Below are 144,179 nucleotides of genomic sequence, written 5' to 3'. Positions count from 1 at the left end.
ATAGGGGATTGAAATATCATTGGACAGTGTAGGATGAGCAGGAGAGTATGGGGGATAGAAGGAGGGGAGAGTATTTTGGGGATCTACAGGGATGAGGGCTGGAGTTCGAGTGGCACTAGGCTGAGTAACCTGTGGAATGAAAGAAGTATTAGCATTTATTGGTGGATTCATGCCACCCTCAGGAATAAACGGAAAACCAAAATTTTGTGACAGTGTATGCTGGTCAGGCGCTGAATTATCATTAGGTACTTGTGGGCCATCAGGCATGAAACGAACAATACTTCCTCTCTTTTCTGTAGTGGGTTGTTGGCGTCCGAGAATCATACTGCCACCAGTAGACAGAGGAAGATGGGGAAGACTTGGATCAAAGACATTACTGTGTCTTTGGTTTCCAGAGCGATTCCTTTCAGGCTGACGAATTTTGGAACCGCTGCCGTCTTGCAAGGGATGCCTTGATCGCTGGGGAACTGAAGAACTAGTTTGACGTACAGGAGGCCCTTGGTCAGCATTTCCGTGAGACACAGACGGATGCGGCAAACCTGGCCTTGCAACCCCATGCATGTTGGTTGTGACTGGAGGGTTCATGTGGCCCTTGGTCCCGTGACTGTCAGTAATCCTCATGGGATTGGACTTCTGTACAGAAACGTTGGGACTTGTGTTTCGACCTTGAATATCTCCTGAGGAAGAAGAACTCGAAAATGGAATATTCAAAGTGCTGTTCCTGGTGTTAATTGCACCCAGGGACATGTCACAACTCTCCCTATTCTGACCCTCACTCTCTCTTCTAATATGGACACTTTCATGAGTTGGGGGACAATTATATTCGATTGCAGAGGAGGGACCACACTGTGTATTCCTCTGATGCTCTGGGAGTGATCTCTGGCTCCCAATGACCTGATCACCCAGGTGAGGGGCAAGTAAACTCTGCATGAAACTTTGGTGACATGTATTTTCACCGTCCCTTGGTGGGACAGCATTTCCTGTTGGGATGGTCTGAACTGGTGGGTAAGGTAATCTCTTTTGGCGGTCAATTGGTGGTGGACCAGGGTTTTGACTAATTCGAAAAGCCTGGGACTGCATACTCCTCAAGGATGACACGGGGTTACCTATTTCATTATTTCTTGAAGACTGTACTTCAAAATTACTCTGGGGCTGCTGACTGGCTCCGCTTGGCTTAAATGTCTGACAGTCAGAAAGGCGGATATCTGAGGTAACAGTATGGTCCACACGACCCTGCATATTATGAATGGCCAAACTCTTATTTCTGGGAACATCAAGGTAGCTTCTCATTTCAAGCTGATCTGAAATTCTGGAACCCTGAATCGATATACCCATTCTCTGCTCTGAATTAGAAGATGTCTTTCCAATGAGTGCCTCCGCAGAGTAACTTGAAACTCTATTTCTCTCTGGCCTGTGTGGAGTACAAGTCATGTCTGAAGGTCTCGTCACGATACTCGGTTGGGACACCATTTGCTGCTCTATGCCTCTTGATGTCAAAAGCCTCTGCATTGGATTATGCCCAGATACGTGTTCAGAAGAAACCCCCGCACCTTGCTGCCGGCTTCCCACCTCCTGCTGGTGCATGATGTCTTGACTGAGATGGTTCTGCGGATGGTTATGGTGACTCCGGCTTGTGGAAGGGTTTTCACGACTCTTCTCTGGCTGGGAGCTTCCAAAGTGTTGCTGCATCTGTTGCTGCATCTGCTGATGGTGGGGGTGTGGCTGACCGCTCTTGGGTCGGGATTGGTCAGTTCCATGGTGCTTGGGTTGTAAAGAAAGCTGAGAGGCCTGAGTGCCCTGAACAAGAGTCCTCTTTTTCTGCATCTGAACTTCCTGTTGCAGGGTTCTCTGTTGGTGGACGTGGGGCTGAGAGTGGACAGAGCTCTCCGCGTGAGGTACGTGATGCTGCAGTTGATATAAGTGATGCCTCTCTCTTAACTGCCCTGCTTGCTGCTGCTGCTGCTGCTTTAAGTAGAGATGGTTACTATGCAGGTGAGGCACCCCTTGAGCCGGAACATGCTGCTGCAGGGCCTGCAGATGTTGGCTGGCCTGCGTTTGCTGCTGCTCAGCCACGGAAGGCTGCGAATTGCACTGAACCTCAGTTTGCCTCAACGCAGGGGCCACAAAGTTGTTACCAGGTGGAAATAATCGCGTAAGGCCGTCTCCATGTGCTGGGTTGCTAATAGGCACAACTGAGTTTGAAGAGTTGGGAGGGATCTGACTAACCATCATTTGAGTTTGATCGGAAATGCTGTCCGGAGTTCGGCTCATCAGGGATAGACCTTCAAGCCGGAGGGGAGCCGGCTGACAGTGCTTTTGACGTTTAGCTGAAGACAGTAAGAGGTCATCTTGGACAGCACGCTTAGCAGAGTTTTTACGGCTTTCATGACTTGGCTTCAAGAGTGGCTCTTGAATCTGTGGATTTGGTATGGTACCAGCCATAGTATTTAGCTGTTCTTGGGAGTATTCGGTCATCAGAGATGGTCCAGGAGGCTGACTGCCATAGGAGCTAGATGAAACCGTCAGATTAACTGTTGCAGGAACAGCTGTTTGCTCTGAAGTTTGGGATAAACCAGCGCAGCTGACCAGAGGATGGCTGATGCTGCTCTGATGGATAAGATTATTCACACTTAAACTGGTGATGCTTGGTGGCTGAGAAGTCGAAACCTGCAAAGAGGCATTTGATGTTTTCATTCCTATAGAACAACTTGGCTTTTCAAGGGGCCGACCCACAGTTGCTTCAATTGAATCCTGAGAATTAAATTCATTTGGTGTTGCTTCTGCCTGTCCTGGGCCGTTCTCTTTAGATATCTGTGTTTTGAAAGGCTGGTCTCCCTCTAAAGAGGATGCTTCAGAAGGCTTTGAAGGAACTTCCCTTATATCAGCCTGGGTGCCAGCTCTTCCCTTCTCAAGGTTCTCCTGGTCAAAAATAGCTCTTGCTGCAAGAGCAACTATATCAGTTTGCTCTACAAAGGTACAGCTGTCACACGTATTGGTCGTTGCATTGCTGGTGACATCCTCTCTAGTTGTTTCAGGAAGCATGGATGCAACTGAGAAACTACGACTACTGCCAGAGCTCGTTGACATGGGAGAGTCAGCCTGCCTACTGGTGAGCAAAGAACCGCTAATAACCTCCTGATCAGGGATGCAGGAATGATGCTGTCCTGGATCTCTATCGTCACTGCTCATCAGTAATAGCTCCTGTTTGGGATGTAAATCAACACTTGAATGGACTATTTTAGAATTTTCTGAAGAAAAGTCAGGATGGTCCACCTGGACTGAAAGAGATGATTTCTGAGGGTCTTTTCCTTTAGCAAGACCAGATAGCAATGCAGTTAAACCCTGCCCCTTTAAGAGACCTGTGGTTTGCACTGTAGCTGATGAATCTTGCTCAGCCCTGCAAGGTTCAGCAATGACTTCTACCTCAGAAACACAGTCAGTACTTGCAGTGCTCGTGGCAGATGACAAATCGGAAACCTGAGAAGCCAAAATGTGGGGATCATTCTCAGACGAAATCAACACTTTGGCTGAAGTGCAGGATTTGGCGGCATCTGGCAATGCCAAACTAGTTGGTGGCTTATCCTGAGATGTCTCTCGCTGGAAAACGGGGAGAGAATCTTTGGATTTTGCTGGGGCCATTGTAAAATGTTCACTTGTTACAGATTCTTGGGAGGATGAGCTAGACTCTTCTGCTGACTTAGATTTGGGTATAGACTCAGGTATCACTGATTCAGAATTCAGAACATCCAAAGAATGTGAGCCAGAAACACTTACACTATTTGCCTGGGACATAGTGACAGATGGTAACACACCAGGGAGTCTGTCCAGAAGTCCATCATTACACGATGGCTCTGTGGAGCCTTCGGAGCTGGGGCAGTCTAACTTACCCACATCTCTGGCTGGATTCAGGGTGCAGGCTGACTTAGTGGCTAAGTGTTTCTTGACGCTCGGCTTCTTATTCAGCCTTTTGGACTTCATGTTAGGCAAACAAGCTACAGTGTTCATTGAGGGAGTAGTCACTAGATTATACGTACTGGGTAGTGTGGCTGAATTCTCCGTTGTCATGGGAGATGCTACAGCTGTTGTTAATGAAACACAGTTAGCTGGGGTGGTTTGACTATTTGCAGCGGTTTGAGGATTGGCAGGCTGGCTAACAGACAGTTGTACACAGCTCTGCCCAGCCATCTGCGATATGCTTTGATTGAGGCTGGCCAAAGCGCCGAATGTATTCAGGGCAACATTGGTATTTGGATCTTCGCTGGTGGTGGGTTGAATAATTTGCATAGGGGTTTGACTTGTAGTTCCTGATGAAGACATCACGGGCTGCAAAGCAAAGAGCTGTCCATTTAAAGAAATGGTTTGAGGCTGCTGTTGGTTTGACATGGTTACAGAAAAAGTTTGTGTTGAATTAGATGCTGATAAAGATGAAGGTCTTGGTAATATGTGGACAAGGTGCTTTCCTCCAAAACTCTGTGGGGTCGAAACATTTTGCACTGAATTGTTAGACCCTATGACAGCACTGGCTCCATTGACAGGGAGTCGAACAGAGCCAGGAGGTGGAGCGGAGAGGAGTGGCAAAGGGTTCTGATTAGCTGCCTGTATGATTACTATCTGTTGGCCTACTGTTTGGTTGGGAACCTCTGCCCTCATCATTGTTGGGCACGGGGTCGTGCTGGGTGGCTGAAGAATGATAACGTTTTGATTAGCAGGAGCTGTGTTAACAGCCGACCCAACTGGCTGAGCCATCTGAATCACTTGCATTGCTGAATTCAGTGGAAGGATACTTTTTGGAGGCTGAGATTTAACTTGTGGCTGGGCAATCAGTGACTGCATAGGTAAAGATGGACAAGAAGGCAAGGTTACAACTACTTGCTCAACTGGCTGCCCAGCTGCTGGAGAGGAATTATTCAAGTTGACGCCTGTAGCCACACATCTACTGTGGTTGGTCGTGGTGGGGTTAGTACCACACTCATTTAATACCGGAGTCACAGCAGAAGATGGTGTCTGGCTTAAGGGCTGAATAGTGTTCCCCGCCAGTTGCAAAGTAGTCCACGTCGTCTGCGTGTTTCCAGCTGAGGAAATTCGGGTAAGGCTATTAATGTTTTTCAAATCCGAACCACTAACAGCTGAAGAAGGCAAAGAACAAGAAAGAGTCCAACCACTGTCCACAGGGTTTGCAGGAAGGGTGCTCACAGGGGTGGCGGTCTCCCCTCCTCCAGGGGCAGATGGGGCCCCCACCGCAGTAACACTTGTCAAGTCTGCGCCCTTGCTAATGCTCGCTGGACAAGAATCACCTGCAGATCTTGGAGGCTGGGAGCAGACCGTCGTGGTAACGGAAACAACCAAGGTGGTTTGAAAATCACTTCTGCACTCCTGTACGCTCAGGCAGGACTTGCTTCCTTGGTGTCCTTTAGTGGCAGTTGCTGAGCAGCTGGAGGAGACGCTTGTGGCACAAGGGACTGTTTTCTTCAATAATTTGGGGCTCTCTTGCCCATTCTTATTTTCAGAAGAACTTTGATCCTTTAGACATGTGTGCAGGGAATGATGCTGGGGTGGTTCAGGCCCGACAGGGACACTGACCAGTGAGCCACTGCTGGCACCAAGCACACTCGACTCGCTTTCGGAGGTGGAAACCTCAAGAAGATTTTGAGCAGAAATGGTAGCAGGAAGACAAAGAGGAACAGGCTGGTTGGCAGCCAACGCAGAAACCGTGGTCTGATGCCATGGCTTGTTTTCAGAAGGGTAAACTCCAGAAATAGACACAGGAGTCACAAGATTGCACGTCCTCTGTACTGGCACCACATTGGCAGTTTGCTTTTGTAAATTATGACCAACGTTAAAGGTTATCCCCTGAACAGCTGTTCCCTGGCTATTTCCACCAGGCTGACTCCCGTTGGAATAAACAATGATATTCTTTTGAACCTGGTCACTGGGAATAACAACAGAGACCTTTGAGTTTTTAAGATTTCCTTTCCAGTGGATTGTGGGGTCGTCGTATAAACATATGTCATTTGCTTTTAGTAATTCAATATATCGGCCATTTTCTTTTTGAATTTCTTCCAGTTGTTTACGTAGCTTTTTAATTTCTTCAGCTACAATATCAAAAGCAAAAATGAAAAAATTACCCCTAAGTGTCAATATTTATAATAATTTAAGAAACAGCTGTATACTAAACTACTGAATTCTAATTTTAGTATTCTAAATACCTCAATTGAGAATCTTCAGCTCTTTTCTAATATAAGTTCTTTCTTCTTTTTAGAATGGTATCTCAAATCTCTATCCTAATCCTTTGAAAAGTATGTATCTTTAAAGGTCAACAACTCAAAGGTCAAAAATTACTCATAATGTAGAAATCTCAAAATTGCAAAATTCAAGATAGGGCAGCAAGGAAAGACACACTGATATCATGGTAACACGCTAGGAAAATAACACTGAATATTAATATAATAGCATTTAAATGTTGCAATAACTAACATTACTTTATGGTGGTAACAGACAGTCTTTTTTTTTTTTTTTTTTTTGGCCCCTCTGCACGACTTTCAGGATCTCAGTTCCCCAACCAGGGACTTAACCTGGGACCACGGCAGTGAAAGCCCAGAATACTAACCACTAGGCCACCAGGGAACTCCCAACAGTCTTTTTTATAAATGGCTTTAAACTGGTTTCTATTTTACCCTTGGAAACAATAGAGACCAAGCAGAATGTGTAAGAAGTAAGATGGGAGAGTGCTGAAGAAAGCACCAACAGTGAAACTTGCTTTTTCCTTGGTAGGGCCAATGTGTGTATGCTAGTGAGTAATGAAGACGTCCGTGATGCCCTACACTGTTTTAAAGGAGACAGCCTCAACCATGGATACTAAGGGTCAGCCTTGGCTGTTGGTATGTATGCTCTGGGACCCTATACATCCCCACCTGCCTTGCCACAGTAGGTGTTCTCCCCCATTCCCTCCACCAAAGGCAGCCGATCCTCAAGGCCAATACCTTATAAGGTAGCCTGAAGTAACAAGTTCTGTTCCAACACGGAGGAGCTGAGACTATCAGATTGTTTTTCTCAGCTATTTAAAGAAAGAGCCACAGAAGAAAGATGCCAATGTGCTGTGGACATTAGAAATTAAAGGACAATTATCATGGACCAAATAATAAAGAAGATTGTTCTCACTTATTGTGCACTTACTATATGCCTGGCACTTTTCATTCCCTGTCTCATTTACTGGTAATAACAATAATAACAACAACAACAACAGATAACATTTATCAAGCATTTACTCTTGTGCTGCGCTTTACTCTAAGTGCTTTACCTGTGTTATCTCTTTTAATCCTCATAACAACCACGAGATGGGACAACCACCTTTGTCATCATCACTTTTAGCTGTAAGAAACAGGTTCAGAGTAGCTATATAATTTGCCTAAAGTCGACTAGATGGATGCTATGATCATCCTCATTTTAAGACAGGGAAACTGACACTTGGAGAGGTTAAGTAACTGGCCAAAGGTACTGAGTGAGCAAAGGAAGCCGAGACTCAAACCCAGGTGGGCCTGACTCCCAAGGCCACTGCTGTGGCCACTGTGCAAGACTGTCATGTGGGCAGTGAGTATGTGGAGGAAGCTGCTGGGAAGAGAAGCGAGAGCAGATACAAAAAAGAACCAAAGAAAGCATCATGACCGCGATGACAACACGGTCGGACTTAAGGGGCCTCGGGTGCTGCCCCAACCCCTGGCCTGGCTGTTCAGCGCCTCCTGAACCGCCTGCAACTTGTATTTCTTCAAGTTTCCCTTTTCCCTAGGGTAACTCGATTGCCTCAGATGCTGGGCTGTGAAACCAGAGGAGCCCTCATTAGAAAAGTCTATCCATCACTCTACTATCCCTTTTGTGGGTGCCTCAAAATGCTTACCAAATATTGATTATGTATCTAATTGCCTGACAGCACCATAAAACAGGACCTGGACCATAAAAGACAGCTGACTGAGGGGAGGGGTAAGTTGTCAGCTAACTGAAAGTAAACAAGAATTCAGAATGCCCACCTTCTGGATGTGCTTTCCAGCATCCTTCTCACTTCTTACAATAAACACAGCCCAGCATTGCTCCCACATCAGCAAATTCTGAGGTTTGTCTCCTTTTAAGGTGACCTACTGAGTTGTCACAGGAGATTCTCTCTGCTCTTGTCAGAGACATAAATAAAAGACAGTTCAAACTGGCCTACGACTCGGAGCTTTCTACTTGCCTGGGGTATTTTTCTTTTTAGCTGTTACAAGGAAACCTTCTCTCCAATGCAAATGGGAAAAGAGAACTCATCTGATAGCATAAAAAAGTCACCTCTAAAGATCAAATGTCATTAAATGACCAGGCAGTCTCATGCACACATTACATGCAGTATAAACAATTATGAACTGAATGTTTTGGCCTTCTGAGTTAACTCCTAGTTAAGTCCTGGCACAGGCATATCTTTATCTGTTTTAAGTTACACTGAGCAGGACTCCCGCTGCATCCTCTTATGGGATTCCCCTAGCTGGAAGATCCACCTGGAAGGAAGGAGATCCAGTATTATCTGCATCATGAGTTTAGCAAACGTGAAGTACAAGAAGAGTAAAAAATTGTGTAACCTCTAACAAGGTTAGAGTTGCTCAAAGAAGGGGGAAAAAGAGGTCAACTAGGTTGAATTTATTTGCAACACTATTCTCACAGGCCCACCCAATGCATGATCTTAATGTGTTGGGGCAAAAAAGCCTTCTGTATCCTAATATAAGTTGCACTGTGACACAAAGGCCTGAACATTGAAAAAACAACAGAAAGTGAGAATCTTAAAATCTTTACCTTGTTCATTGTTTCCTCCGTTAAGCAGGAGTTCATCGTTTTGCCTTTTCAATTCTGTTATATACTTAAAGGCTTGGTCCAGGATCATATTCTTGCTCTGCCAAAGAAAATCAACCATTTAAAAGTTTCACTGAAGGGTAAGAATTTGCCAGAAGAAAGTTAAAGCTTTGGTTTTATCACATATATGTGATACGTACCTTTTCAAAATTTAAAACTGCCACCATATTCAAAACTTCTACTGTTCCTCTTTCATTTAGTAAGTATTTATTGAGGCTCTGTTCTAGGCACTGGGGATGTAATAAACAAAAGGGACAAAGTTCCTGACCTTGAGGAATATTATTTATTTATGAGGAACTATTATATATTAATATCTATTTATATTTAGAAATAAAATCAGGTGGTGATAAATATTATGAAGAAAAATCAAGTAGGGTACTTCACTCTCTGTTAATCTAGTCACCTCCCTTGCCCGGTCCAGGTTTGAGTTTAGATGCATCTTTATCTAGGCACTCTTCCCTGGGCCTCTCTGTTCTGGCACTCTATATTTCCTTGGCTAGACGGTAGGTATTATTCCCCTCTTACTATGATATTTACTGTGTGCTTTATTATTCCAGATCACAGAAGGGCATAATGGATGGGAGCACAGATTCCCCCACTTAGCATTTCTATAACTTGGGAAAGTTAGTCTTTCTAAACCTCAGTTTTTCATTTGTAAAATGGGGATAATAAAAGTACGTACCTTGAAGGATGTGATAAGGATTAAAGTCTTTAATATAGAGAGAGCATATAACACTCTGAGAACACAGTTAGTGGGGTATGGAAAGTGCTTAATAATTGTTAGCTTCTTGTAGCTACTGTGTGTCAGGTCCTATGTTAAGTACTTCAAATGCATTATTTCTTGGACTCTTTAGAAGAACTATATTGTTATTCCTTATTTGTTCAGCTTTATTGAGGTATAATTGACAAATAAAATTGTAAGATATTAAAAAAATAATAGTAAAGTAGGGTAAGGAGGGGGCCAGAGAGATGGCAGAGGTTACTCTGTGCTGTGGACTGAATGTGTGTGTCCCCCCTACAATTCATGTTAAAGCCCTAATCCCTGATGTGATGGTATTTGAAGGTGGGGCCTTTGGGAGGTAATTAGGTCATGAGGGTAGATCCCTCATGGATGAGATCACTGCCCTTAGAAGAAAAGACAGGAGAGAGGTGATCATTCTCTCTGTCATGTGAGGACACAACCATGAAGAAAGCCCACATCAGGAACCGAACCTGCTGACACCTTGATCTTGGACTTCCAGCCTCCAGAACTGTGAGAAATACATTTCTGTTATTTAAGCTGCCCAGTCTATGGTAATTTTCTTATAGCAACCCAAACTGACCAAGACATTCTGCTACAATCTATTTCATATAGGGAGGTTGGGGAAGGCCTCTCTGTAAGGTGATATTTAAGCAAAAATCTGAAGGGAGTACAAGAAATCATGCCCTGTGGATATGTGGAGGAAGAAGGCTCAGGTATCAGGATCAGCAAGGACAAAGGTCCTCAGGCGGGGCTGAGTTTGGCATGTTGGAGGAATAGTAAGGAAGTGAGTGAGACTAGAGTCAAGTATATTGGGAACAGTGGGAGGAGAGAGGCCAGAGAGAGCCTTCAAGACCATGGAAAGATTTTAGATTTTAATGTTATTCTTTACTCTGTCAACCACAACTACAAACTATTCTAAATAGTAGGTTGAGATAACAATGTCACTTGATTGAGTTTTGGTGTCATGCTCCCAATATATTCCATTCCTAAGCTTTCTCAAAAAGATCATATTTTATGTCAAAGTTCCTGTATTCTTTACTTAAATTTTTAAAATTGAAAATATAATATATGCATATGGCAAAAAAAATGTAAATAATATGAAAAGATATATAATGAAAAGTACATTCTTTTTGACTTTAGCCCTCCAAACCCCTTTCCGGAGTCAACAACTGTAAGTTACTTATGTATCTTTCCAGAAATATTCTATGCCAATACATATATACATATATATGTATATGTGTATATATATATATATATATATATATAAATCTTTTTTTAAAAACCCAGATAGAAGGATACTATAAACAGTATGTTACATGGATGCAACTAGAGATTATCATACTAATTGAAGTAAGTCAAAAAGAGAAAGACAAATACCATATGATATCACTTATATGTGGAATCTAAAATACAGCACAAATGAACCTATCCACAAAACAGAGACAGACTCACAGACATAGAGATCAGACTTGTGGTTGCCAAGGGGGAGGCGGGGAGGGAGAGGGATGGACTGGGAGTTTGGGGTTGGTAGATGCAAACTATTACATTTAGAATGGATAAACAATAAGGTCCTACTGTACAGCACAGGGAACTATATCCAATCTCCTGGGATAAAACATAATGGAAAAGAATATTAAAAAAAAAAAGAATGTATATATGTGTATAACTGAGTCACTTTGCTATACAGCAGAGACTGTCACAACATTTTAAGTCAACTGTACTTCAACAAAAAAAAATTTTAAGTATGTTACATTATTTTGTTTTAATTTTCAAAAATATATTTTGGGGACTTCCCTGGTGGTGCGTGGTTAAGAATCCGCCTGCCAACGCAGAGAAACGTGTTCGATCCCTGGTCGGGAAAGATCCTACGTGCCGTGGAGCAACTAAGCCCGTGCGCCACAACTACTGAGCCTGCGCTCTAGAGTCCACGTGCCACAACTACTGAAGCCCGCATGCCTAGAGCCCATGCTCCACAACAAGAGAAGCCACCGCAGTGAGAAGCCTGCGCACCACAACAAAGAGTAGCCCCCATTTGCCGCAACTAGAGAAAGCCCACGTGCAGCAACAAAGACCCAGTGCAGCCAAAATTAAAATTAATTAATTAATTTAAAAAATATATTTGTATATCTTGGATGGTATGGTCATTTTATGGATCTTCGAATCCTTGAGCATGGTATATCTTTCCATCTGTTTGTGTTGTCTTTAATTTCCTTCATCAGTGTCTTATAATTTTCCAAGTACAGGTCTTTTACCTCCTTAGTTAGATTTATTCCTAGGTATTTTATTCTTTTTGATATGACTGTAAATGGGATTGTTTTCTTAATTTCTTTTTCAGATAGTTTGCTGTTAGTGTATAGAAACGTAACAGCTTTCTGTATATTAATTTGTATCCTGCAACTTTACTAAGTTCATTAATGAGTTCTAGTAGTTTCCTGGTGGCATCATTAGGATTTTCTATGAAGAGTACCATGTCATCTGCAAACAGTGACAGTTTTACTTCTTCCTTTCCAATTTGGATTCTTTCTATTTGCTTTTCTTATCTGATTTCTGTGGCCAGCACTTCCAGTACTATGAAGAGTAAAAGTGGCAAGAGTGGACATTCTTGTCTTGTTAGAGGAAATACTTTCAGCTTCTTACCATTGAATACGATAGTAGCTGTGGGCTGTCATATATGGCTTTATTATGCTGAGGTATGTTTTCTCTAAACCCACTTTGTTGAGAGTTTTTATCTTAAGTGGATGTTGAATTTTGTCAAAAGCTTTTTCTGCATCTATTGAGATGATTATATGATTTTTATTCTTCAATTTGTTAATATGGTGTAACACACTGATTGCTCTGCAGATAGTGAACCATCCTTGCATCCCAGGGATAAATCCTTCTTGACCATTGTTTATGATCCTTTTAATGTACTATTGAATTCAACTTGCTAACATTTTGTTGAGGATTTTTGCATCTATGTTCATCAGTGATACTGGCCTGTAATTTTTGTGCTCATGGATTGGAAGGACTAATATTGTTAAAATGAGCATACTACCCAAGGCAATCTACAGATTCAATGCAATCCCTATCAAAATACCAATGGCTTTTTTCACAGAACTAGAACAAATAATTTCAATATTTGTATGGAAACACAAAAGACCCCAAATAACCAGAACAATCTTGAAAAAGAAGAGCAAAGCTGGAGGTATCATGAGTGATTTCAAATTATACTACAAAGCTACAGTAATCAAAACAGTATGGTACTGGGACTTTCCTGGTGGTCCAGTGGTTAAGACTCCGTGCTTCCAATGCAGGGGATGTGGGTTTGATCCCTGGTCAGGGAACTAAGATCCCACATGCTGTGCGGTGCAGCAAAAAAAAACAAATAAACAAACAGTATGGTACTGTCATAAAAACAGACACATAGAGCAATGAAATAGAATAGACAGCCCAGAAATAAACCTATGCACTTATGGCCAATTAATCTATGACAAAGGAGGCAAGGATACTTTGGGGGAAAAGACAATCTCTTCATTAGGTGGTGCTGGGAAAACTGGACAGCTACATGTAAGAGAATGAAATTAAAACATTTTCTCAGACCATATACAAAAATAAACGCAAAATGGATTAAAGACCTAAATGTAAGACTGAAAACCATAAAACTCCTAGAAGAAAATATAGGCAGAACACTCTGACATAAATCGTAGCAATATTTTTTTGGATCTGTCTCCTCAGGCAAGGGAAACAATAGCAAAAATAAACAAAAGGGGCTACATCTAACAAAAACTAAGACAGTGTCCTTTCATAAAGCAAAAGTTGAGACAAAGGCAGAACCTGATAATGCCCACCTACTGCACAGTGAATGAAACTATCAACAGAACAAAAAGGCTGCCTACTGAATGGGAGAAGATATTTGCAAATGATATATCCAATAAGGAGTTAATATCCAAATATACAAAGAACTCATACAACTAAATATCAAAAACCAAACAACCCAATTGAAAAATGGGCAGAGGATCTGAATAGGCATTTTTCCAAAGAGGAAATGCAGATGGCCAACAGGCACATGAAAAGATGCTCAACATCATTATCAGGAGGGAAATGCAAATCAAAACTACAATGAGATATCACCTCCCACCTTTCAGAATGTCTGTTATCAAAAAGACAACAGGGATTTCCCTGGTAGTCCAGTGGGTAAAACTCCATGCTCCCAATGCAGGGGCCTGGGTTTGATCCCTGGTTGGGGAACTAGATCCCGCATGCATGCCACAACGAAGATCCTGTGTGCCGCAACTAAGACCTGGAGCAACCAAATAAATAAATAAATAATTTTAAAAAACAGAAAAAAACAAACAAACAAAACCCAAAAACAACAAATAAGAAGTGTTTGCGAGGATGTGAAGAAAAGGGAACCTTCATGTCCTGTTGACGAAAATGTAAATTGGTGCAGTCACTATGGAAAACAGTATGGAGACTTCTCAAAAAATTAAACATAGAATGACCATACAATCAAGCGATTCCACTCCTGGATATTTATCCAAAGAAAACAAAAACACTAATTCCCAAAGATATATGCATCCCTATGTTCACTGCAGCATTATATACAATAGCCAAGATATGGAAACAACCTAAGTCCTCATCAATAGATGAATGGATAAATAAGATGTGATATGTGTGTGTATATATCTATATCTATGCTATACTTTCTAAAGGCTGTATTTATTTTGTTTACCAGTCTATTACTGATAAATACTTAAGCTATGAAAGAGGAATTTTGGCTTTTTTATTCTTCAGCTTTTAAAAATGTTACAGTGAATGTTTAAGTTCTACCCAGTATTTACACTATTAAATATCTCCAGTACTTTATCCGATAGCTCTCTTCATGTAGGAGTCGGTGATTTAGGGTTTTGGTTCAGCAAGTTACAATTTTGGGTCCCTTAGGCTGGGTCCCATCAGAAATCCAGTATAACCCAGGAAACACTGTACTTTAGAGAAAGAAACTAAGATAGTGTCCTTTCTTAAAGCAAATGTCGAGACAAAGGCAGAACCTGATAATGCCCACCTACTGCTTCTCTACTGCAGATGGGGGTGGGGACATGCGGCAATAGTTAAGAAAATCTAAATCTATTCAGCTTCTGGAGACCAAATACTGACTTCCATTGCACATTCTAGGACACCAAGAAAGAGAAATGATTATGGTTTCCTTTCAGAGAAACTTGTAGGAATAAAAGCCAAGGGGAGGAACATTTTATTGGGCAAACACCAGTGCTTAGTGAGCAGCTACTACACATTGATATGTGGAGAAAGAAAAACAATCAGAAGACATAGTACCTGCCCTTAAGTTTGCTTGTGTGTTAAGGAAACAGAAAGTACCTTTTTAAAAAGACTAAAAAACACATTTATGCAAGACTAGGTACCATCTTGTAGGGGAGAATGAAAAGAAACTGAATTGTAAGACCTTGCTGAGAGAGACAGTGTTGTGAAGTGAACACATTGATCTGGCCCTCCCCACCAAAAGCCTGGGATGGTTTGGGACTGGGAAGCTCCAGCTACCCCAGAAGGTGGGGTGAGGCATGGGTTAAAACTGAGGGGACTGATAGAAAGATTCTTCTTTTGCAGTAATAAGAACCACACACACACACACACACACACACACACACACACACACACACACACATCCTATGCAGCTGGATGACTTCCCCTCTTCCCCAACCACAGGAGACAAGTTTATTTTCTGTGAAATTTGAACCAGAAGATTTCAGCCTCAAGGATACTTACTTGGCACAGAAGTGGACAAGATGAGGCTCCTAAACGAAAACAGGGAGGTAAAGTAAAATCCTGCCTTCTAAAGCATGAGACTCTCCAGCACCCCTTCCCCATCCCAGCTCCCAGAAGAATGGCAATGAGCCTTATAGTCCTTTTCCCAGCATTCCCACTCCTAGGTAGGGTGCTGAAGGATCCTTCTCCGGAAAATAAAAATTACTAGCTAACCCCAAAAGAAGAAATCTACAAATACTGATATTGTTTAGTTCAGCAACAATAACAGCAACATCAGCTCACTTGCCAGTCACTAGACAGGACCACCAAACCACAACCCTGTTCCATCAGCTTTTTAATGCCTCGTTCTCAAACATGAAAAAAACAGCTAAGGAATGTCTCCAAAAAGAAAGACAAAACATCAAAACAGAGGAGGGAAAAAGGAAATCAGAAGAAACAAAGACAATATAGAAAACAGAAGAAACATTTAAAAAAACCAAAACCCTATATAATATTCTCAAAGCTGAGATGATATTATATCCATAAAAAAAAGTCATGTATGAAAAGGAACAAAGAGAATAAGAAAAAAAGACTTGGAAATTAAAAATATAAGAGCTGAAATTAAAAACAGAAGAGTTGGGCTTCCCTGGTGGCGCAGTGGTTGAGAATCTGCCTGCCAATGCAAGGGACACAGGTTCAAGCCCTGGTCTGGGAAGATCCCACATGCTGCGGAGCAACTGGGCCCGTGAGCCACAACTACTGAGCCTGCGCGTCTGGAGCCTGTGCTCCGCAACAAGAGAGGCCGCGACAGTGAGAGGCCCGCGCACCGCGATGAAGAGTGGCCCCCACTCACTGCAACTAGAGAAAGCCCTCGCACAGAAACAAAGACCCAACACAGCCAAAAAAATAATTAATTAATTAATTTAAAAAAAACAAAAAAAACAGAAGAGTTGAAAGAAACCAACTAATTGAGATTGAAAAGGAAGGGTAGAGGGTTCCAGAAGTAAAGGTTCAAAGGAAAAATAGGGAAAATGGAAATTATGTGGCAATTTGACCATATAGAAACTGTAGTAAGAGACTGTTGGAGGTGTGGAAAGAATTAAAGATAGGCAGGTATATAGAAAATTGAGCAAATGAAAAACAATGAGGCAATTATTAACTCTAAAAAACCATTAATGGCAGGGAACAAAAATAATCATTCTGAGCACAGAAACAACTTAGGGAATTATCTGATCACAAGCAATTGGTGAAAGTATGAGTGGATTTCTTACCTGTTTCAGCGCAGGGGAGCATGGGATCAGCTCTCCTATTCTGTTTATCCCAGCATTGATTTTCTTCTTTCTATGCCTCTCCACTAGATAGAGGAAAAATTCATTTATCACACCTTACAGTACTACTGCCAAAGTGTCTCATTCTCCCTGGGTAAAGAAATTTTAGGTAAAGAAATCCCTAAGAAAGTCTTATCAAATAGTATCTACTGAGTACAAATAACTACAATAAGATTTCTAAGAATGTCATATTCTAGGTCTAGTGTTATGGAAATCAATATAAGCCATACCATTTATTAGGATTTAAAATAATGGAATCTATAATAATTAAATTCAAATTATAAACACAAAGTGCTAATACTACATTACTCTTAGGCCATTATTATATTTCAAGTAATTATTAGAGAGTTTAACGATAACTAAATTACAAGAACCCACTAGCTATGTTACTAGAAAGCTGCTTCTTTATAGCAAATGGGCAAGTTAGACCTTTCTAGACAGATTAAAGAACTTTAACACACCTTTTAGGCTGACTAGAAGGCATTTTTGGAATAGAAACGGCTATTAGTTGTGACTTAAAATAGACAAGAAAAGGCACTGGTTTATTTTTTTCTATGGGGTCTGTGCTGTTCACTTTGGCCCATCTAAGAAGCTGAACAACTGACAACTTCTCAATTAACTGAGAAATGTTCCAGGCTTACGTGCTACAACTTTAAAAGTTGTATGAAAGGGGCAAGAAGATACAAGAGATGATCTAAACAGTTTTTCTATAAGACACTGTAAATAGAAAAATCAGTCTACTTTCTGTTAGTTTTCTAAAACCTTCCATTTAACAAAGGACTTCAGCGCTTCTAAGAGGATGATCTTTCAGATATAGCATAAGTAGGTCTTGTTTTTCAAAATATATACTTTTTGCTTCATAATCTAGCAGTAAGAACATCCTTTCAATGACATCCATTTACTCTCTCTTAATAAATTACCATCAGGACATATTTATGGTCCCATGTGACATTTGATTCCAATAAAAAGATTTAGTTCATATGGCCAAAAAAATTAGATTTATTGATGTGGCCAAAAAAAAAAAAACCCACAAAGCAATAAAGTATAGCTCACCTTTCTTCTGAATTCTCTAACAATAGTATTTGCTGTTATCTAAGAGCATATTTTTTAATGTGTGTAGATAAAACAACAAGAACAACAACATTAAGACTCTATCCACAGTGATAAAAGGGAATTCAAAGGTAGTAAACTCCCATTCTGAGGAACAGCAATGTCCTACCAGTGTTCAACACATCTTTCCATAGATAAAGTTTTCCCCAGGGTCCTTTCCTTAGGGAAGGGAAGAGATTATTTATAGAGTAATAGAAATTGAGTCTAAAATATATATTTTTAGATCTGACTGTAGTCCCTGATGGAAAATAAAATGATAAAAATGTACCAAATTGTCAACGTATGCACAATTACTTCTATAAATGTTTACCTGGCTGTGGCCTATAATTTTGATGTTTGAGATAAAAATCAAATATTTCTTTCTACGTTTCTTCTTATAATTGAGAACTCCACAGCTTAATTTAAGACCGTTCACATTTCAAGTACCTTTAAGATCTACAGCGTGCTCCCCATTTCTTCCCTACTCCTGTAGGCAGCTAGCCCACTCTAGAATTTCTGCAGAGGTACATACGCTTCACTCTTTTCAGGAAGAGTATTTCTGGAATTCCTCAGCGGGTGAAATCACTTAAAACACTAGCACCAGGGGTATATTAATCCTTAAATTATTTAATGGACTGTGAATCAGAAAATGATAAGCCATCTTCATGAGACTTAGGGAGTATTTTGTCAACTAAAAACAATATAGAACAAATTATTTTGTATAAAATAAATAAGATACAAGGGTATATTGTACAACACAGGGAATACAGTCAATATTTTATAATAACTATAAATGGAATATAACCTTTAAAAGTTTGAATCACCATGTCATACACCTGTAATTTATATAACATTGCACAACTATACTTCAATATAAAAAATGCAAAAAAAAAAAAATAACCCAAACAATAAAGGAACACTTTCCTAAAATGTAATAATGATTCTGTGCTTATAACATAAAACACAATCAACTGCAGTATAATTTCATTTTGAATGCAAAAAATGCTAACAAATAAAACTTAAATTGCTGTTTCTACCTGCATTGTGTGTCTCCCGATTTTTCTTTCTGAAACAAAAAGTACAGATAAAAGGAACATGAAAATAATAGGAAAACATTTTACTTTATATTTTGAGAGCCATAAAAATTAATTTTATGAATTTGTATTTGTTGTATCAATGAGAAGCCATTTGAAGGAAAATTTTCTTAATAATATATTATGGTATAAAAACCTAACTGCAGATACATCAATATAAACTTAGAATTCACAATTTCTCTAAGTAACTACAATTCTCCATTTTTCCATACCCAGAAGTCATTGGTTGGGAAGTAAGTCAATCATGGAAAATCTTACCTATTTGAAAAATGTACTTAAGGGGCTAGTCAGCTCTCTAAGTGATGTGCCAAGTACAGCTGCCCCTTGAACTACATGGGTTTGAACTACACGGATCCACTTATACTTGTATTTTCTTCAATTGTAAATACTACAGTACCACAGGATCCGCAGTTGGTTGAATCCATGGATATGGAACCGTGGATATGGAGAACTGTGAATAGGAGGTCTGGCTATACCCCTAACTACACGCTGTTCAAGGGTCAACTGTCGGTGATTTCTTTTTTTTTATAAATTTATTTTATTTTTATTTATTTATTTTTGTCTGCGTTGGGTCTTCATTGCTGCACGCAGGCTTTTTCTAGTTGCGGTGAGTGGGGGCTACTCTCTGTTGCAGTGTGTGGGCTTCTCATTGCAGTGGCTTCTCTTGTCGTGGAGCACGGGCTCTAGGTGCACGGGCTTCAGTAGTTGTGGCTCGTGGGCTCAGTAGTTGTGGCACACAGGCTTAGTTGCTCTGGGGCATGTGGGATCTTCCCAGACCAGGGCTTGAACCCATGTCCCCTGCATTGGCAGGTGGATTCTTAACCACTGCGCCACCAGGAAAGTCCCTGTAGGTGATTTCTGATGTTTGCTCTGGCACCTGGACAGGGGTAGGGATGAGTATGTACAGAAGACAAGCAATGGTACAGAAGAACCTTGTAATCCCCAGGGAGGGAAGTGTGGTAGTCACTAGCACTCATGCACTAACAACTGGCATCTGAGCCATCTTTTGCATTTATGTACCTTAGGTTATCCAAACTCTTACATTTTCTTAAAAGCTAATGTACTAAAAACACCAATTTTCCCTTTTATGTACAATTACTCAATACATAAGAATTCTCTAACAGCTATTTGGTAAGGAAAGAAAATAATGATTTTAATATTTAATAATGGAAGCATTGGCCATGCAATTCTAAGCAGAAACATCGCCCAAAATGCTAGAAATTTTGAAGGAGGTATTATACAAAGAACCAGAACTAATATTGTACTAATGTGCATATTGGCATTAATGGTTTGTAATGTCACAAAATGTCTATTCAAACTGACTGCAGCCTAAGTGAACTTAGTATCCACCACAAAGACTAATATTGAATGCAAGTAAAAATTTCAGGAGAAACTAAACATTTAGCATAGATTAGGTATTATACTATTTTAACTACTGATAGTCATTTTATTTCTTACACTGCTAGTAGAATTTAAAGGACAGGTACATTTTAATTATGTACCCCTTTCAGTAAATCTATTTATATTTATCCACACCTATTTTTGAAGAGTAATGGTTTTCTAGGCATCCAAATGAAAGTCCCCTAAAGGACTACCTATTTAGCAAAGTGGGGACTAATTCTGCCTCTTATCTGCCAAACTATATTATTTTTGGACTGTGTCTTCATACCTGTGCTGCTTTTTTGTAGGAGTCTCATTCTCTGTCATTTCTGGCATGGTTACAATGATAGGAACCTACAAGGCATGGAAAGACATGTCAGAAAGTCTAAAGGCATTCTAGTATCTTGGAGAAACTGATTAATAGCAATTTGGTTTGAATACCAAGATGCTAAGAAATAAAAGTGACATCATGAAAAAGCACTGGATTAGGAGTTGTAGATAAGTATAAGAAGATAGGACAAAAAATATTATAACCAGCAGGTAGAGAACATGGGGAATGTCAAATGTGAGGTATAGCCAGAAAGTGCTTGAGAAGATTGGAGGAGAGAAAGGTCATTATAGGTTTGGAAATCAAGAAAAGCCTAAAGGGGGTGTAGATTTGAGCAAGACCTAGAAAGACAGGTAAAACACACTAGAGTTGGGAGAGTATGTTCTTTGTTCATGATACAAAATTTAAAACAATGGTCCTCCTCTCTGAACGCAGAAAAAACGAAAGTGACAAGTACACAAATATATAATATTCCATACATGGAAGCAAGCATTCATTCATTTATTCATTCACTCATTTGCCAGGCTTCTTTCATTTCAAACTGCTAGAAGTCTTAAACATTACCACTTGAGAATCATTAAAATCTGAGTTTGAGTATGAAAATTCTATTTATATTTAAAATATCATGATACTAAAGAATACATGTACAATATGGAAATATACACCTATGCCAAAAAAGCCTGAAAGCAAATACATTAAAATATTAATCACATTTATATAAGGCCAGGAATATTATAGGTGACTTCTTTCTCTTTTCTGATTTTTAAGAATTTTGTAATGACAACCCTAATGCTTTTAAATCCCAGGGATTGACAACTTTTCAAAAGAGGTCTGTCAAGTTGGGATACCTGTTCTGATACACTGGAGGAGGTTGCAAGAGCAGTTTCCTATTTTCTCTTTGAGAGAGAAAGAAGGCAGCAAGTAAGGAACCGAAGCCAGCGTGAGTTTAAAATCTGGTTCTGCCATTTCCCAGCTGTGAGGTCCTGGGCAAGTTATGTAACGTCTTGGAACCTCAGATGCTTCATCTCGAAAGTGGATCATAATCACAGTATCTAGATTATTGGGCTGTTTCAAGAAAGGAATGATGAAATAATGCAGGGAGAGGACAACAGCATGGTGCCTAGCTGTAGTAAGAATTTAATCAACATTAGCCATGGATATTAATGAGGTATTTCAGGTTAAGGCTTTAGCTCTAGAAAGGAGGGAGAAGGGTCCTGGGAAAGAAGGAGAAGTAGATGCAGACAAGGTGCTGACAGAAAAGTACTAACTGAAGCAGCCTGAGGAGAAATGTGTGCTCTAGACCCATTTCCAGCAGCTTATTCCACCTTCTCCCTAACATTTATGAAGGTCCAGATCAGCCCAAAAAACAAGTTCACATTAGATAACCATAGAGTGACAATGTGGGACACGTGAGTAAATAAATCAATCCCTGTCACCTTTCTCACCCAAGGGCTTGCAGAATTTCTTCACTTTTGATTCCTGGCTTCCAACGCCTCCCGTTTCTGATCCAAATCTATCATCTTCTGCCAGAAGATGGTCTATAAGTTATGTTTTCTTCTTACTACACAAGAGAAAAATCAGTGAATGTTTATAGGTTTCCATTAGCAGCATGGAAAACAAGGACTAGCAACCTAGAGCAGGCAGGCAGATTTTCCGTGGCATACAGGATGATCCTGAATTCTCCCCACCTCTCAAATGTTAATGAACCTGGTTGCTTTCAAAAGTCACTTCCCCGTGGGTTGTGAGTGCTCCACCCTGCACAAAGATGGTAGCACAGCAGCCATTGGACAGTCTCCAGGAGGTGATTCTCCCCTTTCTCATGCACGCTCAGTTTTCCTTGCCCTCCGCTGTCCTCAATTCTAAAATGATCTTTCCTTCAATCTCCTACTTCCCCATTCTCTCTTGTGCAAATGACTGAAAACTTACTCAAGGACCTACCACTCAGGCACCAGGAAGATAGCCCTCAGATCTGCGCATTGTCTGTGCTCTTAAAAAAATGCAAATATGGTGGGGGGGGGGGGGAATTCCCTGGTGATCCAGTGGTTAGGACTCGGAGCTTTCACTGCCAGGGCCTGGGTTCAGTCCCTGGTTGGGGAACGAAGAGCCCACAAGCCTTGCAGCATGGCCAAAAAAAAAAAGCAGATATATGGGGGCTTCAACCCAGACAAATGAGAAGTGCTAGGTAGGGCCCAGGAATCTGTATTTTCAACAAGGTCTCTGGGTGATTTTTTTCTTTTTCTTTTCTTCTTCTTCTTCTTTTTTTTTTTTTTTTTTTTTGGACAAACTTAGCTCCTCTTTAGGGCAATATTTCCTAAACATTCCTGATAATCTGAAGGTACTAGTTTAAAAATACAGATTCTCAGCCCATCTCAGACCCACTGAATCAGTCTCTAAGGAAGGAATTCAAATCTCTAAGGGAGGGACCTGAAATTTAATGAGTGCCCCCAGGTGGTTCTTATCAGGACAATTTGAAAGCACAGGCAGATATCTTGGTGAAATTTCAGGGACCTGACCAATACTCTACTGTAGGAGAGATTGTTTGGGATGTGGTATGAGAGCTGACCAGATAATTTTACCTATAAACCAGTAAGGTCAGATTTGCCTCATACCCACATGAGTCAGCATTTGGTCATTAATATCACAGTTCCAGTTGTTCCCCTGTAGCCCTTTTGCAAGTTTGCAGATTCATGTTACAATTAAGATACATGAAGTAAAAGTTTTAATTTTTTTTAACAGCTAGAATCTTAAAGTAAATGACACTAGAGGCCTATCACATAAGTAAACACATTCAATAAACTTCACTGTGGTGAAAGCCAGTAGTTTACTGAAAGAGGAATATAACGGCAAATCAAAATCATCCAGTTTACCAAATGTCACTATAAATATCCATCTCAAAGCACATTTTAACCAATTCAATTAATCTAATTCAGTGCAAAATCATTTCCATGTCCATTACCTCCTGATATTAAAATTGCATTCCTGACACTGAAAAAAAACATTTACTGGAATGAAGAACTATATAATATTGTCATAAATCCTTGTCCACTTATTAATTAACCTACTAATAAGGAAATGGCACTTTTAATACAATATTTATGTAACTAAATACAAATATACCCTTTAAAATATTTAAAGTGCCATGAATTTTTGAAAATTGTCCAAACGTTACATTAGTAATCTATGGATTATTATTTTTCACGGTAAGAAAGAATTATTTCTGAAATTAGTCAAACCCAGTGGTTCTCAAAGTGTGGCCTTCAGATCACCTGCATCAAAATCACATCTTTTAAAACTTTTTTCCCCCTCAGGGTAAAGCTTACATATTAGCAAAATGCACAGATTTTAGTGTAACATTCAGAGAGTTCTGACAAATGCATACACCTGTGTGACACAACCCCTGGCAAGGTACGGAACATTATTATCATCAGAGAAAGTTCTCTCATGACCCTTCCTAATCAGTCCCTTCCCCCTACTCCCAGGGAGGTGACCAGCCTTCTCATTTTTTTCACCACAGAGCTTTATAATGTATTAACTGAGAATGCTACTGTTTCAAACTTTTACTCAACATGTTGTTAAAATTCATTTGTAGTTTGTTCCTCTTTACTCCTGAGTACGAATATATAATTGTGTGTGAATTTACAACCCAATTTGTTCATTCACTTTTCTGTTCACGGACACCTGGATTGCTTCCATGTTTTGGCTACTATGAATAAAGCTGCTACCCAAGAACACTGCTGTGTAAGTCTCTTTGTGGATACAGTCTTTCATTTCTCTTGGTAAATACCTACAAGTATAATTGTTTATCATGTCCCCTGAAGTTCCACTCCTAGGTATTTACCCAAGAGAAATGAAAGATTCTATCCACAAAAAGCCTAATACAAAGAACATCTGTCACACTTTCTCCAGAGTGGTAGTACCGTTTTGCACCGCCCACGATGTAGAATTGCTGGTTGCTCCACAGCCTCGCCAGTACTGGGTTTTGTCAGCCTGTTAATTTTAGCCATGCTGGTGAGTATATAGCAGTATCCCATTCTAGTTTAATTTGCCCTTCTTCATGACTAATGATATTGAATGCTTTTTTTTTTTTTTTTTGCTGCGTCATGCAGCTTGCGGGATCTTAGTTCCCCAACCAGGGATCCAGCCCATGCCCCCTGCAGTGGAAGCATAGAGTCCGAACCACTTGACCGCCACGGAATTCCCTTGAATGCTTTTTATGTGCCTATTAAGACCATTTGTAGATCTTCTTTTGTCTGTTCATATCTTTAACCAGTTTTTTAATTGGACTGTTCATCTTTTTATTATTGATTTATAGGAAGTCTTTATATATTCTGAGTTATTAACTGACATATCTTCTGGACACCTGTCCTTTGTCTGAAATACATTTTGCAAATACTTTCTCCTATTACGTGGCTTGCCTGTGCTTTTTCTGATTTTCTTTTTTTTCTCTCTTCAAGTTCATTGATTCTCTGATTTGATTTGACTTGATTGATTGATTTTTTGGCCCTACCTCAGGGCACGTGGGACCTTAGTTCCCCACCCAGGGATGGAACCCGCGCCCCCTGCAGAGGAAGCAAGGAGTCTTAACCACTGGACCACCAGGGAAGTCCCTGCCTATGCGTTTTCTTAACTGTGCCTTTTGGTGAGCAAAAGTTCTTGATGAAATATAACATCAATTTTTCTTATCAAATTTTTCTTTTATGATTATTTCTTTTTGTGTCCTGTCCAAAAAGCCTTTACCCATCCCAAAGATATTCTCCTATGGTTGCTTCTAGAAAGTTTATCATTAATTATAAATTAATTACTAATTAATTATAATATTTAGGTCAATGATCCATATTATTTATGGCATGAGGTAGGGGTCAAAGTTCTTTGTTTTTCATATGGATATTTAGTTGTTCCGACACCATTGCTTGAAAAGATTTCCTTTCTTCAATGGCACCTTTGTTAAAAGTCAAATATCTGTAACAGTGCAGTTCCGTTTCTAGGCTCTCTATTCTGTTGCTCTGTATTCTGATCTATCTTTATATTATTACCACACAGTCTTGATTAAGCTTATGTTTAAAATATAGATTCCTACACCCCACCCCAGACGTAATGTATCAGAATCTTGGGAGGGAGAGGTTCAGGAATATGCAGTTCTAACAAGCTTCCTAGCTGATTCTTATACACCCCGAAGTTAGAAAGTATTACATTACTTTAAAACCCCTTTCTCTAAAACTGATACAAATTGGTGAGCTTATAAATTAGGGTCCACTTGGAAAGACCAGTGAACCTGAGCTCTGTCTCAGATTTGCTACTCAATAGCTATATTCCATTTTATTTACCATAATCCAGGGCCTAAGTTTTTTCATGTGTAAAAGAAGAGGGTAGGTCTAGACTCAACTGTTCAAGTATGGATTGAGTACGTACACTGCCTAGCAATTGCAAGAAATAAAGATGAATACAGTCTAGATCAGGGCTTTCCAAAAAAGCTTTGTGCAGTGGAAAATCCACTTTCCGTATGGTCACCACTAGTCACACGTGGCTATTAAGTGCTTGAAATGGGGCGAGACCATGGAATTAAATTTTTCATTTTATATATTTTTAAGTAATTTAAATAGCTACTTGTGGCTAGTGGCTACTGTACTGGACAACACAGGGAATGTAAAAAATAAGTTAAAAGGTGAAAGATGAATTAAAAGATTGGTTAATGAATGTCAGCTTCCTGGTTTTGGTATTGTCCTACAGTTATAAAAGATGTCACCTTTGGGTGAAGCGGGGTGAAGAGCACATGGACTCTTTGTACTGTGTTTGTATCTTCCTTTGAGTCTATAAGTATTTTAAAAATAAGAAAGTTTTTAAAAGCAAATTTAGGGAATTCCCTGGTGGTCCAGTGGTTAGGACTCCACACATTCACTGCCGAGTGCCGGGGGTGTGGAGGGCAGAAAGAGAACCTGGACCAGACTGTAAAGTGATTTTCTATGCCTAGTGAATGTGTTCAGATTTTATCTTAAAATCAGTGGTTCTTGAATAGCAATCCAAGAAGCTAGCCTAGCACCACTGGCCTGAAGTAAAATGAAGTCCCCCGGTCTACAGTAAAATAGAAAAAAGGACAATGCAGTTAGGATATTTTTTCTTTTTTATTGGTAATATAACTTACATACAATAAGTCACTAACTTAAGTTCACTGCTCCATGCTTTTTTGCAGGCCACGGCAGCGAAAGCCCGTGATCCTAACCACTAGGCCACCAGGGAACTCCTCATGCATTTTTATACATGAATACAACCATGTAACCACCACTCTGATCAATATATAGAACATTACCAGCATCTCAAAAGGCTCTTTCAAGATCACTGCCACTTAATTCCCTGAAGTTTCTTTTAAAAATATATATTCAGGGATTTCCCTGGCAGTCTGGTGGTTAAGACTTCGCCTTCCAATGCAGGGGGTGCAGGCTCGATCCCTGGTCGGGGAGCTAAGATCCCACATGCCTTGTGGCCAGAAAACCAAAACATAAAACAGAAGCAATACTGTAACAAATTCAATAAAGACTTTAAAAATGGTCCATATCAAAAATTAAAAATTAAAAAAAATATATATATATATATATATTCAAAGAAGAATATATATTTCCAAAGAAGACATACAAATGACCAACAGGTATGTGAAAAGATGCTCAACATCATTAATCATCAGGTAAATGCAAATCAAAACCACAAAGAGCTCTCACTTCACACCTGTTAAAATGGCTATTATCAAAAAGTCAAAAGATAAGTGTTGGTGAGGGTGTGGAGAAAAGGGAACCCTCTTGCACTGTTGTTGGTGGGAACATAAACTGGTACAGCCATTATGGAAAACAGCATGGAGGTTCCTCAAAAAATTAAAAATAGAACTACCATATGTTCCAGCATCACACTTCTGGGTATATATCCAAAGGAAATAAATCACTATCTCAAAGAAATCTCTGTACTCTAGTCATTGCCGCATCATCCACAGTAGCCAAGATATGGAAACAACCTAAGTGTCCATTGACAGATGAATGGGTAAAGAAAATACTGTACTATATGAATGTATTATTTTGTATATTGTATGTGATATATATATATGTGTATGTATATATCATTTGGCCTTAAAAAAAGGGAAATCCTGACACTTGTAACAACATGGATCAGCCTGAAGGACATTATGCTAAATGAAATAAGCCAGACACAGACAAACAAACACTGTATGATCTCACTTACATGTGGAAACTAAAAAAGTCGAACTCATAGTAACAGAGGGTAAAATTGTTGTTACCAGGGGCCAGGGGGTGGAGGAAATGGTCAAAGTGTACAATCAGTTATACATTGAAAAAGTTCTGAAGACCTAATGTACAGCATGGTGACTATAGTTAATATAAGGTATTGTATATTTGAAATTTGCTGAGAGAAAATCTTAATTGTTCTCACCACAAACGGTAGCTATGTGAGGTGACGGATGTGTTAATTAACTTGACTGTGGTAATCATTTCACAATGTATACTTATATCAAAGCATTATTTTATACACCTTAAATATATGTAATTTTTATTTGTCAATCATACCTCAATAAAGCTGGAAAAAATATATGTATATATTCAGAAGTGTGCTACTACCTCATACATTGCTGGCGGGAATGTAAAATGGTGTGGTCACTTTGGAAAACAGTCTGGCAGTTCCTCAAATAGTTAAACACAGAGTTGCCATATAATCCAGCAATTCCACCTAGGTATATACCCAAGAGAATTGAAAACACATGTTCACACAAAAACTTGTACATGGATATTTGTAGCAGCAATGTTCATAATAGTTTAAGAGTTGGAACAAGCGAAATGTCCTCAAATGACAAATAAATAAAATGTGATATATCCACACAATGGAATATTATTCAGCAATAAAAAGACATGAAGTACTGATACATGCTACAGCATGGGTGATCCTTTATATTATAAACATTATATTAAATGAAAGAAGTCTGACACAAAATGTCACATATTGCGACCTTTATATATTCCATTTATAAGAAATGTCCATAACAGGTAAACCCATAGAGAAAGAAAGTGGTTGCCAGGGGCTGAGAAGGATGGGGAGTGAATGCTAATGAGGAAGGTGGGGGGGGGGGGGGAGGTGGTCTTTGGGGGATGATGAAATGTTCTAAAATTAGATAATGGTGATGGTTGCACAACTCCGTAAACATACTAAAAACCACTGAATTACTCTTTAAATGGTAAACTTCATGGTATGTGAATTATATCTCAATCAAGATCTTAAATAAAAAAAAAACTGTTTGATAGAAGTCTCTTTGGGTAATTTGAAACTCTCCACCCATTCATCTTTTTCATCACTTTGTACATCTGCTTTCTTTCAGCATATAATTTCAAAATTCTACTTAGTCACCAGTCATCTGCGATTTCCCCAATACAGGGAAAATGTGAAGCCACCAAAAAGTACTGGCATTTATTTAAGAGAAGATTTAGTTTAACTTTCAGTGGCAAGTTGCATTTTCTTCCCACCAAGAAGCAATTTAGTGGTAAAGGTTAATTTTAATTGTGTCTTTAGATATTATGAAGAGGAAAACCTAATTCTTATAAAAATTTCAAGTTGGAATTAAAGTGTCTTAATTGAAAATATTTTATGGCACATTGCTTAAACATCATTTGTCCATGGGTTGAGAAAGATCTTTTCAATCTCTGTATTCGTCTTGCTGCTGTTGAACGCATTCCTAAGCATTTTACAATTACTTAAAATGTTTTAAGAGTGGCTACGTAGATACGCAATCTTAAAATATGTTCCATTTCTTTATATGAGATCTATAATAAATCCTTAGTCCTCTCCAATCAAAATGATTTACACTACTGAACTAGAATATGATCCACAGAAATTACAACACAATTAAGCATTAATTCTTGGTCTGGGTCACAGTCATTAAAATGTTAGACCATAGGCAATGCTATGTTCTGTTTTTTACTTAAGGTGGGCATTTCTCCATGTCATTCAAAATTGTGATTACAGCATTTATGTTTAGCATCTTGGATATACGTACGCTATCCTCTTATTTAGCGCTTTGAGGCATCTTTGCTCTCTGTATTTTGCTAGATGAGCTACTATTTGCATTTATCTTCTCCAGCATTTTAGGTTAATAACCTCCTACCTGGTCTACGGGGTTCAACTCATTAAATATTGAAATCTGGCATGTGTGTATTAACAGGGGGAATAGCACAGGGGTGCTTTTCACACCCAAAAGAATCCTTCCTCTATACACGTGGTTTCAGCAGCTGCTCTCCATCTTGGTGGGAACTTGAGGAACTGTTTATGAGTGTGCTGTGTTGTCTTCTGCTTTCTCTAACTGCTATCAGAAGTTCTAATTTTCTCTGCCGTTAAAGAAATACTACGTCCTTTAACGATGTCTGCTGGCTCCCACCATCATGTTGGGTGCAATCAGTCATGGAGTTTTCATAAATGCCAATCTTGAGATGCTATGACATATATAGGAATATGAAATAATGAAGTCCTGCTTTTACTGTGCAGTTGAGTGAAACTATATTTCAAGAAAAAGAAATAAGCCAAGGGCATAGTAATTTGCTGAATGCAGTTTTAAATTTTTATTTTTAAGCTACACAAGTAACCTGTTTGTATAAAAAACCTGTTTTTATTGAGATATAATTGACATATAACATTATATTAGTTTCAGGTATACAACATAATGATTTGATATTTGCATATATTGCAAAATGCTCACCGCAATAAGTCTAGATAACATCCGTCACCACACAGAGTTACAAAATTTTTTCTTGTGATGAGAAGTTTTAACATCTACTCTCTTAGCAACTTCCAAATATTCAATACAGTATTACTTTAAAAATCATTTCTGAAGAGTCTAGAAATGTACAAAGTTAAATGGGAAAGTTATTTAGCTCTATAATTGCACTCTTCAGGAATAACCACTGTAAACAGCTCGGCATTTTTTTAGACCTTTTCCTTGCTCTTGCCCATACAAACTACAAATATTGATACTTCTGGCTCAGAAACTATATCATAATTGAATTCAAAGAGAACTCCATGCTTTCAGGCTTTTTTTTTTTTTTTTTTTAATTCAGTTGCAAAAATAATCCTTGCTCTTTGTAAAAATTTTGAACAGCACAGATGTACATGAAGTACCAGTGCCCTTCTGCTCTTAACAGTCTGGTGGTATCAATTCCAGATATTTTTCCTATGTATGTCCAAGCAATTATTTATGTACATATTAGTAACTGTTAGACTGAAAGAGCAGGACACATAAAATGCAAATAGTATAAAATATCTTCCAGCCCCAGTTCAAATCTCCTCTGTTGGGTGATCCTGCTCCTTGGATAAAATTTAGGGCAGATCCCATGACTCTACTGGTCACAATGACATAATAAAACTCCTCCAGTCATTTCTAGGCACAAAATAAGCCATTGGGAATGTATCAGTACAGCTCCTTTAATGGAGGTAATGCCTCCCGCCACACGATCTCTTGCACTCTCCCCACCTGCCTTCTGCCTCTGTCCTTAACAGCCCCAGTCTCTTTCTGCTGAGGTGCCCTTGCCCCTGTCAGGAAGGCCTGTAGCACAGTGACCAGACCAGCTCCCTCCTGACATAACGTGGACCCATACCTGGTCCACAGAAACACATACCTCTTTAATGCAACAACTCCTAGAAATCTACCGCAAGTATGTATGTGGCAGAAGACATTTATTCAAGGATATGCAAGTAACAAAAGACACGGAAATGCTCATCAAAAGGAGACTGATTAAATATGTCACAGTATCATGCTGAACCCCTGAAACTGCCCATATGCGATATTTTCTGCCTCTAGAAACTACAGTTTCAGATGGTTCAACCTAACAGCTCCACCCGTACAATGTAGTTATATGTACTGATAGTCAAATTTATTTATTTATCTATTTATTTATTTACCTATTTATTTGTTACGGGCTGTATTGTATCTCCCCCAAATTCACATGTTGAAGTCCTAATGCCCAATACTTCAGAATGTGACTGTACTTGAGGATAGGATCTTTAAAGAGGTAATTAAGTTAAAATGGGGTCATTAGGGTAGGCCCTAATCCAAGATGACTGGTGTCCTTATAAGAAAAGGAGATTAGAATGCAGACCACACAGACATAGGGAGGACCACGTGAGGAGAAAGCAACCATCTACAAGCCAAGGAGAGGATTCAGGAAAGCAACCATCTACAAGCCAAGGAGAGGCTTCAGAAGAAACTAAACCTGCTGATACCTTAATCTTGGACTTTGAGCCTCAAGAACTTTAAGAAAATGAATTTTTCTTGTTTAAGCCATCCAGCCTGTGTATTTTGTTATGGCAGCCCTAGCAAATAAGTAAATAAATAAATAAATAAATAAGTAAATAAATATTGATAAATAAATAAATGTTACAAGTAAACTTGTATATAATACCTATCCTTTGGGATGGGGAGGAGGACATATGTTAATAAATGATGCACAGAATTTCTCTGGAAGGACTGCCTTTGAGGAAGGGAAATGGGGGACACAGTACACAGGAGACCTAGTGTATATCTTCAAATGCAATTTTAATTTTTGCCACATGTATGCATTATGAATTAATTTTTGTCTTTCTAATAAATGCTTTTAAGGCTATAATATTTCCTCAAGGTACAACTTTGTCCACAGCCCATAAATTTTGATAAGTAATATTTTCAAGTTATTAATTTCTAAATAGTATACAGTTTCACTTAAATATTAAATTATTTTTTAAATGCTATACTGAAGAACAAAAAAATAAACATTACCCCTAACCACATCCCTTTTTTCAAGGAGGAAAATCAAAGTCTCCATTACCACCTATTCATTCTACCCTCTCCCAGTTGGTAATCAATTTGACATCAATTTTCTTGATCTTTCTACAGAGTTATTTACATATATGTATTATCACATGCACAAATTTTTTTATAAAAATTAAATCATGCTCTATGTCACTCTGAAATCTGCTTTATTTTTACTCAGAAATACATTATGGACATCTTTCCAGTAAGTACATATCAATTTAACTTACTCTTTCTAATACCTGCATAGCATTGTGTAACATGGATGAGCCATCATTTATTTAGCTGTTACCCATTGATGAATACTCTTTATCCCTCTTTCTTTTTTATTTATTTTATTTTATTTTTAAAATTTTTATTGGGGTATAGTTGATTTACAATGTTGTTATCTCTCTTCCTTTTTTACTTCTGGGTTTTGTTTTGTTTTGTTTGCTATTAAAAACAATGCTGACAAAAAAAGGGTACAATCAACATCTTTTAAATTTTTCAGTTCAAAGCAACACAAAATATCTTATTATTGCTTAACTTGCATCTCCTTGAGGACTAGTGAGGCTGAATACCCTTTCACATGTTATAAATCATTTATATTTCTTTTTTCCATGATTTGCTTGTTTTTATTACCTTGACTTTTTCTTCCTTGTAATTTCAACTTTTATATCCTCTTCAAACTTAGGTAAAGTAAAAAGCTTTCCAAGAAGTTATATTTCTTCTTTTTTGGTTCCACTTTTGTTAAGAGTGTGTGTGTGTGTGTGTGTGTGTGTGTGTGTGTGTGTGTGTGTGAGAGAGAGAGAGAGAGAGAGAGAGAGAGAGAACTATTTCCTTGCATTACAACTGGCAATAAAAAATTTTCAATTTTCAGAATTTGAGATTTTCTGTGTAGCCCTGTTACATAATATATTTTTGTTAAGTGTTATATGAGTATTTGAGAAGAGTGTGTACTTTTAGCTCCTTAGGTATAAAGTTTTATCAACTATTTTAAATTAAATGTTTGTTGTCTGGAATTAAATTTTGATAACAAATTACTATGCATTTTCTTCCATTCAACATTTGCCTGGAGTATGTATGTGTGTATTTTATTTTTAACCTTTCTGCATTATTTTGTTTATATATGTCTAAAATAACACAAATCTGGAGATTTGTTTCTACATAATTTAAGAGCTTTTTAAAAAAAAAAATGAGAATGTATTACAGTCACATTTATTGTAACTATTGCTACATTTGGTCATATTTTGCTTTTTTTCTCTTCCCTCCTCCACTAAGTTTTTACTTTTCCTTGTCTGGCTTTTTGTTTATTTTCCTCAATATCTTCTTTCCTTCTATATCTATTCTATTCATAAATATCCTTAACAATTTTAAGAAACATACTGTAGTGGACATTTGTTAGACATTTTCTCCTCTCCACTCCATGAACTTCCCCAATTCTCACTTAGGTATGTACCCCTCCCCAGCACAGCCCTTGTGCTTCAGTAGTAGGCCTTGGCAGGTCTTGGCAAATGATTTTTTTTCTGACAACAGTGACTGGTCTCTGACCTATCCAATCAAAGCAAAGCTCAGGACTTTTCTGTGATGATGTGGGTAGCTGTGCCCTTTCTCTCTCCAGTTTAAAGAGAAAGCAGGTAATTCCAAATACTGAACTTGCAGACATCTTGCAAAAGAGGGAAGAAAGTCTGAGGATGAAATTGACACACAAAGAAAAGCAAAGCTGAGAGGATAAAGCTGACAGAAAAGGAATCACATATCAATAACTTAAGATATACTAATATTAAATTTAAACAAATTTTCTTCCTATTAAAAATAGTATCTATGGTCTCCTCTTCTACCACTACAGAAGTTTTAACACACTCTAATTCTTACCCACCAAATGCCCACCATCTCCCCTCTGCCAAAGACTTACTGAAATTGTGCAGAATTTTAGTTCTAGAGTATTAGTTCTCCTCCTAGATATATATTTCATGTCCAACAGCTCATAGTTTTCTTCTTTGTTCTTTTGTACCATATTTTGGAAGAACTCCTTGGTCTGATCTTCTAGTTCATTAATTCAGTCATGCTGCTATTCAGCCTGCTATTAAAGTTTTTATTTCAGAAAATATGTTTTCAATTTCCAAAAACTGTCTTGTTCTTGTTTCTTTTTCATAGCACCCCATTGTTATTTTATGGAAATTATATTACCTAAAATCTTTCAGGATATTTTTGAATAACAAATGTTATCTTTTATCTATTATATTCAATTTGTTTTCTCAAAAATCAATTCCTCTGTTTGTTCAGCTTGGTGTCCCTCTTTCACCCTCTTGAGTTTCCTTAAATATTTAGTGAGTCTTGGTTAATCGAACTGATAGCTAAAGTTGGTTTCCCCAGCACAGTGGTTCTCAACTCTGGATGCACTGTAGAAATCATCTTTTAAAAAAAAAAAAAGTAAAGCTCCCTAGGTGATTTTAATGGGCATCCACCACTAACAACCACTGCTTTAACATATGGGAATATCACTCTTCTCCCCATCATGAAAGTGCATGCTGATTATGAGAGTGCTGGCTATCTAGAGTATCATGCAGAGACGGAGGGGAGCAGCTAGATGGGTAACTTCGGAAGGAAGGAGCCCTACATTCACAGGGGCAGTCAGAAGTTCTCTGAAGTATAACCCTGATTCTCTCTCTGGCCCTCAAGCCCACGATGGAGATACACCCGATTTATATAAATAAGTTCTAGTAGCTTAGCCCACGAGTAAACACTGTAATTAGCTATTCTAATTAGGCCTAGTACAGTTGTTCTAAAATCCAGTAACTAATTACCTTTTGACCACTGTTACCATCTGAATATTTGCATCCCCCCCCCAAATTCATATGCTGAAATCCTAATCCCTAAGGTGATAGTATTAAGAGGTGGGACCTTTAGGAGATGATTAGGTCATGAGGGCAGAGGCCTCATAAATGGGATTGGTGCCCTTATAAAACAAGGCCCAGAGAAGTCGCTTGCCCCTTCCACCTTGTGAGGATGCAGCAAGAAGTAGGTGGTCTGCAACTCAGAAGAAGGCCTTCACCAGAATCCAGCCATGCTGGCACCCTGATCTGGACTCCCAGCCTCCAGAAATGTGAGAAATAAATTTCAGTTGTTCATAAGCCACCCAGTCTATGGTATTTTGTTACAACAACCAAAATGGACTAAGACAACCCACCTCAACTTTTCAAAGTCTCTGATTTTTTAGGGTTTTCCAGAATTGTGTTGGCAAAACTCACTTTTCTAGTGTTTCTCCTTTAAGCCTGTATCAGGTTGCAGATTTCTCAATGCTATAAGGTTTGTCATCAACCTGCTCCTATATGCTTTTCATTTCTCCTAAAGTCCTCAATGTTTTTCGTCTTTAGATGACACCTTTCCCAGCTTTTCAACACTAATAAGGATATGTCCTTATTCTCCCATTTTCTTATTCTTCTTGTTATTTAACTGGATTTTTTTCATTATACAAATAAAACACCCTTATATTAAACTACTCCGATCATTCTGAAGGATTTAAGTTGTAAAAGTAGTAGTCTTCTCCACCAACTGCCCTCCTCAAATTCCCTATTAACACTCTTTAGTACTTTCTTACTTTTTGGCACTGTAAGATGCTCCAGAGTCATCTTGTGACATACATCCTACTGTTTCTCTGGAGAAGCCTGACTAATATAGTGGGTAATCAGTGAGCATGCTGCTAAAGGAATGAGTGACAGGGGTAAGGTGCAGGAGCTTTTTAAAGCTCCTCAAGTGATTCTGAGGCACGGCCACTGTAATCAGTAATACAGATTCTCTCAAGTTCCCCATGTTCTTCACCTCACATTAAGGAATGAATGGTAGAGAGGAATGAGACTAGCCTTTGACATCAGACTGAGGATCAAATCTCAAAGTTGACATTTACTAGCTACTTGGTTTTAAAAATAAGTGTTCCTTGAAGTCTTAGCACCCTCACATTTAAAATTGGGAGATTATCACCAACCCCTTAAAGAACTCTTAGGAGTTTACATGATAATACGTTTTTTTGTGTGTTTTTTTTGTTTTTTGTTTTTGTTAGTTTCTGCTTTATAACAAAGTGAATCAGTTATACATATACATATGTTCCCATATCTCTTCCCTCTTGCATCTCCCTCCCTCCCACCCTCCCTATCCCACCCCACTAGGTGGTCACAAAGCACCAAGCTGATCTCCCTGTGCTATGCGGCTGCTTCCCACTAGCTATCTATTTTACATTTGGTAGTGTATATATGTCTATGCCACTCTCTCCCCCTGTCACATCTTACCCCTCCCCCTCCCCATATCCTCAAGTCCATTCTCTAGTAGGTCTGTGTCTTTATTCCCATCTTGCCACTAGGTTCTTCATGACCTTTATTTTCCCTTAGATTCCATATATATGTGTTAGCATACTGTATTTGTTTTTCTCTTTCTGACTTACTTCACTCTGTATGACAGATGATAATACGTTTAATGGATCAAGCAAAGTGTCTGGTATGTAGCAAGAGCTAAAGACACTTTACTTGCCTTTCTTCCATTTCCCCCCTAATTCACTGGGAAGATGAAGGTCATCTGGTTCACGTTCCTTAACAGGATCCTACATTTATCATAACAGACCTCTGTCTATACATCTGTCCTTTCAGCCTACCAGAACATCCTAAAGCTAATTCCACCATCTGTGGAGAGAGATTCTATACTCGATTCTTTCCTCTTTAGTACTATATTCCCTCCTTAACCATTTCCCTCTTGTTTCCAAAATACAAAGAGTTTCCTCATATTACACTGGAATTTACTGCCTTTTCTGTCTATCATTCCGTTTCTTTCCTCCTTTCCTATGAAACTTCTCACCTTTCCTTCACTGGCCAATCTCTCCTAAACCCCATGGCAGTATGCCTTCTGATTGCTCCTGCCAACCGAAACTGCTTTCTTAGAGGTCAGGGACTATTTTTCACCAAGTCAAAGGTCTTCTCCTCTCTGCAGGATTTGAGGCTGCTGATCTCTGCCTTTTCTTGAAATTCTCTCTCCCAGGCTGTCTTTCTCTCTCCAATTATGCATCATCTTTCTCTAACATGAATCCTTGTCTTTCTCTCACTTTGACTTCCAAGGCTGAATGCTTTTTTCTATTTGCTTTTTCCCTGCAAAGTTTCAAATTGTTTCTGTGTAAAAGCTGTTATGTTTTTTACAATAAAGCTATATTTCAACACTGATCTTGTTCCAAATCTTTGGTTAGGCAAAGCTCTCTTCCGAACAATTCATTTCAAAACCAATAAACAAGAGTCTGTTTGCAACATGTCAAATGGCCTTGCCTCTTAAGAGACCTGTTTCCAATTTCTCCATTTTATCGACGACACCAAAATTTTAACATGGCTTTAAACTCAAAAGTAACCTTCAGATCTTCTCACCGAATCCTATCAATTTGTTTCACAATGTTCTTCTCATGTTTGTCACTACCACCTTAGATGAGTCCCCATTTTACACAGGTCTGGCTCTTTTTTGCTCCCAGTCTTTTCCCTATTCTCCAATGTCTCATTCATCTTTCCATTGCACTGTATCCCATCACATGCCTGTCCTGCTCCAGAATCTACAGTACCATTTTCCAACATCTACTGTATCAAATCCAAACTCTTGGATCCTACCTTTCATGACTCTACCTCACACTGCCTTCTTTATTGGCAGGGCTCACTCATCCATTTCTACCCAGTACAACACACAGAGGAGCAGGGTTATACAGCTGATCACATCATCTACTCTTCCCTCCTCCCCAGTTCAGACTGATTTTTCCCTGTGCTCCTTATCATCTAGTTTATTTTTTGCTAAATCTATGCTATTTTCCCACTGACACAACTTTTCCACTTTGCTCTGCTTATCCAAATCCTATTAACTCTTTAAAGCCCAGTGCAAATCTGTCCTCTTCTATAAAACCTTCCCTAACATTTCCAGCTAAGACTAAACCTTCTACCTTTGTTCTGAACTCTATCACTCCCACTTCTTAGCAATTTTGTTACAAAAGTATATCCTTTCTCTCATATATTATTAATCTCTCCTTCCCTATTAGTGCTTTTACATTAAAATGTATTATTCATTTTTTTCCCATTTAAAAGATTAAAAAAATTTTTTTTCCTTTTCTGACCTTGCCACAGATTCTAGATGTTCCTATTCTCTTCTCTCTTCCCACCATCAGGCTCCTTGAACAAGTAGTTTATACTCACTGTCCTTTCTTCCTCACTTCCCATTCACTCTTCAACTCCCTGTTACATGGCTTTTATTCCTAAAACTGTTTACATCAAGCTCACACATCAAGATCTCCACACTGCCAGATCCTACGAACTCTGTAGGAAATATCTTGTTTTTGGTCTTCTGGTAATACCACCTCGCTCTTCCTTTGGACAGCTTCTCTGTCTGATTCCTGAGGTCTGATATGACTATCAAACATGGGCTCACCTCTGGGGTGGGCACAGGGCTGACCAACAAGACTCTGTGCACAAGGAGGAAAACTGGCTGAGGCTGAGTTAGCCCCACAGACACATGTGATCCTAGAAGCTGCTTTCTCTGGTCTTCCCAAGGCTTCATTATTCTACCTTCCTTCACTTCCATGAACTTACCAGTATCTATCCATAAATCCCCCTTTTCTGCTTAAGTTAGCCAAAGACAATTTCTGTTGCTTTAACCAAAGAGAAATTGATCCTGCAATTGGAGTAGAGGTAGAAGTGGTACCTCTCATGGTTACACTACAAATTTCTTCTCCCTGTCACCTTCACTACAGGCTTCTGCTGTTTAAGAAATTACAGTAGCTAAGGGGAGACTGCTTTTGCCAAGGGACCCAATAATGGCTTCATTAATTTGGAGGGAAGGCTGTCTGGGGCTCCTCATGCAGCCAGGTAATAGACAAAAGGGAAGTCACAAGGAGCATAGGTGGGAACTGGGAGAACCCTGGGGCACCTCTATTTACTAATACTAGCAGCAAAATTACCACACTACTGCTACATTACACAGACAAGGTCTGCCAGGGCTCAGACCTCTCAGGAATAAAAGTTTGCAAACCACACATGTCTGACTCCAAAGTCCATGCTTTTAACATACCACTTTCTACCACGACAATCTACTGGTAGCTCCGTAATCAAGAAATGCCCTCTCTCATTTCCATGCCTTTGCACCTATCACTTTGTTTGGAATGCTCATATCAACTTTCCAACTGGGAACTCCTAATTATCCTCTTTGAAACTTTCTCTGATCCCTAGAGGTTAGTCCCAAACATCCTGACATAATACATACTCTACAATATCTTAACAGGAAATACACTCTATACGCTTATTGGCTATTCCCACTAGACCGTAAGCTTCTAAATGGTAGACACCACATCTTCCATATTTGTATGCTCAACAATTAGTACTCAGTATGGGAGTAATAAATGTCTATTGAAGGAATATCTGGTTTTTCTTAATTTTACGTGGTATTAATCACTGCATCATCAATTTTGAGTACTTACGTTTAAATTAGCTAATGAATATTGTGTTCAGTCCCTTATTTGATATGATGCTCTCCAATCCTCCCAGTAAGTCTAAAAACTTCTTGAGAGCTGAGTCCACACCATTTACTACTTCTGTATTCTCTTTAGCGCCTAAGAGTACTGGACACATGGTAAGCACTCAATAAATACTTGATGAACTGAATTAAAAACAGGATATTAGCACATTAATAGGAGCAACTTATTATGCCCTACTGATCTAATTAAAAGATCTGGACTTCTGAAGTAGTGCAATTGTACCCGTATGGAAAATTTAACGAGAAAAAGAAAAATTATCTAATTGGACAGTTAACAGCTTTTCTCTTAGAGTTCCACAAATATTTTACAGATAACAAGAGTCGACTTCCAGAGCTCAGAATAAAAGACTCAAGGTATATATCTCCATGCATATTGGAAGGATGATTACATGTTTAAGCGATCTATCATAACCATAATTACTTAAATTCCACTAATCCTTAATAAATCCATAATAGGAGTCTAGGACATAAAAATATTTAATAGTGAAATAAATTAATGCCAAATCAACCTATGCTAAAGATGTATATGGTTATCTCTGCATAATATATAACACAACATTTACTCATTTCACAAATATTTTTTGAGTGCCTACTAATAAGTGCTATGTTAGGTCCCAGAAGTACAAAGATGAAGAGAACACAGTTGCTATGTTCACGGGGTTCTAGCTCCACATGCTGCAATGATATTTAAGAATACAGTGTGAATCGTACCTCCTGGAGCTCTCAATGTGGACGCTTTAGGGGTAGCAGGCTCATGGAGAAGGTGGATAAACACATACTCAACGGCAATGTGATTAGTGTTAACACAGAAATAAGTACAAGCTGTTATGGGGCCACAGAAGAGAAAATAATCAACCTACTGAAGAAGTCAGGAAAATACATGGAAGAAACTGACATCCATACATGAATTCAATGTGAGTTAAGGTGTGAGGAAGCTACCACGACAGAAACATCTGGGATGGAATCAAACCTGAAACTATGGTTGCAAGCAGAGTGGGGAGGTTTCAAAGCAAATCAATCCAACTCACAGCAAACTGCTGTAGAAGAGTGAAAAATAAAATACTCCTTGCCGTTAAGTTTGAGAATAATGAAACACATATACAAAAGAAGTTATAAATAAATTTATTAAAGAAAAAGAAAGTTAAACTACCACATGATGTAACCACAAAGGGAGTCTTTTAAACAATATGTGGATTAAAATTTCAAAGGGAGCCAATCACTAAAGAGAAAGAGCTGTCCAGGAAAACCTTCATTAAAGTTTAGGGTTAGAACTGTTGTCATTGGGGAGAGGGAGCACAGGGAGGGGCATCCATATGCTGAGAAAGACCAATGTCATTAACAAAAGCAGGGATCTGAACTGCATATCTGTGGGACCACAAGGAGGCTCATGTTGGGAAGTAGTGGGGGGAAAGCTGGACACATGAGTGAAGGCCTAATTTAGAAGAGCCTGGAACGCAAGCCTAGTAGATTGGACATTGTTCTAGACACATAGTAGTTCTCAACCCTGACTGCTGAATAGAAACACCTGGGGAGCTTTAAAAAATACACCTACAGCTGAGGTTAACCCCACATCAAAAGTAAGAGACTCTCTGGGGCAAGCAGTCTGGGCATTAAAATGTAAAAGTACATAAGATGATTCTACTGTATAGTCCAGACTGAGAACCACTGGGTTAGAGGATAAAAAGGTAAGACATGAAAGATATGGTTAAGACCCAAGCTTGATTCAGTCTCTGTTTATAAGCAACAATTTTGAGCTGATTGCCTGTGGAAGCTTATCTCCTAACTTGAGTTAAACATTCTCAGTTTTCTTGTTTCTTTTCCCTTGTTGACAATGCTAAGGTCTGAAAATAGGAAAACAGCAGATCAATTTCTCTTACCTGCCTATTTCACTGACTGCACAGTCTGCAACTTTAGAATTTTATTTCCATGAAATAAAATTCATGGAATTTTATTTATAGCATTTCAATCCTATGCTGCCCTTGAATCCCTGCAATGAGGTGCTTTTATTCCAAAGAATGTTCTAGGCTGCATGCATGTCTGGATTTTATAAAACTTCTTTTTTAAATATAGAGAGAATGTAATACCTATGTATAAAAAAAGTCATACTGCTTAGATTAGAGCAAAACGTGAGATTAAGTTCTTCTTTACACTGTTCCTGAGACAGGATACTGTTCCTGGTTTCAGAAGTGCAATGATTACAAAGTACTTTGCTTATTTTGTAACAATTACTTTTAAAGTACTTCGCAAATAAAGGGAAACACCAAATGTATCCCATACAGCAACTCTGTACTACATTAAACACGCGTCCTGTGCGGGAGGAAAAAGTCATCAAAGTGATTAGAGTGCATGACAGCCTGTTGATCCTTCAAAAAGCAGGTTTGCTGGTTTGCTTGATTGCTTTTTAAGAAAAAGCAAAGGTACAAATATGCTTCAGAATCCATGTTACTCGCGGAAGGGTTTATTCAAGAAATCTGTACTTTGATAAGTAAGCAACTGTCTTTTTTCCGCAAACTTAAGTTAGCCACAACTGTCTAGTTTTGTGTGGTGTTAGGTCAATATATCTACTTAATAGTAAAAACAGCATGAGAACGTAAGCTGGAAGTCTTTAGCTGGGATCCCACATATAGGTTTATGCATTCTCTTATTTCCAGATAAAGTTAATAAATTCAAAGGACCATATCCCACTGTAACCGTAGTGGGGGGAGGGGGAAGGGGACAGCGGGTATGGGAGAATCGTTCCTATTCAGAAAGGAAAAGAAAGGCTTCTAAAAAGAAGACGAAAGCCTAACTCTCCGACATAGGTGTCAGAGTTAAAAAGCAAGTCACAGGAGTCTGACCAGTGGGTCCGAAGGAAATTCGGAGGGCAAGGAAAGAAGAGGGAATGAAGGAAACAGGAAAAGGTGAAGAAGGCGGGCAAAGGCCATCCGGTATGAACCTGAATGCCCAGCTCTTTATGCACCCGGGGCAGCGTGGAGCCCTTCTCGCCCCGCGCGCATGTTGGGGGTCGGGACGCAGCGCGAGCCCCCCACGGGCCTGGCACCAGGGGACGCGGGGCGCCGGGAGGTCGGGGAGAAGAGGGGTGCGCGCACCTTCGGCGCTCGCGCCCCACTAGGCTCCGCACGCAGGGGTCCCCAGGAGGAAGACACACTTTGCGCAGCCCTCGCCTCCGGGAGCGGGGAAGGGGTGGGTGGAGCAGAGCCCGGAGCCGCCCCCCGGAGCCGCCCCCGCAGCCCCGGCCCCCGCCCCCCGCCCCGGCTGTCAGCGGCCCCCTCCAACAGTCACTCACCCCGGGGCTGCGTGGTCTCGGCCGCGGCGGCGGCGGCGGCGACCCCAGCCTGGGTCATGATCCCAAGCGGGTTCCGCAGGGTTGTCCGACCGCCCGGGCGAATCTCTCAGTCTGCGGCCGCCGCCTGCTCCTCTGGGGCTGGGGGAGCGCGGGCCCAGGCCCTCCTCTCCCCCCGCCCCCGCCGCCTCTTCCTGCGGCCACTGCCGCAGCTGCGAGCCCGAGCCTTCAAGGCCGGAGACCCGGCGGCAGCGCGGCCTCAACTTTCCCAGCCCCCCTCCCCCCGCCCCTCCCGACCCCTCCCCCCGCCCCTCCCGCGGCCGCCGCTCGGCTCGCGAACAGCCTATCCTGGGTGCACCGCGGTCCCGCCTCTGCCACTCATGGCACCAATCCGATCCCGGGGAGGCTGCCGTGGTAGCCGATCAGAACCCGAGACGCCGTTGCGCTCGGCTAGAGGGCGGGAGGAGGTGGAGGGAAAAGTGAAGAGTGAACGGGCCTCTGGCGGCCCAATGAGGAGGGCCGGGGGGCGGAGGTGTGCAAGTTGGGTTGAAGGAACAGGAAATATTCTTAAAGGTAGAGTGATGGGCAGGACGGAAAGCCAGTAGGTGAATGGGAAAGAGGTGGGCCTGGTTCCTTAAAGGGGACGCCTTGAGAACCCAGAAAAGGAGGTGTTTTAAGAAACTTCTTTGTATCATGGTCTCTGTTCTGCTTTACACGTCTTCGGTAGGAGTTTGGAAGTGGAAAAACTGGAAAGGAGGAGGGCACGGAAGGCTTTCAGAAACGATTAGAGAGATCCTCTTAGCCTAGAGGGCAGGAAGGCGGGTTGATGCCTCTGTAACACAGGAGGTGGTGAAGAGAAAAGAGAATGCAGACGTCTCCGGCTGCCATTTCACTGGAAGATCGTTGCCGACCTGACGCTGCTCAAATTTGTTGGCTGTGGTCATCTGTCATTTTTCACTTGCCACAAAGGCGGATTCCTGCGAACTGGAGATGACAGTGTTCAGAAATGTCCTGGGGGCCTCCTAGCTGGGGGAAGCGAATATGTGACGTTCGGGGATGGGATTTGGAACTTCAAGCTTGGGTTCTTATAGACCTAGATCTGGGAGGTACAGAGCTGCGGGTGATGGCATGGAGACCTGAGGGTCTGCTAATTCCAAGATGGGTTTGAGGCCCTGGAACCGTGGTCACAACTCCCTTTTCCTGGTTTTACTTCCTATTTCATAACCCCTCCTCCCCTGAAACAGGTGTCCTCCACCTAGTGGTGGTGAAAGATTTCCAAGAGCTTCCACCACCAGGTTCGGAAATGTCCCAGATCTTACATGTCCAGGGGCTAGACCAGGCAACTTCCAGAAGGTGCACACAGGGCATGGCATAGTGGGAATTACTTGAGCCTGTGTACAGAGGAAGCTGACCTTGTATTGGGAAAAGGTGTAAAGTTAAACAGTAACCACACCTTATGTTTGTACAGCAGTTTAAAAGCTATGATGAAACAGAAGGCCTTTAGTGTTACTTGTAAACTATGGCATGATAAACAGCCTGGAAATTTTCTTTAACTCTTGTATCTCAGCATATAAAGTTCTAGCCTCTGAATGCATTTAGCATACCCAAATCAAAGCTGCAGATAAGAAAGACCCTAGGATTCAGAGCCTAATAGTAATGCTAATATAGCGCCTGAAATTGTATAGTATTAGTATGTCCAGCTGTAGGAAATAATTTCCATTGTGATCAGAATATAAGGTATTCTGGTTAAAAATTATTCTGGTTAATAAACATCATATCTCGGGTATGTATGATTTTCTAAGCAAGTGCAATGCATCGAGCCTAAAGTAAAATAACACAAATAGTTTTGACAGTTCAGAAAACAGTTGTTAAGAGTTTCTTTGGACCACCATTGAAAACATACATGAATACCTTTCTGGCACAGTGTAGAAATGTTAAATAAGATAAATTTCTATTTGATAAAAGGTGGGGGTGGTAAATTGGGAATTTGGGATTAACAGATACAAACTATATAAAAAACGACCTACTGTATACTACAGGGAACCATATTCAATATCTTGTAATAACCTATAATGGAAAAGAATCTTAATCACTTTGCTGTACCCCTGAAACATTGTAAATCAGCCATACTTCAATAAAAAATTAAAAACAACAACAGAAAGGTCTGAATGTTTGCTTTTTAGTTTAATCCTCATTCCTGACTGAAGCCCAAGTCCCAATCATAGATCTCTTCATTGACTTTGCCTATTCAACGTTGGTTTACTGCTCTAGATGAGAGGATGACATCAGAATATCGCACCAGTCCAATTCCCCGCTAGCTGACGTGTGCTTATAGTGCCTACACTGATAATAAAATATGGTGGCCAAGTGAAACTGGTCTCCCTGACTCTAGGCCAAGTCCATTTTTCACACCGCTGGAGTAAATCTGATTTTCACCCACATACTTAAGATCCTTCAATGGCTCTAAAAGACTCTTTGCACCACTTACAAGCCCCTTGCTTGCCTCCCCAGTTTCATTTCCTGCCATCTCTTTTTTCCTGTTCCTGGGGATGAAAGGCTGGGGGACGGAGGGGTTCTCTGGGCTCTGCTCTACCCAACACCTCTCTTCTCCCAGAGGAGGGGCCCGCGCAGAGTGTGCCTCCTCGCGGGGGACCCCTGCGTGCGGAGCCAGGTGGGGCACGAGAATGGGGGGTACGCGCGCCCTTCTTCTACCCAACCTCCGGGCGCCCTGTGTTGCAGGATGCCAGGCCCGTGCGGGGCTCACGCTGGGCCCCTTCCCCAGATGCGTGGAGGGCTAGAGAGGCTCCAAGCTTGCGTGTTCTTTTTAGAAGTTTTCAGAAATGAATGGCAGCGGTACAAGCGAACGGTCAGTTGTTTTCCAGGATGGTTGTAGTATTTCGCATTTTCAACAGAAATATATGCGGATTCCAGGTACTCCACATCGCCAACCCTTGACATGGTCAGTCCTTTTCATTGTAGCCCTATGGTGAGTGTGAAGTGGTCTCTCGTGATTTTAATTTGCACTTCACTAATTACTACTGGTGTTGAGCATATGTTCCATGTTTATTGGACAGATGCACATCTTCTTTGGTAAAGTGTTCAAATCTTTAGCCCATTTTAAAAGCAGGATGCTTGTCTAGTTATTGAGTTGTAAAAGCTCTTTGTACCCTCTGGATAAAAGTTCTTTCTCAGATATATGTTGTGCAAATATTTTCACCTAGTCTGTATCCTGGGGGGAGGGGGACAAAACCAAGATCGCTTTCTTAAGGTATCTTCCAGGCTACATAGCCTTTATCAGATGTGTGATATACAATATATTCTACCAGTTCTGGGTTGTCTTTTCATTCTCTTAACTGTGTTTTTCAAATAGCTGTTCTTAATTTTCAGTCCAATTTATCAATTATGTCTTTTATGAATTATGCTTATGGGGTCATATCTAAGAAATCTTTGACTAACACAAAGTCACACAGATTTTTCTGTTTTTCTTCTAGAAGTATTATAGTTTCATGTTTTATATTTAGATCCATGGTGCATTTTAAATTAATTGGTGTATATCGCAGAACTATGGATGAAAAATTCTTTTGTATTGGGAATAAGGATTATATTTTTGTATTGGGAAGTCCAGTTTTTCAAGCACCAATTGTGGTTTTTTAGTTTGTTTGTTTTTCTTTCTGGCCGCACAGCGTGGCACGTGGAACTTCCCCAACCAGGTATTGAACACAACCCGTGCCCCCCTGCAATGGAAACAGCAGTCCTAACCACTGCACCACCAGGGAAGTACTCAAGCACCAACTGTAAAGACCATCCTTCTTCCACTGAGATGTCTTTGTACCTTGGGCAAAAATCAGTTGACCATGTATGTGTGGTTGTTATTTCTGGACTCTATTCTGTTCCATTGATCTATTTGTTGATCTTGACACCAATACCACACTGTTTTAATCACTGCAGCTTTTTTTTTTTTTTAATTCACTGCAGCTTTATAAGTCTTGAAGTCAGGTAGTGTATGTAAGTCCTCCAATTTTCTTGTTCTTAAAAAAATTGTCTTAACTGTTCTAGGTCTTTCGCATTTCCACATAGACTTAAGCTTGTCAAGTTAAGAAGATAAAAAAAAGCCTGCTAAAATTTTGAGTGGGATTTATAATTCAATTTGGGAAGAAATTACAACTTAATATTGAGTCTTTGGATTCATGAATGTGTTCTCTCTCTCCATTTATTTGGGTCTTTTAAATTTTTCTCTGAGGAGTGTTTTATAGCTTTCTGTAAACAGGTCTTGCATGTATTTTGCTAAATTTATCTCTAAATATCGCATATGTTTATGCTATATTAATTTAAATTTCTAATTTTAATAGCTGGATATACGATTGATATTTGTATCTTGTGGACTTGTTACACTCACTTATTAGTCCTAGTAGTTTTTTTTTTTTTTATGTTATCTTAGCATTTTCTACTACATCATATTATCTGCAAATAAATTTTCTTTCTTTCTATCCAATCTACCTACAGGCTTATTATTTCTTTTTCTTGTCTTACTGGACTGGCTAGGGCTTCCAGGGCAATATTGTATAGAAGTGGTGAGAGCAGTCATCCTTGCCTTTTTCACAATCTTACACATAAAGCATCCAGTTTTTCACTATTAAGTATGATGGCAGCTGTAGGGTTTTTACAGATACCCTTTCCAAGTTAATTTCCTTTTTATTCCTTTGTCATTGAAAGTTTTTATCATGAATGAGTACTGAATTTTTCTGCATCTACTGAGATAATCATGAGGGATATTGGTCTACTGTTTTCTTGTAATGTCTTTGTCTGGTTTTGGTACTAGTAGAATGCTGTCCTCATAACATGAGTTAAGCAATATTCTTTTTTCTACTATTTCTTGAAGAGTGTAGAATTGGTATTATTTCTTCCTTAAATATTTTTTCGAATTCACAAGAGAAGCCATCTGGGCCTGAAATTTTCTTTGCAGGAAGGATTTTGACTACAAATTCAGTTTCTTTCATACATATAAGGCTATTCAAGTTACCTATTCTTAATTTTTTTCTAATATTTGACTTTTTTTTTTGGTATCAGCTTTATTGAGATATAATTCACATACCTTACAATTCACCCATTATGGTTGAATAATATTCCATTATACGCATGTGAAACATTTTGTTTATCCATTCATCAGTTAATGAACATTTGAGTTGCATCCACTCTTTGGCTACTATGAATAACACTGCTATGAACACTCATGTACAAGTTTTTGTGTGGACATGTTTTAATTTCTCTTGAAATTATATACTTACATACCTAAGAGTGGAACTGCTGAGTCATATGTTCAACCTTCTGAAGAACTGCCAAACTCTATTTCTTTTTGGGTGACCTGAGTGACTTGTGTCTTTCAAAAAATTTGTCCATGTTATTTGTTGAATTTATTGAATAAAGTGGTTTGCAATATTCCTTTATTATCTTTTTATTGTAAGTTCTGTAGTGATGTCCTCTCTTTCTTTGCTGGTGTTGGTAATTTGTGTCTTCTGTGTAGGGGGTCGGGGGGAGTGGTCAGTCTGGCTAGAGGAGAGGTCTATCAGTTTTAGTTTTTCAAAGAAGTACCTTTTATTTTCATTTAATTTTTCTACTCTTACTGTTTTCAATTTGATGGCTTTCTGCTCTTTATTATTTCCTTCCTTCAGCCTACTTTAGGTTTAATTGGCTCTTCTTTTTCTAGTTTCTTAAGGTAAAATCTTAGATCTTTGATTCAAGATCTCATATACAAGCAACAAAGATTTACTGTGTAGCACAGGTAACTAGATTCAATATCTTGTAATAAACTATAATAGAAAATAATCTGAAATAAATAAATAACTGAATTACTTTGCTGTGCACCTGAAACACAATATTCTAAATCAACTACACTGTAAGGGAAAAAAAAAAAAGATCTCATATACACATTTAATGCTATAAATTATCTTTTTTTTTTTAAATGGTAGTTTCTTCTTTTTTTTGACTTTTTAAAATTAAATTAATTAATTAATTAATTTTGGGCTGTGTTGGGTCTTCGTTTCTGTGCGAGGGCTTTCTCCAGTTGTGGCGAGTGGGGGCCGCTCTTCATCGCGGTATGCAGGCCTCTCACTGTCGTGGCCTCTCTTGTTGAGGAGCACAGGCTCCAGACGTGCTGGCTCAGTAGTTGTGGCTCACGGGCCTAGTTGCTCCGCGGCATGTGGGATCTTCCCAGACCAGGGCTCGAACCCGTGTCCCCTGCATTGGCAGGCAGATTCTCAACCACTGCACCACCAGGGAAGCCCCTATAAATTATCTTTTAAGCATTTAATCCTACAGCTTTGACATATTGTTTTCAGTTTCCTTCTATTCAATTTTTTTCTAACTTCTCTTGCAATTCCTTTTTAGACACATGAGTATTTAGAAGAATGTTGCTTAATTTCCAAATATTTGGGGGATTTTCCAGATTTATTGATTTCTTGTTTAGTTCTGGGGTGGTTAAAGGATGTGGTTTGCATAGTATCAATCCTCTTTAATATATTGTGACATATCATTTACCAAGAGTTCAAAATCTCTATAGCAGAAGATTTGTCTATTTCTCTTGTCAGTTTTCTCTTATTATTAGGTTCACATTCATTTAAGATTATATTCTCTTGGTGGATTCCTTTATCATAAATATCCCTCTTTTATCCCTGGGAATATATTTTGTTCCAAAATCTACTTTGGTATTAATTTAGCCACTCCAACTTCCCTTTCATTTGTGTTTACACGGTATATCTTTTCCACCCCTCTTCTGGTTCACTTGTATTTAAAGTGGGTTTCTTATAGGTAGCATGTTGTTTTGTTTAATTCAGTATGAAAAATCTCCGCCTTTTAATTGGTGTGTTTAGACTATTTACATTCAATGTAAGGATCAATATGGTTGTATTTGAAGTTTCCATCTTGCCATCTGTTTTCTATTTGTCCCATCTATTCTTTGTTGTGTACAATTTTATACCTTGCCTTCTTCCACTTCAATCATATTGTTAGTTTTTAAAAGCTGGGTAATACTGAGATATCATATTTATTGTGAACATTATTATACAGCTCAGCCCCTTAACTAATTGTGACCTTGAGAAAGTTACCTTCTCTAAGCCTGTTTCTGAAACTGTAAAATGGAGCTAATGAAAGTTCCTACCACAAAAGACTGTTGTGTGAATTCAGTGAGAGCATCTCGATCAAAGTGCCTGCCACATGGTAATCTTTCAGTAAGTGTGATAGTAATGAATGAATTCAATGCCAGACAGTGGGGTTATGCCCTGGGGATGCACGTATTTTCAAATTCTCATCACTTAGGCAAAAATAAGGCCATACTTCTGTAAGCTGCCTTATTAGAGTTTCCTTTTCCATTAATTGTATTTCCTTTGTGAATTATGTCCTTTCACCATCAAAAGATCTCAATGTTTTTCTTAGGTATGAGCTCATTAGACAGAAAAACTGTGTTAATGCAAAATTTTGCAGTCCCCTTTCTAATACACTTATTTGTAAATGTTAAATCTGACCATATTTTTAAAACTTTATGATTTTTGTAACTTTCCTGGAGGATATGCCTATTAGAATTTTTTAAAACTTCACTCTTTCAGACATTTTTACAGGCATTTTATATTCTTCACATCCACGAATGTGTTATATCACCACTTTATCTCTTCCATTAGTTCATTCAGTTTCAAAGGAACTTCATATTTTGTATAAACTATAGCTTTTACTAAATTAATCTCTCTCCTCTGTGATCACTGTGAATGGGTTAGTTTCCCATTATCTAGCTGGTGAGTGCTGACAGTATGCTCCTGATACTTGTGTCTAGCTGTTATTAAACTTAGTTGGTTCTGTACTGAAATGTTGAGATAACTTGGGCTTTTCAATTCCAAAGTTTTACAGTGATCATTCATCTCTCTTTTTTCTCCCCACTCTTAGGTATAAAAAGAACATTAACAATTATTCATTTTGTATTGAGAACCAAAGTAAAAATTGACTGAAATGTTTTCTCCAAAATTCTGTAAAATGTATTACACCTACCACTCCAACACAGTACCTCATGGCAATTGAAATAATGTAATGTTTGTTCCCTACCTGTTAAGATCACCAGGGCAGGTCTATGCCTATCTTTTTCACTGTTGTATCGTCAGTGCCTGAACCATTGTGGGTACATTCTTTGACCTTATCTAAGTTACCAGAACATTTTTTAAAAAAAATAACTTTAAGGACTGGCAATAATCCAGGAACCATGCTCTAAATTTGTCCCAGGTTACATATTACTAGCTGGATTTCAATTTGGAGTGAAGAGACACTAGACAATCTCATGTAGGGAAAGAGGGTTTTGCAAGAGAAGGGGAAGCTTTTAGTATGCGGTAGTTGCAGTTAAAATTGTAGGAGTGGGCTTCCCTGGTGGCTCATTGGTTAAGAATCCACCTGCCAATGCAGGGGACACGGGTTCAAGCCCTGGTCCGGGAAGATCCCACATACCACGGAGCAACTAAGCCCATGCGCCACAACTACTGAGGCTGCGCTCTAGAGCCTGCGAGCCACAACTACTGAAGCCCACACGCAAAGAGCACCGGCTCCGCAACAAGAGAAGCTTGTTGAGAAGCCCGCGCACTGCAACGAAGACCCAACGCAGACAAAAAAGAAAATTAATTTGTAAAAAATTGCAAGAGTTATCAGTGTTTCAACTATAACCAACTAAATAAGACATCTGATGAAACCTGCACAGTATGAACAAAGGTCATGTAGATTTACTTATATGTAAAACAAATGAATTGAATCAAGTCCCTAATAGGTGGTCTTTCCTAGTGTCTGTCATCAGAACAAATTTGTTAGAGAAGAGAAACCAATGATGAAGGAAGCCCTAGGGAGGTAGAAGTTTTCTTTGGATTTTGATGCAAAAGGTCAAATTTTGTGGAAGGTCATTCTTAATTTGGCTAATAGTATAATCTCCAGCTAAGATGCCAGTTGAGCTAGTTTGCTGTTTCTAAATTATAGCTTCCTCAAGGCAGTTTAGAATGGTATAGGCTGAGAACTGGGGGACAAGCAGAAGCTCTACAAAATGTAACTTAGATGGTTTCTGTTGTATAAATTCTGAATTTGTATCCCTTTTGCACTCCCTTTCATATTTTTAGTCTCAGTTCTTCTATGGGAATTAGGCTTTTTGTTTATACTCAAACTAACGCTAAAGAAAACAAGTCAGCACAGGGAATATTCCTCTCCACCAAGTTCCTTCCGAAGTTAAGGTAAAGTCAAGGTCCTTGGAGGCTCTGGTTATTTTAGTAAAGAAGCTGGCCTCTACTTAGACATGAATTCTATGTAAATTAATTCGAATTTTACTTCCCTTTAAAGAGACTATGATTCTTATCTGCCTAGTTCATTGACATATCCCTAAAGCTTAGAATAGTAGGTGTTCAATAAATTCGCAAAAACAATTTTCAACATTTACATCAGTGAAAAGCAGATAACTTTCTCACATTGGAAGATGGTAAGGATAAAGAAAGTCATTAAACTGCTTTTAGACTGCTATAAGAAAGCCCTCATCTTACCAGATTTTACTGTTCTATATACTGATTATTTCAAGTTGTGTATTCAAATTTCACCTGCATAAGCAGTTATACTTGTACCTGTTTTTAGTATACAGTTTTATTTCACTTTAGTATAGAGATTACTAGTGACAAATAGGATTTAAGATTGTTCAAATCTTTATAGAGAACTTTTTTTTTTTTTTTTAATAAATTTATTTATTTATGGCTGCATTGGGTCTTCATTGCTGTGCAGGGGCTCTCTCTAGTTGCAGTGAGCAGGGGCTATTCTCCGTTGTGGTGTGCGGGCTTCTCATTGTGGTGGCTTCTCTTGTTGCAGAGCAGGGGCTCTAGGCGCGAGAGCTTCAGTAGTTGTGGCACGCAGGCTCAGTAGTTGTGGCTCGCGGGCTCAGTAGTTGTGGCTCGCGGGCTCTAGAGCGCAGGCTCAGTAGTTGTGGCGCACGGGCTTAGCTGCTCCGTGGCATGTGGGATCTTCCAGGACCAGGGATCGAACCTGTGTCCCCTGCATTGGCAGGCGGATTCTTAACCACTGTGCCACCAGGGAAGTCCCTATAGAGAACTTTTGATATTGCCAGTACAGTTTCTAAAAGATGAACTAACTAGATGAGCTCAGAAGTTTGGTCAAGGAAACAAAGAAAAACATTATAATCAGGTATCTTCTTGAGGGTACAGCCATTTAACGTGATTTAATTTATACTACTTAGATTCCTTTATAAAGGATGTCTTGAGGGTTTTTAAAAATATTTATTTATTTGGTTGCACCGGGTCTTAGTAGCAGCAGGTGGGCAGGCTCTTTAGTTGCAGCATGCGAACTCTTAGTTGCAGCACGCGTATGGGATCTAGTTCCCTGACCAGGGAACGAACCTGGGCCCCCTGCATTGGGAGCGCAGAGTCTTACCCACTGCGCCACCAGGGAAGTCCCAAGGATGTCTTGAGTTTTTGAAGACAGTAAATAAATAAGAGTAAAAACCGGGACGAAATTCAGTTATGTGGCAGATTAGTTTCAGTATATCAGGAATAACTAATTCCAAGTTCACTCACTCCAAATATCCCTGCACAACAGACTATTTTCCCAAATGTTGGATTTAAGCTTCCATCACAAATTAATATAAAAACAGGCTATAAGTCTTTGAGATTTAAATTCCAGCCTGTTTAAGTGGTGATTGATTCATGTTAGCTTTATGCTCCCAGTTATTCTTGGAGTAGGCTTTGATTCTAGATACTTTTTACCAAACTGTTTTAGAGAATTGAAAATGTTGAGAACTTCTGCCCCAGTAACAGATTACCTATTCTCTTCACTTTACATTCCTCAATGTTCTGTCAAGATAACTATACCTATCGATACATTTAAAAATCTGACTCAAGCCTTTTTTTCCATATGGCTATGCTACTTGGCTGTATCTTAAACTAGGACTAAATTCCTGTAGTACAGCACTGTAAAGAAGTCCAATTCAGGAGTACAGCACTGTAAAGAAGTCCAATTCAGGACCCTCTGTCATATGGTTTATTCCCTGAAAAATTCTCAAAGGCTCATCACTCCTACTCATCCCCACAGTACTCAACTTCCCAGGAATGTTCAGATCACACAACTAGAAAAGCACCAACCTGGGAGACAAGATTAGTGAGCCCACACAGTTGAAAACCCAACCCTAAGAGCAGAACTTTTAGGTCCACTCCCTATTTCTTTAACATTCTTTTTTTTCAAAATTAATTTATTTACTTATTTATTTGGCTGCACTGAGTCTTAGTTGTGGCACGCGGGATCTAGTTCCCTGACCAGGGATGGAACCTGGGCCCCCTGCACTGGGAGCACAGAGTCTTAGCCACTGGACCACCAGGGAAGTCCCTTCTTCAACATTCTGAATAACAGTAAAGTGCAATGTTTTCTAACCCTCATTTAGGAAATTAAGCCCTTCAAAGAGTAAGATTAACAGAACCTTTCCAACTTCCCTGTGTTGGTTGTCAATAAAGCCCGACATTTTCTCCAAACATGACATAGCCAGGTCCACTGATTCCCACCTCCTGGTATTAATATCCTTGTGTATTCCCCTCCCACACTACCAGGCTAGGACAATGGCTGGTCTGTGTGACCAAGGCAATATGGCAGAAGTAATAGGTATGTCACTCTGAAGGTAGGTCATACAAGAGTATGGCTTCTGCTTACTCTCTTGGATCACTCGCTCTGGGGCAAGTCAGCTGCCAGCTGTCACTCAGGCAGCCCTGTAGAGACACCCACATAGTGAGGAACTGAATCCCTCCAACAACCAAGTGAGTCAGTCATCTCAGAAGTGGCTTCTCCAGCCCTGGCTTACAGTCCTGTAACCTGATGAGACCTTAAGCCAGAACCATGCAACTAAGCTGCCCTTGGACTCCTGACTCAGAAACTGTGGGTGATGATGCATGTTCATTGTTTTAAGCTGTTAAATTTGGGGATAATATGATTAAGACACATCGGGCAAAGATCACCCATTGTTTCTTGAATGGAATAAGCAAAATTCTAACACTTTTGACTAAGGTATTGAGTTAATTTTGTTAAAGACAAAATTCTAAATTCATGTTTGTTTGGTACTCAGAAAAAACTTAAAAAGCAATTCCCAACTCAACTGAACTCCTTCCTCACTGTTAACAAAAAGAAAAAAATCTGAATATATGTTATCTCTCGTCAATGCACACTGCTAATTAGATCACAGCCGAAAGTGTCCGGTGCTTTTAACAATTGCATTCAAAATATAGTAGCAGTTAAGACAGCTCTTCAGATCTTATTTTTTCTCTCATTGGGACTGAACTGCAGATGCCAGGCAGTGTTTCTAGCAAGTTCCAAAGGTCTGAATTAGGAGGCCTTGATTACACTTGGCCTATTTTAGTTTTAAGTTAGGTCTTAAAGAAAAGTGAAAGTACATAAACCAGTATGGGCAACAGTAAACAATGACTACATATAGCTGCTGATCTCAGAATTCAACACAATGCATTTACATTTCTTTGACATTTACCAGACATCACAGATTACTACCAGAACATCACGTAAGTTTATTTCAGATGTAACAGCAATGTTAAAATCAACAAGTTTAAATCTTAACTGCACCAAGTAAACTCAGCTATTTAAGTATTTTTAAAGTTATTCCCTCCAAAAAACTGAGGGAGCTTTTCTTTTCCACCCCATATGTCATGGTTTCCCAATAGTTCTATTTTTGGAGGACTTTCAATTGATGAGTAAGCCGCTTTGGGGATATTTCAGAACTTCTTTCCCCAAATGAAAACTAATCTGGACAAATTATATATTGCATAGATTTCTCTGCAGATTCTTTTCTTTAGAACCTAAATGCAATTACCATACAATATAATGTTTATCTATTTGTCCTACAGAAAAAAACTATCTGCCCTGAAAAATATGATGGATATATCCTGTGATCTTCCAGTTAACAGAATTGTTTTACCTCAATGATAATTTTTATCAAAATAACCAACTGAACATGGGACATTATTTCAGTCTTTACTGACTCATAGGCACATGAACTAGTGCCCAGCTTCTACCTCTTCTACATCCTCCTCCTCCATAAGTGGATGGAATTATTTCATGTAAGTTTGATGTAGGACAATTCACCCTTTACAAACACTTAGAATTTAGGTTAAAGTCAGTGACTAGTGTGGAAAAAGAAACACTAAAATGATAGGGAGCCTACACACTCAATTCAAAATTTAATATTTTTTCCTCCATAAATAATATGTACTTAATTGTCATGAGGCAGCTATTCGGTTTTCATTAACCACATTCAGGGATACATTCATAGGACTGATTAGATAGTCCAGGTGAAATGGTTATAGAAATAGAGGCAGTGTCATCTCACAAAACTCATTTATATATCAAAATCTATTTTGATATGCGAAGTTTACAAAAAGGCTGAATCTTCAAACTAATTATGCCTTCTGTAACTCAAGCACTCTTCTCTTGGCAAGAGCAAGCTGAAGCTTATCCATGAAGGTAAAGGTGCTTAATGCTAAACTTTTCTTCTAAGCTTAGATTTGGACTGCTTAAGAAACTGATACCCAAGAAACCAGCATGGTCTTTCTACATTTTTACTATCTTAAGATTATAACCCTATGAACTCATTTATCAACTATCTTCCTTTTCTATATTATTCTTGGCACTCAACTAAGACTGCTGAAGTTTATTGTACCTTGTATTTTTACATTCTCAAGTAAGAACTTAAGATTATAAAATGTGCATAAACATGGTGTAAAATAATTTTGTCATTCAACATATTTGAAGAGATGAAACTTTTATGCCAGAATTTACATAAGAGGATAAATATTACGAATCAATCTTCCTTTTAAAGTCAAATAACAGAAAATTCAAGCTCTGTGCATTATTTTAAAGTCTAATGAAAACATTTCTTGGGCCACCAGTATTGGCAATGTAGAAAATTTTAAATATTGGAGATGGGATTATGGAGGAAAACATGAAAATTTCAGATGTCTTCTATCTTACAAAAAGTTATCGACCCGTCAAAGCCACTCCCTATGTGCCAGGAAACGATCTAGCATAAACCAGTCCTGTCAGTAGAGGAGGTCACAGTGACATTTGCGTTATTAACACTTCTAGACTTCTACTTTTTCCAAGAATAGAAGCAATATGTTTAATAATTCTCCCACCCCCAAATCCTTAAACTCAATATCACAGGCACAGAATGTAAGCAAATCTGGGATGTTCTCCAACAGATAAGCAATTAGCACAGCTATGTTATTCTCAAAAATACTGTCTAGATATTCCTTCCTCTAAAATCAAATGCTCAGTGGCCACACTTCTAACAGTCTGCATTAGCTGACATTAAATGCATTTGTTGTGCCACAAGTCCATCTAAGCTTCCTTTTAGGTATTTTTTAATATGTCCAAGAGACAACACCTGCTTCAGGTTTATTTAGGGGCATTGACCTATAAGGACATCAACTCCATTTTTAAGGTTTGACTAACTATTGTGGATTTACTGAAGAAAAAGGACAGGAGAAAAAAAAGCAAATCACAACAAACCTCTTTAGGTCAGTTAAAGGCCATTATCTCTAGCTGGGACATTAAAAAAAATTAATCTCACCAGCCCACACTCCAAAAGTTAATGCCACTTCTAACAATCAACAGCAGGAAAAATAAACCTGCTAACAACCAGCCCATTCATTAGCAAAAAGCAGTTTAACTCAAATGCTGAGACCAAAGTATAATACTACCTACTCAGACTGTCCCACCCACCGTCAGCCACCAGCGAGGAAGGAAGAAATAACTGCTTAACAGAACAAAATAAGCTTAGTATTTCTTACAAGGATAACAATGGTCCAACTCCTGAGAAAATACTCAGAAGGACAAAAGGTGGAGTGAAGGCAATGTACAGGGATTAGTATCCCACAGAATCTTGAAAACCCCAAAGTACCACGAACACACTAAACTTGTCTATGAGTTAGAGAACAAGATATTGCTGCTGCTGCTTCTCGTCCTCTGAAATATACAATATTTTGTAGGCTCTGCCCTTCAATGTGAAAGCAGGACATTAAAAAAAAAAATGAAATTGACACTCAAGTTTTTGGGACCATATATCTTAACTGTGAAACTAAACAGACCTATACCTTCTCCTTCCTACAATCAAACCACCTCACAAAAATAAGAAAACTAAAACAATCCAAACATGATTAATAAGTCCTTAAAAGTTTAAAACTTTTAGAGGAAAGGGAAGGAAGTTTTGAAAGGAGGAAACACAAGAACAAGGAAGGGGGAAAGGCTTAAAAGAAAGGGGGGGGAATCAATGGGCCTCTCTTTTATTTGGCGACAAGCAAGTGCAAGAAAGTTCATCTGTAATTTGTTCAGTTGTCTGTCTTTTGCACATCTGCGTTCTGGCCAGAAGGGACTTTGAGGTTTTTCTGCAGCACATGAGCATCAGCGGGCTCTATTCTCTTATAGTAGTTCTTCTTTGTCTCAATAATCTCAAAGCCAAACTTTCTGTAGAAGTCAATTGCAGACTCATTGCTGATCTGGACATGCCTGAGATACAAGAGGGTATCGGAAAAAAAAAATTAAGATTCCATCAGCTTTTATGTGTCCTCCACAGATAGCTACTGGTTGGAGCTGGAATACTGCAGACATTTGTTAGACTCTCTTTACAATTACTAGCTATCAACAAAGATTAAGTATTCATTACAGAGAAACTTTGATGACAAATTTATACTTCTAACCTAACTCTTAATCTAACATTTGGAAGACAGCTAGCTGAGATCAGGAGATGCAGGAACAGCGTTTATTCTTAAAATCAAGAAAGGTTAAAGTATCATAACATTTTTTATTGCAAGAGGAGAAAAGGTTCCTGTAACTAAAAGTGCGTAAATAACTATAGGGATGATTCAAAGACCACAGTAACACATTAAAAAACAAACAAACAAAACCTAGGGTCTCAAATGCCTGAATATATCTTTCTGATTGATAAAAAACATGTTAGATTTTGAAAATAATTTGTGCTTTCTCAATTACTCCTCAAAACAGCATTATATAATTTAATCTCTCCCAATGCCAAAGTGAAAATGAGAATAATCTCAATATCTGTATTATAAAGAATCCACATAGGGAACTATATTCAATCTCCTGGGATAAACCATAATGGAAAAGAATATTAAAAAAGAACGTATGTATGTGTATAAGTCACTTTGCTGTACAGCAGAGATTGGCACAGCATTGTAAATCAACTATACTTCAATGAAAAAAAAAAGAAAAAAAGAATCCATAGTTGCCATCTTAGCCTTACTCTTAAGATTCAAGTATAAATCAGCTAGGTACTCTCTGATTTTGATGATTAAATTCTACTACTAATGAGCGTGTCACTGAGAGCCTTGAACAAAACTCAGAGTGTAAACAGATGGCATGATAAAAGTAGTATTAATGGTATTAATTTCTTAAATTCTGAAGATTTGAGTTTTAATCTTGGTTTCACATATGTGACTTTGGAGCTCCCACCCCAATGTAATAAAGCAAAACAAGAATGTTTTATCGCAGGTTCCTTATCTATTATTAAAACAAACTTCGTTAACTACCACTTCCATGGTATTTCCAAAAGACAATAAGTGACCAGATTTTAAATTTTCTAGTAAAGATTTCTATTGCCAATTTATTAAATTCTTTAGATAAGATCATTAAATATGACTTTACTTACAGATAGATGTTGTCAAAAGTGCCATCTTTTTCACAGATGTTTAAGACATGATTTAACATTTTAGTTCCTATTAACAAGACAAACAACAAATAAGTAATCTCATAAAAATCAATCTTTAAACTAAACATCTTACTGAGTCCTAATAGAATTTGAGGTAAACACCAGACATCCTGATTTTCCACCATTTTTTTCTCTCTACACTACCTGCTGTGTTTAAAACTGCTAGCAGACAAGCAATCTTTATATACAGCCCTTCCAGGAAGAAGGAAAACAGAAAAAGCAAAAGGGTAGTATTAGTAACAAATCTATTTATATATAGGGCTTTCAATCGAATTATGTTCAATTAACATATAAAACAGTTCTTTTCCACCTTACTTTATATAATTCAGTAACCCTTTCCCAGTATTCCTAGAAGAAATATTGCCTTAGTGGGGTCAGGAACAGTACCAATGTATTTATGCTTCTTTAAAGAAAAAAACAAAACCAAAAACCACAAATAATTTTACCTATTCCTAGCCTTCGGTATGGTGCCAGACATCCTAGTGTCATGATGTAAAGTCTCTTCTGATTCTGTGAATGATCCACCCTACAGCATACTGCACCTACTGCAATATCGTTGAAATAGGCTGCCAAGGAAAATATAAAGATACAAAGTTTAGCAGACAGAATAACACATTTTACTGAATCTTTCCCTACCCTCATACAACGACTAAATTGTTATTAGCATTAATTAAATTTTATCAGCTACTCTGAGTATCAATAGCCTCAAAAATATCCTATACCTTAAGAATTTAAGACCCCTCTTAAATATGAGAAAACACAGACACAGCCTAAATAAGAAAAGATATTTAGCATTTCCGTTTGAAATTCAAGTATTTTATTTTATCTTGATTTTTCTCAGAACCTGGATCACCCCCATTTCCTCACTTGTAAGACAAGGAGATTAAATCAGTTAACTCTTTTTTGCCCTGATATTAAAAACTAGAGGTCAAGAACATGAATAAACAAATGAAGGGAAGAAGAAAAACCGTATCATACCAAGTTTTGCTAGCTCGCCAACCTCCAGCACATCCTTATAGAACTTGTCATTGTAGCTGACTGGGAAGATCACCTGGTTTAATCTCTTCAACTGCTTAATATTGTGTGGTGTCACATCTCCCAGCTCGATCCGGCTACTGGAACAAACCAAAATGTACTCAATAAAATATAATTAGCTTCATTTGTTAAGATGGACATATTAAAAGGGTACCAAGTCTTTTTTACATGACCGATAAATCCAACCCTTTCACAGTAACCTTACACTCCTATGAAGATCACCATTTATAAGCAGATTTTGCCAGTCATTCCATCCGGGTTCCAACTCCTAGCTTTCATACAATTGTATACATTTAGAGACAAATACAGTAAACAACAATTACTAAGAAGGCCAGAATAATAATCTACATACAAATGCTGAAATTTTCAGAAAAATTTAAAGACATCTATTACTGATCAAAAAGACTGATGATACCTAATTGGCAAAGGGGTGGCAAGTAAGATATTTATACTCTGTTGGCAGGGATGTAAATAGATACAACATCTCTGGAAGACAATCTACAACTATGTACTAAAAAGCCTAAAAAGTACACCTCCTTTGTCAAAGTATCCCCACTCTAAGAATTTATTCTAAGAAAATAATCAAAATATGCAAGGATCACGTGTATTCTAGCCACTGGACACAGGAACCACATACACCAGAGTCACAGAGGGTGGCGACCAAATCCAGATTCCTGGACGCCCCACCCCCACCCCCTTCAGAAGCAGAGTCTCTGGAAATGGAACATGGGAATCTACATTTCAGAAACAAAACAAAACCAAACAAACAAACAAAACAAACCCCAGCTTGAAAACTACTTATCAAGAACACAACAGTAGCATTGCTAAGTAACCATACTTAACCAAAACAATCGGTTCCATGGAAAAAGGGATAACCACTAAAAAGTGTCAGACTCATAGTAATAAAGTTGATTTGCCTATAGAGCTGTCAACAAATTTTTAAGCGCTCAAATCAATCTCACCACCACATGCTAAAGGTTGATCAAAAGTGACAAGACAAACCTGAATAGCAACTACACAATTTTTCTTCCTATTACCACCAGCACTAACATTTGTAGAGTTGCTTATATACACTATTTGCCTTCTTAAAAACCTTAACACACCTGAAACTAACACAACATTGTTAATCAACTATACTCCAATATAAAATAAAAAGTTTTAAAAAAATTAAAAAAAATCTTAACAGTGGGTCATAAAAACATTTAAAGAAAACAATGTCATCCGCCTGCCAATGCAGGGGACACGGGTTCAATCCCTGGTCCGGGAAGATCCCACCGTGCACCACAACTATTGAGCCTGCGCTCTAGAGCCCGCGAGCCACAACTACTGAGCCCACGCACCACAGCTACTGAAGCCCGCGTGCCTAGAACCCGTGCTCCGCAACAAGAGAAGCCACCACAATGAGAAGTACACACATTGCAACGAAAAGAAGTCCCCACTAGCCGCAACTAGAGAAAACCTGAGCGCAGCAACGAAGACCCAATGCAGCCAAAATATAAATAAATTTAAAAAATAGTATCTTATTAAAAAAAATTGTCAAATCAAACTAAAAATGAGTTCAAAAATAAACAAAACAATCTGATGCCAACCAAGCAGCTAGAAAATGACGTATGTCCTACCACTAGGTGCTAGTTCCACATCACAACTGCATTAGTCAATAGCAGGAAAATGCAAACAATGCACCCTAATTAACCATTTACATCACATGCACAGAGGTTTTGAAAACTCTGTTAGAGAAATGACTAAACAAGAAAGCTAATTATCACACTTTTATAATGGTTAAAAAAAAAAGGAAAAAAAAATCTGAGTGTCCACCATTAGGGGACTGGTTAATTAAATAAAGCATGATACATTTACATTAGAAAGACATTGATATATTCTTTCCTGGGGATATATATATATGTATCTCCAACTTTTGTTAACATATAGAAAAATGTTTAAAAGCATATTCAAACAATGTGTGGTTTGTGGATAATTTTTATAACAATGTTCTCTGAAATGTTAATAAGATAATCAGAAACCAACAGAATGTATTACAGTTCTTAAAAAACAAAAAAACCTGATTACATACCAGTATACTCATTTGGAACTTTAGCCTTCCTGCCTCAATTATTTCATTTGTATGCTACTGTTTTTTATTATTCACTATTGTGACCGACCACCCTTGTATATCTTGCATGTCTTTTATCTTTGGCCGCATTGGGTCTTCGTTCCTGCGCGTGGGCTTTCTCTAGTTGCCACGAGTGGGGGCTACTCTTTGTTGCAGTGCACAGGCTTCGCAGTGCGCGGGCTTCTCATTGCGGTGGCTTCTCTTGTTGCGGTGCACGGGCTCTAGGCGCGTGGGTTTCTGTAGTGGTGGCACATGTGCTCAGTAGTTGCGGCGCATGGACTTAGTTGCTCCATGGCATGTGGGATCTTCCTGGACCAGGGATTGAACCCGTGTCCCCTGCATCGGCAGGCGGATTCTTAACCACTGCGCCACCAGGGAAGTACTGAGCCATGTCTTCTTTACTAGATTACATCTCATTCACAGAAAAACTTCCCTTTTCATTAAAGCACACTCTGGCTTTCTCTTCTTTAAGGCTGAGGTAAATGACATTTCACCTTAAAATACAGGGATCACATCTTACCTGCACAGTCTATTCTTTTTTTTAAAAAAAGATTTCCTCCCACTTAATTAATACATCCATCACCTACCTTTTTTTTTTTTTTGGTGAGAACATTTAAGTTCTACTCTCTTAGCAAATTTAAATTATACGATACGGTGTTATCAACTATGTTATACTTTGGATTCTCCGAACTTATTCACCCTACAGCTGAAAGTTTGTACCCTTTAACCAACCTTTCCCTATCTTCCCCACCTGGAAACCACTTTTCTACTCTCTAAGAGCTTGACTTTTTTTTTTTTTTTTTAAGATTCCACATACAAGTAATATATGCAGTATTTGTCTTTCTCTATCTGGCTTATTTCACTTAACCTAATGCTACTCTTTAGTATTGTACCACAGATTGGGTGCAGTAATTTATTTTAAATATCAGATAGTTTATTATATTGATTATATTTAGAACACACCATTTAAAAATTAATCCAGGGGAATTCCCTAGCGGTCCAGTGGTTAGGACTCCTCGCTTCCACTGCAGGGGGCACAGGACCGATCCCTGGTTGGGGAACTAAGATCCCACATGCCACACGGAAAAAAAAAAAAAAAAATTACTCCACTGCACTCAAAAGCCAGTCTCTGTATTTTAATAGTGATTGAAAAATTACATCATGAAATCTAATAGTAAACAACAATAAAGGAAAACTTCAGAATCTAGGAAGTTAAGTTTCTAGATAATAAGTGAAAGAACTTGAGTTTTTAAGAGTTTAAGAATAATTTCTAGGTAATTACCATGCTTCAAGTATATGTATAAGTTTTAAAAGGATAATAACTAGGTATTTCATGACTTCATACAGAAGGAAAAAGTGGTCATGGTGCAGTATGGTAGACTGAAACTAATAAAAGGTAACTACTAAAAAAATTTCCATTAGGGTGGGCAGATCAAGACTAAATACAAAATACAATATTGAATCATTAAGGAATAAGCAGCTTAATCTTTCCATGCCTAATTTAAAAAAACATGTCTTGATTTAAAAAAAAAAAAAACAAAAAAATAAACCCAACACCATAGAAATGAGTTAGACATATACAGTCTTCCAATATTCTTCCATGCACATATATACTGACAAGTTTTAAAACAGAATTGGAATACTGTGAGTATTTTTTGGTAGCTGTTTAAATTTAAGAAAGAAATTAATCAAGTTTGATTTTTTTTAATTGAAGTACAGTTGATTTACAATATTGTGCCAATCTCTGCTGTACAGCAAAGTGACTCAGTTTTATACATATATACATTCTTTGTTTAATATTCTTTTCCATTATGGTTTATCCCAGGAGACTGGATATAGTTCCCTGTGCTATACAGTAGGACATTGCTGTTTATAATCAATTTTTATTATTACCAGACTGTCAGCATATGCTAGAAACAGAATTTTAAAATGTCTATTAAATATAACTTTGTCAGCAAAATTGACCTTCAGATACAGTTTAACTTTCCTGAACATGATATGTCTGATTGAAACGGAACACTTCTGTAATCCTGATCACTTAGCTCCAAATTATTCTAAGATGTGGATATTCTAAATATATCAGAGTAATATCATCAACTTGTAAATATAATTCAGTAAAGAACGTGTAGTACCAAAGGCATAAACATAGAGAGTTATGTAGAAATGTCAAGTAAATTAGAACATCATTTGACTGTAAACAACCAAAAAGCTTTTAGAAGTTAAAAGAACTTGATTAGAAAATTAAATAATAGAGATTTTAAGAATTCCATCATGAATCTAAAATTTTCTATAGTTCTTATGAACATAATAGTTGCCTATTCAAAGCATAAATCAGTTCTACTTCAATAAATATTTCAACACCTATGTGCTAACACCTGGAATGCAAAGGAGTTTACATTCATGTATTCCCCAAACCACAGGCAGTTTGCTATGGTAAAACAAAGTATGCTTTGTGTAAATGTGGAAGCCGGGGTTGGAGAGGAGCGCCTTGCACATCAAGATGGTACTTCATTGTCTTCTCTACATTCTCTCGGTGACCTCAATCTATATATAGTCTTATGGATTTAATGCTGCCAACTCCCAAATTTCTGTCTCTAGCCTAGAAATCACTCCTAAATGCCAAAGCATCTCTAGTAGACAGCTCAAATTAAACATATCCAAAACTAGCTATCTGATCTTCCCCGCAAAATCTGCTTCACCTGTAGCTTTCCCTATCTCAGTTGGTGGCCTTTCCATTCTTGGCTGCAAGTTTGCTCTCTCACCTCCTTTAGGTCTGTTCAAATGATATGTCAGGAAGTCTTACTCTGACACACCCTTTTTTTCCCTTATAATATTCTTGATAGGTTTTGTTATCAATAAGGTTTGTTGGCCTCAAAGAAAGTTTGGAAGTGTTTCTTCTTGCTCTTCAGTTCTGTCAATGCTTGCTTCTGTATTTTCAAGTTATGTTATTAACAGCATAAATATTTGGGACTGTTATGAGTTGATGAATCGATCCTTTTATCATTTTGAAATGTCCCTCTTTGCTGTAATATTTCTTGACTTAAAGTCTACTTTATCAGTACAGACACACTGTTTTCTTCTAATCAATGTTGCATGGTGTATCTTCTACCACCCTTTACTTTGAACGTCTGTGGCCTTATATTTAAAGTGTCTTTTTATAAACAGCAAATGCATAAGAGTCTTGTTCCTTTAATTTGGTAATCAGAGTATTTAGTCTGTTCAGATTTAATATAATTATTGTTGTAGTGTATTCAAGTCCACCAGCTTGCAATTTTCTAATTTGTATCAACTATTAGTTGCTCCTTTATTTTCCAGCCGTTTTGGCGGGTCAATTTACTTTCTTTGGAAAAAAAAAATTTCTTTCTTAGCTAAAACAAAACAAAAAAAACTTTTAAAAGTTCACATAAACTTTTTTTTTTGGCTGCATGGCTTGTGGGATCTTAGTTCCCCACCCAGGGATCGAACCCAGGCCCACAGCAGTGAAAGCACCGAGTCCTAACCACTGGACCACCAAGGAATTCCCTATATAAAATTAACTTCAGGCGTATAGTTCTGAGTTTTGACAAATATGTATAGTCACCTAACTACCACAATTATCAAGAAACACAATGGTTCTATCACCCCAAAAGTCTCCCACATGACCCTTTGCAGTTCAGCTCTACCACCACTCCCAGGCAACCATTAATGTTTTGTTTCCCATAGTTTTGCCTTTTCAAGAATACCACATTAAAAAAAAAAAAAAAAAAAAAGAATACCACATAAATGGAATCACACAATACATTCCCATTCGCTTGGCTTCTTTCATTCAGCACAATGCCTTTGAGATTCACCACACTACTGTATCAACTTCATTCCTTGCTATTGCTGAGTAGTACTCCATTGTATGGATGTACCATGGTTTATACTTTTGTTGAAGGGCATTTGGGTGTTTCCAGTTTTTGGAGATTATGAATAAAGCTGCCACAAACAATTTCTGTACAGGTTCTTGTGTGAACATAAGTTTTTCTTTCCCTTGAATAAACACGTAGGAGAGGGGATACTGGATCATTAGTTAAGTGTACGAGAGTTTCAGGTGTTCTGCATCCAAACCAGTGTTTGGCACTATCAACTTTTAAAATTTATGCCATTCTAATAGGTGTGTACTGACATTTCACTGCGGTTCTAATTTGCATATCCCTAAATAATGGTGAACATCTTTTCATGTACTTCTTTGCTACCCATATTATCTTAGTTGGTGGAGGTGCTGTTGAAATCTTTTGCTCTTAAAAAAATCCTGGGTTCGAATTATTGAGATTTAAGTTACTATGAATACATGCCCTTTGCGAGTTATGTATGTTGCAGAGGATTTCTCCCAGTCTGTGGCTTTTTTCATTTTCTTAACAGTGTTTTTCACACAGCAGAAGTTATACATTTTGATGAATTTCTTTGTGGATCATGATTTTCAGGGTACTATCTAACAAATCTTTGCCTAACCCAAGGCCACTAACATTTAGATGTTTGTTTTCTTCTAGAAGTTTTATTACATTTAGGTGTATGAGTCTCATCCCCTTACATCCCTCTCATTTATTTTTCTCTTAAACAGCCTTCTTGAGGTATAATTTACATACTATAAAATTCACCTATTTCAAGTGTACAATCCAATGGTTTTAAACTATTTATAGGGTTCTGAAATCATCATCTCAATTCAGCTTTAGAGTACTCACATCACACCCCCAAAATCCCTTGTGCACAGCTAAGATAAATCCCCTTACATACTCCAAGCCAGCCACTAAATCTACCTTCTTTCTAAAGACTTGCCATTTCTGAACATTTCATACAATAAATGTGATCTTTTGGACTAGACTTCCTTCACACAGCATAATGTTTTTGAGGTTCATCCATATTGCAATTTGTGTCAGTAGCTGAACAGTACTCCATTGTATGAATATACCACATTTTGTTTATCCATTTACCACTCGATGGGCATTTTAACTGTATTTACTTCCTGGCTATTATAAACAATGCTGCTATGATTACTGCATACAAGTATGTGTGCAGACATAGGCTTTAGTTTTTTTCTGGTAGATACCTAGAAGTGGGGCTGCTGGGTCGTATGGCAAATATGTTTCACTTTTTTTTTTTTAATTGGAGTATAATTGCTTTACAATGTTGTGTTAGCTTCTACTGTACAATGAAGTAAATCAGCTATATGTATACCTACATCCCCTCCCTCTTGGACCTCCCTCCCACCCCACCCATCTAGGTCGTCACAGAGCACCAAGCTGAGCTTCCTATGCTTTATAGCATGTTCCCGCTAGCTATCTATTTTATGCATGGTAGTGTATATATGTCCATCCTTATCTCCCAGTTCATCCCACCCACCTCTCCCCTGCCCCGTGTCCACATGTCCGTTCTCTACGTCTACGTCTCTATTCCTGCCCTGCAAATAGGTTCATCTGCACCATTTTTCTAGATTCCACATATATGCGTTAATATATAATATTTTTCTTTTTCTGGCTGACTTCACTCTGTATGACAGACTCTAGGTCCATCCACATCTCTACAAATGACTCAATTTCATTCCTTTTTATGGCTGAGTAATATTCCTTTGTATATATGTACCACATCTTCTTTTCCATTCATCTGTCGTTGGACATTTGTTTCCATGTCCTGGCTATTGTAAATAGTGCTGCAATGAACACTGGGGTACATGTTTTACTTTTTAAAGAAACTGCCTGTGGTAGGCAGAATAATGGCCCCCAGAGACTGTCCATGTTCTAATCTCAGGAACCTTTAATATGTTATTTTACATGAAAAATGGGCTTTGCAGATGTAAGACCTTGAGACGGGAAAATTAACCAGGATTATCTGGGTGGGCCCCCTGTAATCACACAGGTCCTTAGGAGTCAGAGAAGATGTGATAAAAGCAGAGACAAGAAAGACTTAAAGATGCTCTGCTGCTGGCTTTGAAGATGAAGGCTCATGAACCAAGGAATGCAAGTGGTCTTAGAAGCTGAAAAGGCAAGGAAACATATTATCATCTTGAGCCTCTAGAAGAAACACAGTCCTGTTGTATCAGTTTCCCAGAGCTGCCTTAACAAATTACCACAAACTCAGTGGCTTAAAACAACAGAAATGTATTCTCTCGAAGTATTGGAGGCTGGAAGTCCAAAATCAGAATGTCGGCAGGGCCATGCCCTCTAGGCTCTGGAGCAGAATCCTTCCTTGCCTTTGCCAGCTTCTGGTGGCCTCAAGTGTTTCTTGGCTTGTGGCAGCATAACTCTAATGTCTGCCTCTATCTTCACATGGTCTTCTGTGTGTATGTATGCTCTCTTCTTCTTATAAGGACATTAGTCATTTAGGGCCCACCCCAATTGAGTGTGACCTCATCTTAATTACATCTGCAAAGACCCTATTTCTAAATAAGGTCACATGCTAAAATTTCAGGTAGACAGGAGTCACTATACATACCAACATCTTGATTTTAACAGAGTGAAACCCCTTTCAGACTTTCGATCTCAGGAACAAAGATGATACATTTGTGTTGTTTAAGCCACTAAATTTGTAGTAATTTGTTACAGTAGTAAGGGAAAACTAATATGTTTCTAAACTGTTTCCCTAAGTGGCCAGACCATTTACATTCCCATTAGCTATGTTTTAGGGTTCCAGTTTCTCCAGATCCTCACCAATGCTTTTTACTGCCTTTCTGTTTATAGCTATTCTAGTGATGTGAAGTGATAATCTCATTTCAGAAGTAAAAGAGTAGGAGCCCATAAAAGTGTCTGAGAAACAATGTTCAAGAGAGTAGGGATAAATCTGGAGAAGCAGTGTCGTAAAATCCAAGATTGGGTTCCAAACTTGGCTATACACCAGAATCATTTTGCGGTTAAAAATTCAAATTCCTACATCCTACTCTGGAATCTTTACTTCTGTAATAAAGCTTGTTCTTTTAACCATACAAAATTAAACACCCACTTTAATCAAGAAACTTCCTACTGCATGTGTGTAAATTTCTAAATCCAAGGAGTCTGGTAAGGGAAATAGAGACTAAAGACAGACATAGAGAAGTGGAATAGACCACTGCAAAAAAAATAAACTATATGATCAGAGTGGGTTTCCATAAAATGTTAATCATTTCCCCATAAAATGTTAATCATTTCCCTTATGCAAGCAGTACAGTTATGTTACACTATAGCTTTAATGTTTGTGACATAACTGGTATCGAGGAGCTATGACTCAAACTCAAATCAGCCTAACTCTGAAAGCTGGATTTTTTAAATCACTACACTGACTGCTTACTTCAGGTAAGATTTCAATATAATTTAACAATATAGACTATTTTTAATTTATCGGTTCAAGATCTCTGTTCTGTAGATAAGCCCCAAATTCCTGGCCTAAAAGTCAAATCAGCCATGTGGCCACATCTACTTGACTCAACAATTTTTTGTTTTTCCAAATTAACTTGGTTGCTAATATTTAAATCAGAAGATTTTACATAAAGCCTACGTTTCTTGTTTTACTCATTTACCTTATCTGCTTGGTCCCAGGTCCTGGGTTCCTGCTGGCACTAGAGTTCACAACTCTAACTAAAAAACTGAAGACAGTAGTTATTAAAGAAACTAAATTATTCTCTTAGCTCAAGTAAATTCACGTGACATGTTATTTTTTCTTGTTTTTCAAATCCATAACAAACTCTAACGCATCTTCATACCAAAGTTTTGAGGTTAAGGATCTAAGGGGGGGGACAGACTCATACAGCACAAGCACCCACAGAAATGTGAACCAAGTCCTTAGATCTGGAAAACACAGCTACTTGCCTCCTACTTTTAGAGAGTAGCACCACAAGATTAGCCTGTTACTCAGTCAAATCTCAGATAACCTTTGCACTTAGAATATGGTAGTAGGAAACCTTTACCCTTGGCTTATGGTGGTATCAAGTGGTATGATAAAATGGGAAAAGTATTTAGTACAGCAACATCAGATAATAAGCACTCAAATGTTTCTAGCTTTTAAGGGTAATGTCAATTATGGCCATAATTACAAAAACAAAATTTAGTGGCAATATTCTGAAAGGCCACAAGATGGAGATACGACTACACAAAAGTGGGTCTTTCTTGTGCAAAGTCTGACTGCTAAAGTTACATAGCAAAAAGAGGAAATGATGTATAGAGAAAGCTTAAATCCTTTATACTTTTTTTTTAATATAAATGTATTTATCTATTTATTTATGGCTGTGTTGGGTCTTTGTTGCTGTCCACGGGCTTTATCTAGTTGCGGCGAGCGGTGGCTACCCCTCATTGAGGTGCGCGGGCTTCTCACTGTCGTGGCTTCTCTTGTTGCAGAGCACCGGCTCTAGGCGCGCAGGCTTCAGTAGTTGTGGCTCATGGGCTCTAGAGCGCAGGCTCAGTAGTTGTGGTGCACGGGCTTAGTTGCTCTGCAGCATGTGGGATCTTCCCGGACCAGGGCTTGAACCTGTGTCCCCTGCATTGGCAGGTAGATTCTTAACCAGTGTGCCACCAGGGAAGCCCCAAAGCCTTTATACTTTAGATGGGTATTTAAGTGCACCCTGGCACAAAATTTTAACTGTCTGGTCACTTCTTACGAAGAGTGTTTGATCTGGAAGGGACCTTAGAACCACTGGCTCTCTTCCCCTTCATTTTGCAGATGATGGAACTGAAGCCCAGAGACAGATGTGCCTGTAGTTATACAGTCAATTATCAATAAAGCCAGAATCAGGCCTATGTCTACGAATTCCATTATAGTGCAAGGTTAGCCACACCATATGACTTCCCTCAAAGGAGTCATCTTTACTTCTCAAGGTTAAGAGAGAGAGAAATACCCAACATTTATCCAAGGTGTACTGATAAAGGACTTTTGCATAAAATTTAAGTCTTTTAGCAAGGATCAAAGTATGCCCATGGTCCTTTGATTAAAAATTTCAAGGGGCTTAGACTTAATTTTTTCTTAGCTAGCAGTAATCTGGTTCTCAACTCTTGCCTTCAAGTAAATTACATGAAAGAGCGACTCCTCTAAAGTATAAATTCCTAAAACCTAAAAGTAAGCCCACTCAGCATTTATCAAAGCACAGCTTAAATACTAACTGATCATGAGGCCTTAACCTGTCATCCTGCTGAGATTTCCACCTCATTTGAACTATATTACAGTTGTACTCTTCCAAGGCACAGAATTTCTGCACTGCTATAAGCGTCTGTTTTCGAACCTTACTTCTTCTACTGAACTACAAGACTTAGGGCAGAACCTCAACTATTTCAAGGACTGCTAAATTACTTTTAGTAAATCTAAGAATCTCTAGGACCTTAGTAAAACCGATGAGCTCTTTCATTTCATCTAGATTTTAGAGCAGTTTCTCAATCTTGGTACTACTGATATTTAGGGCTTGATAATTTTGTTGTGAGGGGTTTCCTGGAGCACTGTGGGATGTTTAGCAGCATTGCTAGCCTTACCCACTAGATGTCAGTAACCATCCCACCCCACTGTGACAACTAAAAACGTCTCCAGACATTGTCAGATGTCCGGAGTGGGGTGGGAGGTGTACCGCTGGTTGAAAGTCACTGTTCTAGAGGTTTAGCAGGTATCAAAAAAGCAGTGGTGGGTGAATCAGTCCTCCAAGCTGTGTGACTGCAAGTATCAGGTGTGTAAAAATCTCAGTAATTATTTGTTTGGGTACTAGAAATGCTAAACACACACACAGGGACACAATATACTCAAGGTTATACCTAAAAAAGAATAAAATTATCCTTTGAAAAATTTTTCCATCGTTATCTATATGTTCAATTAGGAGAGCCCCTTCCCAGCTATGGCTCTTCCCCTACTACTACCTAAACACTGATGTTTTTACTTACAAATCTCTGAATTCAAGCACATATTTCCAACGGCTTACTGGCTATCTCTACAGGAATCACAAATTCAACACGTCAAAAACTGAACTAATCGTTCTCTATAGGAAATCTGTTCTCTACCTTTAAGAACAGCTCCATCATTCATCCAATACAGACACTGAGCTTTAGATGTACTCTAACATCCCATTTTAATCCCTGGTACTTCTGCCTCCCAACTAACTTTATAACCTGTTCCTATACCCTTTCTCTTAGCAGCATGGTTCAGGCCATCATTTCAACCCCTCATTTCAACACATATTTTAATAGCCTAATAAAGGGGAATAAGACTAGAGCCAAGGAGACAAAGCCATCACAATACAGTCAGAATAATCCTTCTAAAACACAAATCTGACCACTTAACTTCTCTGCGTAAAATCTTTCAAAAAAGTTGCACATAATCTACCAAATAAAATTCAATTAGCCCTTCATCACCTAGCTGTGGCCACTGGCCTAGCCTTCTCCCCACCACCCCCCCATTGCTTTTTGGCCATATAAAACTACTCAAAAACCCCACCACCCAACAAGCTTTCTTCCCTTCTTGGCCCACCTCTATATGCTTTATACTATATTTACAGATACATTAGTAGAGTATGGATACTATCTTAGAGCTACCGGGAGGATTAAATGAGACTATTGCCTGGCACATTGCCTTAACAGTGCCTCCTCTGTAAAAGGTAATAGTGGCATGGGGAAGGGATGGGAGAGCAGGTCCCAAAAAGCAGACACAAGAGCAAAATGAAGAGAGCAGCTTAAAAGAGAACAATTCAAATATGATTCCAAAGTTTTGTTTCTTGGTATCATAGAAAGCTAGAGCTGACAGAGACCAGGAATGGCAAACATGCGACACACATGCCATTAATAATCAATGACATCACTTGTTTTCCCCACAGTCTGAGAACTCATCAAAGCTATCAACAGACTAAATATAATACTGATAAGATACTATCAACAGATTAGAACTGGCACAAGAACTCAAACCTTCAGCCTTTCCTATTCAGGTTCAAGCTGTTCTCTTTAAAGACAAAGAAATGAGGGAATTCCCTGGTGGTCCAGTGGTTAGGATTCGAGTGATTTCACTGCCGGGGCCTGGGTTCAATCCCTGGTTGGGGAACTAAAGATCCCACAACCTGCAAAAGAGACAAAGAAATGAGGGCCCAGAAGCCAAGAAACTTATTAGTCAGTGTCCCTACTACTGCTATTATTGGTGGCACACTGAACTATAAAATGTGGTTGCTTTTAGTTCAAATGCCTTTTGCATTGTAGTAAATCTCCTTTTTGAAGATAAATTATGCTACAAATAACAAACTCTACATTCTGGGGGGTGGGGGGCATCCAAATATTTCCTTAAATATATCTTAGTTTTCTGGAAGGAGAAATAAGAAATGTTTAAAATGCATACAAATGGCCAGTAAAAGTGGGAAATGTCCAACTCCACCAAGTAATCAACAAGAAAGGAAGAAAGAAAGAAAGGCCATTTATCACCTAATCAGCAAAGTAAAATTAGAATTAAGGGTATATGGGTATATGTCCTCAAAACCAACTTGTCAAGAAACTATTAGTTATTTCTATCATTTTAGGAATGCTCAATGTATGCCACTCATCGCAGACAAAGGTAATTTACACCACCCGTCACTGAAATGGCAGCCACAATGTCTTCCTCCATTTCCTTTAAGTTTCTGCAAGTGCTCCTCCCTTTCTCCATCAGCCCTTGAAGAAGAGAAGGGCACTCTCATACACTGCTGGCAGTATAAATTGTTACTATCTTTCTGGAGGTCAGTTGGCAACAAATATCAGAGCTTTAAAAATGGCAGTACTTTCTGATCCAAAAAATTCTCCTCTAGTGAATTATTCAAAAGAAATAATTAAGGATGTGTGTCCAGTAGTTATACAAGCAAGCATTCTGCTCTACCGAAGACTGAGAGGAGAGGTCTGAACTTGGGAAACAAAGTTTTCCCTTAAGAACAGCTTTAGCAATGACAGAGGTAGAATACAGGCTGTACTAGCTCAGGCAAGGCAAATACATACTTCCAATTACCCCTTCATTTACCCAGAGGATATGACTGGATTATAATATCTTAATCGAAAACCAGGAGTGGTTACCACAGAGGTATAAACAGCCACACACTATGTGTTGTCCCACAGTTGAAACATTTACCATCCAGGAACTAGATCCTAAGGGAAGAGATCATGTTTTAGACAAATTTGTTTTTTTCAGGGTCTAGCACAGCACCGTCCAACAGAAATATAATTCGAGTCACTTATGTAATTTAAAAATTTCTAGGTCCAGGGGTCAAATCCCTGTTAAAAAAAACTTTTTTCCCCTAATATCTACACTAACAAGGCAAAAAGAAACAGCTGAAATCATTGCAACATGTAATCAAAATGAAATTTAATCATGACCTTTTAAAAAAATCTTTTTTTTCATACTAAGTCTTTAAATCCAGTGTACATTACACTTACGGCACATCTCAATTCAGATGGTAATTTTCCTTGGAAATGTTTTATCTGTACTTATATTTCATAAAATTTACAGTGGATTCACATATCCAAGTTGTTCGAAACATACATAAAAATTGTCCAACAACTGACATTTTAATTCAGCTCCTCAGTAACACAAAACACATTTCAACTGCTCCACAGCCAACCATAGCTAGTCACTACTGTATTGGACAAGACAGGACTAACGTTCTGCTAATACGTCAGGCATTGAATGAATGTAAACAGCAGATGATGGAAGAGAACAGCTCAAGAGAAAGGAGTGTTCTGTGATAGCACAATTAAACAATTTTGTAGTTATTAAACTATAATCATACAATTCTCATTCTATGATGGGAAGGATGTTTCTATTGATTACTACTGGTATTCTAAAGGTTTCTGTAGGCTGCACTTTCAAAAAAAGAGAAAAGGACAGCCATTTAAATAATTGAGAAGGTGTATCTTTTCAGATGGCACAAAGCTGGAAGCCATAGCTAATACCTAGAAGCGAAAATCAGGAGTCAAAAGAATTTCTACAGACCAAAAGAGAGGATTTAGCAAAGTGAAATTTAATATAGATATTAGTTTGGTCTGGCAAAAGCACTGGCTTTGAAAGATAATGCTTTATGAGTGCCTTTTAAAGACCTTTTCCAACCCACAAATTCTTGATTATTGTGCATTTTGTTCAGAACTTTACCAACAGCTGTCCACAATTTGGGGAAGAAATCACAAGACTGATGGCAACACAGCATTACTCACCAATGCACACATCTGTACTGGTAGCAGATATACTTTTTAAATTATACAGTTGATTATATTTACAGATAGATGCAAACAGCTGATCTTATGATTTATGGTGTTGTTGTACCTGCTCATCTACATATTGAAATAGATATTGCAGTTTACTTTCCTTTTATTCTCCTTTATATTAGTTAGGATATTAATTTTTTTAAATTATGGTACAGACAGGTTATATTTTATATGAATTCATCTGAACAAAGCAAGGGAACGTTACAAAGTATTTGTTAAAATCCAGTAACTTAATCAACATCCCACAAATCATTGGCTTCACAGAAGCAAGGAGTATGAATTGCAGTTTTACACAAGTTCCCGAATTCTATATACTTCAGCCTTACTGACTTTTTTTGTTTTTGGGTTTTTTTTTCCCCTGACAAAAACAGCAATAAAACCTTTAAAGAAAAACCTTTTATTGACGTATAAGATACACTTGGTAAAGAGCACAAATCTTGTTACAGCTCAATGATTTTATACGTATGTATACACCTCTGCAACCAATACCCAAGGCAAAGATACGCAATGTCTCTAGCACCTCAGTAAAGTTATTTGTGCCCTTTCCCAGTCCATAAACTGTCAGAGGTAACCATTATTTTCTGAGTTCCTCAACAAAGATTCATTTCTACTTGCAGAATCTTACATTTTAACACTTCAATTAGGAAACTACACTGTTCTATATACTATATTATTGCTGTCATCTTTACTTTGTTCACATGTATTCACATCTAGTTAAAGACATCTTTATTAGAATTCACACCTCTTTGCTACAATTGAAGGGCAAATGGATTCAGTTTTACTTTCTATTATATCGACTAATTACACTGCCATCTCATTTCAGTCATGGCCGTGTACAGCACACCTTCTTGCTTGAATATCACCCTCCCTAAAAGGGAACAGATAAAAATAATCAGCTTACCATCCACAAATTCAACCTATAATGTCCCTGGTTCATAAAAACAAGCAACCTCAGTACAAGGGACGTAACATCTCATAATATACTTCAAATTTCTAAACCATGCATACAAATGCATGCAGTAATTAACAACTGGACGTTTATCTACTATGGAGGAAAGGCAAATACATGCCAATACCATGGAATGTCCTACTAATAAAAAACTAAGTAAAAGTATGAAGAAAAACCCAGGTAAAATAGTTAAGTCTTAAAAGTTTCAAAACGATAGACAATATAGGCAACGATGTAAAATATTGGAACAGCAGACTGATTCAGAGTGAGGAGTTCTGCATGTTTTCAATTTTAGATATTTGTATTCAATTTACAGTCCAATTAGCTCAATATACAATAAAACGCTTAGCAAATAATATTTCGTACAAAAACCACATAATCAGGACCACTGTTTCATTTTCACAGGCCTTCATAAACCAAGAGTCAGGACTATAACACTGACTACATTGTACACGGTGATACAAATCTTTGAACTCAAGAACCTTAAAATCTTTTAAATAATATCCACTGTCTTCATTTGTTCAGTGCCTTAAGGGCAAGACTAACAAATGAAAAAAATTTTACAGTCCCATCTTACCTGGGAGTTAGTTCACCTTAGAAGTTAAAGGGAGTATTCCTCTGAAATCATCTTACAAGTTTACCATTAAGAACATGATCTTAAGCTCCCAATAGTAAGAGGTGACAGGAACTAGACTTAAGGACTCTACATTTTAGGCATAGTTGCTGGCTTAAGGTTACAGATTCAATAACTATAGATTTCCTCTAAATTTGACCAGTTACTCATTTCTGGAGATTGGCCTCCATCAGTTTGTTATACATAAAATAACCATTTTAAATAAAAAGATAATTGCCTCATGAGTATGTTAACTGAAGGCAGATTATTTCTATTGCCAAGTTAGTATCAGGAAGAGCATTACATCCTAGGCAGACTGAGCTAGACCAAAAGATTTTGGATCCAAACATCCAGAATAATTCCTTGGAGGCACTCGTTTATAAATCCATGCACAATCTCAACACCAAGAACTCTTCAGCCTCATTTTTATTACTTTAACAAAGACAAATAAGTATTGAGTGCCAATGAGAACACAAAAACAAGTAAGAGACAGCATCCATACTCAAGGAAAAAAAAAGAGATAAATCTCGCCAAGTTATACTGGATCATATACAAAACAGCCAAACTTCCTAGATCACGATTCAAGTGCAGCACATACTTCAAATACCCCTCAATTAGTATCCTGATTACAACTCTTTAGAACTTGATGCGAACTAATGCAGGTACTGTGAAATTTTCTTCATGATTTCTAAACTTGATACAAAACACGCAATTCGACATTACAGTGCATTCTCAATATTTAAAGCAAAATCAGAGTAAGGAATCACACTACAGACCTTCAAATTAAACTTTCTTGGACCTCTTCTGCGACCTCAAACACATATACACACCGAAGTAATATACAGACCCTTGTTTTAGGCAGTATGAGATTACTTCGAACACTGACTTCTACTTCATCTTCAAAAGGGCTGCTAAACAGTCTGAAAGGCTTTGCTAACTCAAAACACAGTTACAATTCTTTAACTGACCTGCTGTCGTAGAAAACACTCCGCACCTCAGAAAACTTTTAACACTGATTAAGATGCCATTTCGTTCTCTAAGGAGGGTAAAGGCAAGCTTCAAAACGGCTCACTCCGTCAATATGTTAAAACACCGTGTTAGGTAATTAATACTTTTAACAGTATGCAATTTAATAGTAAGATGACATCTAATCCAAATGGAAATAGTCGAATCAAAATAATCCCTAACTTTGTCCAAGAGGGAACCCGTGAAAGAATATTCACTTCGCCAAACCCCTAAAGAAAGCTTCCTAGGAACCCAGGACCCCCTCGCGGCACAAGGGCAACAGTAAACGGCTGGAGCAATAGCTCCACCTACTGATCAGCAATACTTCCTTAAACATTTTGGCACCCCAAGTCTTCAGTGCTCACGCTCTCCCCCCCTCCTCCACTCGCTCTGACCCAACCCAAATCCAGTTGAGTCACTAGCTCTTAATACTCCTTTCCATGCTCTTTATTCCAATTCCTGCTCCCTCCAGAAGGTTCTGCATCGCTTCCAAGTGTGAATAAACCCGAAAGGTGTCGAAGACCACAGTTCTCAGTGTCGAGCCGGGATCTGAAGAGGACAACCAGACCGCTTCACTCGGAGTGGCGGGCCGGGGGTGGCTCCGCCGTCCGCTCCCGGGCAAGAGGCCCCAGGCGCCTCACGACAGCTTTTCCTCGCCGCTCCACTCAGCAGCTGGTGTGCACTAAACCCGCACTCGTCCTCCGGGCCCAAACCCTAGGTTCCCCGGGTCTCGCCCGCCAACAGCCGGAGCCGAGCCTCCGCCCCCTCCATGAGCAGAGAAGCCCAGAAACCTCCCTCCGCCGGGTCTCCGCCCGGAGTCTCTCCCTTCCTTCGCAGCCCCTCTCCCCCGCCGGTCGGGCCCTGCCCGGCTGCCCTTCCTCACCCTTTCATCTTCCCCGCCTGCTGAGGCCGTTGTTACCACAGATATCAACGCCGTTGTCGTCGCCGCCCTGAGCTCTCCACGCCCTCAGCTCGGGCCACTCCACCCCGCAAGCCGGCCTCCTCGCTTAGGGCAGGGAGCTGAGCGGGTGACGGAGGCCGCGAGAGTCGAGCGCGGCCCTGCGTCTCCAGAGGGGGCGGGGGTGCCTCCCGCCGCCGCGCTGGTGCCGCCGCTTCTCCACACGTGCACACGGGGCACTCTCCTCCCGCCCGCCGCCACCGCAGCCGCCAGCCAGACCCGCCGCCGCGCTGTGACCTTTCACCCCGCCCCCTCTGCGCGCCGGCGCGTCGGCAGCCCGGCGCGCAGCCGCACTGCAGGCCTCCGAGTACCCTTCCCCCTCCACTTGAGGACTTCCATCTTTCTACTGGGCTCTGCCTTCCGGCGTCATCTTCGTCCTCACATCCCTTACGACGCAACTTGTGGGGCTTGCCGGGTAGGCCTTGGCGGTAAAAGCCAGATTTTTCCACCCCTCCCTCACCTCTCGCACTTCAACAAGATCAGTCTTCCCCGACCCTGGTCTTCCCAGCTGGTAGTCTCCAGTATGACCTTCAAACGCTCCTGTCTCCTAATAAGATTTTATAAAGGTGGTTCCTCTAAATGTAAAGAAGCCTGTGGGAGACTTATGTAAATTAGTGCTTTTAAGACAAATAGGTGTAATTAACAATTGGCCGGATAACTTGGCTTCCGTCCAGCTCGTTTCGGTTTTGATATCACGTGAGGGGCCCAAACCCGTAAGCCTGGGATTTTGCCGGCGGGCCCCAGGGGGGCGGAACTCCATCGCCATTTCCGGCCCCTAGACCACGGCGTGAACGTCACTTCCTTAGCAATGCACTTTAGCCCGTTTCACCCACGCCTTCTACGTTGCACTTTACAACATAATCTTTGCGGACATTTTTGTTTCGTTTTTGTTTTCCTAAAATCTAATCGCAAGAAAATTAATGTTCAAACGATCCCCAAAAATACAGGCCCCAGAGATGCAGCAAGCCCGGTTGGGGGGAACAGGGCGGAGCCCGGGGTCACGTGACTGTCTAGGCCCGCCCCCCCTCTGCAGCTGAAGACTTCCCCTCCCACAGTGACAGAGCCTCTGGGTAGGTGATCGGCACAGTTTCTGGACCTCGCGCCCCGGCAGGTGAGTGGTGACCGGTAACCGGTGGCTGGTTGGGATAGAAGAGAAGAGGTGGGAGGAGAAAGAGAAGAGAGAGTGTGAATGGTGGCCTCTGCTGTCTCGGGCTTACCCCCGCTGTCATCCTGCACCGGCGATGTCATTTCTCCAGTTATCTTGACACCCGCTCCCCCACTGTGGTCGCCCCTGCAGCCTAGTAGTTCACATGTCCACCTTTCCCGGGGCTGGGGCTGAGTGCGGCCATTATGGTTCCCCTTTCGAGTCTTTGGGGCTTCGGGTAGTGGGATTGGTTCAGGCATTCTTCGGGGTCTGCAGTAGCCTCCAGGTCTCAATCCCCAAAGCCTGTTCTTTGGCAGAGGCCTTGTAAGGTCTTTACCTTCAGCCCCGGGCTGGGGAGCCGGGAGATAGGAAAAACCCCGGAGGCAGAGGCGTCTCCTGTGAGACAGGCTTGGGAGAGAATGTCACCGATGTGGCCCTCACTGCGGAGTCACCGTAAAGCTTGCTTCCGAATGTGCATTCTCAGTTAATTCTGAGTTTTTATCTGACATCCTTGCGAGAGGCGTTTTATAGATGTCCACAAGCTTTGAATGGATCTGGAAGGGTAAAAGGTGGCCGTTTACCTTTCTCTTCTCTGACTTAATGGTGCAGAAAAGGAGAGGACAGTTGAAAGAATAAATATATACTACCTTCAAAACAGGAGGTGTTGGTAATGCGACAGTCTAGATTGAATGGGGAGGCGTTGAAAGATGGTGTTGCGGTGTCATGATCTGCAGGAGACCCAGGCTAGCTTATGGAAAAGTGACCTCTCTGAAAGGGAAGTAATTCTTCAGAAACTCATTGGGCTGGAAAGATAGTTAAACCAATGTGTTTGACCACAAACTTAAAGGTAAGGAGGTTAAGTCGAGATATTGCTGACTTCATATTTTCTGCCTTTGACATCCTCTTGCCATTTCTCCTTAAAATCCTACTTAATTGCCACTCCCAGTCAGTTCCTTGACTAGTGGTAAATTTATGTTAAGTAGCATTTGTATCCCTCCTTAGCTTTCCCCATTTGTAAAACTCCAGGTGACCTCTTCAGATTTTGATGAACTGTATTTTCTGAAAGTGCAGAAAAGATTGTTTAGGTTTTTACCCAACCCAATGTACTCCCATTTCACATGTAATATAGTAACCAATGTTTTGACCCCAAACAATGTGCCTTAGGGAAGAGTGTTTTTCTGTTTGGGGTTAAACTCTTGTTTATACTGCAAACTCAGAAAGTCCCTTGGTTCTTTTAAATTGAAAGGCCTTACAGAAATTACAAATTTTATTTTTAAAATTTAAATTACACTTTTTCTTAATCTGAAAAAATTATATTCTTAGTTAAGCCTTAGAGTTTTCTAACCCATGTCATTGAAGAATCCATTAAAAAGACAGCTGAAAAATGAGGAAGATGGAATCATTATCGTTGAGTGGTGGGTATGACTGACTTATTTTTGTTTTTCTGGTATCTTCCAAATTCTCTGCAATAAACTGGTCTTATTTTGTTAAGGGGGAAGTTAAAATTCTAGAGTAATATCACTTTAACAAAATGTTTTACAGTAAGTTCAAAATAGAGAAACTCGCTTATTGATGCTCATTACTAGAAAACATAACCTTAAAGATCTTTCTTGCTTTCTCTAACTAATGACGAAGGCCACTATTATGATTTACAGTTTTAGCATTTTGTGCACATAACTTATGTTGGACAAAAGCACTAATTTGTTTGAGATGTTTTTGTATCGGTATGCTTGCTACCGATATAAATATAGTTTTATCCATTAGTTTGCTCCAGAGTGAGGTTCCCTGATCACTAGAAGAGAGAAAAATGTAAGCAGTGTTGCTTCATTGCCCAGGTAACATTCCACCAAATAAGAGGAATTCTTGAAGTCCAAACCAGTCCTGTCTGGGTGAGACCAAAATGGGATAGAGAAAACAGGCTAAAAAGGATTGAGTACCAGAGGAGAGAATGTCAATGTGAAAGAGGTTGAATGAGTTTGCAGTTTTACTTCACAATTCCCCTGATTTTAGGGAACTTACAAAAGTAGTAATTTAGACCACTAATGAAATCTGGAAGATTGGCAGCAGGAATTGGTGACTAAATTGCTACTAAAGTTGAATTCGAAAAAGCGCTTTGACGTTATACACGATTTACACACACAAACAAGTGATGTGAAGTGTGGAAACCATTTCTGAGACTAGCTTTTTATCAATATATGAGTATTATATGCAGAAATCTTTTTTTTTTTTTTTTAGGCCACGCCACGTGGCTCATGGGATCTTAGTTCTTAGTTCACCCACCAGGGATTGAACCGCCCCCCCACCCCCACCCCCACCCCCCCGCCCTGCAGTGAAAGCGCTACGTCCTAACCACTGGGCCACCAGGGAATTCCCTATATGTAGAAATCTTAACATTCAGTAGAGAATTGTGCTGTAGTCCAACATAAAATGGCACACAGGGGTTTTTGTGTTCGGGTCCCTGACACCTCTTGTGTGCTTACTCTGAGGTCTTTCTTATATGTCACTGCCTTTGTAGATTATGGCCACCACCAAGATGCTTTCTTCCTCTGTGGGCAGAACTAGGCACTCACTTCTATAGACTACTACACGATATTTTCTATTCTTCTATTTTCATTTCTAGCACACTGTATTTAATTACTGTTTGCTGGGCTGTCCTTAGTAAACTGTTAAGCTCCTAGGAATTCAAGGACAGTGTCTCTACTGTTGTGTCTTTAGCACCAGGATGCTGAAGTACTTGATAGGCATTCAGTAAATTGTTTATTGAATGAGTGTTTGACAGTTGGACAGGGAGATTAAACTACTTTTAAAGTTCTTGCAGATATAGCTCCTACTGAGTTTATGCACTAGGTATTAGCTTTCAAATATAAATTGTTAATAGTAACCATCCAAATCATGGTCAATAGAATAGATATAAACCTCAGATGGACTTTATTAATGTAGTGATAAACTTATTTTCACAACATATGTGTTTGCATGATAGGGAAGGGAAGAGGAGTGAGTTGTGTTTATTGAAAAAAGGGGCACTGTACAGTCTACACGTGATATAGCCCTAGACTAAAAGTCAGAAAATCATCATTAAGTACTGCCACTTTAGTTATATGCTTTTAAGTAAAGTTGGGGATGGGGGCTTATGGTTTGATACTTAGGAAACTTTCTATCAAGGGTATTATGATTTCAAGTGAGATAAACCCTAGGTAATCTATGTGAAAGTATTTTTAAAACTAAGTGGTATTTTGTGATCCTATAGACCTGGGTTCAAGTCTGGCCTTACCACTTATTTAAGCTGTGTGACCTTGGACAGTTTACTTAATCTAAGCTTAAATTTCGTGTTTAAATCTATGCCATAGATACTGTTAAATTAGATCATGAATGCAGAGGGCCTAGTACATACTTTGTACATTTAAAAAATTAACTTTGCTGATATCTAGTTTGATTTTATATACTGAATTTCTAAAGGAGACTTTTAGATATCCTATAAAATTAAGCAACAAGTTTGGGGTATGAAGTAAAGAGTAGAATTTGAAATGAGGCTGTTACCAAAAAATAGCAAGAAAAATGTACTTCTAGCAAAGATTCTAAAATAGATTTATTAATAGGAGCTAAGAAATATCAACATAAAGTCTATTATTTTGGCAACTGCAGTGACTTAATATTTTCTATATAAAGATTTTCCAGAGCTTGTGATCATTAATATGTGGAATCAATTTAAGGAAGTATTGTATTTCTAAATTATTATCCCTACAATGGATTATAGAAATATATTAAAATTATACCACCCTATAGAGGCAGAACTTTTGAGTTTAGCTTATATTTAAAATTTCTGCCTCTTATTCTAAATGTTTTTATGCCTTATTTTTATCCTCATTTGAAGTAGGCATAGGAATATAGAGAACACAATGGAGACGTGAACTAGAGTAAAATTTTTCCCTTCCTAGGTTGATGATTCACAAGGTTTGGTGGTTTTGTATTGGAAAATATCAGTAAATTAAACAATAATTGAAGTGTAGCTATCATGAGTTTATGTTTCACCTTAATCCTGAAAAAAATAACTCATTTGTTCTAAGGAAAGATTTTATTAAGAGATTATTGAATATTCTCTTTAATGTCAAGTTTTCTATTATAGTGAAATAAATTATGATCAATAACCATATTTTCCATTTAATTTTTCTGTAGAGACATTAAAAATTTACTATTTTCTTTGTTTCCTGTTGTGAACTGAAAGTGACTTCGGTTTATATAAATATATTATTTTATATATATATAGTATATACATATTATATGTATAGTAAATACATATACATTGTGTGTGTGTTTATAAAGATAGCTGAAATAGATGTATATTTCCATAGTAATAAATCTTTATTTTTACCTGTAACTATTAAAGTCATCTTTAGAATTAGTTACTACTGTGAATAAAATTATTTAATGATTAATTTATTTGAAACGCCCCTTTATATTTGTTCGTAGTTAGCTCTGTTTAATAAATTTCACAACTGCACTTAGCCTTCAAAATTGGTGGTATTTCATAGATATTTTGAGATTTAGCCTATGATTTTTTTTGTTGGCTATTTTTTTGGTGTCAATATTATGACTAGCTACTACAATAAAATTTTCAGTGTTTTTCTGAATCTTAATGCTATCTGTAGAAACGGTTGTTCTTTCGTTGACAAACCTTTTTAAAAATTATATCAACAACATGTCATGTTTTATTTCTTTTCTGAAAAATAGTTAAGCTTATTTCATTGAAAATAAAATGGGTAATGCATGATATAATGCAGAAGAGCTCCACATGTGCTTGAGCAATGAAAAACAACCAGACTTTGTTTTGTTTTAGTTATTTCTTAGTTTAATTCTTTTAAGTGTTTATTTAAAAATAAAATAGAGAAGACTAAATTAGAAAACACTTATAAAATTGAAGAAAGGGCATGATACAGAAACTGTATGTGTAGTAATGATTGTATATACATATTGAAAAAGATGGACAGAAATGCATCAAAATAAGTCAGATTAGGAGATTTAAGAAAGTTTTAAAATTTATATTTGAGTTCCTACAATCACTGTTTATTGCTTTGGGCAATAATTTTTTAATTTGGTATGGAGAATTAAGGCATTTAAATGATGATTTCTTCTTAATTACTTGGATATCCTAAGTGAAAATGTTTTTTGACTTATCCAGATAACTGAATACATTATTTAAGTTTATAGGTACAGGTATGTTTTTAGGCCTCTGTAAGCTCAGCAGAATTTTAAAAAGCAGAAGTAAATCCCAACATATAAAAGAATTTAATACATGGTGAAGTGATATTTCAATCCAGTGGGAAGAACTGGGACATATATAGTAAATGTAACTGACACAGCTTGTCTGTCTGGAAGAAATTAACTTGAGCCAGTACTTTGCAACGTATGCAGAAACTAGTTTCAAGATGGATTAAGAACTTAAATATTTAAAATAAAATATTAAAAATATTAATTCCTAAAATTTTTTTATATATACAATCTAGATGTAGTGATGAACTTTTAAACCAAGATAGGAAATCTGAAAGTCATAAAAGTAAACATAGGTGTATGAGAACACATAGAAATGAAGAATTTTTCAATGGCAAAAATAGAGGACAAAAGCCAGGTTGAAAAAAAATTGAAATATGTATAACAGATAGAGTTAACATTTGTCAGAACTTTTATGTATTAAGAAAAAGTCCACACAATAGAAACATGGGTAAAGCATATGACCAGAACTTCAAGAAGAGAAATCCAAACATTCAACAAACTTATGAAAAGATGTATAACTTCACTAGTAATCAATATACTAACAATGAAAATTTTTTTCTGATTAGCAGAAATTAAGTGGTAAACTTACTGCTAGCAGGGATGTGTGGTAAAGGATTTTCTCATAAAATGCTAGTGGAGATGTAAATTGTTACAGTTTTTTTAGTAAACAATCAGGCAATATCTGTTAATATTAAAAATACATATTCTTCCATCCAGCAGTCCCACTGTATGGACTCTTTTCCTTAGAATAAAAACACCAGTAAGTAGCAAGTGTTCACGTGAATGTCGATTGAAGCAGTGTTTGAAGTAGCAAAAACCTGGGAACAAAGGGAATGCCTGTCAGTAGGGGTATTGATATATAACTTATAGATTTTATGTTTTTAAAGTCCATTAAAAGTAGGAGTTAAATCCATACTGGTGAATCGAAAGGATTTCCAAATACATCCTAAAAGGATGCATCATGTATCTTAAGTGAGAAAGGCAAAGTTTAGAGAAATATATGTAACGAGATCCCATTTTTGTTAAACAGCTGAAAAGCACCATGAGTTTTGTATGTGCCTATATGATTGTCAACGCTGGAAGGAGGAAGTAAGCAAAAGAAAACAGAAAGACAAAGAAAAAAAGGCAGGGTATTCACAATAACACATGCATAAAACTACATGTTTGTGCATATCTGTACAAGTTGAATTGCAGAAAGAATCGTCACCAAAATGTATGTTTAGTGGTTACCTCAGTACATGGATGGGCATTTTAGGTGGTTTTTATTTTCTTACCCTTTTCTGTATTACGTGTTTTTATTTTTACAATGAACATGTAGTGTTTCTGTAATTAGAAAAAACTACCTTTTTTAAAAAGAAGGGACTTCCCTGGTGGCGCAGTGGTTAAGAATCCACCTGCCAATGCAGGGGACACGGGTTCGAGCCCTGGTCCGGGAAGATCCCACATTCCACGAAGCAACTAAGCCCGTGTGCCACAACTACTGAGCCCGCTCGCCTAGAGCCTGTGCTCCGCAGCAGGAGAAGCCTGCGCACTGCAAGGAAGAGAAGCCCCCCGCTCGCCGCAACTAGAGAAAGCCTGCGCACAGCAATGAAGACCCAACACAGCCAGAAATTAATTAATTAATAAGTTAATTAATTAAAAGTAAAAGATCTGTTAGGGCAAAGAAGGAATTAACAAAAGGAAGAATTCCATTTGAAATGGCCAGAAATGGCAATTGTCTGAAATTTTTTTTTGTCTTAATTACTTAGGTATCTGAGGGGAAAGTGTATAAATTGCCCTGCTAATTCCATAAATTCTCCTTAATTTTGTGTATGTGATAACCTGTGGGCATCCAATAAGAAGTTGTCATTAAAAATGTACAGGAAAGTGATAGGCATTACCAGATAGGGTTACAAATTTTATTTTTGGTATGGATGTTAAGTCCTCCAGAAATGTTTTCTGCCTTGGGGATAATAGAGCATATTGCACAATTATGGGTCTGTTACCTGATGTAATCGTATGACGGTCAGCATAAGGGAAAGTCCACATTTGGGTTTTGGTGAATAAAAAAACTAGATACAACGTTAACTCTCCTTAGAAAGCTTCAAATAAGAATGCCTGTAAAGAAGCAAAATTAAGTTATTTAATACTTGATTTCAGTCCTTTTAAGAATCTGAAATTAATATATCATTCAAAGCATAAATAGAAAATAACAGATGCTTTAGAGCAGCGGTCCCCAACCTTTTTGGCATCCGGCACCGGTTTCATGGAAGACAGTTTTTCCGAACCGGGTGGGTGGCGGCGGGGGGCGGGGAGTGGGGGAGGGGTCAGGCGGTAATGGGGAGCGGCAGATGAAGCTTCGCTCGCTTGCCTGCCACTCACCTCCTGCTGTGCGGCCGGGTTCCTAGGGGTTAGGGACCCCTGCTTTAGAGTGAGATTTGTTGCATGTTTAAAGCATTTGTATTTGTTTCTCATGTTGATATTTTTTGTTTCCCCTTTTCCTTATCAGTTTTACTAACTTAATTATGTATATGTTCTTTATTGTAAACTGTACACATTTTTCCCCTCCAGTTTTTTTGAGATATAATTGACATACAGCACTGTATAAGTTTAAGGTGTACAGCATAATGACTTGACTTACATACATCATGAAATGATGACCACAGTAAGTTTAGTAAACATCCATCATCTCATGTAGATACAAAATTAAGGAAAGTTAAACAAATTTTTTTTTCTTGTGATGAAGACTCTTAGGATTTACTCTCTTAACAACTTTCATATTTAACATTCAGTAATGTAATTATATATCATGTTATACAGTACATCCCTAGCACTTATTTATAACTGGAAGTTTGTACCTTTTGACCACCTTCATCCGGTTACCCCTCCCCCTGCTCCCTTATTTCTAGTGATCACAAATCTGATCTCTTTTTCTATGAATTTGTTTGTTTTCGAAGTATAATTGACTTAAAGCAAATACTATGTTAGTTCCTGCTACACAACATAGTGATTCGATATTTCTATACATTTTAAAATAATCACAATAAGTCTAGTTACGACATGTCACCATACAAAGATATTACATACTTATTGACTATATTCCCTACACTATACATTTCATACCTGTGACTCATTTATTTTGCAACTGGAAGTTTGTACCTCTTAATCTCCCTCACATGTTTCTTTCCTCCCTCAATCCCCTTCCTTCTGGCAACCACCTGTTTGTTCTCTGTATCTATGACTTTGTTTCTGTTTTGTTTGTTCATTTGTTTTGTTTTTTAAATTACACATATAACTGAAATCATACAGTATTTGTCTTTCTCTGTCTGACTTATTTCACTAATACCCTGTAGGTCCATCTCTGTTGTTGCAAATGGAAAGATTTCATTCTTTTTTACGGCTAATGTTCCATTGTATGCACACACCACTTCATCTTTATCCATTTTTCTGTTGATGGACACTTAGGTTGCTTCCATATCTGGGCTATTGTCAGTAATACCGCAATGAACTTAGTGGGGTGCATATACCTTTTCTAGTTAGTGTTTTTGTTTCCTTTAAATAAATAACCAGGAGTGGAATTGCTGGTTCATATGGGAGTTCTCTTTTTCATTTTTTGAGGAATGTACAAATTCCTTTTGAAAAGAGTTGGGATATATGTAAATAAAAAGTAATTTTAGAGTAGTATTGAGAGGCAACATAGCAAGCAAGGAGGTTAGGGGTGTAGGTACTGGAGCCAGACTGGCTCAAACCCTGGCTCTGTTACTTCTTAGCAGTGTGGCTTTGGGGAAGTTTCTTTTATGTTTCTGTATTGCATTTTTCTCAGCTTTAAAATAAGGATATTAAGAGTATATTTATTTCATTAGGTGTTGTGAGGATTAAATGAATAATATAAGAAAAGTGATTAGAACGACTGTTACATAATAACAGCCATGTACATATTTGCCATTATTATTTAGTTACTATGCTCTTTGCTCAGTTAATTAGGTATATATAGTAATTTTATCACTTGGCTTAATTGGTTTAGCCCTCATCGAATCACTCAGTATTTTTAACTAAGTTGAATGGATAATACATGTACAAATACAGTAAAATTTTTATATTCACACATGTGTGCGTTTTCTCCCCCTCTCTCCATCCTTACTCTTTTTTTTCATGTATTTGTTCACAAAGGTAGCAAGCATCTTGTCATGTTATTCCCGGGCCTTACATTTTTCATTTGACAATGTTACCTTGGAGATTTTTCCACATTGATACAGTTAAAGATGCCACATTCTTTTTAATAATAGTCTAGTATTCACTTGTACTGATGTACCATCATCATCCTACACAACAATTTTTTGAGAGTTTACTCCTGTATCAGGCACTTTTCTTGAATTAAGTCATGCAAGGCTCGCAACAACCTTATGAGATAGGTATTATTTTTATCCCCATTTAACAGATGAGGCAGTTTAGGCTTTGAGTGGTTAAATGCCCACCGATGTCACACAGTTCATAAGTAATAGGACTCTGGAGTTGAACCCAGAGAGTCTTTTTCCAGAGATTACTATCTTAACACCACAGCTCTCAGACTACTAAAAGTTATTTAACTGCGTAGTCTCCATATTAATGGACATTCCAGTCTTTTGCTGTAAGAAACAGTGCTGTAATAGATTATTTTGTTAATAGCACATTTTGTACACATAAAGTAAATTCCTAAAAATGGAAGAGGTGGGTCAAAGGATTTTGAATTTTGGTGGGTATTGCCAAATTATTGTCCAATTTAGGGGTGCACTGAAGGTCGGGTTTGTCCTCAGTATTTTGCCAAAATCTGCCCATTTAGCTTGAGTCTTCGGGAAGCTGAATAGCTGAATGCCTTTAACATTTCTAGCATCCCTGAATTACGTGTGATCTACCATCATGTGATAGCATAGGTTACCCCATATCTAATCAGTATAACAGTGTCAGTATGAGAACAAGGTCTGACAAATGTCATGACGTTTTGTTACTTTCAAATAATGGTAAGCATTCTAGATATAACTTGAAGTGCTGTTTATGTGACTCATACGTTGAAATTCTATCAATTGAAGTTTGAATGTAAATTATTAAAAGTAAAATACTACCGTTGTTAATAATTGTGAAAGTTGCTGATTTTATGTACCAAAACAATTATGTTAGAGCTCTCAAATAATACATAGGGAATCAGATTGCCAATTAATACGAACATTGAGAGTGTGATAGCTAGCTAAATGTAAGAATAACTGTATCTTGTGAAAAATGGGTTGTCACTCTATACGTCCTAGTCTTGTGAGGGACTATTAAGATGAGTTACAATATCCACAAATAATTTTGAATATAACATACTTCTGTTCAGTGTGCTGTATTTCATTTGTTTCAAGAAAGAAAAGTATCTCTTATTAATCCAAAGAATAGGCTAAGTGACACCCAAACTCTTCAATGTGATCCGAAACAGACACTTAAAGTACAGAATGCTCAAGTCCCAACTTGGTACACCTGCAGTGCTTGAATGTAGATTTATAGTACCTGCTGTTGTTCAGTGGTGTGTGTGTGTTTTAAATATGATCTCATCCTCACTCAAAGATGCTGTTGGATAAGGAGGGTGGGGGAAGTACCTAAAAATAGGCAATGATAAAGACTATTAATTCTTTATTGTAAACTATTTCTACCTCAGAGAAGAATAAAACAACAGACAAGAACTCCCTCTACCTTCACCCTCCAAATGAATCATTGCACCATAGGAACTTTGATATTCAAAATATTAGAGCTGAGCCTGAATCTTGGAGGACAAACCCTTCTATGCCTCATGTCTCATGGCTCAACAGTTCAAGATAAGATTCCTAAATCCTCACCCAAGATATTGCCATTAAGCCCTGTTCTGAAACAAAAATGAGTAAGTACTTTAGAGGCATTTCTGACTAATATGCTCCTGAGCTGTTAAGGGACTGTGGAAATTCTCAGGATTTGCCGAACTTTACTGGACAAGTGGATGCCCACACAGCCTTATCAAGAGCCACATTAGTTCATTCTGAACAGACAAAAGCCTGTGTGGTGGTTTTCAGCTGTTCCCCCTACGGTATTCCTAGGGTTAAGGTTCTCTTATTAGCATCATAGGTATACATAACATCATGTAGTCTTCTATAACTGTTAGTTGACAAGTAAAAACAAAAGTGAATATGATGTGTTCTGTGTAAGCATTATGCCCTTACAGGAGTCATATTGTCAATACTTTGTGCTTTTTAAAAAAAGTTTTATTGAGGTATAATTGACATAATTGCAAACATATTTCAAGTGTACTGTTTGACATTTTGATACATGTATACACCCATGAAACCATCACTACAGTCAATATCGTGAACATATCCATCACCCTCAAAAGAAATTTCCTCGTGCCTCTTTGTAATCCCTTCCTTCCATAGTGGGGGAGTGGACCTCCCCACTGCCCGTCCCCAAGGAACCACTGATCTCTTTTCTATCACTGTAGGTTAGTTTGTATTTTCTAGAATTTTATATAAATGGAACCCTTTGCCCAGGGCGGGGGGGGTCTACCTCTTACTTTTACATGTTTCAATGATGCATTTCTTTTTATTGCTGAGTATTCACTGTATACCACAAATGCCACAATTTGTCTATCCCTTCACTTGTTGATAGATATTTGGGTTGTGTTTCTGCTTTTTGGCTGTTATGAATAAAGCTGCTATGAACATCCATGTAGAAGTCTTTGTTTGGACGTAAGCTTTCATTTCTCATGGGTAAATACCAAGGAGTAGAATGACTGGGTCATATGATAGGTGTATGCTTAACTCTCTAAGAAACTGCCAGATTGTTTTTTATAGTGGTTGTACGTTTTACATTCCTACCAGCATTACGTGAGAGTTCTAGTTCTACATCCTTGCCAACACTTCCTGTGGTCAGTCTTTTAAAATTTTAGCCCCGCTATGTATGGAGTGGCATTTCATTGTGGTTTTCCTTTGCGTTTTCCTAATATTAAGCATATTTTCATGTATTTATTTGCCATTCATGGGTCTTCTTTGTGCAGTATATCTTCAGATCTCTTGCCCATCATTTTAATTGTGTAAAATTGTCCATTTTAGTCAGTTGTCCATTTCTGTGTGTGGTTGTATAGCCTTTTTTTTTTTAAATAAATTTATTTTTATGTTTTTGGCTGCGTTGGGTCTTCCTTGCTGCGCGGGCTTTCTCTAATTGCGGCGAGCGGGGGCTACCCTTTGTTGCAGTGTGCAAGCTTCTCATTGTGGCGGCTTCTCTTGTTGCGGAGCACGGGCTCTAGGCACGCGGGCTTCAGTAGTTGTGGCACGCGGGCTCAGCAGTTGGGGTACTCAGGCTCTAGAGCGCAGGCTCAGTAGTTGTGGCGCACAGGCTCAGTTGCTCTGCGGCATGTGGGATCTTCCTGGACCAGGGCTCGAACCCGTGTCCCCTGCACTGGCAGGCGGATTGTTAACCACCACACCACCAGGGAAGTCCCTGTATAGCCTTTTTGAGCTAATATTTGTTTGTAAAATTTTAAATAATAATACCAGGCAGAATAATGGAGACAAGATTTTATTTATTCTTTGTATAATTATTTGGTGTTCTAGCATTTATAGCATCAAACAAAATAACCACTAAAACTATAACATTTTAAACTTTTAACAAACATTTTTATTCTTTTAAATCAAAAGGTCATTCTATGATGGTAATATTTGGCTTCAGCTTTGGCCTCAGGTAAATACTGATTTTTAAAACCTTGGCCGTTGGGCTTTAGGCCCGAATGTATATTCAGTGCACTTCAAAGGGGTTGTATCAGTTTTCAGTCAGTGAAGGCGTGTGCCTATTTCCCACACACCTTTGCCAGTACTGTCTCTGAGCAATATTTAGTAATTGCCTACTATGTGTCAAGGCGCTTTACTATCTAATTGGGGTACTCATTGAAGAAAGCAGGTGTGGTCCCTGTTTTCCTCACACTTAAAGTCTGGCAGTAGAGACAGACACTGAAAAATTCTGTTCCCAGATTTTTAATTACAGCAGTGGTAAATGCTACAGAAGAACAATATTGAAGGCTGTGAGCACATACCAGGGGGAACTGGAAGTTAGTTCCTTAGCAAACCATACTATTGAAAACCTCCATCTGTGATTAAGTCCTTCTCTTCCCACAGCCAATTTAGTTAAATAAACCCTGGTTGTTATTAATCATAGAATACTAGGCAGACTGTTAGAAATGCAAATTTCTTGCCCTCTGAATTCAGTCTGTGGACTTTGACTGAAGTCATATCTTTAAATCCAGATTGTGAAGTGTTTTTTCACCTATGTATATTAAGCAGCGTTCTTTTCCTCTTTTGTCCCCAGTTTATGCTTTATGTCATATTTTTATTTTATTGCAGAGATTTTATGAATTCCTGAGTTGGAGGTAAACCTAGTTAGGGTGATGGTTCCTTTTAAACATTGAGTTAATAAGCCTTCGCACAGTTTGTGAATCTTCTTTCTTTCCTATCCCATCCATGAAATAAATGACAGGACAGATCCATTTGAATATGTAAGCATGATTTTATAACACAAGGTGTAGTAGCACTTTTACTGCAACACTGCTGATGCTGGCTCTTCTCCTGTGTATATCATTCTCAAATACGTGCATTGCTTGTGTTTGGCCTGCTCATGATGTGTTTTCTTGGCAAAGCAATCAAGGAAATTTCTCAGTTAACGTTCAAAAGAGTGGTATGGTAATTGTAGGCAGTTTTCAAGAGAAGTTTCTAGGTATTTTGAGCAATAGTTTATTTTTAAGTAGTCGTAAAATTTCTGGGTTGACTGCTTTTGAAAGGGATAGTTGTCATACAAGACTGTTGGCATTTAAAAAAAAATAATTACAAGCAACTCATAGGCCTGAGAAAACCTATCCAAAAGCCGAAGAGCCATTGCAATGCTCAAAGCCCATGAAGAGTAAGGATCCTCTCAGAAGAAAATTTGTTAAGGACAGTCCTCGGCAATGTGAACCTGGAGTTATATAGACTGTTTAACCCCAGAAATTTCATTATTATTATTATTGTTATTGTTATTATTAAATACTTTTGAGGGGGGAAGACTGTAGGATTTGAAATAAACTAATACTTCATTTTTTATCATTATTGGATTTTAAAAATATTTCTAGTTTTTCACTATTATAATGTTAAAATAAACACATAGGGAATTCCCTGGCGGTCCAGTGGTTAGGACTCCATGCTTTCACTGCTGAGGGCTCGGGTTCAATCCCTGGTTGGGGAACTAAGATCCCACAAGCCGCGCAGTGCAGGCAGGCAGGCAGAAATAAATAAATAAATAAATAAATAATACATAAATAAATAACACATATATAAATAAATCCTTATCCACATGTCAGATATATTTCCAGAAGTACAATTTACAAATCAAAAGGTTTGAATATTTTTAAAGGCCTTGTGTATTGCCAAATTGCTTCCCACATTTCTTACAAAATAATAAACCCAAATTGACCTTTCTTTGATGCTTATAGGTCATTCTCATGGCCATTAATCAATTCATAAAATCTTTCCTTGTCTCTTCTATTTATTCTTTGAGTGTAGCTCTTTAATGATTTGTTACTTTAAATCTGCAGTGGTCTAAAATACTAGGTAATAATTTTTAATTGTGCATAAATTGAGTCAATAAGACTATACAAAGTTCTCTTGCAATGTACAGAAGCTTTAAGACTGTCATTCTAGCAGTTCAGAGATCTTGTTTTTCTGTCTCTTAGGTTTTTATTCCAATAAAGGTTGGCAAGTCTGACCACTTTATATATAAACATTATTGTGCTGTATTTAGTTCTAATACCATATATTGTCGTTTCTAGGACATACTTTTTTCCCCCCATATCTCATACCTTTGAAGTTAGTGTCTGTCCTGCAGTTTCTGGAGTGCCTTAGTTTAATGTGTTGGTTTTTCTCTTAGTAGTACATCAAATAAAGGAATATGTTATAATTGATGGTATCTTAGATTAGATGAAATATGGTAGTACTTCTAGGTAGGAGAGTGTGTATGTAAGAATTGCTCTTGTGAGACAGCAGCATAAGAGGATTCATATGAATCCTTAGTTGGTTGCCTTACCTTGGCTTCACCTAGTCAGTAAGTTAAAGTGAATGAAAGTATACTAGCAAAGCGTAAAAAATAAAAATAGCAAAAAATGGGAAGCCATAAAAAATATAAATAACAAAAAGTGGGGTACTGTAGTTTAAAGAGAATTATTAAATAAACTATGGTATCCATTTAATGGACTATCATACAGTTTAAGATGATACTTATTAAAATATGTAAAGTTGTATTACAGTATTGATTACAATTATATAAAAAATTGTGAGGAAATAACATTAAAGTCAACAATATTCAAGTTGTGAGACTTTTCTTTGGGTATTTTTAAAATTATAAGCATATTGCTTCTGAAAATAAATTTTAAGCAAAACTATGTAACAAATGCTTATTTTCTTTACTGTTTGTATCATTTAGCTATCTTCTTGGCCTTTTACGTTCTTGGTAAGTTAAAATATAAAATCAGTGACTCATTTTTTTCTTTGTAACCTGAAATCAAGAAATATTCTAAAAATTCACATAGAAGTCTTATGGGATATTAATGTTAGCTTCACTATAACTTTTAACTCTTTAATAAGTTTTATCTTATAAGAAAAATAAGAGGAATTTCTCAGATACTGTTTCAGGTAATTTTATTATTCCAAATTTATGACAGTCTATTAACCAGAAATTTTCTACTACTATTCCGTGTAGCAAAATTATATTGGGTCTGTTTTCATTAATATTCTTATTAGTTCCAAATATGCCCATTTACTTCACAGTTAAATTTATTTTTACTATTATTATCAGTTATTTATGTTTGTGTTATAAAGCTCTAGGCATTAATAAAACACAGCATTGTGTGGTGTTCTTTAAAAATCTTAGTTCTTGGGTTTCCCTGGTGGCGCAGTGGTTGAGAGTCTGCCTGCCAATGCAGGGGACACGGGTTCGAGCCCTTGTCTGGGAAGATCCCACATGCCGCGCAGCAACTGGGCCCGTGAGCCACAGTTGCTGAGCCTGCGCGTCTGGAGCCTGTGCTCCGCAGCGGGAGGGGCCGCGATGGTGAGAGGCCCGCGCACCGCGATGAAGAGTGGCCCCTGCTCGCCGCAGCCGGAGGAAGCCCTCGCACAGACACGAAGACCCAGCGGAGCCATAAATAAATAAATAAATAAACCCAAAAGTTAAAAAAAAAAAAAAATCTTAGTTCTTTAGGAGATGGATATTCTAGAAACAGTCAATTCTTGGTTGTTTTACTACTTGCTCTTTAGTTTGTGAATGATCTGTTATGTCATCTCTTTTTCATCTTCTTCCTTTTGCCTGCATATTATTCTTTGCCATTCTAACATAGAGTCAGTTAATAATGGAAAAGAGGCATCCTGGGCTTTTTTTTTTTTTTTTTTTTTAAGGTAATAGAGGTTAAAGCTACTGTCTAAATAAGGTCTTCTGAATTATTTGTTATTATTATAAATGCTTAGATGTTAGAATCAGACTAAATTTGGGCTTCTCCACTCCATAGCTCTAATCTTGAGTGGGTTGCTTAAAGTCTCAAAACCTGTTTACTAATCAAATAATACCTGCCTCCTAGGACTGTTGTTAAGGGTTAAATGAGATGTGTTTATTTTTTAACATAATGCCCGGAGTGTGATATGTGCTTAACAATTAGTAGTTTATCTGTTTTTAATATCAGAACATTTTATTGAGTTACTGCTGTGCAAGGCTCCATGCTATATGGAGGGAAGAGAGTAAGAAAATGATAAATTTATGCTCCCTGAAGGCAGGGATACTTGAGTCTGTTCATATGACAGTTCTACCATTGGTCATAGGCTTCTAGCCTATAAATTCAAACCATAGAACTTATACACTAAATAGAGTATTTTGTTATTCTGGTTAATGCTTTGGATTATCACCTCAGTATAACCCAATTTTATTTATAAAATTTTGAAGTGAAAGGAATCTGTGATTGTTTATTTCTACAAATGCTATCAAAATTGTTTATGGATAAGCTTGTCATCAAAGCATAAGAATATGTAGCCAATAAGATTTGAATTCTATTCCCAGCTTGATTGTCCACCCTAGCTTTTATCTTTACTAGTTCTTTTACAGGATTAGTTGTATTTTAATAAGTGAAAGGGTGTTATCTGTGTGTGCCTTTATTGTAGTAGGAATAAATGTTTTCTGATTCTGTTAGTCCAGTTTGCCATCTGTGATCTTTCTATACTTCTCTACTCTGATTCCCACTTTTGTCTGCATATTTCCTTGTAGTCCATCTCAAGTAATTTTTTGTGAACTATTTAAGTAATGACCTTATAGTTGCCTTTATTCTTAGCCTTTTGGCCTATCCATTTTTAAAAAAATAACACCATGAAATATGTATACCATATAAAAATATTTATTCTTGAAATCCTCTCCTTTCTGTAATGTTATAAAGGCAACAAGGACCCAGATGCTATCTGTCTTTCGGTTTTGCTGTCCTTAGCAAGGTGGCCTGTCTGCTTAGATTTGCTTCTTTCAAGGTCCCAAGATGGCTGCATGTCCCATGCAGATGACCAGATCCCAAGGGAAAAAGTGTTTTTCATGGCCTGTGTATTTTTTTTTTTTTTTATAGCTACTTTATTTATTTATTTATTTTATTTTTGGCTGTGTTGGGTCTTCGGTTCGTGCGAGGGCTTTCTCTAGTTGCGGCAAGTGGGGGCCACTCTTCATCGCGGTGCGCGGGCCTTTCACTATCGCGGCCCCTCCCGTTGCGGGGCACAGGCTCCAGACGCGCAGGCTCAGTAGTTGTGGCTCACGGGCCCAGTTGCTCCGCGGCATGTGGGATCTTCCCAGACCAGGGCTCGAACCGGTGTCCCCTGCATTAGCAGGCAGACTCCCAACCACTGCGCCACCAGGGAAGCCCCCTGGCCTGTGTATTTTAAGGGAGCAAAGAAATCATTCCCAGAAGCTCCCCAGTAGACTTTGCCTTACCCCTTATTGGTCAGAACATCATAACATGCTCATTTCCAAACCAGTCATTGACAGGGGACCTGGAATTACCTTGATGTGTCTACCAAAATTTGAACCAATTTAGGGTTTTCCTAACAAGATAAAAAGGGGGAACTAGTTATGCTAGTCAGTAATCTGCCACATAAGCCTTTCTAATGGTGTTGCTAGGGAGGTAGGTTAAATAAAATGAATAGAAAAGTGCTTCACAAAATGATTTTGTACTATATGAATATAAGGTAGTGCTATTAGCTGGAATTCTACCAATTCTATAACTTTCGTTATAATTTATAGCAAGCATAAAAATATTAGACAGATTCTTGATGCCTTTCTCCAAGAAGGTAAACTGTGTATGAAAATAAGTATTTGCTTTTAATCAACTAGATTCTTCTTCATCTTAAAAAAAAAAAAAATCTATTATTTCCAAAGATAGTCTTCAGTCAGTTGGATAGGATGTATATTTCCAAGCGTTATGTTAAGTATCAATGAAGTGCCCCGGTATCAATTAAGGATTTTGTATGTAAATAAATATTGTCTTAGAACCTTGGTATTTAGCTTTTACATAACACCTTACCCTTGCCTCCAACAATTGTATCATCCAAGACTGGTAGTGAAAACATTTCTCGACTAATGAAATTGCTAGGTATAGTGCATTAACCAGTAGCAATTTGTAAGGGATCTTGTAAAACAGAAGGAACAAAACTGGGCCTCTGGTGTTTGTTGTGATTTGCCACTGCAGTGTTCTGCAGCGTTTGGGGGAGAGACTGGTGACTTATTAGATCGGATGGTTGCCTGTGCTATCTGGATTTTTCCCCTTCTACAGCAGGGTTTTTTGTTTTTTTGTTTTTTTTTTAAATCTTTCACAAATATGGGGGGTGGTTACAGTTTGTGACTATTAGAATTTTGGATTTTTTTTTTTTTTGGCTGCATTGGGTCTTCATTGCTGTGTGCGGGCTTTTCTCTAGTTGCGGTGAGTGGGGGCTATTCGTCTTTGCGGTTCGTGTGCTTCTCATTGCGGTGGCTTCTTGTTGTGGAGTGCGGGCTTCAGTAGTTGTGGCGTGTGGGTTTCAGTAGTTGTGGCTTGTGGGTTTCAGTAGTTGTGGCTCACAGGCTTTAGAGTGCAGCCTCAGTAGTTGTGGCGCACGGGCTTAGTTGCTCCGCGGCATGTGATATCTTCCTAGACCAGGGATTGAACCCGTCTCCCCTGCATTGGCAGGCGGATTCTTAACCACTGCGCCACAAGGAAGTCCCTAGAAGCTTGGTTTTAATTGCATTTACTTTTTATCCTTAAAAGAGGAGTCCAACAGCTAAAGCCAGTTTTAAAAATATAATCGAGTTGATTTCTCTATGAGCGCAGGTACATATAACACATTGTTTTCATGAAAGCAGCTGTTTTTAAAGTAAATATCATGCTTTTATTTTTTAAACGATTGAAAGCAACAATGATAGCTGCATATCGTATTAGAAAGGAGTTATTACATAGCACATAAAACTTCATGTAGGATTAAATCATATCATGATAGTTTGGATCTTATGGACATTTGGCATAAGATTAACTTTCAGTATAATCTGACTTGCAGTATCATTTGCTTATAGCAAGTTAAACTGTTTTGGGAGGTTGTTGTCTTAACATTTTTGAAAGCCTACGCTGGGAATTCCTTGGCAGCCCAGTGGCTAGGACTCCACGATTTCACTGCCGAGGGCATGGGTTGAGTCCCTGGTTGGGGAACTGAGATCCCGTAAGCCGTGCGCATGGCCAAAAAAAGAAAAAAGGCCTGTGCTTTTTCACATAGAGACATAAGCATTCAGTAGTGAAGCAGAAGATTTTAGTGCGGTATTTTTATTTTCACTCTTTTCATAGATAACAATGAAGGGTGGTTAATGGATACAAATTAGTATGTTGTATGACCATGTCTATCAAACTGCTATATGCTTTGCCCTATTCAGTGGTTGTCAATATAATATGTCTACCTAATTTATCGTTTTTATTTTATTTGTGGGGAGGAAACACTTCCATATTTTTCTTGTAAAACACACATTGTGTATGATGAAGTAGAGGGCAAAACTTGTTTGGATTAAGAGGGTAAATAAGAGCAGACAAAGAAATTTGGCTGCTTACAGTAGACTGCTGTAACATCCTGTTGTCTGTCAAGATTCTGGGGAAGTGTTGGGGAGGTATTTATTACTTTAGTGCTTACTTGTTTTTCTGCAACTGGGGTGCTTTGATGAAAAAGCTTTAGAAGTATATTATCTATATATATGTGTGTGTGTGTGTATATATATATATATATATATATCCTTATATCTGTGCTGTGGGAATTGCAGATTTTAATGTTCAAGAAAGCCTGTTACCTTGGACTGATCCTTGGAAGTTTCTCAAAGTGTTTAACTGTTAAGAGGTTGGAGCCTGAAACTTATGGACCAGGAAAACATATTTTCCAATATCAGAAAATAGTACTTCAGACTTCTTTTCCTGTGACTACCGGTGATGGGCTGTATCTAAGGTTCATGTTGAAGGAGGAGGAGCAAGTTCCTTTCAGAAACTAAGGCTTCCGTTGTATGGGAACCTTAGCCAAAGAATTGCCTATTGGGCCGTGCTTTCTAAACCCACTTTTGTATTGTTTTCCATTTCACAAAGTAACTAATTACAAGATTACTAAGACAGAAAACAGGCCAAAAATTGTAGTGCTTCAAGTGTGAGTCTAAGTTTCAGTTATCCAGGGAGTAATTATTCAGTTTGTTCATTGTAAGTATTTAAGGTTCTCTGGAATCAGATGTCTAAAAGGAGTCTGGTGTATAAGATTTTCTTAAGGATCAACACATGTGAAAGGAAGGGGACGGAAACAGAGTTGGTCTGGGAAAGAAGTGCAAATGCAATGCAAGCCCGACAAAGCCTCAGCTGACCAGGGGGGATGATCTGGAGTGAGCATTTATTGCTTGTGACATGTCCCGCATTGGGGTGATAGGGCTGGGCCTTTCTTTATACCCCCACTTTGCTCAGTCACCCAGTGCAGGTTGCTCTGTGAAGGGTGTGAATGTGGGCAAGGCAGCTCTCTGCATCTGAGGCCGACCCTGAAGGGCTGACAGCTGTTGGCTATCCACTTCCTTGAAGTGGAATCTGAATGTTGCAGCTCTGTGTCTAATAAGATAAAACATATAGTCTTGAGGTAGAGACTATTGTCCTCTGTACCACATAGGATTGTTTAGATGTATACAATAGAAATCAGCCTAGTTAATTGAGGCAGAGTGCAGTGCTTAAAGAGCATAGGCTTTGGAGTCAGACTGCCTCGGTTCATAATCCCACCTTTACTGTTGGCTGGTTTTGTGATCTTGGGCAAAGTTACTTACACCTCCATTCTTCAGTTTCCACATTTGTAAAATGGAGATGGTATTAGGGGGTATGAAGTTATTCAGTAACTATTAACTGAGTGCTTATTTTCTTTGCCCAGGCACTGTTTTCTTTACCCTCATGAAACTAAGTATTCTAGGGAGTGATACAGATGCTTATACTAAACACAGTAAACAAGTAAATTAAAAAGAAAAAATATTCTTTCAGGTAGTTAAAAGTTCTATGAAGAAAAGCAGGGTAAGAGCATCGAGGATGACAATGGGAAGAGAGGGACTATTTCATGAGAGTGAGGAAAAGGCATTCTAGGCAGGGCACAGCAAATATTAAAGGTCTGAGTTGCTGAAGCCGAGATTAAAATTTAACATGTTGAAGCATCAAAAATGGACAAAAGTGCTTGGAATTCCTACATTTTATACTTTAAAAACTGGTGTTTTCATAATTTTCTTATTTTATCATGAAAGATGTGTTAAGAACTGGTTTTTGAATGTATTTGTAACCACTTCTCTGCATATCATACAATGGTGTACAAAAAGCTAAATTACTTGTGACCATCATCATGTTTTTCTCCTCTTAACATTGACTTTTTTTTTCCTTCCAGTTTTATACTTATTGACTATATTCCCCACACTGTACATTCATGCCTGTGACATTCATTTTGCAACTGGAAGTTTGTACCTCTTAATCTCGCATTTCTTTCCTTCCCCCACCTCTTTCCCCTCTGGCAACCACCTGTTTGTTCTCTGTATCCATGACTCTGTTTGTGTTTTGTTATGTTTCTTCATTTGTTTTGTTTTGTTTTGTTTTTCTTTTGGCTGCGCAGTGCAGCATGCGGGATCTTAGTTCCCTGACCAGGGATGGAACCTGTGCCCCTGGCAGTGGAAGTGCGGAGTCTTAACCACTGGGCCACCAGGGAAGTCCTGTTTTGTTTTTTAGATTACACATTTAAGTGAACTCATGCAGTATTTGTCCTTTTCTGTCTGACTTATTTCACTAAGCATAATACCCTCTAGGTCCATGTTGTTGAAAATGGCAAGATTTCGTTCTTTTTTATAACTGAGAAATATTCCATTATATTTGTATACCACATCTTCTTTACCTATTCATCTATTGATGGGCATTTATGTTGCTTCCATATCTTGGCTGTTGTAAACACTGACTTTTTTTTTTTTTTTAAAATTTTTGGCTGTGTTGGGTCTTCGTTTCTGTGCGAGGGCTTCCTCTAGTTGTGGCAAGCAGGGGCCACTCTTCATCGCGGTGCGCGGGCCTCTCACTATCGCGGCCTCTCTTGTTGCGGAGCACAGGCTCCAGACGCGCAGGCTCAGTAGTTGTGGCTCACGGGCCTAGTTGCTCCGCGGCATGTGGGATCTTCCCAGACCAGGGCTCGAACCCTGCATTGGCAGGCAGATTCTCAACCACTGTGTCACCAGGGAAGCCCAACACTGACTTTTTAAAAAGTAGAATCATCTTGATTTGCTATAAGAATATTAATCAGATGAATGGAAATTTGTGGATCTGGTGAAAAGCATATTTAAGTGAATTTATAGTATTATCACTTAGGCTCTTGGTTCACTTATTAGTTTGCTATCACTGTTCCTAATGCCTGCTGCCTTTGGCATAAATTAAACAATATATGCCTAAAAATAAAGTTTAAAACTGTAGAATCATCAGTTTCCTATGGTGGCTAGGATTATCCAGCTGAGTGATAAATCCACAAGGCAGCTGAATCATGAACAAACTGATTTGATTTCCACTAATTATTGCTCATACATTTGGAGGCTCTTGTTGTTGTTTAAAAGGGAAAGTATGTAAACACCTGTGTTTAAAAATCAGAACAGATACTGTTATTGCCTCATGAACATTCTAGAACACCTTCATGAACCCTAAGAGATTTAAAGCATCTGTAAGAAAGTTCTACTGTATACTCTAATGCCTCCTCATCTTTCAAGTTTCAGCTTAGCCTCCTCTAAGTCACTCTTGTCCTGCCCAAGTCAAGGTTAGATGCCTCTTCTAAATCACTCTGCACTGCTCTATGAGAGCACATTTGTTACCCTATTGTAACTATTCTTACTCCACAGTATTTTCCATCTATGATACAGCACCTGGCATATCATTGATGCTTAAAATAAAATCTACTTAGTTTTAGAAAATAAAGTTATGGTAAAATACACATAATAGCTAAGAAAAAAACTAACCACTTGACTAGATTTGGTTCATATAACAAGAAGATAAGAATATGTTAGGTTCTTTTTAGAAATATAGGCAATATTAGCTTGTACTAACAGAATAAAGTTAGTAGTCATCAGTAATACTTTTCTGTTAGACTTACTGTTAGGTGCGTCACAACAATCCCAGTAGATTTTACAGATGAAATGAGTCTCAAAAGGTTGAAAGAATTTGATTTGCTCAAGGGCACAATTTATAATTTCAGACTCCATTTGTCTGACTCAAAGCCTTGGTCTCTGTTTCTCAATAAAAAGAAAGCAGCCAGAACAGATGAAAGTGGTACTCTTCAGAACTTACTCATATGACATTTAGAATACAGTTTTTAATTTTGTTTGTTCTGTTTTAAAAGAAACATTGACATCCTGAATACTTCCAGAAGAGGGTAGCCTCAGGGGAGAAAGATCTGAAAAAGGCTATCCTTTGAGGGACAGTTGAAGACACCAAAGAGAATTCCTTGGGGAGGGAAGATACTCTGTGTGGCTACAGTAGTTGGAAGAAACGGCCAGAGGGTAGAAGTTGGGGAAGTAGATTTAGGTTGGATACAAAACAATTCTCTAAGAGGCGATTTCTAAAAATAGAATGGCTTTTTCAAAATTGAAGCCCTGTTTAAATGGTAGGTATTACAGATGAATTTTTTGTGAGCATTTGACATCTCACAAGGAACATTTTGACAAACTGTAATTTAATCATAGCCCCAGGGTAGGTGGTACTCGTGTTTTTCAAATGAAGATATTAAGAGATTTTGATTTGTCCAAGATCTCCTGCAGCATGTCACTGGTAGACTCAGGATATTTCCTAAGCCTGCTGACTCAATATTTCATGATATTTCCACTTTAATAGGCAGATGATCATGTATCATAGGAAATACCCATATTTGGGGAAGAAGTTAGACTGTATTATTATAAAATTCTCTTCTGACTTTGAAAATCTTTGATTTTCTGGAGATTAAAATTTGACGTCCTTTGCTTGTTTAGTACTTCTTTGAAGACTTTGCCCAACCCATTTCCCAAATAAATGCTTTTCTTTAAACTTTGTTTTTTCCCCTGTTATCTAAGTAGTTTCTAGAAAAACTTTCATCTTTTTATATTCTAATCTTTTGCAGTCCCATTCCTACTTACTCAACAGTTCCCTTCTGCATCTTTAGGAGGCTGGAAAATTCTGTAAACCAGTTTCCCCTTTTCTTTACTTCCTCCCTCAACTTGCCCTTCCTCCAATTTTCCTACTGACACCAAAATCCTTGCCTCCTTTACATTGACATTTGTGACTGTAATATCAGATTTATTATTATTTTTCCATGATTTCCAAGGACTTATACACTAACTTCATCTTTATCAATAAACGACCAAAATGATGATAGTCTCTACCTTATCACTGATACCATCTTTAAGGTATTGGTACTTTTCTTGCCCCTTTGATCATATTCTTCTCACTTGGAAGATCTCCCATATCGCCATGTGGTGTTTTTTGTTTTTTATTTTTTGTTTATTGGAGTATAATTGCTTTACAATGTTGTGTTAGTTTCTGCTGTATAACAAAGTGAATCACCATATGGTTTTGATCTTTGTTTTTACTCTTGCTTGTTTCTTTAATCACTCTTTAATTCTTCCCTGCTATCCCTGTACACCATCCCCCTTCTGAAGGCACTAAGTGTATCAAACCAGAAATCCACTGTTAATGACTGTATTGTTACACTCCCCTCTGGAATTCTTTGATACCTTGGTTAATGGATTACAAATTGTATTCCAAGGAGTGTAGGGTTCTGTAGCCGTCCTTCAATGACTCCGGAAAGACTGAAAAACACCGCTCTACCCTGCCTGATTTAATACCTAAGCCTCAGGGTTTGATTTTCCTCTCTTTCTGTATTCTTTCTATCTGGACTCAACTCAGCCTTGAAACTTACTTTCCAGTTACCTGTTCCCCTAACTCATCCCCAATGGTTTACACTTTTCCCACATCTGAATCAATTTCTCCTTTGCTCCCAATGTGTTGTCATTTTGAACACTTAAGTAATTTTGTTTTATGGTACAATTGTTTAAAGCCAGTGAAATCTCCTTTTATTCATAGTCTTTATTCTCTAAGTTTAACACAGTACCTTTTCCTTGGTAGGAGCTCAGTAAACATTTAATAAATTGAGTCCATTTGTTACCAGTTAAGTTGTATGGACCCCTGCTCGGGCCCTAGCCCACTGAGGCCCTCTGCCTCCACAGAGAAGGTTTTTTTCCATTAGGGTTCCAGCAGCCCAAAAATGAAACCAAAGCGGAAATTGAAGCAACAGAAGCTTTATTCAATGGCCAGAGAATGGATAAGTGGGAACTTAGTTCACAAATCAAGTTCTCGCCTTAATGGCAAGACGGATTTGCTTTTAAGGAATAAGGATAATGGGGGGAAGGAGTGAGACTAATGATGGGGATGCATATGCATTAGTTTTCTGGGAAAGAGGCAGATTTTCCTGGAAATGGGATGCCACCACTTTTCTGTCCTTTTTTGGTCAGTGACTTCCAGTCACGGCCGCTGGTAGGTGTGTCATTTAGTACACTAATGTAGTAAAATCAGTATAGAAAGAGACTCGGGGTCTCTTGGAGTTCAGATTCATCGCCATCTTGGTTTCAGCTGGTTCTATCCGGTTTTTGTTTTTCTCTTCCTATAGCTTCCTTTCTTTGTGTCCAGACCCTGTGATTAAAGATATATGTTAGTTCCTATTCCAAGGAGGGTTGGTGGGTTTTGAGCAAGGGTCTGGTGACAACTCTGGTAACATATTGACACTCAACCCATAACTATTTCCAGAGCTTTTCAACTTCTCTTCGTGCCTGCATCCCTTCCCCTAGTTAATGTTAGATTGGTTAAACATCATTCTTCTCATAACAGTTCTCCCTCAATCTTCGGTTATTTCCTATTGTTTGTAGGATAAAGTCCACTAGGCATTCATTTCAAGACCCACAAATTAAGTCTCTCTAATCCTTATTTCTCACTGTTGCCGTAACATAAACCTTTTATTCCAGTCAGGCTGGTCTGTTAACTGTTCCTGAAATTTTTATTTCCCTTCTTTTGTTCTCGTTATTTCCCCACCTGAAATGCCTTTTGCTCTCCTTCTTTACCTATGCTAATTCTACCTGACCTTCAAGATGTTTTCCCCAAACATTCTAATCTTTGAACTTTTAGTAAATAAGTGTGTATTATTTGGTACTTTATTACATATTGACCTGTGATCTTTACTTTATGGTTGTTTGGAGACATTATTTAGCTTTTTAAATGTACATATATTTTATCTTCTTTATTAAATTGTCAGTAATAAGTTAGACCAGCAGTTACATAGAAACTTTCTACTTTGGGATCTGTAACCAGTTTTCTATTTGGACTTGAATAGTTCATTGTTTGGGTTTTTCAGATTGCACATCTCTAAAGTAAAGAAGTTGAACTAAATTTCTTACACTATTCTGTGTTTTGCTGAAAAAAGAAAAAAGGGAAAAATGATCCCAGAAATATTTTAAAGGTAGATTTTACATTTAAACATTTTTTTAAATGTAAGATATAACTTGTTAGCTGATAAAAAAATAAAGCAGGGAAGGAGGGGAGGTATTTTAAATAGATGGGCAGATAGGCAGAGAAGCCTCTCAGAGAAGGGGATATTTGAGTAAAGACCTGAAGCAGGTATATAGGAGCTGGCATCTGGCAGAAGAGTACTCCAGACAGGGGGAACAACATGTACAAAGACCCTGAGGCAGAATGTGCTTTGAGTAATAGTAAAGAGTTCAGTGTTTATGCAGCCTGATTAAGGGGAAGAGTAGTTAGAGAGGAGGTCAGAGAAATAATGGGAGGGCAAGATGTTGTCAGGCTAGATAAGACGTTGGAAAGAATTCACAGTCTGTTACATTCCATGGGGTATTTTCTATTGAATGTCTTGCATACGGATATATAATTCTGAGCTTTAATAACTGTAGACTATCCAGGAATGAGGTACTTTTAACCAAATCTTAAGAATTTTATATTTTACTTTGAATACGTGGTAATAACTCAAGAATACACCAAAGTTCACTACCTATGTTGGTTCTTTTGCTTTAAAGTTTGTAATTATAACTTAATTTTTTTTTTTTTTTTTACCATAGGTAAGTTAACATGATGGATTTCTCCAAGCTACCCAAAATACGTGATGAAGATAAAGAAAGCACGTTTGGTTTTGTGCATGGAGTCTCAGGACCTGGTAAGTAATACATAATAATCTCAATAGTAATAATTCCTAACATCAATTAATGTCTTTTCAAGGTGTTTTAGGCAGAAATACACAAGTTTCTGTTCACCTACATAAATTCTGTCTTTAAGAGATTTCATAGCTGCTGTAAGACTGAGGTAATACGTCCATCATAAGGGCTACTGTAACATTTATTATCTAAATTTGATAATTATTGAGGTACTAATTTGTGATATCCTGTTTATTATATGAATGTGTAGTTGGTGTTATATGTCTTAATTTTTTTGTTAAACGTGAGGTTAAAAAACTATAAAGTTTATAGGTTTTAGTATGTGATACCTAGATGTCTGTTAATTGGATTTGAATTTTAATAATTGCTTTCAGAGCATTTCTCAGAAATATCAACCTTGGCTCTTTGCATGTATAAATCCTTCTGAATGGTTATTCAGATATCACATAACTAGCTACCTGTAGGAAAATAGTCTTAAGACATGATAATGAGAATGGAAAGCAGTTTATGTTTGTTCTGCCCACACTTGGGGTACTGCATTTTAAATAATAAATTTCGTTCTAGTATTCATTTTGTTATTCCACACTTCTACTGCAAAATGTGATTCATAGTTTCCATAGGTAAAGCTGCTCATTGATTTGTATCTTTAGTGCCATGGAAATTCATTTTTCCTTATATCTTTTTACAAAGTCATGTTGTAGTCTTTTTCTTGTTCTAATCACAGAAGAGGTGATGACCCTTTTTTGCTGTTAATGCAAAGGAAACACTGTCAGTCACTGTGCCTATTTCTCCCTAAGAAGCTTCTACCGCTTAGAAATTGGTGTTTGAGCTTGAACTTATTAGCAGATAATATATTTCACTGTTTTCAATCTCTTTTGCCATTCGGAGAAACAATTTTTCCCCTTGAGGATCGTAAGGTCTTCAGGAAAGACAGGCTATACACAAGAACTCTTAGGGAAAAGGCAAAAGAACACTATCAAAAGAGTTTAGGTAAAAATATTTTTCTGAAACTTGTAGTTAACTGCTCTTGGAACCTATTTATAATTTTTAAGTACTTAATGAGATAGTAGAAAAATGGCATACTTTTGTTTATGAAATATGATTTAAAACTTTAGTGATCTCTGGTATTTTGGTGCATCTTAACTATTCTTATATATAGGTTCAGAGGTAAGTATAAAATTAATAAATTTCCATTGTTCAATGTTAAATAAATATTAATACCTTAATAGTTTTCACTCGAATATTACCTAATTCATAGTTCTAATTAATTGTATCAGAAGGCTAAATATTAAAATGGACTTATTCCATTGAGGCCTGCGCAGGTCCCAGCCTGTCTGTGGTTTGGGGTTGCTATCCGCCTCATAAAACATAGTAGAGGCTTTGTCTTCTGGGAGGACAGAAGTCGTCTTCTCCTGAAAAGGCCTCTTACATAGCTGTCTTTGGCATCTTCCAGGAATAGGAGGGCAGGGATTGAGGCCTCATGAGTCTGGTAGAGAGACAGAGAGAGGTAGAGGTAGAGAGGTTGAGGTTAGAGAGAGAAGACAGTGGTTATAACAAGGAAGTCCAGAGTGGGATGTTGTTACTTCCATAACTTGTCACTGTTAACTCAGCCTGGGCTTCATGACAGTCGTAGAAGTGGATTCCTTAATAAAAAAAAAAGACTTATTTCTACATATCTGAAAATGTACAACATTCCCCTCCTTACAGAAAAGTAATTTTTGCTTACTAGACAACATAATCAGGACTTCCCTGGTGGTGCAGTGGTTAAAAATGTGCCTGCCAATGCAGGGGACACAGGTTCCATCCCTGGTCCTGGAAGATCCCACATGTCGTGGAGCAACTAAGCCCGTGCGCCACAACTACTGAGCCTGCGCTCCAGAGCCCACGAACCACAACTGCTGAGCCCGTGTGCCACAACTACTGAAGCCCGCATGCCCTAGAGCCTGTGCTCCGCAACAAAGACAAGCCACCGCAATGAGAAGCCTGCGCACCGCAACGAAGAGTAGCCCCTGCTCACCGCCACTAGAGAAAGCCCGCGCACAGCAACGAAGACCCAACTCAGCCATAAATAAATAAATAAATAAATAAACCAAAATAATAAGTGTAAATTCTAGTTCAGTATTTATAAGAAATAGGGATTTTTAATTAGGATTTCACCCAGTGGTGGTGACTGATTATAAACATCCTATGGGTTATGAAAAAAATTTTTGATGCAAAGGGGAGGTTTTCTAGGTAGAGCTGTCATTAGTTTATCAAGAGTCTTTGTTCCAGAAGAGTTTTAAGAACCACTGGTATAAAGTGTTAGAAAGTAAAGATGTTGTTTTATATAATATTTCTCAAAGTGATGGTGACAACACAGCAAACTGATAATTGTGTGGCATTCTATCATGCAACTAGCTAAAGCTCTTCTTGTCATTTTAGTTTTACAGGATTTTTTTATTACTATTGTTCCGAAACCCATCATTCCATATATTATAGCAACCTAGGTTGATCAAAACTTGCCTCAATGCTACTAGGTAAGAGTTTGTCATATAGAACTTCAAAATGAATATAGTTTTCATGTATATTATGTAAATAAGTAATCTTTAGCCTAACAAATTTTATTGTTTACCCTGACTATGTCATATGCTAAAAGTGTCTTTTTTTTTTTTTTTTTTTTTGGCTGCATTGGGTCTTCATTGCTGCGTGTGGGCTTCCTCTAGTTGCGGCGAGCGGGGGCTACTCTTTGTTGTGGTGCACAGGCTTCTCATTGCAGTGGCTTCTCCTGTTGCGGAGCACGGGCTCTAGGCGCGCAGGCTTCAGTAGTTTCAGCACGTGGGCTCAGTAGTTTCAGCACGTGGGCTCTAGAGTGCAGGCTCAGTAGTTGTGGCACACAGGCTTAGTTGCTCCATGGCATGTGGGATCTTCCCAGACCAGGGATCGAACCCGTGTCCCCTGCATTGGCAGATGAGTTCTTAAACACTGCGCCACCAGGGAAGTCCCTAAAAATGTGTCTTGTGATCAACAAAACGAAAAGACAACATATGGAATGGAAGAAAATATTTGCAGATGATGTGACTGACAAAGGATTAATATCCAAAATATACAAACAGCTCATGCAACTCAATATCGAAAAAACAAACAACCCAATCAAAAAATGGGCAGAAGACCTAAATAGACATTTTACCAAAGAAGGCACACATCTGACCAACAGGCATATAAAAAGATGTTCAACATCTCTAATTATTAGAGAGTTGCAAATCAAAACCACGGTGAGGTATCTTCTCACAGCAGTTAGAATGGCTGTCATCAAAAAGTCTGCAAATAATAAATGCTGAAGAGGATGCGGAGAAAAGCGAACCCTCCTACACTGTTGGTGAGAAGGTAAATTGGTGTAGCTACTATGGAAAACAATATGGATGTTCCTTAAAAAACTGAAAATAGAGCTACCATATGATCAGCAATCCTACTTCTGGGTATATGTCCAGCAAAGAGGAAAACTCTTAATTCGAAAAGATGCATCTACCCCAATGTTCATAGCATCACTATTTACAGTAGGCAAGACATAGAAGCAAACTAAGTGTCCATCAACGGATGATTGGCTTAAGAAGATATGGTATATATATACAATGGAATATTACTCAGGCATAAAAAGAATGAAATATTGCCATTTGCAGCAACATGGATGAACCTAGAGAATATTATACTTAGTGAAGTAAGTCAAAGACAAATATTGTATGATACCACTTATATGTGGAATCTAAAAAATAATACAAATAAATCTGTATATGAAACAGAAACAGACTCACAGACATAGAAAACAAATTAATGGTTACCAAAAGGGAGAGGGAAGCAGGAGGGGACAAATTAGGAGTATGGGATTAACAGATACAAACTGTTGTGCATAAAATAGATAAGCAACAAGGATTTACTGTATAGCACAGGGAATTATATTCCATATATTGTAATAATCTATAAATGGAAAATAATCTGAAAAAAAATGTATATGACTGAATCATTTGCTGTATACCTGAAACTAACACAGTGTTTTATTTTTTTATATATATATATATTTTAATTTTTGAATGTTATTTATTTTTTTATACAGCAGGTTCTTATTAGTCATCCATTTTATACACATCAGTGTATACATATCAATCCCAATCTCCCAATTCATCCCACCGCCACCTCCACCCCACACCCCCCACTTTAGCCTCTTGGTGTCCATACGTTTGTTCTCTACATCTGTGTCTCTATTTCTGCCCTGCAAACCAGTTCATCTGTACCATTTTTCTAGGTTCCACATAAATGCATTAATATATATTTGTTTTTCTCTTTCTGACTTACTTCACTCTGTATGACAGTCTCCAGATCCATCCACATCTCTACAAATGACCCAATTTCATTCCTTTTTATGGCTGAGTAATATTCCATTGTATATGTGTACCATATCTTCTTTATCCACTTGTCTGTCTATGGGCGTTTAGGTTGCTTCCATGACCTGGCTATTGTAAATAGTGCTACAATGAACATTGGGGTGCATGTGTCTTTTTGAATTATAGTTTTCTCTGGGTATTTGCCCAGTAGTGGGATTGCTGGGTCATATGGTAATTCTATTTTTAGTTTTTTAAGGAACCTCCATACTGTTCTGCATAGTGGCTGTATCAATTTACATTCCCACCAACAGTGCAAGAGGGTTCCCTTTTCTCCACACCCTCTCCAGCATTTGTTGTTTGTAGATTTTCTGATGATGCCCATTCTAACTGGTGTGAGGTGATACCTCATTGTAGTTTTGATTTGCATTTCTCTAATAATTAGTGATGTTGAGCAGCTTTCCATGTGCTTCTTGGCCATCTGTATGTCTTCTTTGGAGAAATGTCTATTTAGGTCTTCTGCCCATTTTTTGATTGGGTTGTTTGTTTTTTTAATATTGAGCTGCATGAACTGTTCATATATCTTGGAGATTAATCCTTTGTCCGTTGCTTCATTTGCAAATATTTTCTCCCATTCTGAGGGTTGTCTTTTCGTCTTGTTTATGGTTTCCTTTGCTTTGCAAAAGCTTTTAAGTTTCATTAGGTCCCATTTGTTTATTTTTGTTTTTATTTCCATTACTCTAGGAGGTGGATCAAAAAAGATCTTGCTATGATTTATGTCAAAGAATGTTCTGCCTATGTTTTCCTCCAAGAGTTTTATAGTGTCTGGTCTTACATTTAGGTCTCTAATCCACTTTGAGTTTATTTTTGTGTATGGTGTTAGGGAGTGTTCTAATTTCATTCTTTTCCCAGCACCACTTATTGAAGAGACTGTCTTTTCTCCATTGTATATCCTTGCCTCCTTTGTCATAGATTAGTTGACCGTAGGTGCGTGGGTTTATCTCTGGGCTTTCTATCCTGTTCCATTGATCTATATTTCTGTTTCTGTGCCAGTACCATATTGTCTTGATTACTGTAGCTTTGCAGTATAGTCTGATGTCAGGGAGTCTGATTCCTCCAGCTCCATTTTTTCCCTCAAAGCTGCTTTGGCTATTCGGGGTCTCCATACAAATTTTAAGATTTTTTTGTTCTAGTTCTGTAAAAAATGCCACTCACAATTTGATAGGGATTGCATTGAATCTGTAGGTTGCTTTGGGTAATATAGACATTTTCACAAGATTGATTCTTCCAATCCAAGAACATGGTATATCTCTCCATCTGTTTGTGTCATGTTTGATTTCTTTCATCAATGTCTTATAGTTTTCTGCGTACAGGTCTTTTACCTCCTTAGGTAGGTTTATTCCTAGGTATTTTATTCTTTTTGTTGCAGTAGTGAATGGAATTGTTTCCTTAATTTCTCTTTCTGATCTTTCATTGTTAGTGTATAGGAATGCAAGAAATTTCTGTGCATTAATTTTGTATCCTGCAACTTTACCAAATTAATTGATTAGCTCTAGTAGTTTTCTGGTGGCATCTTTAGGCTTCACTATGTATAGTATCATGTCACCTGCAAACAGTGACAGTTTTACTTCTTCTTTTCCGATTTGTGTTCCTTTTATTTCTTTTTCTTCTCTGATTGCCGTGGCTAGGACTTCCAAAACTATGTTGAATAATAATGGTGAGAGTGGACATCCTTGTCTTGTTCCTGATCTTAGAGGAAATGCTTTCAGTTTTTCACCATTGAGAATGATGTTTGCTGTCAGTTTGTCATATATGGCCTTTATTATGTTGAGGTAGGTTCCCTCTATGCCCACTTTCTGAAGAGTTTTTGTCATGAATGGGTGTTGAATTTTGTCAGAAGCTTTTTCTGCATCTATTGAGATGATCATATGGTTTTTATTCTTCAGTTTGTTACTATGGTGTATCACCTTGATTGATTTGAATATATTGAAGAATCCTTTCATCCCTGGGATAAACCCCACTTGATCATGGTGTAATCCTTTTAATGTGTTGTTGGATTCTGTTTGCTAGTATTTTGTTGAGGATTTTTGCATCTATATTCATCAGTGATATTGGCCTGCAATTTTCTTTTTTTGTAGTATCTTTGTCTGGTTTTGGTATTGGGGTGATGGTGGCTTCATAGAGTGAGTTTGGGAGTATTCCTTCCTCTGCACTTTTTTGGGAGAGTTTGAGAAGGATGGGTGTTAGCTCTTCTCTAAATGTTTGATAGAATTCACCTGTGAAGCCATCTGTCCTGGGCTTTCGTTTGTTGGAAGATTTTTAATCACAGTTTCAATTTCATTACTTGTGATTGGTCTGTTCATATTTTCTGTTTCTTCCTGGTCCAGTCTTGGAAGGTTATACCTTTCTAAGAATTTGTCCATTTCTTCCAGGTTGTCCATTTTATTGGCATTGAGTTGCTTGTAGTAGTCTCTTAGGATGCTTTGTATTCCTGCGGCTAACGCAGTATTTTAAATCAAGTATAATTTTTTAAAACTGTCTTTTTATGAGATAGTATGTTCCATAGTAGGTATTTTATTTTTCCTATGAATATATGAGAGAAGTGTATTATCGGATTTATTGGATGTTTTAATTATCTTAATACTCATTTGTTCTTTTCAGTGGTTACAGCTTGTGACATGGCAGGTGCAGCCATGTATGAACTGGTGAGAGTGGGCCACAGTGAGTTGGTTGGAGAGATTATCCGATTGGAGGGTGACATGGCCACTATCCAGGTGTATGAAGAAACCTGTATCCTTTTTGGTTCAATTTCTAACCATTTTCTACAAATCAGAATTGAAAGATTTATGGCAAAGGTAGAAGCAGCACCAATGAGATCAGAAACGTGGAATGTTGGTGTTTTGAAGAAACCTGATATATAGGAGTTTATTGAAGAGAGGTACTAGGAATTAGTGCTCTTATTTTAAGAAATTAGTATTATCTCCTGACCTTTCATTGCTCTTAATATTTCATTGCTTTTATTCTCAAGATCAGCATTACTTCTTTGGCTACTTAATTAAGTTTTATTTGGTACAGCTTTTTTGCCATACTAAAATATATGCTTATGGTACCTGTTCTCTCTGTCAGTATTGGAGTGCTAATTCTAAACAAAATCTGAAAATTTTTAAAAAGTTAAAATTTTTAATTTGAAAGTTTTAATAAAATTAAAAGTCTTCATAGCTATGAAATCATCACTAATCAAAAGGATTTTTTTCTATTGTTAGGTTTATCTTTTATTTAGTCTTCTACGTGGTTTGAAGATTTAAAGTAAATGAACATGTGTATAGTGAGAACCCGCTCTGCCTTTGTTATCCTGTATTTGGCCACTTTTCAAAACAGACATGCATTCATGCAGCCCATTTTGTTAGTTCCATTTATTTTGTATCCTTCTAGTTTGTTATATGAACCAATATAAATATATATATATTTTTTTATTTCCTTTTTTCCCCAAAAGATAGCATATTATATGCACTGTTCTGCACCTTGTTTTTTTCACTTAAAAATATATGTATGGTGGAAGATGGATAAATGTGTGATAAATATAGTACAATGTTTATGGTAGATCACTGTAAAATTCTTTCAGCTTTGCTGTAGGTTTGAAATATTTCATAATCAAATATTGGAAATGAAAATATATTTTGGAGATCTTTCTTGAAAAATTCATAGAAGTGCCTAGTCTTTTTTACAGCTACATAGAATTCCAGCTTATGAATATACCAACATTTATTAATAAATCCCTTAATGATTGTTAAGTCTAAAGATTTTTTTGGTTGTTTCTTAGTCTTAAGAGTTTAAGTTTTTGTCCAGGTTCTAATATCCTTTTTAGGGAACTGATATTCCTCACCAGGATAGTTGAAACAAAGTATTATGGAGGGCTTCTGCTTCTATTTTATAGCCTGTGGTTCCCAAACTGTGCACCAGGGCACTCTGGGCAGCTGCAGCAAACTCATGTAGGTGCCCCAGGATATTTTAAGGTTTTGCGGTAAACACGGGAATATTAGACGTTTTGTCAGACACCACGAGAACTAGTAGCTTGAGATAATAAACACTTCTATTATTTGAGTGTACTATATTCTTGTCGATGATATCATATCTTTGTGAAGCTGAGTTTTGGCAATTGCTAAGCTAAAAACCAAGTGTCATACAAAAATGATGTGGGATGTGTATTCAGTCTGACTCCAAGGTTTGGAAATTGTAGAATACCCAACAGGCACATAAATCCCATTTGTAAAAATAGAGATTATTTTAAAATGAAATTAAAATGTTGTTTTTTCTTTCAATTTATGTATATTTTTCAAAGTACCACTTAGTTGTTAGGACATACACATTTATTAAGACGTTTGGACATAATTATTTAATAGATGGAATTATTATATATATATATATATATATATATATATCTTTTGTTGTAGGTCACTATGAAAAAGTTACTGAAACACTGAGGATGCTGTGGACTAAAAGTTTGAGAATTTCAGGTTTAGCGCCTTATGTATCATTTCCTGTTAAGCTGTGGTATTTCCTTTTTATAGTATCTCTAATCTTTCATAGTGAGTTTTCCTCAACTGCCATTTCCAGCTGGTGTGTCTGTTGGAGATCCTGTACTCCGCACTGGGAAACCCCTCTCAGTAGAGCTTGGTCCTGGCATTATGGGAGCCATTTTTGATGGTATTCAAAGACCTTTGTCGGATATCAGCAGTCAGACTCAAAGTATTTACATTCCCAGAGGAGTAAATGTGTCTGCTCTTAGCAGAGATGTCAAATGGGATTTCACACCTTGCAAAAACCTACGGGTATGTCTTTGTAACATAAATTTCTGAAGCTGGTGAAAGAATGTGAAAAGAGTGTTTACTGAACTATTTTGTACTCTTAGTCAAAATAAAAATAGACCACAGAAGCATAGTTTACATCTTTTTTTTAGCTCCACTAGAAGGATTATAGAACCAATGTGTTCTATTCATAAGTGAAGCAAATGATTTAAATAATAGCAAGGTGAGTCTGCTTGACGTTTATTGAACATTAAATGGCTTGACATTTATTTGAACATTAAACAAGTGCATTTGTTCTCTAGGTTGGTAGTCACATCACTGGTGGAGATATTTATGCAATTGTCAACGAGAACTCACTCATCAAACACAAAATCATGTTGCCCCCACGAAACAGAGGAACTGTCACTTACATTGCTCCACCTGGAAATTATGATACCTCTGTAAGTATCATATAAACTTTATCTCACAAAAATGGCCCCACTTATATGTGATAGTTGCCCAGTTTTAGTACTCTGAATAGTTACAGAATTCATATTTAATGTGTATGTTTTAAGTTACTCCCATAATTATTTTTTTATTTAAGATTTTTTTCTTTAAAACTTGAGCTTGGGAATACAAAAAAGCAAAATATATTATTTCTTTTTGAAGAGAAATAGCTAGTATAGTATTTTCCTACCTTCTTAACTTATGCTACATTATTTAAACCTCTGATTCTTTAGGCATAGAATAGACTTTGATCTTTTTGTCAATCTCTATTCACATAATGAATTGTAGAATGGATTATATAAGTTCTTACTCTGGGTGAGCCATTTAAAACTTAGTCCTTTAATGTTATTGATAGTCACATCATACCAAATACAGTAGATGCATGATAATCTTCGTGGGTATGAAGATAGCTTTATTGAGAAGATCATTGTAGCATATAATTTTTTCCCAATAAAATATGATAAAAGATAATAATTTTCTAATCATTTCACAAGAATCAGTCTGTGCTCTACAACATATACAGAACAAAAGAATTAAGATCGGGATTCTGGGCAGTCAGCTAACGTTACTCACTAGCTTAGAGACTCACCTATACTTGCAAGAAAACCCTGAAGTAGACAATTCAGAGTCATGCATCAACAAGATTACAAATTTCTATAGGTCTATGGGCTTTGAGATTGTTTGTGAATAGTTAAAACCACCTCAGTGTTCACAGATGTTAGAGTATTATTCATTATCTTTTTGCTTTTGTAAATAATTTAAAATATTTAACTTTATTAAATATGTTAGGGTTCTTAATAGATTAGTATTTTTCATTAAAGCAGTATAAGAGCATTATAATAAAGTAAGCAAAATAAAGAATGGAAAATAAATTATGAAAGCTTTCATTTCTTCCCTCCCTCAGTCCCAGGAGTATCTTCTGTACCCTTCAAGAATTTTTCCTATGCATATTCATGTAATTTATTTAACTATCCCTCTATTACTTGAGACACTCCTTTCTCCAAAACTTCTAAGCTTTTTTAAAAAATCATAATAATGCACCTGGTTTAAAAAAAATTAGAACAGTATGTAAAGATTTACAATAGAAAAGTGTAAATCTCCCTCCCCACTTCCACATACCACCTCCCTAACCCCCCAAGAGAAATCTGGCATTACTTTGGTTTTAGAGGAAGAAATGTTTATAATGTACTTAAAGTCCTGCTGTATTTTTGTAGGATGTTGTGTTGGAGCTTGAATTTGAAGGTATAAAGGAGAAGTTCAGCATGGTCCAAGTATGGCCTGTACGTCAGGTTCGGCCTGTCACTGAGAAGTTGCCAGCTAATCATCCTCTGTTGACTGGCCAGAGAGTCCTTGATGCCCTTTTTCCGTAAGTTTGATTTGTGTCCCGTGGTTTTCCCTCAGAGTTATTATATGTGCTTATTGTTTCACTTCTTTATAGATAAAGATTTTATGTGCTAATCCTGTAATACGTTTTATCTAGAGAAATATATTTTACCAGTGCTTATTTAGAGAATCAAACTGTTGAAGAAAATTTATTTTTTCACAGTTGCAAAAGGAAAGCATTATTTCTAAAACTTTCTGAAAAAATGAAATTTCCAGAAGGAAATCTGTGCCAAAACAATATAACTATTTTTCTTAAGTTATCCTAGAATTAGTAGATTGGTGTCACTATAAATTGATGACTTCTAACATCAGCTGGGTTCTCTATGCTACCCAGCAGTCTTTCTTACTTTGTAGTGTGCTCTTTGCCATTTTCTTCATCACCTGCTTAAAAACCTCCTTTCTCTTTAAATCTTAGGCATCACGATACCCTGCTTTACTTTTAACAAATAACTTCATCATTTAATTCACAGAAAAGACTGAAGCTGGGATGTAGTAATTCTTTCAACTTCTGATCACCAACCCATGTATGTCTCACTTACTCTTCAGCCTCTTACCTTTAAACCTACTCTGTGCATTGTTCTCACTGTTACTCTCTCGTAAGATCTTCAGTACTTTGACTCTTCTTGTTTAGTCAGTACCTCCTGTTTCCATATCCTTCACTATCCAGTTTAAATTTAATAGTCTATCACTTTTACTAACATCTGTCAGTATATTAAATTTTCTTGGTTCCTTTGTCTTCTGTCACGCCCACCTGGCGAAATATCAACTGTGAATCAGTCCTGCTATCTCCTTCTCCCAAATCTACACACAGGCTGCTGAGAAAAATAAATAAGTGCAAGTTGGTATCTCACCACTGTGGCACAGTCGTTCAGCATTTCCCTAATTATCATTCTCCTGCTCTCCTTAGTGACTATTTCAAACCTCTCCACTTGCCTCAGAGCTTCAACTCCAGTCTTCTTTCTCCTTCATTCTCAACAAATGATCATGCTAGATCCTTCACAGAGAAATGAGAGGCCATCAGATTTGGAACTCCATCAGTTAACGTACATTCCCATCCATCCCTTACTCCTCTCCTTTTTCTGGAGTTTATCCCACCTGATGTTTCCTCAAAGACCTCCCATTAAGTGATATTCTCTTTATCTCCCATCTAATGAGAAGAAATCTACCTTCGACCCTTTTCCCCTTTCTACCTTCCACTACCTTTCTCCCTATCTTCACAGCCAAATCTCTTAAAAAAAGTAAATTAGTTGTCTCCACTTTTCCCACTCTAATTCACTGTACTGCTCTGCCCGTGGTGCCACCCCTCAACCGAAACTACTCTCACTAACATCATCAGTCACTCCCAATTCAATAAGTAAGCTTTAGTGTTTTCTTAATTCCTACAACTTTGGATATTGGATATTGCTTTCTACTCCTTCCTCTTTGAAACACCCTCTTTCTTTGCTTTTCCAGTTAGCTTCTGTCTACAAGAAGCTGTTGCTTATTCTCCGTTGCAGGTTCCTTCTCCCTTAATTTTGATATTTCTTAGAGGTTTTCTCTTTTCTTTCCGCATTATACGTCTTACCCTCTGTGGATGACTTCATTCACTCTCGAGACTTAAATGTTCATCTATATATGATGATTTCTAAACCTGTATCTTCATCCCAGATCTCTTCTGAGTTCCAGACTCATATATCCACTTCTGATTATACCTCTCCTTTTGAATATCTTATAGGTGCCTCAAAGTCAGTATGTTTAAAACTAAAATCATCATCTTAATCACCACTCCTTTCCTTGAAATTTTGCTGCCTCTCTCAAGTATCATTTTTACCCTCCCACATCTAATTAGTGAACTAATGCTGTTATTCTATTCCCTAAATATTTTTTATCTGCATCTGTCATCTCTACTCCATGACTATAATTAAGGATCTTACCCTAATTCCTGTAATAAACTCATTTAATCAGACTTCCCATCTTCAGTTTTGCCTTCTTTCCAAGTGGTTGTCCATATTACATAGTGATCCAACTAAAACACATATGTGATCCTGCACAATTTTGCCTGAAACCCTTCAGCGCTCTTTATTGCTCTCAAGACAAACACACACTCCTTAACTCCTCACAATGCCACCCATGATCTGGCTATTGCTTACCTTCCAGTATTGTCTCAGCCACTTGCCTGCCCAACTGCTTCCTTATACACCATCTTCCAGGCTTAACGAAGGACTTTTAATTCTTCAAGCAATGCTCCCTCTTTGCCCCTGGACCTTTGGGCATTCTTTTCCCTCATGTGGAATGTTATTTCCCTGTATCTGGCTAATTTCTATTTTCTTTCAGGTCTTAGCTTCTTTCGGAAAGAATTTCCTAACCCCACTCCCATCCAGTGTCAGACTTTGTACTCCTTCCTGTGTACTCCCACAAACCTTGGATGGTCTCTATGATAGCACTTTTCACATTGGATTGTTGAACTTCTAAAGTGGGGCACACCCAGCCTTGCCTCCCCACCCTGCCTTAAAGGTGATTTGAAAGAGGTATACAAAGCCATAGGATGAATGGACATGCCTTCTTAGTGTATCAGAGTCACTGAAAGGTTTGAAGGAGAAAACATTTTAATGCGTATTAGTTTCATATGAGAAAACTCTATTATTATTATTAAGGATGCAGTGTTTGTGAATTTTATGATAAACACACTATTTCCAAGGAATTTCTCTTAACATTATGTCTCATTTCTCCTGCCCAGACACTCCTGCCTGACACACACACTCACCTGCACACACACACACACACACCTGTGACATTCGCTTCCCTCTGCCCTTAACTTCCCTCTGCCCTTAAGGGTATTTCAGTCTCCACTGACACTTTTTAGGGAAAGTTTGAAAGTGGTTGCTAAATGGTACTGTAATCACAAGCTGACTCCAGTTTACTCCACTGGAATGTGAGCTCTGTGAATACAGAAACATGGCTATTTTCTCCGCTGTTGTCTCTCCAGCATCTCCAAGCATAGTTTGTAGTACCTTGGAAGTACTTCATAAATCGTTATTGAATGGGTAAAAGGGGATTGACTTAACACCTTAACAAAAGTCTTTGTTTATTAACCTCTGTAACAAGAGGAATTTCTTAGATCTTATTTTTTACCTCAGAAGACAACTTTCAAAGTGTTTATATTTTTCTTTTAGCTTTAATTCTTATATTGTCCTTTCATAAACTAATTTATTTAAGCATTCAGAATATCATTAGTACTATTTTATTTATTTTCATATTCCTCTTCCCCAGTTACCTTATGGAATATACTTTCACTTTTTGCTATTAAAGATGATAGAAATGATTAATTTATAATAAACAACATATACTACTATAGGTGGAAACTAGGGGAGCAATTGTTATATATCTATCTGTATATCTGTCTTTGTAAGTATATATATAGATACAGATGACAGTATTATAAAGTGCTTTTGTTCTTTAACTTGTATTTCTGTGTCACTTACCTACTTTATTTATCGGTACGTATTAACGAGTAAAGTAATCAGTGCTTGTTTAATTTGTGTAGATGTGTACAGGGAGGAACTACTGCAATCCCTGGGGCTTTTGGCTGTGGAAAGACAGTGATATCGCAGTCTCTATCCAAGTATTCCAACAGTGATGTGATCATCTACGTAGGATGTGGTGAGAGAGGAAATGAGATGTCTGAAGTCCTCCGGGACTTCCCAGAGGTCTGTATCTATAAAGCTTCCAATACTAATCTAGAGAAAATACCACTAATCAACTTTAATTGGCAATTAATAAAGCTTTATGTTGGATCTGGAGCAATGCTCTCATTTGTCAAGGATCTTTTAAGGAATTTTCTAATTATATCTGTGATTCAGTTTGTATACTCAAGGAGAGGAATTTGAATTTTTCAGTCAAACACTTGAAAGTTTCTTTTTGTGGTCTGGTGGTTTTCAGTTATTGGGAGAAAGATACAATAGGCAAAATATTTATAGGTGTGAACTTTACATAGCCTTTATATGATCTACTAGGTTACTGTAGTAATATTCCTTTTTCCATAAAAGAATGGACTTCATTTATGAAATGGAAACACTGGCTGTTTTCTTTACAGCACAGTGGGATAGAGGGAAGAGATTGGAGTGATGGGGAATACAGATTATAAGAGGGATATTAAATATAAACAAGTTGTGAAAAGGGGACTGAAATGTTCTGGGGATCACTAATAGATTGTTTGCCTCTAGCTCACGATGGAAGTAGATGGTAAGGTAGAGTCAATTATGAAGAGGACAGCGTTGGTAGCCAATACCTCTAATATGCCTGTTGCTGCTAGGGAAGCCTCTATTTATACTGGTGAGTATATGAATTGGAATAAAAGCGATTAACATATCTGTTCGTAAGTTTAAAGCTAGCACCAAACTTTTTCTTTTCCAAAGAACTTTTCTTTCATTCTAAAGTACCTTCATACATACAACCATGTTCCTAGAATATTTTTTTAAAATATTTCACATATTATTATATCTTGAGAATATGTCAGTTTAAGACATTAATAGAGCTGCCACAATCTTTTTGATGACTTTAAAATGATGTATCTTCTACTACTGGTTTTTTTTTTTCATTACATGTTTTATCATTGCTCTATCTCTGAATATATCTGTATCTCTGTAACTTGAATTATCAGCTTTGAACTGTAATACTTTGAATATCAGTATGTTTATATATTATCTTCCATCTTTGCTCCCACTTCCATCCAGCTTTTGGTGCTTTGATTTCTACATATTCAGGATTTATAATGTTCATATTCTGTTCTATAACCATAAATCCAATATTTGTATTAGCCTTAGACCTAGTAAAATGGAGTCATGCCCACTGGCAGTCCCTTGACTACAGTTTTTCCATTTGTTTCATGGTTGGACAAAATTTGAATTCTTGTTTCTTTGTAAGTCTGGGTTTTTTCAGCTGCCTTTAAATTTTAACAGAGTATAAAATTTTTTGATCAGTATTTCTTGCCTAGAGAACTCTTATTTCAGCATTAAGTGCTGGGGAGAGATCTGACGCTGGCCTACTTTTTTTCCTTTTATAGGTGATTTTTCTTTTTACCCAAAGGAATGTCTCTTTAACTTTGAAGTCTTCTTCTTTTTTTTTTTTAATTTATTTTTGGCTGCATCGGGCCTTCATTGTTGGGTCTTCGTTGCTGCACTCGGGCTTTCTCTAGTTGCCACAAGTGAGGGCTACTCTTCCTTGCGTTGCATGGGCTTCTCATTGCAGTGTCTTCTCTTGTTTTGGAGCTTGGGCTCTAGGTGCGCAGGCTTCAGTACTTGTGGCACACGGTATTGATAGTTCTGATAATTTTTTCCTGAGACATAGTGAACCTTTTCAATCTATGAATATGTCTTTTATTTTGGAAAATTTTTGAGAATTGTTTCTGAAACTTTTTCTCTTCCATTATTGTTATCTTCTTGAAGCTAAACATATAGCGTCTCCTTTAGCTGTTTCCATATGCATCATTTCCTCTCTAATTCTTTTTATTTAGCCTTTTATCCATTTTTTCACAGGGTAATCAACATGTATTCTTTGTATTGCTTCCAATGAAGACTTTATGTCCTTCTAGCTCTTTGCTGAGTTCTGCTGGCTCATGAAACATCTTTTGTGATCTTACTGTATATTCCTTGAGATTTTTATTTTGTGGTAGGATACAATATTAAGATTTTCTTTTATTAATTAATTGTGGTCACAGTTTTCATTTGTTTCTTGGCAGGTTCATTGTTGTACTCTGCTCTTCTGTCTCTTTTTTTCTCCTTTTATTTTTGTTTAGTTCCTGTGCTGATGTTTATTATTACTATTACTCATCTTTGCAGGAGACGGGAGGGAATGGTTGTTACTATGGTCCAGGGTAGCAGGCATTCTTCCTGGTAATCTGTGAAGTTTGTTATAGCATAGAGTTGTGTAAGTTATTTTACTTTTTCTTTCCTGCCAGCAAAAAACCGCAGCTACAAGGCCACTTACAATGAATTCTTTCTCTTCTACCATGCCTCATTCACTGTTTACTTACCGAAAAGGAGTGCCTTCCTTTGTTTTATTTGTCCCCATCTCTCTACTTCCCCTTGATGCCAAACTGGGTCCAAGGAACCCCCGCCACTAGCCCTGTACCCCTTTTACTGTGTTGCAGACAATGGATTCTTGGTTTTGCCCCTCAGGATGTACCTTCTAGTTTGCAAAAGCTTAATCTGAGATGTGCAGCTTCAGGTGAATTCTTGGTGTCTTTCCACCCCCTTGTTTGTTTTTTATCTCATTTAGTTGGCTTTCCTCATTATTTTGTTGTGAAGCTAAACATGGCCACTAGTTTTTGACAGTGGAGTTTGTGTTTCTGTATTTCTTGTTCTCCTTGTCTGGTGGTTACTCTTATGAGAAGAAGGAGAAAGTGACATATTCATCTACTATTTTAGGACAAGAAGTCTACCTACTTCTTTTAAATGGCTGCACAGTATCCCTTTGTATGGATATATCATAATTTATTTAACCCGCATCTGTTTAGGGGGCACTTGGATTATTGATAATTTTTTTGCTCCCACAAACTTCACACCATAAAACATTCTTAAGCATGTTTTTTACACTGTGGCTTTGTATGTTTTATGCGCATGTTTCTTTGTATTTTTGTCAGGTAAGTTCTTAGAGGTAAAATTGCTAAGAATACAACTGTTAATGTAGATTTTAGTTTCTAATAGCTCTTCAAAAGGAATAACAGTGGACAAGATTTCTGCTTCTTCACATACTCACCAATGCTAATTTCTTCAACGCTTTCTTATGATAATTATCATACAGAAAAGTTAGAAGACTATTACAGTGAATTCCCATGTACCCCACACCTAGATCTGACAATTAGCATTTTACTGTCCCTACTTTATTAGATGCCTATTCGATCTGTATTTCTTACAGTGAGCTAGCATCTTTTCTGTGTGTATTAACCATTTGAAAACTGCCTTCTGTCCATTTTTGTATTGGTAGTAGTTGTTTATCATACTGATTGGTAAAGTTCTTTGAAATCAGTCTTTCATCTGTTATGAGTTGCAGATATTGTCCTAGTTTGCTTATCTTTTTTTTTTTTTTAATTAATTTATTTACTTTTGGCTGTGTTGGGTCTTCGTTTCTGTGTGAGGGCTTTCTCTAGTTGCGGCAAGCGGGGACCACCCTTCATCGCGGTGCGCGGGCCTCTCACTATAGTGGCCTCTCTTGTTGCGGAGCACAGGCTCCAGACGCGCAGGCTCAGTAGTTGTGGCTCACGGGCCTAGTTGCTCCGCGGCATGTGGGATCTTCCCAGACCAGGGCTCGAACCCGTGTCCCCTGCATTAGCAGGCAGATTCTCAACCACTGCGCCACCAGGGAAGCCCCTGGTTATCTTTTGATTTTTGTCTGAGGGTTTGTTTTTTTTTCTTGTAGGCACTGATATCTTTAGGTCTATGAAAGTGGTCTATGAGACTTCTTTGAGGTTTAGTCATGCGTATCTGTCTCTTCTATCAAGTCTTTTTAATAAATATATACACACAGGCATTAGTGAATGTTATCACAGAGACATAGTGTGCTTGTATAAGAGAGGATCTGATTCTACCATCAGATTGAAATATGTGATAATTACTGTGTTTTTTAAGCCTTAATAATGGTAAGTGGTATTTCTTAAAGACTTTGTTCCTTGGATCATATTTTGGAAACCTAAGTCAGTATTTTTTATTCTGAAGGATGTAGTATGATAAATAGTAAAGTTCTGAGTTTTCCAGCAACTATTTTGTTTTACTTATATAAGCATCTGTTTCTTTACTGGTAAAATAAGGGAATTAGGGCAGTAGATTTGGGGATGCTTATGAGGTAGCAACAAATGTACATTTCTAATATGTTAGAGTTGTATAGTACTTTGTACTTTGCAGAGGGCATTTATAGAAATCATTTCATCTGATATGTATAGATAGATAGGGTGAGAGTTATTTTCACAGATTAGGAAACCACACTGGGAAAATGAAGTTATTTTGCTAAGATTAATGACAGAATAGAAAGTAGAACCCAGGACTTCTTTCTGTATATTAGCTTCTTCTAAATGGTTTACTGTATGTGATTTTACAAGAGAGGACCCAATCTGCATAGCAGAATGGCTGGATAATGAAGATTATTACTCACGTTAATAACATTTGTTACTTTTGAAAAATAACCAAACAAGCTAATTAGTTGAGGATTTTTTGATGCCTATGTCTAATTATCTCAACAAAAAATGGGAGGAAAGTCTTTTCCTACTTTTAAAAATGTATACTAGGCTATGATAAACCCAAACATGTAATTGCTCAATATAATAGATGTTTATTTCAGATGATCAGGGCAGTCTTCATTATTCTATCATTTTTGGGCTGGGACGCAGGCTGAAAAGAGCTCTTTCATTTCGACACATATCTTCCATGGGTCCTGGGAGTTCTCGCCCTCTCAGTAAGCCAGACGGAAGAAGTAGCATGGAAGGATGTGTGGCTTGCCTGGTGGTGGAACACATGACTCTTACATTCCATTAGATAGGGGTCAGTTACTTGCCACATCTAAATGCAGAGGAGACTAGACAATATAATTCAGCTGTGCGCCCAAAAGAAGCAGCACAGGTTATGATGAACAGCTAGCAGTCTTAGGAACTTATTGCTTTAAATTTTTCTTGAGGGTGAAAAAGTCAGGATTATACTTTATAGGATTATAACTTGTAATATTCTTCCCAATTTAGGAATTACACTGTCAGAATATTTCCGTGACATGGGCTATCACGTCAGTATGATGGCTGACTCTACCTCTAGATGGGCTGAGGCTCTTAGAGAAATCTCTGGTCGCTTAGCTGAAATGCCTGCAGGTAAGTCTTTGTATTGCTTATTACATAAGCAAGACTGTTAGGATTTGGGGATTGGCTTAGAACCTCTCTTCAAAATTTCTTTTCATTTTTCAGATAGTGGATATCCTGCATATCTCGGTGCCCGTCTGGCCTCATTCTATGAGCGAGCTGGCAGAGTGAAATGTCTTGGAAATCCTGAGAGAGAAGGGAGTGTCAGCATTGTAGGAGCGTAAGCATCAAAACTGTACTTTTCATAAGAAAAAAGGTTATTTATTTTAAAGAGACAATATTTAGCCCCCCTGAGAGCAGTGATTCTTAACCAGGGTTGCACTCGAGTCATCCAAGGAGCTCTTTAAAATGCACATGTTTAGGTCATCTCTACATGTTCTGGTTCTATAGATTTGACTTGACTGATTTATTATATTCAAGTCACGATATCCTAGAAATAATTTAGAAAATTATAGACATGGTAAGGTAAGACTGTATCATGATAAAAACAATGTGAAGATTCACGATCCCCACATAAAGCCATACTTTGTTCTCAGACCTTTTCCTTCCTTCCTGCTTCATCTGTTTGATTAGAATAGTGAAACAGATTATAATTAAATCTGTCTCATTTCTCAAACTAGAAGGTGTTTAATAGTTGTCATTCTTAATTTTCAACTTAGTACTGGTTTTTATTTAAGATTTTTGTATAAGATTTTCTTTCCAAAGGTCATATTTCTAAAGTTATTTACATTAAAATTGACTTGCAAAAAATTGCTTTTATATACAAGTTATTTTCTATAAGCATTTCTAATGACTTTTTCTTCTTTTAAATTTAGAGTTTCTCCACCTGGTGGTGATTTTTCTGATCCAGTTACATCTGCTACTCTTGGTATTGTTCAGGTATATCTTTCCCTAGTGTAGTCAGCTTCTGAGCCCCACCCCACCCCAGGCTGTCCTCATGTTATCCGCATCATCATTGTGAAGTATTTCATTTGGTCACTGAAGAGTAGGCAATGGTAAAGTCTGTTTTAGCAACATTCTTACTACTGAAAGTCTTCAGTGCTGTCTGTTCTTTCTTAGCTCTTTATCTAGAGTTTATAATAGACTTAATATCTGTTAAGTGGAAAATACATCTGGGTAGCCAAGTTTTATTCGTGTTAGAGTAATACTACACTTTGAGTTAGAGTAACCCTAGGAGTAGAAACAAATGGGCCCAAAAAGATACAGTGGCAAAAACCCCATAGAAGTTTCTCCTCGTGGTATGGTCCAAGGCAGGTAACCCTATCAGAGGGCAGCTCTTTTCCATTCCATAGTAATCCAGAACCAGGGCTTCTTCCACCTTGGGCTCCACCTAGCCTGGTAATTGTCTGCATCTGGCTGGTACAGGGGGACTGTGTAGAAGGCACACCTACTTTGGGCTCAGGCCTGGTCACTCCACTCGTTCTGTTAGCCACACCCAGACGAAAGCAAAGCTTGGAAAGTGTAGTTTCTGCCTAGGCAGCTTCCCAGTGACAAGGGCATGAATTCTAGTGGATAGCCAGCTAACTTGGCCATTAAAAGTAAGCCTGGGAGGGGTGGGTGGGACGAACTGGAAAACTGGGATTGACATGTATACACTAATATGTATAAAATAGATAACTAATAAGAACCTGCTGTATAAAAAATAAATAAATAAAAAATTTTTAAAAAGTAAGCCTAAATGAAAGATGTATATAAATCAGAGCTATAATTTTTTTAATGTTGATATATTTATAAGCATATATATTATTCATATGGGAAAAATAGAATATTTGCCTATATTTTGGTCAGTTTCAGATAAAAGGAAGTGGCAGAGGCTAAATTTACAACTTTCAAGATGTTTAACCTTTGCTAAAATTTTGAACTTTTAATTACAGGGAAATGGGGAGCAAAGTTAGGAAAGCATAAAATACATATGAATATTTGGCCTTGGAAAAATGACTGTCAGATCTTTTAGGATTGGCCCTTAATGATAGGGAACTGAATTTATTCAGAACATTTAGAGGTTTTCATTAAAGTGAAGTATCTATCTTAATAAGCATTTTCTGGTTCATCTGTTTATATCGTACTGTCATAATCTTCAAAGGAGTCAGTTTTTTTGCTATCAGATTTGACATACTATTAAGGAAATTTTGATTTGTAGATATTACCCATACTGAAACTAAAAGAAATACATTTTCCTATTTGCAGTTTTATTCCATTTCATTTATACTTGTTATATACTAAAAAGATAAATAATTTGACCAGAAAAGTATAGAATTGCACATTTAGGACAAACAAATATATTTCAGTACTTCAAAAAAAATTGTTTTTAAGAAAAATTTTTATGTTTTGTTTTTGATTTTGTCTTTAAATCAGGTGTTCTGGGGCTTAGATAAGAAACTAGCTCAACGTAAGCATTTCCCGTCTGTCAACTGGCTCATCAGCTACAGCAAGTACATGCGTGCCTTGGATGAGTACTATGACAAACACTTCACAGAGTTTGTTCCTCTGAGGACCAAAGCTAAGGAGATTCTGCAGGAAGAAGAAGACTTGGCAGAAATTGTACAGCTTGTGGGAAAGGTAGGTTGTAAAATCTTGTGGAAGACAGGTCTGTGAGTTGCACTGAAGCTTTTTAAGGACAAACAGAACCTTGGATATGCAGATTCTTGCTGGGAAAATGAGTATTTATTAAATATTCTTTAAACGAATAGAATTTTAGATTATTCCTTTATCCAGCAGATATTTGAGGGACCTGCTTGTGTTGTGGAAAGTAGAAAGATGATTGGTGTTTAGATTATTATTGAATAACAAACCACTTCGACATTTAGTGGCTTAAATAGTGGTTTTTTGCTCATGGTTTTTGGGGTTAGTGGGCTCAGATGGGAAGTCTTGCTTGGGTCCCCTCATACAGTTTTTGCAGTCATATGGTGGCTGAGACCATAGTCATTTGAAAATTGCTTCCCTCACATGTCCAGTGTCTGGGCTAGGATGACTGGAATAGCTAAGGGTCGGCTGGGCATTTCTCTCTCTATGTGGTGTTTCAAAAAAAATCAGCCTATTTGTGTACCCATGTTCATAGAAACATCTAAGCACTAAAAGGTGGGAGCAACCCAGATGTCCTTTGCAACACACTCGCGTGCACACACGCACACACAATGGAATTAATGTTCCATTTCAGCCTTGAAAAGGAAGGGAAGTTCTAACACATGCTGCAACATGGATGAACCTTGAGGGGACATTATGTTAGGTGAAATAAACAAGTCACAAAAAGACAAATACTTACATATAATGTATCTAAAGTAGTCAAATTCATAGAAATAGAAAGTAGAGTAGTGGTTAACAGGGGCCAGGAGGGTGGAAGAAGAGTTGTTGTTTAATGGGTATAGAGTTTCAAATTTGTAAGATGAAAAGTTATGGAAATCTGTTTCACAACAATGTGAACATACTTAACCTACTGAACTACACTTAAAAATGGTTACAATGGTAAATTTGTTATATGTTTTTCACAACAAAATCCAAAAAAGAACATCAATCAGGAAGCAGTTATGAAATGAATTTATTAATGATAGGTGATCGTGTGTTGATTATGTGGTTTCTGCATGCTAACTGATTAGAACTATTGGTCCCACATTGTGGCAGTAAATTTCTAAAAATGTATTTTTTCCTCTTCTAGGCTTCACTAGCAGAAACAGATAAAATCACTCTGGAGGTAGCAAAACTTATCAAAGATGATTTCCTTCAACAAAATGGATACACTCCTTATGACAGGTAATCTAGCCTGATTTTCTTTTTTTAATTTGAGGATATCCTATCAAGTTTTGAAGAAGGAGCTGCCTACACATTAAAACCCTCCCCGCCTTTTTTTTCTCATACAGACACACTCTGACTCAGTGTATAGGTTTGTTTTATATTTTCATAGCAGACATCTAGTGATCCAGTATGTTCCCTTATCTTGAGTTGGCTCATTTTCCCAGTTATGACAGTGTTTTCACTCATTATCCAGCCATCTTTAATTAGATTAAATTGTGGCTTAGTGTACGGAGCCTGGGGATCATTGCCTCTTTCAGAAGCTTTTCTCACTACCTGTTACCACAGCCCGTGCCTCTTCTACTCTTTTCCTAAATAATGTACTTTCGTGCCTCATTTCCCAAGAGTTCTATTCTTTATTTACTTATTTATTTATTTTTGGCTGCGTTGGGTCTTCGTTGCTGCACGTGGGCTTTCTCTAGTTGCAGAGAGCGGAAGCTACTCTTTGTTGCAGAGCACGGGCTTCTCATTATGGTGGCTTCTCTTATTGCAGAGCACAGGCTCTAGGCATGCGGACTTCAGTAGTTGTGGCATGTGGGCTCAGTAGTTGTGGCTCGTGGGCTCTAGAGTGCAGGCTCAGTAGTTGTGGTGCATGGGCTTAGTTGCTCTGCGGCATGTGGGATCTTCCTGGACGAGGACTCGAACTCATGTCCCCTGCATTGGCAGATGGATTCTTAACCACTGCGCCACCAGGGAAGCCCAAGAGTCCTATTCTTTTTCTTCCTACTGAAGTCCCTGTTGATGTCTCACCAGTCCCTGCTACTCCTGCCCAGTGCTTGTTTTTCATTATTGTCTCTGCTACTTCCATGGCTTATTTAAAATTTCCCATTTCTTTTAAACTTTGATAATTTGAACCCTTTCATCATAGGCTAGTTTTTCTCCCGCAATCATATTTGGCCCCATATAAGTCTGAAGTGGAAACTGAACACATAGGAAGATTACCAGAATGTAAGACAAGCAGAAAATATGACAGTATAATCAGTAAGGCTCATAAACAATCTGTATCAGGAACTTAAGAAGCTCAAGGAACCATCCACACAAAGATAACTCCACAAGGGGAAAATTATTTGAAAAGAGTGTAATAGAGAGTGTGCATGAAATTGTGTATGCAAATAAGTTTAAATGCGTTGGAAATTTGATTAGAATGCATGTGATCCAAGTTGAATATTAACTTCTGTGTCTTCATTATTAAAAGATATGGGTAAATGAAAATGAACACATTAATGGAGAAAGGGAATGCTTATTAACTTTAGGAAATTACAGTTCCCTGCTTTCCTATTATTTATTAAACCTTCACCGACTGTCACAAGGGAGTCTTTACAACTCAGTTATTTTACCATTTGGGTAACTGCTTTAACTGCACTGTACAAACACAAACCCTCAGAGAGTCATTGGATTGTAGCAGTACTGTTTCATTGTTCTTCCTGTTTGATTGTGTTAACAAAAATTAACGTCACTCTTTAAATAAAAGAATACATAGCTCCTTCTCTCCATCCACCCCCTATTCCTGAGACATCTCTGTCCAAAAACTCTGGTTAAGTATTATTGATCTTTTCCACTATTCTTTTTTCATTCCTTATGTATCATGCAATAAATATAAGTAGTGTGCATATCTAAATAAAGAAGTTAATGCTCTGGTATTTTACAGATGGAGTAAAAACTATGAACATGCTTTGGATTTTGTTTTTGTTTATTATTTTGACTTTCATTTATCCTAGGTTCTGCCCATTCTACAAGACAGTAGGGATGCTGTCCAACATGATTGCATTTTATGATATGGCCCGCAGAGCTGTTGAAACCACTGCCCAGAGTGACAATAAAATCACATGGTCCATTATCCGTGAGCACATGGGGGAGATCCTCTATAAGCTTTCCTCCATGAAATTCAAGGTATATTTGTTTCTACCATAAACTTGTTTTAGTAGTAAGTGTTTCTTTTTGATTTTTTAAAATATTTGGGTCCCAAACCTGGTGTGTGAAACTGGCATTTATCATTTTCATACATGCTCGGGTTATGTAAAACCAGAAGAGACCTCAAAGCTATGTTCAAATAGGAATTCACATGATGAAGATTATAGTATGTCACGTCTAAAATAAACGCTGACGTGTTTTCCCTTTTGTCTTAACTGCCAGGCAATTTAGAGCTAAAATCATTGCTAAGCAGCAATTACCTTACCTCAAGTGCCTGTTAATATCTAATCCCGATGCTCCTCTGAAACGATTTCTGCTGCTTACTTCAAGTATCCTATTACACATCATTTTTACTTTTAAGTAGACTCTCATTCTTTGGGAAGTACACAAGACATAAATAGATAATTAAGTGAAATTATCTGTAGAAACTCAAATGTGTAAGATTGTTTTTAAAATACTTGATCAGTCGAGTTGTATTTAATTATTTCTAAGTCATGACATCCAAGTATATTTACTAATCTCCTACTGAGAAATTAAGAATGATTCTCTGAATGTGTATGTTATGTATATAGTGTTTGCATTATAGATTGGAAGTAAATTTGTGTAAATAGACACTCACTGTGTCAAGGATTTTAAAATATTGACACCCTTTGAGTCCTGTCTTTCCATTTCAAAACATATAACCCAAGGAAATAATTAGAGATTTTGATATGGATGTATGTAGAAGATTGTATATTAAACTTTTAAATGTCATCCAAAAGTGAACGGAGCCATTGTGGCATGTACATTACAGCAAAAATATTATAAAGGCATTAACATCTTTTTTTCAAAGAATATCCAAAGACACAGGTAAACGCTTATGGTATAATTAGTGAAAAAAGTTGGTTGCAAAGAAATTCCATATGTAATTTGATCCAAATTTTATTTTTAAAAATTATACATTCATAGGAAGATGATAAAAAAGTATATGCAATAGTGATGACTTCTGGTAGTATAACTAAAGGTGCTGTCTTTTTTCTGTTTACAGGTACATTGTATCAAATTAACATTTCAGTTGTTCTTTAATATCATTAAGTATTTTTCTATAGCACTATTTTGTGGCTGGAGAATAATATTTTCTTATTCTTAGGCATTTAGGAAATTTCCAGTTGTTGGTATGGACAACTTTGTTCACGTAGTTGGTTTTGTGTATTTTCCTAGTATATGTTCTCAGAAGTGGAATGATTGGCTCAGAGGGCTTAAACACTTTAAGGTTTCTTTCATACATTTTACTCAATTAAGTTGCTTTCCATACAGATTTTAAATGGGGTGCATTTTGAGGTTATTTGAGAAATTTTACTCCCCTGTCCCAACGTGATACTACCAGACCTTGAATAGTAAATTCTGTTTTGATTAAATTCCAACTATCATATACACAGAGAGGAATGCATCTAATACGCATTGCTGAATAATTTCCTAATATTTTGCATATTGTTGGGGGTAAATCCATTGGTTGTTGAATACAGTTAGCAAGCAAGACACAAAATAGAAATTTTGTCTTTAAACTTTTGTCTTTAAAATTTTGTCTATAAACTACTCCTTTATACATTTCTACCCTTAAAGGAAAAAAGAAAAATAAGGTTAATTCTGCCTCCTGCCTGTGTTTTACCAGTGTACCTCAACCTAGTACTCAAATGTAGTAAATATAAATAACTCACTATGTGTTCTGAAAATTAGTTTCCAAAGGTAAGTTGAATTCTATAATCTTCTTTCAGGATCCAGTGAAAGATGGTGAGGCAAAGATCAAGGCCGACTATACACAACTTCTTGAAGATATGCAGAATGCATTCCGTAGCCTTGAAGATTAGAACTGTGATTTCTTTCCTCCTTTTCCTCAGCAAGCCCTCATATGTGTATATTTTCCTAAATTTCTCATCTCAAACCCTTTGCTTCTTTATTGTGCAGCTTTGAGACTAGTGCCTATGTGTGTTATCATTTGTTTCCCTGTTTATTTGGTAGGTCTTATATAAAACAAACATTCCTTTGTTCCAGTGTTTGAAGGGCCTCCCTGATCCTTTCTCCAAAGTGGTGAATGTAGTAAATATGATATACAATGGCTACACTACTGTAAACTTGTATGTAGGGTGATGTCTCTCCTTGTCCTAGGTTTGCCCTTTCCTCATCACCATTAAATTATAAACAGGACTACTGCGTGTACTCTCTTTGCAATGGATTTGGAATGGAAGGCCAGACTTCTATACATTTTGTCAGGTTCTTTGTGAAATGACTCAATATCTGTGTGGTAAAGTTATTTGCAGCTTAGCATTTTGCTAAGTAACCTGCTTTGTAGGAAATAATTACTTTTTTTAAACATGAATAATTAATGTTTCTATTATGTGTTGTTCCCCCAGTATAAATCAAGAATATTTGTGGGAAACTGTTGAGAACTGTACTGTTTTTAAAGCAGGCATCTGTGGGACTCAGCACAATAGATGAATCAGTGCCCTCTAAAAAAGTGAAAAAGGAGCCAGGTGATCAAACTTAGATTAACATCATCTTGTTAAAGCCTATTTTATTTCACTAGGAAAAATTCAGTATCAAGGACTATTATACTACATTACTAGGAAATTCTTTTTAAAATTACATTTAAAATAATCACCGAGAACTTGATCCACATCACACCCTCTTTTTTTTCCTCAAACATCGTAGAAGCCTAAGCTTCTGAGAATCATGTGGCAGTGTGATGGGCAGTAAAATGCCACAGAGAAGATATTTAGCAGTGGTTAAAGGCTGTTTGCACCTTTAAGGACCAGCTGGGCTTTAGTGATTCTTGGGGCCAGAGTGGCATTATGTTTTTACAAGATAATGACATGTGTCACATGTTTGTTTGTTTGCTAATTGAATTTTTGAAGAACCAGCTTCCTGATTGTAAAAAATATTATTCTTTCATGTGGTTTTTGATTCACTGGCTCAAAAGATTTCCCAGAATACCTGTAGCTGTAGCAGCATAACAGTTTCCATTCTGTTTCATAGGGATGAAGTTAATTCTTATATCTGCTGATAACAGAATCTGGGTCATGTGAAAAAAAGATCATTTCTTCCTATCTTTTAAGTATATGTTTTAAAATAAAAGTTTCTGTGTTTGTATGATAAGGCACATTAGGTAATGTATTTCTTTTGGTCTGTTAAGGAAAGATGCAGCTAGAGAATTCAGCTATGTTTGTTTAAATCCTTGCAGATTACATGTTCTTACAGTGGCCTGCTATTCAGGATAAGTATTCTGCCATGTATCTTTTTTTAACCTTTCAGAATATTGGAAGATAAAAATTGTGCAGTGATTTGTTGAGACGTGGATGTAATGGTGCTGCTGAATCAGTTTGCTTTCCAATGTGGCCTCCTACCCAGAGGCTCTAAGACCAGTGGAAATTAAAAGAATTTCAAAAACTTTCAATTCCTACCTTAAACCTACCAGCAAAGTAGGATTGTGTTAGTAATGAATGATATGACGAAGAAAGTTTGACCAAGTTTCTTTTGTGTTGTTCTGAATTTGCAATGTACGTTCTTAACTCCTTTTTAAGAATGTTGATGTATGGGTGTGAAGATGCTAGAGAAACTTTGCTCAGAGCCTCATTGTAAGTGTCCCTTCACCCATATGTTGTAGAATTTCACATTGGTCACTGATCATATTTCTGTAGTAAGAATGTGTTAAAGTTAACAACAATCTTTTAAAAAGATGATGCAGTTCTATATTTATTGTGCTGTGCCTGATCCTAAGTGGAGCCAGTTAACAAGTTTCATATGTATTTTTCCAGTGTTAAATCTCACACATTGTACCCTTTGGAAACTTCCTTCCATCCTGACGAACGAATAGAAGAGGTCATATATATTGTCTCCTTATCCTTGAGGTTTCACTATCTTTATGTTAAAAGTTGTGTATAATTGTTAAAATCTATGAAAGAATAAAAAGTGGATTTAAATTAACATTTTTCCTTTTTTTGTGGGTGTGGCAAGATCTGCTAAAAAACCGTGCCACCTTATTGTATTTTGGCGTGTTTTCAGTATGAACTTTAAAGTTTTTTATTTCCCTCTTTATAGATTGTTACTTAAGATCATGAAATTGAATTGGCGCCCTCACTATAGACTGCAAAAAGTCCTATAATCATGTACCACTGTGATTTGGAAATATAGTACATGGAATCCCATAGCATTCTGAATATTACTTTAAATTGAAAAAATGAATGGTTTCTAAAAGTAGACTTATAAATGAAAGGAAATCAGTGCCCTCATCTCTACTTTTGGCAGATGAACTAAAGCTTTGTAATTGGTAATTTTGCAAGCCAAAGTACTTAAGATCCAATGTAGCAACATGGATTTTATTTCCTTAAGTGTATTTTTAACAGTTTCTAAAGGAGTAAGAAACAGTGTGAAATGAAAAACTCTACATTACTGTTGAGCACCAACTTTATGTAGAGAAATACTTAAAAATTCATGGGAAAGCTTATTCATTATAGAATGGGTGATTTTTAGTCTTTTTTGGTAATAATCCAATATTTTCAGGTTATTAGTTTTAACGTATTGCCACAATATAAGAGTATGAAGAAGGGAACCAATTTTCCCAGGTGAGGTATGATAAAATGCCTCTGAAGTTGTTCTAAGGGCTCCCTTTTAGTTCGAGTTCCCCCAGAAGTTGACACTGAGACATGTATTTGCGTGCAGGCAGTTTCTTTGGGATGTGATCCTAGGAAAGCACCAGTGGGGGAATAGAGAATGAAGACAGAATTGAAGGAAGCCAATACGTGTTCTTTTTTTTTTTTTAATTTATTTTTTTGGCTGTGGTGGGTCTTGGTTTCTGTGCGAGGGCTTTCTCCAGTTGCGGCAAGCGGGGGCCTCTCACCATGGCGGCCTCTCTCGTTGCGGAGCACAGGCTCCAGACGCGCAGGCTCAGCAGCTGTGGCGCACAGGCTTAGTTGCTCCGTGGCACGTGGGATCTTCCCAGACCAGGGCTCGAACCCGTGTCCCCTGCATTGGCAGGCGGATTCTCGACCACTGCGCCACCAGGGAAGCCTCCCCGATATGTGTTCTTATCAAGCAAGTCAACATTTTGGAGCACCATCCTGCTGGGGAGTTGTGGGAACACCTGAAAAATATGCACCTCGTTATATTCCACCTGGGGTGCAAAGGAACTAGCGTCCTTTCAGCATCATTGATTGACAGCCACCTGCTGTCAGTCATCCACTGAAGGCTGTTCCCACAAAGACAAGGAGAGTCAGTGCCCAGCACATGAGTATAAGTAGATCGGGCTCTGGTGGCCACAGGAAACCCTCCGCAAAGAGTTTTAGGTGCTGGCAGTTGGGAGGTCAGCTGGTGGGAACTGAAATGGTACTCGTGGCTGAAGAGATTTGGGTGGGGAACTCATAGCATCTGCTTCAGGCCCCTTAAGAACACAGGAAAAAAAGATTGTTCAATCAATAACTGAAAAGCCATTGTTCTGCAACATAAAGAAGCGCCCTGTAAAAGGATCGGGACACTCTTTGAAAAGAGTTTTTAAAAGAGCATCTCTTCAAAGAGAAAAGATGTCTTTTAAAGAGCAGATAGCACACACACCAATTATGGTTATAAATAGGCAGATGTGGGGTTTAATGCTCCTGAAAGTAAAGCAGCTTTTGGATTAGTGGGGATTTTGATCATACATTCCAACTCCCTCATAATACAGAAGAGAAATGGAAGTTTAACTGATTTGCCCAGTGTCACACAGCCACTTAATATCAGAATTCAGACCTCCTGATTTCTAGTGTCTCTTTGTACTCAATCATACTGTATATCTTTTCCTTATTATGTACTTTTCATTCAGAACCAAGAAGTTGGGTTTATAAATGTGAGACAGATAAAGTAATCAGAAGAAAAGTAAGGAGAAATGACTGGCTAGCCAAGGTGCTTGTGGACATTGTCATGACTCAAGTCATTTTTAGAAGGAAAATGTGTTTGAGAGACTGTTGAGTTTGAGCCAGAGTTTAGGAAGGTGAGTCTAGAAATAGCCATTTTTACCAAAATTATATAACAGAAGTCTTTAAAGTGGGGAGGAGTAAGAACATAAACAATTAATTATAAATACCTTATTAAGGATTTATATCCAGAATATATGAAGAACTCCAAGTCAAAAAAACAAAAAGACAGAGATAAATGATGACATTGATAAATGGATGAAAGACCTGAACAGGCACCTCACAAAATCGTTGAATAATGATGCTCAGCTTCTAGTCATCTGGGAAATGTGAATTAAAATTACTACAAGATACAATTTTATATACACTAGAGTGACTAAAATGGAAAGGGCAGAGAATACCAAGTGTTGATACAGATGTGGAGCAACCAGAACTCATACATTTTTGGTGGGAGCATATATTTCTACAGCCACTTTGGAGAACTACTTTGGGTGGTATCTATAAAGTTGAGTTAGCAATACCTAATACACAATAGAAATGCATACATACATGTTCACAACCAGAAGATATGACCCTAAACGTTTATAGCAGCACTATTTGTAATAGCCCCAAACTGGAAAGTACCTAAATGGTAGTATGAAAGAATGGATAAGTGGGTTGTGGTATATTCACACAGTGAAATACTATATAGACGTGAGAGTTAATGCAACAACATGAATGAACCTCACTAATAATGTTTAAAGAAGCCAAACAAAAGAAAGAATACTGTATGATTCCATTTATATAGAATTCAAAAGCATAAAACTAATATATGGTGTTTGAAGTCAGGATAGCAGTTACACATGTGGGGAAGGGAGTGTCATCAAGAGGGTGGAATATGAGGGGGCTTCTAGGGTGTTGGTAATGTTTTGATTCTTGTGGATCCTGCCATACATGGGTGTGTTCATTTTGTAAAAATTCACACACATGATTCAAGCACTTTCCTGTATGTATATCATACTTAAATAATGTTTACCAAAAACATTACACTTAAGGGATTTCTATTTATTTAAAGTAGTTTCACACTAAGATATATATAGTGGTGGTTTTAAAGTGCTTTTGAATTTTACCTAGTAAAATGATCACATTTTTGTTTGTTTGATTTTTAAATGTGCACTTTTCTAGCAGTGGTGATTGATAGATTTGAATTTTTCATTCCAGGAGCTCTCAGTTCTGTTTGCAACAAGTAACTTACTTTGCCAGACAGCTGACCAGGATTTGGGGAAAGTATGTTCTTGGAACAGAATGAAGCTAACCAGACCACACTGTCATAAAATGCAGACACTGGTTGGCTTGTTAGCAGTGCTATAGCCGGTCGCATGCAAATACGTATTCAGGTGTCCCTGAATACACGTCACAGCCCTTAAAGCAGCAGTGGATGACTGTTAAAAGCAGGTTTGATGTTTTAAATATAGATGTCTTAATGAGCTGTTTCTCAAACTTGTCTGAATATAGGAAATATGGGACTGTGTTAATGATACAGATTCCTAGGCCCTGCACCAAACCAACTGAATTGGAATCCATTCTAGGGAAAAGGTATAGGAGTCAACTTAACAAATATCCCACATAATTCTTACCATGGGGCAAGTTTTAGGACATAAGTATCTTTATTCAATGCTTAGATATAAAAGGTAACCCAGGAGAATTAAATAAGTATTCTCTGAATACTAACAGTTTTACCACAATCTCAGTATTTTAAGATTTTGCTGAACCATTTATCCTTTAAGACATCCCCTGTTATTGGCCTTAAACAGTGCTCTACTGATTCACGTGTATTCTGCCTAATTTAGATTCAGAATTGTCTGGCAGTAAGACAAAGTTTTCCTAAATCATGAAATTTGAGCAATAATACAATTATTATTATACAATTATTACACCTATGGATTTCAAACAGGATTCTGTTACAGTGGTTTCAGGTATTTACTGAATGGACTAGCAGTTTCTCTTCTCATTTCTTTGTATGCAGGAGATTTCAGATAGGAATCAAAATTCTGTGATATATTTGAATTTTTTCATACACAGGCTTAATTTGTGAATAAAATGATAGATGAATATAATTTAGTCTCACTTTTAAAAAACAGCATTTGTCCTGGGATTTAACATTCCTTTTTCTTTAATCCATTACAATAATTTTTTAGTTTGATTTTCAACCGTCATCTGAAGAGCTCTTATACTTTTATAGCTTCCAAGTAGTACATCTAGCATTTACTAGATGACTTAAAATTGCACTGAGTTTTAGACACCTTGTATAAAAGCCACGTTACTGTCAATCACATAAAATCATATTCATGGCCTTTATTTTCATTTATTTATTTATTTATTTATTTATGTCTGCGTTGGGTCTTCGTTGCTGTGCGCGGGCTTTCTGTAGTTGCAGCGAGTGGGGGCTGCTCTTCGTTGCAGTGCACGGGCTTCTCATTGCGGTGGCTTCTCTTGTTGTGGAGCACGGGCTCTAGGTGCGCGGGGGCTTCAGTAGCTGTGGCACGCGGGCTCTAGAGCGCAGGCTCAGTAGTTGTGGTGCACGGGCTTAGTTGCTCCGGCATGTGGGATCTTCCTGGACCAGGGCTCGAACCAGTGTCCCCTTTATTGGCAGGCGGATTGTTTTTTTTTTTTTTTAATTTATTTATTTATTTATTTATTTATTAGCTGTGTTGGGTCCTCGTTTCTGTGCGAGGGCTTTCTCCAGTTGTGGCAAGCGGGGGCCACTCTTCATCGCGGTGCGCGGGCCTCTCACTATCGCGGCCTCTCTTGTTGCGGAGCACAGGCTCCAGACGCGCAGGCTCAGTAGTTGTGGCTCACTGGCCTAGTTGCTCCGCGGCATGTGGGATCTTCCCAGACCAGGGCTCGAACCCGTGTCCCCTGCATTGGCAGGCTGATTCTTAACCACTGCACCACCAGGGAACTCCATGACCTTTATTTTTAAATTGCATGCTTTATTTCAAAGTCTTTATAAAGACCTTTTGACACTTGTCCTAAAAATATGATTTAGGACAGTATTTTCTCAAGCATGGTATTGTAGGTTGGGTTCTTTGGAAACAGATGCTGAGGTAGAGATGGAGGTGCAAGTTGCTTATTTGGAATCAACACGAGAAAGGAAGGGCTTGAAGCGGGATTGGGCAGAGAGGAAATCAAAATACAAAGCAGGTTTGGCAAAGCCTTAGACACTCCAGTGGGGAAGCTCTGGAGGAAATATTGCGGATCAGAGTTGACACGCATCAGACTGAGATGGCCAGGCCTTAGTACCCCAGTGCCTCTCTCTCTCTCTCTCCTCTCCCCCACCTCACGGAATCCCGGTTCAGGCTGCCCTGGGAGGATGTGACCTCAGGTGAGGTGGCATCTGCAGACCTAGCCCAGAAGGAGCTGACAGCTGGCAGCTGTCTGCTGACCACACTCCTGGGAGCTGACCAACAAGTCTTTCCTTGACGGGGGATCGCACAGCACAGCTCTGTGTCCATGAGGTAGTTTCGGGGGAGAGACAGATGTATAGTGTACATTAAAATGTACTTCATGAAAATGTACTTATGAAATAAGTACATTTTCATATGTACATATGAAAATGTACTTCATATCCAAGATTTCAAGGATTTGCTTAGGGAGGAGGCCAAACTATTAAAAATAATTTTGAGCCATTTCTAAAGAAAAATATCAAGTACAGAAAAGTGCAGGCAATAAGAAGATATGGCCAGATCATGAAGGCAG

The 144,179-nt window shown here is 38.0% G+C and overlaps 3 protein-coding genes across 7 annotated transcripts in view; 1 reads left to right on the top strand and 2 right to left on the bottom strand.

Moving 5' to 3' along the window:
- Positions 1–43,429, bottom strand: part of USF3 (upstream transcription factor family member 3) — a 44,756-nt gene extending 1,327 nt beyond the window's left edge. Inside the window, exons 1-7 of one of the 3 annotated variants that reach the window (XM_068546734.1) lie at positions 43,191–43,429; positions 22,002–22,126; positions 20,527–20,591; positions 18,801–18,829; positions 16,618–16,700; positions 8,812–8,908; positions 1–6,092 (exon numbers count right to left, since the gene is read on the bottom strand). The exon at positions 1–6,092 is cut by the window's left edge and continues 1,327 nt beyond it. In XM_068546734.1, coding sequence (XP_068402835.1) covers positions 1–6,092; positions 8,812–8,908; positions 16,618–16,700; positions 18,801–18,829; positions 20,527–20,573 — 6,348 coding nt within the window. In that variant the 5' untranslated portion in view covers positions 20,574–20,591; positions 22,002–22,126; positions 43,191–43,429. The remainder of the gene's footprint in view (positions 6,093–8,811; positions 8,909–16,617; positions 16,701–18,800; positions 18,830–20,526; positions 20,592–22,001; positions 22,127–43,190) is intronic. The other 2 variants (XM_068546732.1, XM_068546735.1) reach the window with 2 other exon arrangements.
- A 12,303-nt stretch (positions 43,430–55,732) lies between these two features.
- On the bottom strand, positions 55,733–80,044 carry NAA50 (N-alpha-acetyltransferase 50, NatE catalytic subunit). Of its 2 annotated transcripts, none has more exons than XM_068546730.1 (5): positions 79,729–80,044; positions 60,949–61,085; positions 60,417–60,536; positions 59,911–59,977; positions 55,733–58,751 (listed from the first exon to the last, which is right to left on the bottom strand). In XM_068546730.1, exons 1-5 carry the CDS (start codon positions 79,734–79,736, stop codon positions 58,574–58,576), a joined length of 510 nt encoding a protein of 169 aa, XP_068402831.1. In that variant the 5' UTR covers positions 79,737–80,044; the 3' UTR covers positions 55,733–58,573. The 2 variants fall into 2 exon arrangements, with proteins under 2 accessions (XP_068402831.1, XP_068402832.1); XM_068546731.1 differs by having other exon boundaries at positions 60,949–61,082.
- An 89-nt stretch (positions 80,045–80,133) lies between these two features.
- ATP6V1A (ATPase H+ transporting V1 subunit A) lies at positions 80,134–138,480 on the top strand. Of its 2 annotated transcripts, none has more exons than XM_068546728.1 (16): positions 80,134–80,218; positions 80,751–80,914; positions 108,890–108,984; positions 115,996–116,124; positions 117,949–118,163; positions 118,442–118,579; positions 119,840–119,991; positions 123,532–123,694; positions 124,211–124,319; positions 128,713–128,835; positions 128,929–129,043; positions 129,639–129,702; positions 131,179–131,382; positions 132,476–132,570; positions 134,328–134,499; positions 136,275–138,480. In XM_068546728.1, exons 3-16 carry the CDS (start codon positions 108,900–108,902, stop codon positions 136,365–136,367), a joined length of 1,857 nt encoding a protein of 618 aa, XP_068402829.1. In that variant the 5' UTR covers positions 80,134–80,218; positions 80,751–80,914; positions 108,890–108,899; the 3' UTR covers positions 136,368–138,480. The 2 variants fall into 2 exon arrangements, with proteins under 2 accessions (XP_068402829.1, XP_068402830.1); XM_068546729.1 differs by having other exon boundaries at positions 80,216–80,231.
- The last annotated feature ends 5,699 nt before the right edge of the window (positions 138,481–144,179 follow it).

The sequence above is a fragment of the Eschrichtius robustus genome, chromosome 6, assembly GCF_028021215.1.
Source record: "Eschrichtius robustus isolate mEscRob2 chromosome 6, mEscRob2.pri, whole genome shotgun sequence".
In the NCBI taxonomy this organism is placed as follows: domain Eukaryota; kingdom Metazoa; phylum Chordata; class Mammalia; order Artiodactyla; family Eschrichtiidae; genus Eschrichtius; species Eschrichtius robustus.
This window is presented reverse-complemented; position numbering and strand designations above follow the sequence as displayed.

What these genes read in the sequence shown, in the direction of transcription:
- NAA50 (XM_068546730.1), bottom strand. An exon ending in ATACCGAAGGCTAGGAATAG is followed by an intron (nt 59,978 to 60,416) that starts GTAAAATTATTT and finishes TCTTGTTAATAG; the next exon opens with GAACTAAAATGTTAAATCAT. An exon ending in ACTTTTGACAACATCTATCT is followed by an intron (nt 58,752 to 59,910) that starts GTAAGTAAAGTC and finishes CTTGTATCTCAG; the next exon opens with GCATGTCCAGATCAGCAATG.
- ATP6V1A (XM_068546728.1), top strand. Translation starts at nt 108,900, where the DNA reads ATGATGGATTTCTCCAAGCTACCCAAAATACGTGATGAAGATAAAGAA. An exon ending in CCAGGTGTATGAAGAAACCT is followed by an intron (nt 116,125 to 117,948) that starts GTATCCTTTTTG and finishes TGCCATTTCCAG; the next exon opens with CTGGTGTGTCTGTTGGAGAT. An exon ending in GTCCTTGATGCCCTTTTTCC is followed by an intron (nt 119,992 to 123,531) that starts GTAAGTTTGATT and finishes TAATTTGTGTAG; the next exon opens with ATGTGTACAGGGAGGAACTA.